Consider the following 113,936-nt stretch of genomic DNA (forward strand, 5'->3'; position numbering starts at 1 on the left):
CCATTCATAGAGTACATAGAGGAGAAGGAAAGGAGAATGTGAAGAATGTAGTGTTACAGTTATAACTAAGGTGTAGAGAAAGATCAACTTACTTCAAAAGTCTGATGGCAGCAGGGAAGCAGCTGTTCTTGAGTCAATTGGTATGTGTTTTCAGACTTTTGTCCTTTCTCGATGGAAGATGATGGAAGAAAGTATATGGTGCGTGGGGTCCTTGATTATGCTGGCTGCTTTTCTGGCAGTGGGAAGTGTAGACAGAGTCAATGGATGGGAGGCTGGTTTGCGTGATGGACTGGGCTGCGTTCACAACCCTTTGTAGCTTCTTGCGGTCTTGGTCAGAGTAGGAGCCGTATCAAGTTGTGATACATCCAGAACCCCCTGCTCCCATCCCTCAGTAAATGGACCTCCCTTTACCCATTAGAGCCTGGAAGAGAATTCCCAGGGAGGCCTCGCTGAACTCTGGAGCAGAGTGTTTATTTTGGTCACCATGCTAATTCAGCCCACACACAGTCCTGCAATGAGTGGCTGTGTGTGGGTGCCATTTAAATATGACGCCAAGACATTTGACCCCAGGAATCCCTGCCTGCCATGCCATGATTCGATGAACTTCCTGCTGATGAATAAATAGTGAGCCAAAAATCAGGAGATCTGGCACAAAAATCTACAAGTCTGTATGTAAGCAGTGCAATTGGCCTGACATAATTCTGCATAACCTCTGTACCGACAGCTTAAGTACTGCATTTAAATTTGAGAATTAAATATCAATGATTTAATTCTGAGATGGGTGGTGGCAAAGTGGATTAGCCCTGCTGCCTCACAGCACCAGAGACCCGGGTTCAATTCTGGCCTCGGGTGCCTATCTGTGTGGTGTTTGCATGTTTTCCCCAAATCTGTGTGGGTTTCCTCTGGGTGCTCCTGTTTCCTCCCACACGGCAACGCTGTGCAGGTTTGGTTGATTGGCCATGCTAAATTGCCCCTTAATATCAGGGAAATTAGTAGGGTGAATACGTGGGTTATGGCAATAGGGCCTGGGTGGGATTGTTGGTGCAGGCTTGGTGGGCCAAATGGCCTCTTTCTGCACTGTATTTATTTTGAGTAATTTCCCTAATGTACGTCTTCAGCACCCACAGCATGCAGAAATCACTTCCTGTAAATAGACCTTATGAAACAGGGATGGGAATTATCTATTACACAGCACTGAAATTGCTGTTTCATAAGCCTTCAATAGCATAGGTTTTACAACTAACGGCAATTGCAATTACTGGCTATAGTGTATAACTTAACAAGCACAAGTTCAGGAGTTCCATGGAGCCCCTTGAAAAATCGGTGGCTTCCAGTCGCTCAGAATTCCAGGAGAAAGTTTTAAGTTTGATACTTTAAGGATAATGCAGAGCTTTTAAAAACTAGGCACTTTCAGCCCATTAGTCAAAAATGCAAAACGACCAGTGATTAAAATACATGTATTTGTAAGATCCTGCATAAATGTGAAAGCAATGTTTGGGAAAAGGACCTCTTTATTTCAATGCTTTAAAATATTAAGCATGCTTGTCTAAAGTTCCCACGTCTGAAACATTGAGAACCATTCTGTCACCTATGCTGATATAGGCCAATCACATTGTTGCCTGAAATGTTGTCTAATCTTTCAAGACCGATTATTGCAATGCCTAATTTACAAAACAGAATTAAATTTAAAAACAGTGCTCCCACCAGAACGCCCTCTAAAGCTTGGTGGGGTCTTTCACCCTCCCTATAAACAGTAGAGTTTTTGTTATTTCCTCGTATATCATAAAGATGAAAGGGTGGTCCACTTTTATCACGGGTGGAAGTGAATAAGGCACTGCTGAAACACCGGTGACGGCGGCAGCTTCTGTTCCCCTCTCGTCCACGTCAATCGCTGCTTTGTGAATAACCTAGAAAATGAACAAAAAACGCCACCGGTCACTTGCTGCTTACTCCTACTCATGCTGCACGCAAATAAATCTCGTAATCACAAGAAAAGCTAACATCCATTCGCTGAGACCACGCTTGGAATAAATTTACCTTGGAAATTTTCAGCCGGTAAGAGGAAGAGATTCCAGAAAAATTGGCAGCATTTGTGAAGGGCGTCATCATTCCCATCTGTCTCAGCTTCCTTTCCAAGTTATACGACTTGTTCAGTTTAAATTTTGGAAAATATAATTCTGTACGCCTAGGAAAATAGAAAGTATGATTTACAAAGAATCCAAAGAAAAACATAATTATAATGTTATTACCTTTCCAATCTTTTGACATATAACAACATGTGTAATTATTCTCCAGAAGCAGCATGAGAGAAGAATAGCTGATCGAGATATAGGCCGGAATTTTCCGACCGTTCACGCCAGCGGGATTTTCCCTTCCACTGCAGTGAACGGAGATTTGGCTTGTCGCCAAATTGTCTGTCTATGCTGGAGCGGGAGCGTGGCTTGAATGGGCAGTGAGATTGTCCCCACAGTCTTGTTATCAAATCTCTGATGTGTCCAGCCCTAACCTGTGAGGTAAAAGTATTTGTCCATTATGGGCAACATGCACTTCTATTCCAACTGGTTTGTCATAGTAACAAGAGGAGGCCATTCAGCCCTGAGAGTCTGCTCCGCTATTCAATGAAATCGAGGCTTATCTGACCATCAGCTCCATTACTTACTTTTGCTCCATCAGATACATGGAGCCGAATTATCCAACCTCGCCTGCAGCTGAGATTCTCCAGTCCCACTGCAGTGAACAGAGATTTGGCAGCGCGCCAAATTCTCCATTCTCGCTGGCAGCGGCAATGGGTGAGAGCAGCTGGAGAATTCCGGCCATCGTCTCTTGCCCAGTTGGTGTGAGAGATGCAATACTGCACACTTAGCTGTCAATGTACCATATACTCTCAAAGAACTGGTCTGACTACAATCTACTCAGTTGCTGCAGATCCAGCAGCAGAGCTTGTCTGCTTTTTAAGAAGTGTCTTTCTCTTAATTTATATATTCTTATTTAACGGATTCTGCTTGCAGAGTCACAAGGTTCGAGGTTCTGCCATTAGTTTTGCCAATTAAAATTTGCTGCCTTTTTAGCGGTAGGGATTTTGTAAAATAGGTCACCATGGTTTCACAGAGAAGCACTTCTGAAACCAGGATTTTGCTGCACTTTTTCAGACTATAAGGAGAATTCTGTGAACTCTTACTGATGTGCTCAGTGAGTAAATGGAAGGTATTTCATCATCAATACGTACACCGATTCAATGCAACTCTTCAATGACTCTCTGAAAATAGACTTTAGAATGAAGCTAGGTTTAAAATAATCAGTAAAGCAGCATATTGATTAACCATCACTGCTATGCCATTGAGCGGAAGGATGAAGATTGGTGTCTGAGTCGGCAATTATCAAGTTCCTGATCTCTGCCAAGCTGTTGGGGGCAAGAGCCAGGTGGAGCTGGTGCATTATTGCAGAGCAGAGGGGGAGGGCGGGGGGGGGGGGGGGGGAGATGCAATCTGGATCACTTCTAGCAGCTGATCACAAACCAACATTGGCAAAGATATATGAGCATATTGTGTTTTTCTACTCTTCAGCTAGGGAGGGAGTTTGACATGCAGGGGAACCGAAAAGGGTGAATTGCAATAAAATGGAATGACGCATACTTACATGAAGTGATCATTCATTATAAAAAAAACAATGAAAGGGGGAGGTAGTGGAAGCAGATACGATAGTTTTAAGGGGCATCTGGACAATACATGAATAGGATGAGAATGGAGGGATATGGTCCCCTGAAGGTTAGGGGGTTTTAGTTCAGTCGGGCAGCATGGTCGGTGCACGCTTGGAGGCCAAAGGGCCTGTTCCTGTGCTGTAATTTTCTTCGTTCTTTGAAAGTAGAAGGATTTCCCTGGCTCAGTGCATTTTTACAATTGAATGCTTATATGTGATTTTGGGGGGACTTTTCCCATCCCGTCCGCCACGGGAATCGTAGCGAGTAGGGGGAGGAGGTGGGAGGCCGGCGGGGTGGGGGGACGGGGGGGGGGAGGAGGTGGGGAGGACCATGCAAATGTCTGTTGACATCGGGTGGGATTTTCCAGTTTACAGCCAGAAAATCCGACTTTTAAAAGAAATGTTACTTAATTACATTCATGCGTCCAAATACATTGATCCAAACCTGGATTTATTTACATTCTAAATAGCTTTAGAAATTAGATTTTTTTTTAAATCTGGGCACCCCATCTTGAGAAGGATTGATTGGCCTTGGGGAGACTGTAGTTTCAGAAGAATGATACCTGAACTTCCAAGGGCTAAATTGCAAAGAAGAATTATATGGTTGTACTCCTTGAAATTTGCAAGATTAAAGTTGATTAGATTGAAGTTTTCAAGATCTTAGGGGCAGCCAGTAGGGTCGGGTAACTATTTCTGCTGATTGGGGGAATCTTGGACTAGGGGACATAATTTAAAAATTGGAACCAGACTTTTTCAGAGTAAGGTTAGAAAGTATTTCAATGTGTAAAGAATGGTGAAAGTTTGGAAATCTCTTCTGCAAATGGCTGCTGGTGTTGGATCAATTGTTAATTTTAAATCTGAGATTTGATTTTTTTTTGTTTAACTAATGATGATAAGGGATATCAGCCAAAGGTGGAGACAGGTCACATGATCTCATTTACTAGCAGAACCAGGCTAAAGTAGCTAAATACCCCACTCCTGCTCCTGTACTCCAAAAATGAGAAATTATGCACCACATTAAGGTATTAATTCTTAATAAATTGCCAGTGGCCTAGAACTAATCTCGTTTTATGTCATGCAGACCTATGAGTACACATGTTTACAAATTTCTTGATACGATAGTTCTTCCCAATTTTGGGTAATGTCCATGAAATGCTTATGAGATGGACCACGAACCCAGCAGTCATGAGTTCAAATCTTACTATGGCAAGTTTTGAAATTTAGTTCAAAAGAATCTCTCAATTTGAGGCTGGCTAGCAGAAAAAAATGACCATGAAAACTGTCGGATTATTTTTGAAGTGCAGGTGTTTCACTAAAGTTCCTCTGGAGGGAAATCTGCCAAACCGACCTGCTGGGATGAAAGGCTTCATGTCCTTTCAAGTGACCCAGCAAGCGACTAATTTAACAAATTAATCGCCGTGTGATTGTTTTTAAAACTGAGTAGCTCTGCTCAGAGAGCAGATGGAGATAGACAATGAATGGTGATCCTGAAAGCATTGTCACAATCCAGAGCACATGGTCTATCTACTTCTGAAAATTAACCCAGCCACTTTCCTTTATAGTAAATAAGCTATCTGCGAAATTTCTCATACAAAAACATGCAATTAGGGTATCAGCTAAGTTAGTGATTCATCATTCTTAAACCTTAAAGATTGTGATAACACACTTACCTAAACCAAAGACAATTTTTAAAAATTAAAGCTACATTTAATTTAAATAATGAATAATAAGGTACAGGTAATAATAACGACTGGACCTATAAAATTGCGTTAGACTTTCGTCTGACTCCACGCTTATTGAAGAAATTTAAAAGAAAATTAAGTTACAATAATAAGGAATGGGCTACAATTGGTGAGGCCGCACCTGGAGTATTGTGCACAGTTTTGGTCACTGTATTTGAGGAAAGATGTAGTGGTATTGGCGGCAGTTTAGAGGAGGTTCACTTGATTGATTCCAGAGATGAGGGGTTTGTCGTATGAAGAGAGATTGAATGGTTTAGGCCCATATTCTTTGGAATTTAGAAGAATGAGGGGAGATCAAATTGAGGTATACAAGATGATAAAAGGTATGGATAAAGTAGACGTGGAGTGGATGCTTCCGCTGGTGGGGCATTCTAAGACGAGAGGTCATAATTTTAGGATAAGGGATAGCAAATTTAACACAGAGTTGAGGAGAAACTACTCCCAAAGGGTTGTTAATCTGTGGAATTCACTACCCCAAAGTGCAGTGGATGCTGGGACAGTGAGTAAATTTAAGGAGGAGTTAGACATATTTTTAATTGGTAATGGGTTGAAGGGTTATGGGGAGAAGGCAGGAAAATGGGGATGAGGAGCATATCAGCCATGATCGAATGGTGGGGCAGACCCAATGGGCCGAATGGCCTAATTCTGCTCCTATAATAAACTAATGAAAAAGACATGTGAACGCTACCCTCGTTCAAGCTTCTTTTTCTCGATTATAACCTACAGTATTTTCACATGCCCGTTACTGTCTAATTGTAAAACTGGAAGTTGTACTTCGGTTTCAGTTTCTTGATCCACTTGGCAATTAATTTTTCTGTCAGCTCATCTTCCAGGTGTAGGTACTGTCCATCCTTTGATAGCAGCACCAACATGCTAGCGCTTCCTCGGTATGGAATCTTCAGGATTGTACAAGAATGGGTATCATCTTCCGTTATGAAAAACGTGTCCTCTTTGAACATCATTGGAACAGTGATCCTGTTATAAGCATTCACATAGAATGTCCCATCTGCGGTCGCGTTTGGATCAAAGGGAGCCATCCACTTCCCTGAGGGAAGAATAGGCAAATCATTGCTAATCTATAATTGCTCATTCTAATAAAGGCAAAATACTGCAGATGGTAGAACCTGAAACAAAAACAGAAAATGTTGGAAAATCTCAGCAGGTCTGACAGCATCTGTGGGGAGAGAATAGAGCCAACGTTTCGAGTCTGGATGACCCTGTGTCAGAGCCCTCGTCAGCTCTGATGAAAGGTCATCTAGACTCGAAACGTTGGCTCTATTCTCTCTCCACAGATGCTGTCAGACCTGCTGAGATTGTCCAACATTTTCTGTTTTTGTATAATTACTATTTGTTTTCTCATTTGCAGACAAATATATGCATCTTCAGTTGTTTGACTCCTGTTGAGTGGAATATTATGCAGATCAAGTAGCAAGGGTTCAATTTTTTTGGCTTTGTTTCCATAGTAGTTCATTCTTTCTCCCCACCACCACTGTGCACCCCCCAACCTACAGTAGGAGACAGTATTAAGATGAGAAAATAAGGCTTGCACAAATATAAGGGAAAAAGGGAATCTGGAGTATGGACAGAATGGAAAAAAGAAAAAAGCCAATAGTGGTAAGGAGGAATGTGAGTCCATTAAAGACACATCCAGGTGATGCTGGCCTCCTATTCCTAATCATTAAATGGATACTAGAAACCAGAGAAACAAAGGGATTGGAGTGACCAAGTACACCAATCACTAAAAGCTAGTGCACAGGTACAAGATTAATCAAAAAGGCGAATGGAATGTTAGCTTTCATTTCAAAGTGGTTGGAATATAAAGCAAAACAGTTATGCTTTGGTTGTGTAGAAACTTGGTCCATCTACATCTGGAACATCGTTTTGGGCACCATATCACATGGTACATTAACTTTACAGAGGAATACTGCGCAATTCATCAAAATTATATTGAGTTATTGGGTCAAATTGAGTTGCATAAAGAGGATTATATTTCTTTGAGTTTCAGAAGCTTAGGTGTGATCTAATTGAGGCACTTCTATTGACAAAAGAGTTTGGTAGAGTTGTTACAGTGAAGGTATTTCCTCTGGTGAAAGAATCCGGAAGAGGTACAATTATAGCATTAGGTTATTCAAGTGTTAAACTTCATTTTTTAACCTTTTTACTCCATCCTTGAATTTACAAAGCCAGTGCTCAGAGTGGACCTGGCACACCCAAATCCAACCCTTGCTTGCTCCAAAAACCAAATTCAAAATCCAATTGAATCCAATTCATGGTCCCCATAAATGGGACAAACCAGAGACAAGATAAGGCATTGCACCTCATCTTGGGCTTGAGCTTAGCCAAAAGGATAGTGGAATTGAGGAGTGGCTGTGGGTGCTCTGTCAATTGAAATTTTTAAGTCCAAGTTCAACCAATGTTTAGGTAAGGTTAACAAGGAATATGGATCAAAGGTGGGTAAATGGAGTTCAGGTACAGATCAGCCATTATCGTCTTACTTGAAAAACTGAATGGTCAACTGTTGTACTTAATTCAGGGACATACACATGTATTCTATCATACTAATAAGACTTAACATGCTCCATCTAGTTCCAATTTGGTCAAGGAAGCGACTCTAGTTTCAACTGATACTCATAAAGCTATTCCACAGTTCTCAGAACAGAATCCTCAGAATTCCAGCAACCAACAGGTTTTGTGTCATCTAGTTGCAACCACTTAGTTCAGGGAGTCCATTAGCTCAGTTGGCTGGAAGGCTGGTTCGTCATGAAGATGCCAACGATATGGGTTCAATTCTAGTACCCACTGAGGTTATTCATGAAGGCCCTGCCTTCTCAACCGTACCCCTTGCCTGAGGTGTGGTGATCCTCGGGTTAAATCACCACCAGTCAGCTCCGCGCCCCCCCCCCCCACCCCGCCCCACCCCCCCCCCCCCCCCCCCCCCCCCCCCTCCTCGGGTTAAATCACCACCAGTCAGCTTCTCCCCAATGCCCCCACCCCCCTCCCATCCTCGAAGGGGAGAGCGGCTCATGGTCATCTGGGACTATGGCAACTTTACCTTTTACTTAATTTCTTTAATCTTCTAGTCTTAGTAATGTCTTCACTTTGAGCCTTTGACATAGGCTTCTCAAATCACAAAAAAGAATGGCACGGTGGCACAGTGGTGAACACTGCTGACTTACAGGGGCAGGGACTCGGGTTCGATTCCCGGCTTGGGTCACTGTCTATGTGGAGTTTGCACATTCTCCCCATGTCTGCGTGGGTTTGCTCCGGTTTCCTCCCACAGTCCAAAGCTGTGCAGGTTAGGTTGATTGGCCATGCTAAGTTGCCCCTTAGTGTCCCAAGATATCTAGGTTAGGGGATTCACCATGATACATGTGTGCGGTTACTGGAATAGGACGGGGAAGGAGGCCTGGGTAATATATCAGAGAGTAGGTGCAGCATCGATCAGCCAAAAGGCCTCCTTCAGCACTGTATGGTTGCCATTTTATATTAATTTTTGAATTTCAGACACAAGCAAAATCTTACCTTTGAATAAGATGTAATTAGTGAACATAAGTTTGGTTTCTCTATCCACAGTGTCGAGCAACTTGCTGATTTTTCCATTGGTTCTGTTGTTGATGTAGTGATTAATAACACCTTTGGCATTGGCTGTTTCTTGAAAATTTACAGTAATAATATCAGCATGATAAAAATTAGAAAGGTCATCGACATATGTCTGTTTCAAATTAATGCCATCCTGAACAAACAAGGAGCTTCCCTGTGCGATTCGAAACTCTGCGTTTCCGCTAATATTGCGCTGAAGCCACTGAAACAACTTGTCCAATTGGTACGGATTGTCAGCATTGACCAAGTCTCCTACGTTGAGACCTTGGTGTATGTCATCGCGTGTGGCTTGTTTAGCACCAAGGGACATCATGGCTAAAGCTGTGGAGACGGTAATGGGTGAGAAGAACACATTATCTTCATGTAGGTTTGCTATTTTTCTGTAAAGGTCAAAACCAAATTCGCTATTCTTTTCTGCCAGGGTATAGATTGCTCGCATATTAGCGGCTGAGTTTGGTGCCTCTGGTAATGCAGATACAGTTTCACGACCATGTTCTGAATGTGGACCGAAATTCTGACGTTGCCACTGCTTTCTTTGCCGAGTTTCAGGTCGGGGTTGGTGCTCCCGTGCTATTACGGCGAGCATAAATTCACCACATATCAGAAGGATAAGAACTTGCGCTTTCATTTTTTCTTGCCTTGGTTAGTTCAGAATTACCTGCAAAGTGACATGCTAGATTGTAGATAAATATGAGCGTGGTACTTATCCAAGTGGTAACATAATTATACATATCATAGCAAGCTGTTTTCAATACGTGCGTCGCAATCTTAACTGACACACATTTTGTCTCCATGTCTGCTTTCCAAACAACTTCATAAAAATAACAAATTCCAACACCGAGGTGGTAGACTTTCTTTGTGATTGAAAGCTCAGTCCAAAAGATGGATTTTGAGAACATTTTACAAGGTGGAGGATCTTCAGCAGCTTAAAGGCTGCTGAAGACTCTGCCACTCGAAGGAGGAACTGAGTGGATGCACAAAAGTCCAGGGGAGGAAGTAGAAAGGTTGTGGGAAGGGATATAATGTCAGAGAAGGTTGCAGAAATAAGGTGGCCAAACATGGGGATGTTTGAAAACGAGGATTTTAACAGTAGGCCGCCAATGTGGTCATTAGATCAGATAAAGGTTAAGTGGGATTTAATGCCAGGCAAGATATAGGAGACTGAATTTTCGACAAGTTGTGGAATGAGAAGTGGAGGATGGGAGGCCAGCAAAGAGAGCCGAGGTATTGTCTAAGGTTCGCGGTGGCGAGAAGTGTGGACCTCTCAGCAGCAGCAGCAGAGTTGAGATGGAAGGACTAGTGAGAATGTTGCAGAGGTGAAAGTTGGGTGAGCAAGGAAGTAGGGTTTGACATTCATCCACTTGTAATTAGAAAATGAGATCTTAGGGGTGAGCCAGATGAAAATCGACTCATCATTTCAGCCTAATGGAGAAAAAGGACATGTAAATCAATATTTTAAATATTTAACAGTTTAATTTGCTCAGAACCTAATGTAGAATGGTAAATATTGTAACATTTTGCTTCTACCTGATTACCAGATTTCAACACTGATCACAAAACTTTTACAGTGCAGAAGGAGGCCATTCAGTCCATCATGTCTGCACTGGCTCCCAGAACGAGAAACTTACCTAGTGCCATTCTCCTGTATTCTCTCGTAATTCTGCACATCCAAATAACAGTTTAATTCCCTTTTGAATTTATTCAATTAAACCTGCCTCCACCACACTCTCAGGCATTCTAGACCGCAACCACTCGCTGCGTGAAAAAGTTTTATCTCACATCACTTTTGCTTCGTTTGCCAATTACTTCAAATCTGTCCCCTCTTGTTGGTCCTTTCACAAGTGGGAACAGTTTCTCCCTATCTACTCTGTCTGGACCCCTCATGCTTTTCATCTATGCTGATGATATCTGCTGTACCTCTCAGGATGTGGAGATGCCTCTCGTGTGTGTCCTCTCAGGCTCAGACATTTTCTAAACCAGAGACAACACTAAACAACGATGATGCAGAGCTGGTCAACTTCTGTAAGACAGCAGCAAAACAGTCTCAGTATATTCCATCTCCAAAATGCCGGTGCCTAGAGGGGATTCAACATCTTGAATGGCAGGAGACTGAATCACGAACAACATATCATTTATCTTGGTGTTACCCTTGGCCAAATACTGACACACAAACATCTGAGCAAGACAGCAGCAAAGATCAAAATGCAAAACAACCACCTCAGTAAACTTCAAACAGTGCGATGCTCAAACCTTAAGGACCTCAGTTCTTGCCATTGTCTACTTGACTGCAGAGTACTGTGCACCAGTATGGTACAACTCATCCCATACCAGTCTTGTAGATATCTAGCTCAACACAACATTGCAACTCTGCTCCTCGTTCTTCTGTTCTTGGGTTATGGTGAGTAGGTGGGTAAGTGGATCTGAGTCCATGAAAGGATCAGCCATGATCTTATTGAATGTGCAGCAGGCTCGATGGCCAACTCCTGCTCCCGAGTTCTTATGTTCTTATCATCTCGGATAACCTCCAATCAACTCAACTCCCCTCGTTCCCAGTCCTGGGCAATATCCCACCCCCTCACCTAAGGAGGGAGATTGCAACAAGGAAGCTCTTGGAAAGGTTTACATCAACCCAAGTCTGCAGCTACACAACGACCTTACCAATTCACCTACTTGCCTCCCATCACGCCAGCCTGTATGACGAAGACCACCATGCCAAGGAATAACAGCGGAGGCTCTGTGGCTGCAGGAACGCAACAAACACACCGCCATTAAAAAAACACTTCCTCATCACAGATCCCACAGCCCACCTACCCAGCTTCAACCTGCCACGCTGACATTGGGCACTCCTCAACAGTTTCAGCACTGAGCAATGTCTTTGAGCAGCAAATTGGCACAATTGGGGCCATGCAGGGAACCCAGATTGCAGCTATGGTGCTCCCCAATCAACTACACACATCATTGAAGACTGCTCCCTGATGGGGCTCAGCAGAGGGCGCTCAGAGCTCCACTTAGCCACTGCGGAAGCTTGGTAATTAGAGCGCACTTTAAAAAAAAATGATTTTAAGACCTTCTCCTCTTAGCCTTCTTGTACCCAAGGAGAACAATCCCAACTTCTCCAATTCAAATTCATAACTGAAGTTACTCATCACTGGAACCATTTCCGTGAATCTTTTCTGCATTCTCTCAAACACCTTCACATCTTTCCTAAAGTGTGGTGCTCAGAACTGGATGCATTACCCCAACTGAAGCCAAACCAGTGTCTTATACAAGTTCAACATAATAATAAAGCCTCGGATACTGTCTGTTTTTTTAACCTGTCCTGCCACCTTCTATGGCTTATGCATAGATACCCTTTGCTCCTGCACCTCCTTTAGAGTTGCATCATTTACTTTCTACTGTCCATATTCTTCCTACCAAAATGAAGCACCTTATAGAGGGAGTACACAATAAATGGGAATATACTAAGAGGCGTAGATGAAGTGAGAGATCTTGGCGTACAAGTACACAGGTCCCTAAAGGCAGCAGTTCAAGTAGACAAGGTTGTAAAGAAGGTATATAGAATGCTGTCCTTCATTGGCAGAGGTACAGAATATAAAAGTAAGAATCTAATTTTGGAATTGTATAAAACACTGGTGAGGCCACAACTGGAGTATTGTGTGCAGTTCTGTTCACCACATTACAAGAATTGCTTTGGAGAGGGTGCAGAGGAGGTTTATCAGAATGTTGCCAAGGTTAGATAAGCTATGAGGAGAGATTGGATAGGTTGGGATTATTTATCTTGGGTTAAAAAAGGCTGAGGGGTGATTTGACTGAGGTGTACAAAATTATGAGAGGAAGAACCAGTGGAGTGCCCCAGGGATCTGTTCTGGGACCCTTGCTGTTTGTCATTTTCATAAATGACTTGGATGAGGAAGTGGAGGGATGGGTTGGTAAGTTTGCTGACGACACCAAGGTAGGTGGTGTTGTGGATAGTTTGGAGGGATGTCAGAAGTTGCAGCGAGACATAGATAGAATGCAAGACTGGGCGGAGAAGTGGCAGATGGACTTCAACCCGGATAAGTGTGTGGTGATCCATTTTGGCAGATCCAATGGGATGAAGCAGCAGTATAATATGAAGGGTACCATTCTTAGCAGTGTAGAGGATCAGAAGGACCTTGGGGTCCGGGTCCATAGGACTCTTAAATCGGCCTCGCAGGTGGAGGATGCGGTCAAGAAGGCGTACGGCGTACTGGCCTTCATTAATCGAGGGATTGAGTTTAGGAGTCGGGAGATAATGCTGCAGCTTTATAGGACCCTGGTTAGACCCCACTTGGAGTACTGCGCGCAGTTCTGGTCACCTCATTACAGGAAAGATGTTGAAGCCATTGAAAGGGTGCAGAGGAGATTTACAAGGATGTTGCCTGGATTGGGGGGCATGCCTTATGAGGATAGGTTGAGGGAGCTTGGTCTCTTCTCCCTGGAGAGACGAAGGATGAGAGGTGACCTGATAGAGGTTTACAAGATGTTGAGAGGTCTGGATAGGGTAGACTCTCAGAGGCTATTTCCAAGGGCTGAAATGGTTGCTACGAGAGGACACAGGTTTAAGGTGCTGGGGGGTAGGTACAGAGGAGATGTCAGGGGTAAGTTTTTCACTCAGAGGGTGGTGGGTGAGTGGAATCGGCTGACGTCGGTGGTGGTGGAGGCAAACTCGTTGGGGTCTTTTAAGAGACTTCTGGATGAGTACATGGGATTTAATGGGATTGAGGGCTATAGATAAGCCTAGAGGTGGGGATGTGATCGGCGCAACTTGTGGGCCGAAGGGCCTGTTTGTGCTGTGGCTTTCTATGTTCTATGTTCTATGAAGAAGATAAAATTGTTTCCTTTGGTGGAGAATTCTAGAAATAGGGGACATAGATTCAAGATAAGTGGCAGTAAGTGTAGAGGGGGCATGAGGAAGAATTTGTTTTGCGCAGAGGGAGGTGGCTGTCTGGAATTTGCTGCTTGAGTTGGTGGTGGAGGCAGAGACATAAAACTCTTTTTAAAAGTACATGGATCTGCACCTTAAGTGCTGTAAACTGCAGGGCTCTGGGCCGGGTGCAGGAATGTGGGATTAGAAAGGTCACCTATGTGTCCTCGGGCTGACATGGACAAGATGGACCGAATGGCCTCCTTCTGTGCTGTAATTTTTCTATGGTTCTATGTTACTCCGCATTGAACTTCATCTACTGCCTGTCCACCCATTCCACCACCTTGGCTACGTCCTTTTGAGGCTCTACACTACCCGCGTCACAATTCACACTGCTTCAACGTTTTGTATCATCTGGAAATATTGAAACTGTGCCCTTAATGCCAAGCTCTGGGTCATTAATATAGCAGGGAAAATAAGGGTCCCAACACTGACCCCTGGAGAACTCCATTACATTATACATTAACCACTACACATGGTTTTCTGTCACTCTGCCAATTTCTTATCAATTTTTGGAAGTTCATGTACATCACCAACATTGCCCTTATCAATCCTATCTGTTGACTCTTTAGAAAAACTCAAGCAAGTTAGTTACACACGATTTTCCCTTAAAAATTCCATTCTGGCTTTCCTTAATTAACCTGCATTTGTCCATGTGACAATTAATTTTATCCCAAATTACTGTTTCTCGAAGTTTCCCCACTACTGAAGTTAAACTCACTGGCCTGTAGTTGCTGGGCTTATCTTTACACCCTTTTTTGAACAAGGGTGTAATATTTGTAATTCTCCAGTCCTCTGGCACCACCACTGAGGGTAAAGAAGACTAAAGAATGGTGGCCAGTGCCGCTGTAATTTCCACTTACACCGTTAATATCCTTAAATGCATCTCATCTGGTCCTGGCATCTTATCGTGTTATACGTATGGAGAGCCTGTCCAATACCACCTCCTTCTTATCAATTTTAAACACTTCTAGTTCCTGAATTATCTTCTGTTTCATCATGACCTGGGTAGCATCTTCATCCTTGGTAAGGACTGATGCAGAGTATTCATTTAGTATCCCAGATCTGCCCTCTACCCCCATGAGCAGATATCCTCTTTGGTCCTATTTGGCACTAATCCTCCTTTTACCACCCTTTTACTTTCCATAACTCAATAGAAGACTTTTTATGTCAGCTGCCAGTTTTTAAAAATAAACTTCCTCTTTGCACCTCTTACTTGCTTTTACACCTCCCCTCTGAGCCTTCTACATTTAGCTTGATTCTCAATTGTATTTTATACCTGACATCTGTCATAAGCGCACTTTGTCTTCCTTATCTTAATTGACATCTCTTTTGTCATCCATGGAGCCTTCGTTTGTTTGTCCTAATTTTCCCTTTCCAGTGAACATACATTGACTGTGCTTGAACTCTATCTTCTTTGAAGGTAGCCCACTGTTCACCTACCACTTTCCCTGCAAACCTTTGACTCCACTTTTTTGGCCTGGGTCCATTCTTACCCTATTGAAGTTGGCTTTCCCCTAGTTAATAATTCTCACTCTGGATTGTTCTTTGTCCTTTTCCATAGTCAGCCTAAACATTATGATACAATGATCACTATTTCCTAAATGTTCTCCCACTGATACTTGACCCACTTTGTTCCCAAGAACCAGATCCAGAAGTGGACTGGAAACATTCTGCTGTGTGAACACATTCTAGGGACTCTTGACCCGTTCTTCACTTTTACACTATTACTATCCCAGTCAATGGGCAGAACCTTTCATTCTGGGAAGTGCGGCAGCAGGTGGGGAAGTTGGCATGATTCCCACCGGGCACCAGGTTGGATTTACCCACCCAGTTTTCAGCTCATTAAGTGCATCAATGGGGAGCTCATGGAATCTCGTGGTGGGGTGGGCAGGGATTCATCCTCCTTGCTGATACGTCATGGGGGCCAAAGGTCCTGGCATGACATTTAAGCTGCGCCCACAAAACATTCATTAATGGCAGGTCAGGTATGGTGTAAGATTCTGTTTTAGCATGGCGCCCAAACCTATGATACCCTCAGCTCCAGCGTTCAGCGAATCCACAGAGATTCTCCTTGGGGCTATCCAGAAAATACAGGAAGCCCTCTTTCCAAGTTATCAGAGCAGGAATTCTTCTCATCTGACCATGCTTGCCAGGCAGGAGATCACCAGGGAGGTCAGTGTCTATGGCCAGTGGAAAATGGCCATTCTGCAGTGCCGCAAAGCATAAATGGTCAGATGTGCTCCACCAGAGTAAGTGACTCACTCCAAACTCTCATTCTCTACTAGCGCAGCACAATGGCACAGCACGGTGGCACAGTGGTTAGCACTGCTGACTCACAGCACCAGGGACTCGGGTTCGAATCCAGCTTGGGTCACTGTCTGTGTGGAGTCTGTGTGTGTTTCCTCCGGGTGCTCCAGTTTCCCCCACAGTCTGAAAGATGTGCTGGTTAGGTGCATTGGCCGTGCTAAATCCTCCCTTAGTGTACCCGAACAGGGGCTGGAGTGTGGCGACTAGGGGATTTTCACAGTAACTTCATTGCAGTGTTAATGTAAGCCTACTTGTGACTAATAAATAAACTAAATAAACTTTTCATTCGGGCATCAGGCAGTCAGACGCTTAGAGTGCACAAGGATGTCAATATACGAGCAGCAGATGGGATATCAGCACTTAATGTCTGCCAGCCACTTTAAGCTCACTATCTCATGTAAGATCCTGCAAAAATGGCATTTTAATCCCTTGCTGGGGAGGGCTTAGCAGGAGCAACAGGGATACATGCTCTGAACTGCTCTTTCATCCACAGAGCTCACAGTCAATCCATCTGCCTTCATGCAGGACAACATCACCGGAACCGATGGCAGAGATTGAAGCCTGGAGTTTGGTATTCCTGAGCCGAGGACAGTCTCCTTCCATGAGGAGCTATCAGCTCACTGGCAAAGACAGGAATCGCTCCTGCGGAGAAAGTGAGATTGTTCTCCCCAAGTCAGCCACTGAGGCTCCATCCAGTACACACCGACAACATGGGATCAATGGGAGTGACCTATAATATTGGAGCCTGCCTAATCAATCACTAATTATCTATCTATGCCAGCTATCAGCAAGCGACAGTGGAGACAGACCACCAGCATAATCCTCAGAACCAGACTCTAGAACACCCCTGATGAGGGGCTGGAAGAACCATCTGAGGATAATGCAGACTGCCCCTGTTACTGAATCATGTGTCCTGATGCCTGATGACACTTTGGGGTTCAGTATCACCACGGAGCTGATGAGAGCTGGATGAGAGCTGATGTTTGGAGAGATGGCGCTGTCTGGGTATAGCTCCCTCTGGCGACACTCAGGCACTAACCATCGACAAGTGTTTTTCACCTTAGAGCCGCCTTGCTAAGCTGCTGTCACACTGACATAAGTCCGTGTGTGTAATGGTGTTTCAGTCTCCTGATGGACTCCAGGGCCCTCGACTTGTTGCTGCCTTGGTTGAAAGGACCGCACTGTGTGTAGTTGCTTAAAGAAGTGCGCTAATGGAGTGCGAATCACATTCCACAGTGGCCAGATGGTCCCTAGTCCATTGCGCCTCCCAAGGATGACACGATCATTGGAATTCAAAATGACTTATCCTTCTTCTGTGATCACCGAGAAATTGATGACCTTTCCCGACATGTTGAAGGTGACAATGAAGCTTTTGTTGCGTTCCCCACAGTGAAGCCAGGAAGCTTCTTGATGTTCTGTTTTGATTGTGAAAACTTGGCTTCACTTTATTCCTAATGAAATCCTGTAGCGTTGAAGTTCTCTGTGTGTTTTGCCCGTGCAATGACATCCTCATGTGGCTCATCTGAATCCTCGCCCTCTTCAGATTCATCCCTTTACAGTTCCTCCTCGTCCAAGGAGATGTTTAGCTTCTCCATGTTTCCCTGTGGCACACCCGGTGTGCATGGTGTGGTGAACAATAGTGATGTGGGACACACTCTGCGGTGAGTATTGGAGAGCCCCACGTGATTGTCCAAACATCTGAAATGCATCTCAAAGAGGTCAATTGTCTGCTGTATCAACGACACTGCGGCTGAATGTGTAGCATTGTATCTCTCCTCAGATGCATTGTGGCCAGTGAATGGGTATCATTAGCCGTGTCTCCTAGGGATACCCCTAATCACCAAGGAATGTTCTCTCAACCCCAACCCCTCCTCCTCGGACAGTCTTCTAACTCTTGCCCTTAGACTGTGTTTCAATACTCCACTCTGATCCTTGACTAACCACTAGTCCTGCCTTTATCTGTCCTCTATGTGTGTGTGTGTGTGTGTGTGCCACGTTCCTCCCAGAAGCTTGTTAGCTGCATGCCATTTGTATACGGTCAGTTCTAATTACTCACTCAATTTGGAGTGGGAGCGTAATTTTGTTGAGTTTTACTGAGCATTCGTGAGATGTAAGTGAAAAAGTGCAAATGTGTTTCCCGACAAAGATTAGTGGGAAACTCAACTCGTCATTAACTCGGCATCAATATCGGGAGAACAAAATTCCAAACTAATTTCCCACCGACAGGAAACGGACTTTTTCCATCATGCCAGATTTAGTGTCTCCGCCTGCCATATTGGCAGGAGATGAAAATTCTACCCTATATTTGGGTAATTCGAGGTCCCCCATATAACTACTATATAATGTTTGCACCTCTCTCTAATTTCCCTCTAGATTTGTTCCTCTACATCCTTCCCACTAGTTGGTAGCCTACAGCTTACACCAAATAATATGATCACACCTTTTTTAGTTCCTTATCCCTAAGGAACATGTGGTGAATTATGTTGAGAATCACATTTATCTATTGTTTACAGGTTTTTTTAAAGTGGAATACTTACAAACTTATTCTCTTCTTTGGGCTCGTTTCTTTCTCTTGGTAGTTTGCCAAAATCTATTTACCAAAAATGTCAATTTCCCACATAGGAACGGAAGTCAGAAAAAGCTGTTAGAACCATAGAATCCTCCCAATCCATTTGGCCCATTGAGTCAACACTGACTCACCCAGGCCCTCTGCTCCACCCTCTCCCCATAACTCCGGCATTTACCATGGCTAATCCCCCTCACCATATATCTTTGGACACTAAGGGGCAATTTAGCATGACCAAAACCCCTAACCTGCACATCTTTGGACTTTGGGAGGAAACCGGAGAACCCGGAGGAAACCCATGCAGACACGGGGAGAATGTGCGAACTCCACACAGACAGTGACCTGAGGCTGGAATTGAACATGGATACTGATCATTGACCCTGGGAGCTAAGCATTATTGATATCACAAGTTAGATGTTTGGAACAAGTTTGCTGTAACACAATATATACTGAGAAGCTTCACAAGACCAAGTTCCAGTAGTCACATTATGGTTGAGTAGTTTTATCATTCTATTCCAGGGATCCAGGGTGAGGTATCTAAATGGATACAAAATTGGCTTCTTGACAGAAGCCAGAGGGTGGTGGCAGAGGGTTGATTTTCAAACTGGAGGCCTGTGACCAGTGGTGTGCTTCAGGGATCAGTGCTGGGTCCACTGTTATTTGTCATTTATATTAATGATTTGGATGAGAATATAGGAGGCATGGTTAGTAAGTTTGGTGGCATAGTGGACAGTGAAGAAAGTTATCTCCGATTGCAACGGGGTCTTGATCAATTGGGCCAGTGGGCTGACGAATGGCAGATGGAGTTTAATTTAGATAAATGTGAGGTGATGTATTTTGGTAGATTGAACCAGGGCAGGATTTACTCAGTTAATGGTAGGGCATTGGGGAGAGTTACAGAACAAAGGGATCTAGGGGTACATGTTCATAGCTCCTTGAACGTGGAGTCACAGGTGGACAGAGTGGTGAAGAAGGCATTCAGCATGCTTGGTTTCATCGGTCAGAACATTGAATACAGGAGTTGGGACGTCTTGTTGAAGTTGGACAAGACATTGGTAAGACCACACTTGGAATACTGTGTACAATTCTGGTCACCCTATTATACAAAGGATATTATTAAACTAAAAAGAGTGCAGAAAAGATGTACTAGGATGCTACCCGGACTTGAGTTATAAGGAGAAGCTGGATAGATTGGGACTTTTTTCTCTGGAGCGTAGAAGGCAGAGGGGTGATCTTATAGAGGTCTATAAAATAATGAGGAGCACAGATCAGCTTGATAGTCAATATCTTTTCCCAAAGGTAGGGGAGTCTATAACTAGAGGGCATGGGTTTAAGGTGAGAAGGGAGAGATACAGAAGTGTCCAGAGGGGCAATTTTTTCACACAGAGGGTGGTGAGTGTCTGGAACAAGCTGCCAGGGGTAGTAGTAGAGGCGGGTACAATTTTGTCTTTTAAAAAGCATTTAGATAGTTACATGGGTAAGATGGGTATAGAGGAATATGGGCCAAATGCGGGCAATTGGGATTAGCTTAGGGGTTTAAAGAAAAAGGGCGACATGGACAAGTTGGGCCGAAGGGCCTGTTTCCTGCTGTAAACCTCTATGACTCTATTGAAAATTTAATCTCACATAGGCTAAGGCTGTCTGCAGTAACTCACCATTTTGTTACTTATGTGTCACCTGTACTTTGCATGGCAGGAGTAAAATTCAAGATTATTTCAACCATAATTTGTGAGTGTTAATCATGAGTTATACATTTTCTACTGTTAAAGACTGGTCTGCTATTGAAAGAGATAGCAGGGATGAGAAAAATATCAGCCATGATTGAATGGCAGAGCAGACTCGATGGCCTGAGTGGCCTAATTCTACTCCTATGGTCTTATGGAGATAAAAATGTAAGGGCTACTTTGGATTATGTGAGTATTTTGTCCAAATGTTCAGGGTGGCACGGTGGCACAGTGGTTAGCACCGCTGCCTCACAGCGCCAGGGACCCGGATTCAATTCCGGCCTCGGATCACTGTCTGTGTGGAGTTTGCACTTTCTCCCTATGTTTGTATGGGTTTCCTCCGGTGCTCTGGTTTCCTCCCACAGTCCAAAGATGTGTGGGTTAGGTTGATTGGCCATGATGAATTGCCCCTAGTGTCAGGGGATTAGCAGGGTAAATGTGTAGAGTTACGGGAATAGGGCCTGGGTGGGATTGTGGTCAGTACAGACCAGATGAGCCGAATGACCTCCTTCTGTACTGTAGGGATTCTATGATTTATATGTTAGTGGGCGGCATGGTGGCACAGTGGTTAGCACTGCTGCCTCACAGCGCTGGGGATCTGGGTTCGCTTCCCGGTTTGGGTCGTTCTCTTTGCAGAGTCTCCAATTGTCTGCGTGGGTTTCCTCCGGGTGCTCCGGTTTCCTCCCACAGTCCGAAAGATGTGCTGGTTAGGTGCATTGGCCTACTTGTGCTCCTAACTTGTACGTACGTTCATTTGTCCTCGAGTGAATTTTCAAATTTCAGTGTACCCGAACAGGCGCCGGATTGTGGCGACTAGGGGATTTTCACAGTAACTTCATTGCAGTGTTAATGTAAGCCTACTTGTGACACTAATAAAGAATAATAAAGTAATGGTTAGTTAGTTATATTTCGTTAGTTATATTTAGTTAGTTATATTTCTGTGTCACGCTTTAAGGCAGAGCAAAAGCATTCAATAATCCAGCATGAAAGCTTTGAGATTCACTGACACACATGATAGGATTGCATTAGTCTAAATTATTTAAAACAATTGTAAGCCTACTTGTGACACTAATAAATAAACTTAAACTTATACATGGGACCAGTGATGAAAATCTGCAATTGTGGATCAGTTAAAATTAATGAAGAATAATAGATAGTGAATCAACTTCCATAATGCAACATTTCCACTTCTGAGTCAGAAGGTGCTGAATTCAAACCCTGTTCCAGACACTGATAGTAAGTGGAGAGAGGAGCTCTGGCTTGTAATTTGGGGTTGTCACCCAGCGTTGATGGGTGTGGGAGTAGATGATCCCTACCCCCTCCTCCTCCCCCTCATCGTATGGGTTGCAGGAGCCCATAAAATCTGCCTGCCTTATAGGTCTGGCCACCTAATCAACTGATATAAAGAGCTGGCAAACATGGAGGGACCATTCACATTGTGGCCTGACGGGCTGTTATTCAGCAGAGAACCACTTCACTACTTCACACTATTCTCCCAGGGAAGAGTATAAAGACACAGAAATAACAAAAGCTTATTTGAATTGACAAGCAATAACACAACTTTCTTTAGTTTCAGCAGAGTTCACTTTTGCTTTAGCTTGCTAACCCTGATTCCAACTCACGTAGATCACAAGCTATGAATTTAATTTTTATTTTATCAAGCAAGTTATAAATTGATACAATGTAAGCTATATTATTTGATTGACACAATAGATGAATATTAATAATTAATTGATAATACTAATTAATATAAAAATCAAATATATAATACAACATAAAAACAGAGCAATAGATAAGAGAAGCAACACTTATACTGTATCAAATCTTACCGCTCACATTTCTTGCTTGCGCTGAAAGCAAAAGGATTTTTTTTACTGATACACATCTTGCAACATCGTTCTGATGGATATTTTGTTGTGGAGAAAAGTCAACTGAGTAAGCAAGTCAGAAACCATTTTTTGCTCGTTAACCATTAATAATAAGTACATATTACCCAATGTGCGGATACCATCCAGTCCTTGAAGCTTGAACAGAGAGACCAGCTCTGAAATAATTTCAACTTTATTTTTGTCTAACCCTAAAAACATGAAGAATCATAGAATCCCTATGGAGCCCATCAAGCCTGCACCACACCACAATCTCAGCCAGACCTTCTCCCCATAACCCCCTTGCACTAAGGGGCAATTGTCGGCGGCACAGTGGTTAGCACTGTTGCCTCACAGTGCCAGGGACCCAGGTTTGATTCCCGGCTTGGGTCACTGTCTGTGCGGAGTCTGCACATTCGCACCGTGCCTCTGTGGGTTTTCTCCGGGTGCTCCGGTTTCCTCCCACAGTCCAAAAGACGTGCTGGTTAGGTGCATTGGCCATGCTAAATTCCCCCTCGGTGTACCCAAACAGGTGCCGGAGTGTGGCGACTAAGGGATTTTCACAGTAACTTCATTGCAGTGTTAATGTAAGCCTACCTGTGACACTAATAAATAAATAAACTTTGGACAACCTTTGAAGAGGTTATAGGTGATGGGGAAAATTGAAAAGGTGCACTGCACAAATCCTCCCCTCTTTCCTCATTTCAGAAACCAAGAAGAAACTGTCCCTTCAGCTCACCATCTAGAATTCTCTCAACACATCTTGGGCCAAAGTTTTAATCACCTCTCCTAACATCTCCTTCTTTGTCAGATTATACATTAGTGAATCGCTTGGGATGTCTTTTTACATTACAGTTTAGCCATGTAAATGCAGCGGTGTAGTGAAATTGTCATTGGACGAGTAATCCAGAGACCCAGGCTAATGCTCTGGGGACCCAGGTTCGAATCCCACCATGGCAGATGGTGAAATTTGAATTCAGTAAAAATCTGGAATCAAAAGTCAAATGATGACCATGAAGCCATTGTCGAGTGTTGCAAAAACCCATCTGGGTAGGAAGGTCTGGCCGACGTGACTCCAGACCAACAGCAATGTGGTTGACCCTCAACTGCCCTTTGAAATGGCCTAGCAAGCCACTCAGTTCAAGGACAACTAGGGATTGGTAATAAATGCTAGCCAGCCAGCGACGCCCACATCCCATGATAGAATTTTTAAAAATTGTGGTCGTTGCTGCATAGGTAGAAAACTGCAAATGCTGAAAACTCACAATAGTTCACAAATGGCCACTGTCAGCTGATTCAGTCGGCCCTCCTTGGCTCTGGAGAGGAAGGTTGTTGGCACGATGTAGGCTGACACTCAGGTGCATCACTGCGAACGTTGTATTGCTGGAGAGGCCATCCTACAGATTCAGAGTTACACCAGTGCTCCATTGGCTGAATATTAAAGATCCCAAAATACTGTCGGACAGAGGCAGCAGAGATCTAGGGATACATGTTCATAGCTCCTTGAAAGTGGAGTCACAGGTGGACAGAATGGTGAAGAAGGCATTCAGAATGCTTGGTTTCATTGGTCAGAGCATTGAATACAGGAGTTGGGACGTCTTTTTGAAGTTGTACAAGACATTGGTAAGGCCTCACTTGGAATACTGTGTGCAATTCTGGTCACCCTATTATAGAAAGGATATTATTAAACTAGAAAGAGTGCAGAAATGATTTGCTAGGATACTACAGGGACTTGATGGATTGAGTTATAAGGAGAGGCTGGATAGACTGGGACTTCTTACTCTGGAGCATAGAGGCTTAGGGGTGATCTTATAGAGGTCTATAAAATAATGAGGGGCATAGATCAGCTAGTCAATATCTTTTCCCAAAGGTAGGGGAGTCTAAAACTAGAGGGCATAGGTTTAAGTTGAGAGGGGAGAGATACAAAAGGGTCCAGAGGGGCAATTTTTTCACACAGAGGGTGGTGAGTGTCTGGAACAAGCTGGCAGAGGTAGTAGTAGAGGCGGGTACAATTTTGTCTTTTAAAAAGCATTTAGACAGTTTCATGGATAGGATGGGTATAGAGGGGTGTGGGCCAAACGCGGGCAATTGGGACTAGCCTAGTGGTTTAAAAAAAAGGGGTGGCATGGACAAGTTGGGCCGAAGGGCCTGTTTCCATGCTGTAAACCTCTAGTATCACCAAAAATAGATTAACTGGAATCTGAGCCAAGCTGTACAGTGGACAGAAAAGATGGCAAAGAGAGGGTTGATATAACAGCACCTGGAAGGTGTTCTGATAAAGGTTTTTGCTCCGATTGTTAACTTGTTTTTCTCTTCTCAGGCAGACTTGCATTCATAGAGTTAATGCCCTAATATCTCCCTCACTAACATCCCAAAGCACGCTTGATTTGCAATTTATTACTTTTTAGGGCATGTTGTGTGAAAGTATATCACAATCGTTTGGTAAGCAGCAGGATCACATTGGAAAAATAATCCAGTTGATATATTTTTGTTAGTATCGGCCGAAGGTCTGCTCTGGCCACCCAGTGACATTAGCGGGTTGTCCGTTTTCATGATCAGACTGGATGGGAGGCCTTGTGGCACAGTGGCAGCATCCCTGCCTCTGGACCGGAAGCTACAGGTTCGAGTCTAACGCCAGGGCTTGTTGGCCACGGAACGAGTGTTCATGACGCAGTTTAACAGGCTGATAATCAGCAGGGGAATCCTTCCACCATTTTGCCCGCGCTATTCCCCAAAGGGTAAAAAGCAGTATGGGTGTGAGGATACGCTAAAATAAAATGGTCGGACATCACTGTTATAAAATTGATGAGCTGCCAGTGTTAATGACAGCTCATTGAAGGGACAAATCCAATAGGGATATTATTGTTTAAATGCAGCCTGTATCTGCAATGGGGCAGTTGCACTCTCTATATGCTGGTTGTACTCAGTTTTTAGAAGTCTCTGGCGCCAAGATGACTGCAACAAGGCCCCCCCTCAAATGCTTGAATGGTGCCATTGCGATGCTGATAGAGAACGGAGCAGAAGAATGAAGGAGTCCTTTTCTCCTGCGCTGGTGCATGGGCAGGCTATTTGACTGCAATGGAAATGGATGGCAAGCAATTAAATTGTTCCAAGACACAGCAGCAATGTAGAAAGACGTTTTTGAATGTTCTTTATACGTTCTGGGGAGTGATCACTGACCAGATCTTTCCCTCTCTCAATTGATGCTGCCTGATTTGCTGAATATTTCCAGCAATATCATAGAATCCCTACAGTGCAGAAGGAGGCCATTCGGCCCATTGAGTCTGCACCGACCACAATCCCACCCAGGCCCCATCCCCATAACCCCATGCATTTACCCTAGCTAGCCCCCTGACTCTAAGGGGCAATTCAGCATTGCCAATCCACCTAACCAGCACATCTTTGGACTGTGGGAGCAAAGCGGAGCACCCGGAGGAAACCCACGCAGACATGGGGAGAATGTGCAAACTACACACAGACAGTGACCCAAGCCGGGAATCGAAGCCGGGTCCCTTGCGCTGTGAGGCAGCAGTGCTAACCAGTGTGTGCCACCTTTTCTGTTCTCATTTCAGAAAGAAAGTTATTGGCCTCAATGCGAACTACAACTCTTAGTCCCTACTGAGTCATCTCTGCAACTCTCATTCTCTGCAGAGCACATTGCCAAGCTAAATTTAATCCCTGCTTTAACATTCCTCTCCATCCCAAATTTCCTCATCTCTCCTCCAATCACCACAGGATGTTCTATTGGAACACCTGCCTGCATTTGCTACCTCAGGGCTTGCTGCAGTCCTCGACAAGACTTCATCCTCTTGCTCACATTTGCTGCCCGTTCCTCTCAATGTGCACTATGTTAACCCTCCTCACACATCCTCAAAACCTGGTTAATACAGGCGTGGACTGCAGACTAACTGACATTGCTGATATGGAAGGAGTCGAAGGCAAAGACGTTGAGGACTGTGGTGACCTTGATAATTTACAATCAATATGATGGCTTGGATGTGGAGACCGTGTATAGTGCAGCCAAATTTCCTTACGGTACAAAGGAACACAGGTCATGAGGAAAACTCAAAGGGCTGAATTTTCGCCACAGACCTGGGAAAAAAGAACTGGCTTTGTTTTCGAGTCAGGAACTCCGCTGGAAAAGTTAATACTTTCACGCAGTTCAGCCCTCAATCGAGATGGAGACAGGTTTGCGGTCCAATTAGAGCCGGTGAGGGTGGGAATGGGAGTAGGCCAGGTAAAGGATGGGACTCTTTTAGACACCTACAGCAGCCATCAGTGAGGCTGCTGACTGTCTTGAGAGAGAGGGCTGCCACTTGTGACAAAGCCTCCCACTGCACTAGACGGAAGGGAGATGCCACAGGAGAGTTGAAGACCTGACATCCATGGTCCTGGAACTAATGTTGGAGGTTGTGAGGGAAAGCAGGGGGCTTCTCTTTGCAGAGGGTGACAGAAGGAAGCCACCAGGTCGTGCAGAACACTAAGTGGGTCACTGGAGTGTCTTCTTACTGTCTTTGTCTACCATTTTCCTTTATTTAAAATGTATAAATAATGATGCTTTTAGCCATACCTCTGGAACTCTGACATGAGGTGAAAAGTGATTTGAGGTGATGAAAGATATATAATGGAATCCTCCGTGGTGAGTGCATATCTTCCCGGCAGATGCGTTTCCTTCATCGGTGGTAAGTGATTAGACATTCCAGGCTGTGTCTTCCATACATGTATTAGCACAGGTATCTCAGGCCTGCTGCCATGCCATGTCCTCCAACTCGGGTGAAAGGGGCTGAGTTGAAATGCGACTAAATCATAAAATCCTTGACCTTTGAGGCGTCCTCGTGAACCCTTCACGCCCAGAGCCGTGTCCAGGCACCTCATTCAGCAGCAGGGGATATCTCTGTTCAGTGTCATCTCTCTCCATCACCACTTCCTCCTCCTCTGTCACTACCTGTTCCTCCCATTCCTCGATGAGGAACCTCACTCCAAAGCCTCGCTGTCCTCAAAGTCCACACCTCTCTGGAGGACAATGTTATGGAGAATGCAACAGACCACCACGATGGCTGACACTCTCGGGGGCTGGAGAGTGCCAGCGCTGACTAGTCCAGACAGCGAAATTGCAAATGTATCTTCAGATTTCCAGTGTCCTGACCAGTGGTTGTCCTACTGAGCAGGTGGCACTGGTTGTATTGCTACTGTGCCTCTGTCTGGGGCTCTCAAAGAGGGGTGAATAGCCATGTCTTCCAGATATTTCTCTTCTTCCATGGTGTCCACCCATGCACTGTGGGGGTTGAAATGAGGAACTGAGGCAGCTTAGGGGTCACAGCAGTTGCCATAGAAGAGGTTTTTGTTATGGCCACAGAGAGTGGAAGCCCTTCCTGTTGATGGATCTCACTGTTCAATCAGTCAGTGCCTTGATGGCCACATGGGGGCCAGCAGTGATGCCCTACACCTGGGAGAATCCAGAGATGAGGTGAAACCCAATGCTTTCAGAGAAAAACTCAATAAATAAAAAGTCATGTGAAACATTTGCTTCCAGTTACAGAAGCCCTCTGTTGCAGAATGATCCACACCTTGATTTCAATTAAAATAAAACTTTATCAAAAGCAAAACTTTGATAGGGGTGGCACAGTGGCACACTGGTTAGCACTGCTGCCTCACAGCACCAGGGACCTGGGTTCGATTCCAGCCTCAGGTGACTGTGCAGAGCCTGCATGTTCTCCCCGTGTCTGCGTGGGTTTCCTCTGGGTGCTCCTCTTTCCTCCACACTCCAAAGATGTGCGGGTTAGGCGGATTGGCCATGCTAAATTTTCCCTTCGTGTCAGGGGGACTATCAGGGTAAATGTGGGGGGGTTATGGGGATAGGGCCTGGGTGGAGTTGTTGTCGGTGCAGGCTTGATGGGCCGAAAGGCCTCTTTCTGCATAGTAGGGATCCACAGATGAAAGGCTTGGGTGAGGAGCCATTTATCCTACACCATTTCAGAGTGGCACTGGATTGAAATTACATGGAGTTTAATGGTTCCCATTACCACAGAATCACCAAGTATCTGCCAGACAAAAGGAATCCATTTAGCCGATGGTGTCTGTGATGGGATTATTTCCTGAACCTGGGGAATAGTGGCAAATAGGCAATGTAATGCTCTGTCATCAACTGTCCCTTGCAGTTTGATAGAAGGTATGTTGAAATGTGGAGTCCCTTTGTAGCAAAAATGCCTTATAGCTTGGGTATAAAACATGCATTAAAGATCATAAAGGAACTGTTAATTTGCACATCTGGATTTTCAGTCAAAGTTTGTGATCCACTGGCCCCGTGTTATAAGAATATGATCCTTTGTAGAGACTTCAAGCTTGTAATGTTACATGCAAAGTACATATCCATATTTTTGATGACTGGTAAAGATGGTTGTTTTAAGCTCTCTGAATATGGGGCAGCACAGTGGTCAGCACTGCTGCCTCACAGCGCCCGGGACCCAGGTTCAATTCCAGCCTCGGGTCACTGTCTGTGCAGAGTCTGCACGTTCTCCCCCTGTCTGCGTGGGTTTCCTCCGAGTGCTCTGATTTCCTCCCACAGTCCGAAAGATGTGCTGGATGGTGCATTGGCCATGCTAAAGTCTCCCTCAGTGTACCCAAACAGGTGCCGGAGTGTGGTGTCTGGGGGATTTTCACAGTAACTTCGTTGCAAAGTTAATGTAAGCCTACTTGTGACATTAATAAAAAATAATAAAGTATTGGTTAGTTAGTTATATTTAGTTAGTTATATTTAGTTAGTTATATTTAGTTAGTTATATTTCTCTGCCATGCTTTAAGGCAGAGCAAAAGCATTCAATAATCTAGCATGAAAGCTTTGAGATTCGCTGACACACATGATAGGATTGCATTAGCCTAAATTATTTAAAACAATTGTAGCTGTGTCACAGAATGAGTTAAGTTTTTGTACCCAAACTGGTTTAAGATCTCTGCAGCAGCTAGTGAACTAGTTCAATAAACAGATGTTTGCTTAAACTGTGCAACCTGGGAGAATGATTAAAGTCATTATTTGAATTTCACAAAGTGATGGCATCCTGCTAAGTCCAAACAGCACACACAGATAAAAGCTAGCAGATAATGTTCAAGGAGATTCCTTTCATTGGTTCATTGTGTCACCTCCTATGTACTTTTCGGCAAGGTCACTTGTGAAATATTTTGGAGATTTTGTAAAGATATTGTACTCTCAGCAGAGTGATTTTTAAAAAATATTTTGTGATAAACATCTTTGGATGTTAGATTGACCAAGTTATAAATCCTAAATTCAATATTGTGCAAAACTTTAGAACAAAGAAAAGCCTGGAGAAATCTGGCAGAAGGTCTGCGTGCCATAGTCTCTGTCGTAGAGGAGTCCATGTTGTGGAGATGCCGGCATTGGACTGGGGTAAACACAGTAAGGAGTCTAACAACACCAAGTTAAAGTCCAACAGGTTTATTTGGTAGCAAATGCCATCAGCCATTAGTAGAGGAGTCCATGCAGAGGGTGAGCTTTGCATTGACCCTGAGCACCAAGCGTACAACCTCCTCCATTGAGAGAGTGGCTACTCTTGTGGAGAGCAGCTCCAGCAGCAGAAGGAGGGATTCATAGGGTTGTGCTCAGACCTGCAAGCTCTCACCCAGGCAATGAGGTCACAGCCAGTGTGAGGGCTGGATGATGTACCTAGCCTTCCTGCTGATGTCTGTCCATCTATGGTGAGCAGGGAGGTTGAAATGACCCCTACCCTGCCGGACAAGTTTTCTCTGTGGGCTCCTCTTTGGGGGCTTTGGAAGAGGGCAAACAGGTCCTCCGCCCCGTCGCATTTGAGGAGGCCACGATGACTGAGGATGACGCACCCTCTCAGGCAGAGTCTGATCAGGCGCTGCTGGCCAGAGGACAACAGCCAAGGACCTTAGGGCTGACACAACATCAGAGTCTCATCAGACTCATCAGTCGAATCATCCTCTACAGCATCTGGAGCTGCCTCACGATCCTCAGCCTCTAGTGGGCCCCCCTTTGCAAAGCCAGATTGTACAGAGCGCAGCAGTAAACAATAAGCAACACTCTGTAGGATACCTCAGTGCTCCCCCTAATCGGTCCAGGCATCTGAACCACATCTCCAGCAGCCCAATGGTCCTCTCCACCATCGGCCTTGTGGAAACATGATTCCTGTTGTACCTCTTCTCCACCTCAGTTCTTGGGTGCCAGAATGTGGTCATCAGTGATCTTTTCAGGGTTATGCCCTTGTCACTCAGGAGCCATCCATTCAAGGAAGCAAGAGCGATGAACAGCCTTGGCACCTGTGAGTAAGGATGTCAGGATCACGTGGACTGCCAGGGTAATGGGCACAAACATGCCGAAACATGTTTTGCAGCGATGCAGGTGGCGGGATCAGAAGATCCCTCAACTGTCAACAGGCTTTCTTGTTGTTCATCCCCCTCCGTCTCTGGGGAACCCATGGCGGGGGAGTCACCATCTGTGGCGGGACCAGAAGATCCACCATTGGGAACAGCTGGAAAATTCCACTTATTAACTTTGCTTCTCTACCCACAGATGCCGTCTGACCTGCCGAGTATATTTCTCCAGCATTATTCAGTCTTTATTTTTGATATCATGAATCCCATTCCCTCCCCCCTCCCTTCCCCGCCAACCCACCTATCCACACACGCAGTCTTCATGACTACATCCCTACCATTGTAATCTAACTTTGGTTTGCAAGAACAGGTTTGCATTTTGCCCCTATCAGTTACGAGAGAAGCGGGAGCCATTAAACATAGGCAGTTGACATGGAAACCAGGAGATTTAAAGGAAGGTTTTTATGAGTATATTGATTACTAACAATAGCACAAAAAAATCAGTGACCTGTAAATAAATCTGTGAATTGCACAATACAGGTGCCAGGCAGTCTCAGACCAGGTGAATAATTATCTGCATTTCCATCTCACATTAAGTCACTTTTACTTCGCCGATTCCATAACTTGAAAGAAAATAAACATCCAGAGGCGAACGAATAAATCAACTTAATTGCTGATATTGAAAAGATGAAGAAAATTGCTATTTGTTTCAGGGTTCATAAGGAAAAGTTATGAGCAACTTTTATGACAAGTGGGGGTAGTTTTAAACAAAGACTGTTGTTCGTAATGGAACACGCTGACAGATAAGTATTCCCGATTAGATGTAAAGAATACTGGATACGTTGCAACGCCAATTACTTTTTTCTTTGACGATAGATCACGAAATATGAACAAGTCAGGTATTACGGGTCACATTTTGTTAGCAGTTACAATTTTTCATTTGTAAGATCGAATTCTTATATAAAATGCCACTTAATAAATTTTCAGAGCATTTATGTGCCTCAATCTCTTGCTGGACAAAAGGCTTTGCTTATGTATATTTGGGAACATTTGTGGAGCCCCCATTCTTAGGAGTTTCAAAGTTTCGAGGCGATCGTAGAGTCCCTACAGTGCAGAAGAAGGCCATTTGGCCCATCGAGTCTGCACCGACTTTCCGACAGAGCATCTTACCTAGGTCCACCTCCCGCCCTATCCCCATAACCCCGTGCATTTATCCCGCTAATCCCCCTAACCTATACATCTTGGGACACAAAGGGGCAATTTAGCATGGCCAATTCACCTAGTCTACACATCTTTGGAGTGTGGGAGGAAAGCGGAGCACCTGGAGGAAACCCATGCAGACATGGGGAGAACCAAGTCCGGAATCGAAACTGGGTCCCTGGCAGCAGTGAGGCAGCAGTGCTAACCCCTGTGCCACTGTGGCGTAATGGTGAGAGTCATTCCATAGTTCCAGTTCAATTAAAGAGGTGCTTATATGGCAGCTACCCCTTCTGGGTTGTCATTCAGATTGTAGCTAACCAGAACCATGTTCACATTGTTTAGTACCCGACTGACTCTAATTCCAGTTTTCCGAAACAGAAGAGAACTTTGCACATATTCCAGAAGCTGATGTTTGCCAGTGTTAATGGAACTAAAATAATATTCCACTGATCTCAAAGTATTAATTTCATGTCACCTATTTCATTGAAGTATTATCATTCTGTATAACGTTTTGTAAGGGGATTTTCTCAGGGTGTCCCACTGGGGAGGTCTTGTATTCAGCCAATCTCGGCAAACACAAAGACTTGCGAAAGACAGTATGCAGTTAAAGACGTTTTTTATTTAACCAACGCATGGGGAGAGAGATAGTCAGAGGATTCCAACTTCTTTCTGATGCTACATCGCATGAGCACAACAGATATACATTTCTGAAGTTCTGATCTTCCCGCCTCACCTGTCATCCAGACTGGATGGTCCAATTACATTAATACACTTTATTTACTTTGGCCAATCGCATTCTACCTTCCAGCAGAATTAGGAATTCATTAGTCAACCGAACTCAGACGTTCTTCCCCCTGTTTCCTAGTAACCTTACCTACACAAATCTGGTAGGTTCAAGGGTCGCTCCTAACACCTGCTGTCCTGGGAACTAAAAGGGAGTCATCTTCTCTGATCTGTTTTCTATCCTCTTATCAGTGGAGGTTGAATACATCTATTCATTACAGCTAGAAGCTGAATCCTTCTATTCATTTCAATAACCTGGGTTGCTTGGAGCTGCCTGGCCTGCCCCTGACAATAGGGTGTACGCTCTATGCTGCATTGTTCCAAAAGAATGTGGTCTGCCTAATTAAACTTATTTCCCATTATGCTAAGGGGTAAACTGCTTGTTGGCCAAAGCACAAAAGAAAATACAAAAATACAGTTTAAATCCATAATACTTGTTCAAAAATGATTATATATGTGCTTATACAAACAATACCTTCATATGGTATATAAGTGAGCCACATTGTGATACCTTTCATATATATAAGTCACACTGTGGTCCGTATTTTAAACTAATCTACTTGTTTTAACAGTCTCAAATAACAGGGGTTTCTGTATTCCCTGCTACACCTTTGAAGTGGGATAAAGTAGCTATAAATCTTATGCTATCAGTCATCTTCTGTGAGGGTAGCAGGAATGTTGAAGACTAACCAATGAAGAAACCCATGCTGTTTTAAAGATGGCTTCCTTAAGCCATCCTCCTTAAGAGAGGATATATTTGACTCTGAGGGGGTGCAATACAGGTGCACTGCATTGATTCCTGTCATGTGACAGTTGTCCTATGAACGATTGAGTAGAATACGCTGATTTTCTCTGAAGTTGAGAAGAGTGGGAGAAGGTCTCATTGAAATGTTACATTCTTTGAAGGCTGGACAGGGTAGATGCTGAGAGACTGTTTCCTTTGTCTGAAGGCTCCAAAGGAGGGACCCTGACCATGGGATAGAGGGTCATTCATGCAACGAAGAGAAATCTCTTCACTCAGAAGGGAACAAATCTTTGGAAATCTCCAGCTCTGGGAGATGGTGTTGATGAGTATATTCAAAGCCATGATCATTATTTTTTTGGGCACTAAGGGAATGATGTTTAATGGGAATAGGGGAAAGAAAGTGGAGTTGATGGAAGGGTTCAGCCATGATCTTATTGAATAGTGGGGTGGGCTGATCTGGTCAACTCCTGCTCCTATTTTTTAGGTTCTTAGGAACATAGAAGAATTGTGTCACCCAGCACAAAGCCTGTACATTTGTGTAAGCACAGTAAGAAGTCTCACAACACCAGGTTAAAGTCCAACAGGTTTATTTGGTAGCAAATACCATAAGCTTTCGGAGCAATGCTCCTTCGTCAGATGGAGTGGTCTCTGTTCTCAAACAGGGCACAGACACAGAAATCAAATTACAGAATACTGATTAGAATGCAAATCTCTACAGCCAGCCAGGTCTTAAATGCACAGACAATGTGGGTGGAGGGAGCATTCAACACAGGTTAAAGAGATGTGTATTGTCTCGAGACAGTACAGCTTGTGAAATTGTGCAAGTCCAGGAGTCAAGCTGTGGGGGTTACTGATAATGTGACATAAATCCAACATCCCGGTTTAGACCGTCCTCATGTGTGCGGAACTTGGCTATCCCCACATTGTCTGTGCATTTAAGACCTGGCTGGCTGTAGAGATTTGCATTCTAATCAGTATTCTGTAATTTGATTTCTGTGTCTGTGCCCTGTTTGAGAACAGAGACCACTCCATCTGACGAAGGAGCATTGCTCCGAAAGCTTATGGTATTTGCTACCAAATAAACCTGTTGGACTTTAACCTGGTGTTGTGAGACTTCTTACTGTGCTTACCCCAGTCCAACGCCGGCATCTCCACATTTGTGTAAAGTCAGGGATTGCCCTCAAGTCTGAACTTTCTTCTCTTGTCCTCCAGATGAACCATTGATAGGGAACATATTCTTCCTCCCTGCATCGTATTGTTTTGAAAGAAAGACTAATTGTGTTCCTCCAAATGTAACTCATTCTTTCCCTGGATATCAAGATTGTGGAGTTTCTCCCCTTCCTCAGGGTCCGCTTAACCAATAGTTTTTAATTTACCTGTTCTTCCCTCTTCATCTGCTTTATGAGCTCAGCAAACACCCACCCACCCCAGACTTTTCATTTTAAACAAAAAAAGCAAAGAAATTTAACCCAAAAATTCAACAGGGGAAAGGATAATGATTACTCAGTTACAAATTATTCAGGATGTATTTACACTATAATTGTGTTGTCAGCATGAAACACTTTGTCATGTTTTAATGGCTGCACCTATAATGTAAATGCAGCCTGATTCCAATGTCAGGGTTTAATACGACTCCAGAATTAAATGCAGTAAGACTTCCTACATGAGGTACTCTTAGAATAGAATAGAATCTGCACAGTGCAGAAAGAGGCCATTCGGCCCAATAAGTCTGTACTGACTCTCCAACAGAGCATCTTACCCAGGCCCCATCCCCGTAACCCCACATACTTATCCCGCTAATTCCCCTAACCTATACACATCTTGGGACACTAAGGGGAAATTTAGCATAGCCAATCCACATAACCTGCACATCTTTGCGGGAGGAAGCACCCGAAGGAAACCCATGCAGACACGGGGTAGAATGTGCAAACTCCGCAGTCACCCAAGGCCAGAATTGAACCCGGGTCCCTGGTGCTGGGAGACAGCAGTGCTAACCACTGTGCAATGTGCCTGTTGTAGGGAAATATCCCTTACCAGTGCAGAATAGAAGTTGAGTCGCAAATCAAGGTTCAAAGCGTGTCTTTATTGTACAATTACTGGGATCCCAGGGAGACCCCCGTAGCCAGCTCAGAAACAGTGGCTTGGCCACGTTGATCTCAATTAAATCACATCAGCTCTGGATCTTTATAGGGATCCAAAATTCGCGCGGGAACATTTGATTATGCCTTTTTTTACACAATGTATAAAGTGGTCTGTCAGTTTCAAAAGTCCCTAGGAAGTTTCATGGATTAGCATTTGTATGGTGTGTGTTCGTGTTAATGGGATTACTTGGTCCTGCCCCGGTGTCTAAATGCGTTTCCCATTACCATCTCTATGTGTCCTCTTATTTAAATTGATCCTATTGTTCCGTGTCTGTGTTTCCTGCTTGTGAGATTGAGTGTTAATGTCATCCTGTCCTGTTGGGTGTCTGGGGTATTTCATTCTTAACCTTTTATCCTTATCTCTTAGTTTATCAGATTTTTATGTCTGCCTTGGCCAGTTTAAAATGCAGCTGCGCTGTTGCTAGGCAGATTAGGGATCTTCCGTAGTTTCTGAAATTCGTGAGTCTCTCAGCTGTGCAGGGGGAGACCCGATCGAATATCCATCCGGGGGTGCCCCTCTGCATTGTTGGCCCGTTATGAGTGGTGCCAATTAGTCCAATATGTAAATATGTTTGATGATACAAATATGGTTTTCTGGAAAATTTCCTCCTTCAGTCCCTCCTCTCGTCCAGGGGGTCCCATTCATGGCTGACCCCCCATGGACGACCTTCAGAGGAACAGTGATTTGTACAGCTGTTGTCCTTGCCGTTGTTCCTCTTCTACTGTGTCGTTGTTAAGTTCTTGCATCTGGATACTGGCAGTGGGTAGCATTCTTGATGTAATATTTGCACATATCACTTTAATACAGGTTAGGCCAAGGCAGAGTGTGAACAGGATGGCTACTACTAGGATTAATCCCTTCATAATATATGCTCCCCAAACTGTGTTAAACAGCCATCCTAACCACCCATCAGTCCCTGTTAACCCCTGTTTAAAGTTATCCAATTGCTTTTGTATCCCGGACATGGCTGCTGTTATGTTTAGTGTCTCGTCGTGTACGTATGTGATGCATTTTTCCTTGATGATGGTGCATACCCCCCCTTGTCTGGCTAGCTGATAGTCCACCGCATATCTCGTTTGTTGTGTGTATAGTCTGAGTTCTGCGAGTTCTTGGTCAATTGCGCCTAATGCTTGTAGGGTGTTGTTTCCTAAAATGGTCAGTCCACATATGAAGAAGTTCCTATTACTGGCACTGATCACCCCTGCGGCGCCTCCCAGGGATAGTGTCCCCAGAAATCCATATCCTAAAGAAGACCCTAGTGTGACAGGGGCCTGCCAGTCGGAGCAAAATTCTGCGCTGATGGCCCTGGTCACTATGCGTTTCTGGACATGCCCTTCACTTGGGCATGGAACCGTGAGAGGTCTGATTGTCCCTACGGAAAAGAACCTTGGAGGCCTGTCTGTGGCCGTCATATATACATTTTTAAATAAAAACACGTACCCGTCTTTAACCCGATAACATGCATTACTCCGGGGTCGTTTGACCGCATGGCCCCATCTTGTGGAACCTTCCCTCCCCCTTGACTGTCCACTTGATTGTACCTCTTGGCGAGAATCAAATGGATATGTCCCCGAGGCTGAGCTTACGTGGGTGCCGTTGCACTTGCCACACATAAGCTGCCTACCCGCGGTGACTGCAATGCATTTTTGTTGCTTGCAGTCACAAGTGAAGTGTCCTTCCCGGACCCGGCACTCCTGGAGAGCACAATGTGCCTCAGCGCACGAATCATTTTTAGGGACAAAGGCATGCACGCACCCCCATCCCTCTCCCTTAAAACATTGTGGGTAGTTCCCATGTGTCTCCTCCGGTTGGGGTCCCGTCCCCCTTAGAATTCCCGGCTCAGTGAGCTCTACACACCTTCCTTGTATCCCTTGCTTAAAGTACCCAATATGTTCTTTGCAGGGTGCCCCCGATGTGTCAATAGTGAATAACTCTTGTGGGAGCCACCCTGGTGTTGCGATGAATAGGGAGTTTACTGATCGCGCTGAGGGGTAACAAGCGGTCCTATTCCCATAGATCTGGATGTGTGTTTTCAGGAATAGGTTTCCTTCCATGATTGGTGGTTCTGCTCCCCTAACCCCCATATGTTGGAGTGTATTTACAATGGTCAGGGTTATTATCAGATATGTCCCTGTTCCCATATCGCTCTTTTTTTTTCTCTTCAACAGTATTTTACAATTACAGTATATACAGAAAATAAACAGGCAATTAAATTAAAAGTAGTTGGTTCCGACGTCTTGATAGTAGATCTGGTCCTGGTTCCTGTGGAAGTTGAATGAGCAAAACGGTATTTTTTAGTTCATTTGTCCTCATATAGTTTTAATTGGGTCCAGTGTTTCCAGACCCCCTGTCCCCTTATATCTATACAGGCACAGGTATCTCCGCTAATAATGACCTCGTAAGGTCCGTGCCATCTTGGGGCAAATCCTGGTTTTGCAGGAAGCACTTTTGTTAATACCCGGCTCCCGGCTTTTGGGACTTCTGGTAATATTTCTGAGTCCCCCTCTGCGTCGACCTGTGCCTGATTAGAAATTACGGACCGGCGCATCCCCTTCAATTGGGTGCTAAGGTCTCGGATGTATTGTCGGATCCTATCTTTTATCGGACCCACATCTGTCCAGCCTGTAATAATGTTTTCGGGTAAGTGCATTGCTCGCCCGGTCATCAGCTCGTATGGAGTCAAGCCGGTAGTTCGATTTGTGGTCGCCCTAAGCCTCATCAGAACTGCAGGTAGGACTTCTGTCCAATTTCTACCTGAGGATTGCATTGCTTTTGCCATTGTTATTTTTAGAGTCCGATTCATCCTCTCCACCATCCCGGAACTTTGTGGGTGATAGGGGATGTGAAATTTTTGTTTTATTCCTAATAGTTGGCAAATGTTTTTCAGAACCTTTCCTGTGAAATGTGTTCCCTGGTCCGAATCAACTTGAATTGGCATCCCCCATCCATAGCAAGCTTAGTGTGAATTAAATAACACTTTGTACTGGCCTTTTTTGGCTGCAATTGGACATCCATTCATTTGTCTGTAATCTTATCAAAAGACATCGCTTTCCCCATTAAAATCACATGCCATACAGCTCCGATCTTTATATGATGTACTCTTACATTATCTCTAATTTGATCATTTGTTTGCGTGCAAGTGCCGCACCACAGTACTTCACAAAATAATTATGTCTTTATCAATATTCAATATAGTATATGAATATATCATACAAAGTTGGTTAAGGCTTTTCAGGATTTGATGTTATTCTTGTGTCTATATGGCAGTGCTATACTGTATAATAAAAATAATCAAGCGGCAGTTGTATCATACCACTTTACACATCGTACCCGTGATATCCAAACCCTTTTAATTTAAGCCGTTTCTTTTTTTAAACTGAGCTCCAGATCGAAACCCCCGCACTCTAGGAAAAGTAACAGGCGCCGAATCAAAATCAAAGCAGGTACAATACATACCAGTTATTTGATTAGGAACATTTTGGTTTCTTAACTGGCTAGGTTTTAAGCTTTGCAGTGCTTTTATATTTGGCAAACCTTGAACCTTGATGGCTCATGAAATTCCGACGGCAGTACATAATTTTAACTAGTTCAGAATACTAAACTATCTGACGTTCGCAAATCGCGATATTCTGCGATTAATACTGTATTTCACTGACTTGATACACTTTAAACTGATTCATAGACCTCAGTCTTTTGTTCCTGCTTTTCTACCTTTCCACAAAATAACTTATTTTCTTCTCTTAACTCCTCAACTAACTCTTATAATTTCTACTTCAAGACAAAGGAAAGAGCACATGCTTCCTTCCAAGGTTTAAATCCTTTCTTAACATTAAAACAAACAACAACAAAGCATCCACGCAACCACTTTGTTTAAACACACACAGACACACACATGGAAGCTTCCAAAAGTCATTCCACAGTACATCCTTTTTCATTCAAACTTATCATTTCAGACTGGGATGAGTGTAAAACATTCAAAGAGAATACTGAACATTGATTAAGACAATCGCTTTTATTCTTCTTTCTTCCAAACTGTAATTGACTCAAAGCAGAAGTAAATTCAAGAAATCCTATCACTTGAATCTTTACAGTTTTAACACTCTCCCAGCCCCCCTGAGGCTAAACCAAGGTGCAATGTACTGCACCTACTGCCTGTAGCAAACATTCCACAGGAACAAAGAGCTCCCTGCTCTCAATCTAATTACAACAACAACCACCTACATTCGACAAGCTACCAGATCTCACAAACACACTGAAATACAAAAACTAAGATCTCTCCTATCCATCTGCTGCCTTTCCCCTGGCGTAAAAGGCTTATAGGTTGCCTTTGGTTGTGCTAACGTCCCTCCTCTCGTGACTGGCGCTAGATTATAATTGTCTATGTTTTCTTTTGATGCTGGAGTGGCTGTATGTTTCTGCACTGACTCGTATGGGCGCCGAGGGTCCGTTTCCTCTGATCTCTGCGTTATCTCCGCAGTGTGGTTTCTGTATTCTAATTCCCTCACTCTCTCCTGTAATACTTTAATTTGCTCTGTCTCTTTGTGTCTCTCCTCCATAGAGGCATTTACTTCCTCAATTAGTCCAGCTAACTGGGTCACTAATATTACTCCCATTACTTTTGTTTTGTCCCGTTTAACTCCGTCTACCCACTTTCTTTGATCTTCTAAAGTTTGTGATGCGTTCCACCCGTTCCGTTTCATCTTTGCAACAATCGCTTCTCTGGCTAACAGATACTTCAAAATGAGAGCTACTGCAGTTTCTCCCTTAACAACGTGGTCTGCCATTTTTCTGTCTAGCAGTCCTGCAACCCCCGTATGCTGGCTGCTACAGTAAAAGTGCCTCAACTCTCTCCCTTATCTCCTGTCACTGATACTGCCCCAGCACCGTCTGTATTGCTGTAGAGTCTCGTAGTGAGGTTCCAGTGGGTCTCTTTCCCCTGGGCTCCCCCAACTATTCCTGACACCTCACGCTTGGACTATTTTGTGTTGTCTTATTGGGATGTGTGCTGGTTGTTTAGTGGGTTTGTCCGCCCCTGTTCCCAGCCCCTCTAAGTACAACGCCTCCCGCTCGGCCACCACCCCCACTAGCAGGGTTGATCCGTTACCCCCCAAAACCGGGTATCCTGCTATGGGCTGTGGTGTTCCCTACAGACGAACAAGGTTATCAAACTCCGCCCGGGTCCCTAATGGATCCTCCGTCGTCGTGTCTCTTGGTCAGGATGGATCGGGTCCCCTTTTCCTCAACACTTACACACATGTATTCTGTTATCAAAGCCCCTGTTATAGTTAGTAACTGTATCGACTCTGAGGTTGTTCGTCCCTTCAGAGTCAGTGTTGTTACCCGATTTACACTGTCCGTGCCTTGCACCCTGAGTGCCTGTGCCTCTTAGCGCCCGCTTCAAAACCCAACCTTAGCGTGGGAGATTTCTCCTCTTAACGTCCAGTTTAGGGTAGGGCACCTTGAGTCAAGCACTCCCTTGTCCTATTGCCTTGGCACAGACAGTGGTTTCATTTACAATCCTGGGTTAGTTACACCAATTAGTTCTGCATGCGGTACTTATCTTTATATTAGTCTTAATTCCTGTTATCAAATAGCCCAAAACCTGCTATCTTTACCTCTGGTCCTTTACTCCTATTAAAGTTAAAAGTTACTTACCTTTTTCCACGCGGTCGTTCTGACCTGTACCTCTTTAGTGCGGACTTCTGTTTCAATTTAAAAACTTAGGCAAGATTATACAGTTCTACAAGACAACAATACTTAAAACAGACAAACCCTAACCCTTAAAGGTACCTCACTTTGAACGGAGACCTGCACTCGCCTTTGACTGCTCTGGATTTGTATCAGATTCGTTTAAATTTGATCCCGACTTTCAAACTGTGGCCATCAGTCAGAAGTCAGATATCAAATCCTGCCGTGACTACGCCATTTTGTTGTAGGGAAATATCCCTTACCAGTGCAGAATAGAAGTTGAGTCGCAAATCAAGGTTCAAAGCGTGTCTTTATTGTACAATTACTGGGATCCCAGGGAGACCCCCGTAGCCAGCTCAGAAACAGTGGCTTGGCCACGTTGATCTCAATTAAATCACATCAGCTCTGGATCTTTATAGGGATCCAAAATTCGCGCGGGAACATTTGATTATGCCTTTTTTTACACAATGTATAAAGTGGTCTGTCAGTTTCAAAAGTCCCTAGGAAGTTTCATGGATTAGCATTTGTATGGTGTGTGTTCGTGTTAATGGGATTACTTGGTCCTGCCCCGGTGTCTAAATGCGTTTCCCATTACCATCTCTATGTGTCCTCTTATTTAAATTGATCCTATTGTTCCGTGTCTGTGTTTCCTGCTTGTGAGATTGAGTGTTAATGTCATCCTGTCCTGTTGGGTGTCTGGGGTATTTCATTCTTAACCTTTTATCCTTATCTCTTAGTTTATCAGATTTTTATGTCTGCCTTGGCCAGTTTAAAATGCAGCTGCGCTGTTGCTAGGCAGATTAGGGATCTTCCGTAGTTTCTGAAATTCGTGAGTCTCTCAGCTGTGCAGGGGGAGACCCGATCGAATATCCATCCGGGGGTGCCCCTCTGCATTGTTGGCCCGTTATGAGTGGTGCCAATTAGTCCAATATGTAAATATGTTTGATGATACAAATATGGTTTTCTGGAAAATTTCCTCCTTCATGCCACCGTTGATGTAGCCTCACCTTACACCTCTCCAGAGTTCCTTCGGACGTTGGCATCTGATTTATGTTCCAGGTGGCTATGTAAAGGAATTGCGTGTTGTGTTAGTCTCAATGATACAATTAGTAGCTGCCCATGGAACTAGATGCCACTGAAACATTTGAGCGCTGTTTGAAAATGATTAACAAGGTGATATTTTGCACAGGCTATGATACCGAGGTTAAATCCTTTAAGTGGATATTTCTGCTGATGCTTGTTCAAATGTGCTTTAAAACAAATATGGGGGTGTACGCAAATTTTGATTAGAGGTTTAAATTTACATCAGCTTTTTAAAAAAGTAAATTGTTAGTTTCAGATATTATTTTGTCTGATGATATTGATGCTTATGTAATTCAAGAAAAGTTTAAGTTTATTTATTAGTGTCACAAGTAGGCTTACATTAACACTGCAATGAAGTTACTGTGAAAACCCCCCAGTTGCCACACTCTTGTGCCTGTTCGGGTACACTGAGGGAGAATTTGGCATGCACCTTAGTCGCATGCCTTTCGGACTGTGGGAGAAAACTGGAGCACCCGGAGGAAACCCATGCAGACACGGGGAGGACGTGCAGACTCTGCACCGACAGTGACCCAAGCCGGGAATCGACACCAGGTCCCTGGTGCTGCGAGGCGGCAGTGCTAACCACCGTGCCACTGTGCCACCCGACTAGCTGAAGGTGCTGGACATGGGGCCAGCATTCCTGATGATTTTAAGATGTATTTAAATTGGGTCATTGTGACTAATTTATGAATGATTGAACTCACATCTTTGGAGTGTGGGAGGAAACTGGAGCACCCGGAGGAAACCCACGCAGGACATGGGGAGAATGTGCAAACTCCACACAGACAGTGACACAAGGTTGGAATTGGACGCGGGTCCCTGACGCTGTGAGGCACTGGTGCTAACCACTGTGCCACCGTGCCGCCCCACTCGAAAACATCCGATAAGTAAGAAAATGAGCTCTTCTAGCAATTTGTTCTCCGCTAGGTCCACTGTCAACAGTCACTGTGCTTCAAGGTAACATATTCTAAATGCTTTGATCTGCTTCTGGCAGGTATGATAAGGTGCATTGTAATTCTCTGGTCTTCCACTACATTACAGTTAAATTCCGATTTATATTTATATGGCACATTTCAAGCCCTCAGGATGTCCCAGACCACTTCAGAGACAATTGCTGACGTTTTGAATCTGCTGTTGCTTTTGTCGTAAAATTCAGCAGCAAATAAACACGGCAAGATCTCAGAGACAGCAGGAATGCAAATGACAGTTAATGTGTTTGCTGTGGGTGAAATATTGTCTAAGACAGAGGAGGAATTCCTGTTTTTTCCTTGATTTTAAGCGTCAGAACAGACAGGTGGTTTAAAGGTTCATCTGAAAGATCCACAATGAATTATTGCCTCAATAGTGAGAGAGAGAGAGACAGAAAGAAAGAGAGAGGGAGATAATAGATCGGCAGACAGGCAGACTGACAGTCACACGACCACTGGACATCTCAAAGCACTTTATACCCAATGACGTACTTTGTTTTTGAAGTGTGGTCACTGTTGTGATGTAGTACACAGACAGCTCCTGCAAACAGCAATGTGGTTGTGACCAGATAGTCTATTCGGATGACATTGTTTGAGGAATTGTGGCGATTTTCCCTTTAAGGATCCATCTGCAGAGTAAGGGCCACATGACCCAGGCAACCAATCAGGGAGTGAGAGGGGGATAGAATCATAGAAATGTAGATTCGAGCAAAAGTAGGCCATTCGGCTCTTCAAGTCTGCTCCACCAATCAGAATGATCATGGCTGATCACCCAACTCAATAGTCTGATCCCGCTTTCCCCCACATCCTTTGATCCTTTTTGCTCCAAGAATCATGGAATCCCTACAGTACAGAAGGAGGCCATTCAGCCCATCGAACTCACACCGACAACAATTCCAGCCAGGCCCTATCCCCATCACCCCGCGCATTTACCTGCCAACCCCCCTGACACTAAGAGATAATTTAGCACGGCCAATCCACCTAAACTGCACATCTTTGGACAGTGGGAGGAAACCGGAGCACCTGGAGGAAACCCACACAGACATGGGGAGAACGTGCAAACTCCACACAGACAGTGACCCAAACCGGGAATTGAACCCAGGTCCCTGTCATTGTGAGGCAGCAGTGCTAACCACTGTGCCACCATGCCGCCCATGCTACAAACTGAGAATGCAAATTTCATGTTTGAAGCCATTCAGGAATTATTCCTGCGCTCAGTTTGTCGTATGTCTTCTTAACTAACTTTACCACACTTCCTAAATTTTTCTATTCATATAGAAGCTTCCTGGTCAGGGTTTAGCCAATTATCCGTTTGGGAAACATCCTCAGTGCTTAATATCTTCCAGCATGAGACAAAACATTGGGGGTCACATGATGTAAGTGCTGGAGTGGCTATGCTTTCGCGATCTCTGGCGCTATTCATCTTTTAAGCCTTTTATTTATCTGGATGCACAACCTATAATTAGCACAGAATCCCTACAGTGCAGGAGGAAGCCATTTGGCCCATCGAGTCTGCACCGACAACAATCCTACCCAGGCCCCCTATCCCCGTAACCCCACATATTTACCCCGCTAACCCCTCTAGGGGCAATTTAGCATGGCCAATGCACCGAACCCGCACATCTTTGGATTGTCGGAGGAAACTGGAGCACCCGGAGGAAAGCCATGCAGACATGTGGAGAATGTGCAGACTCCACACAGACAGTGACCTGAGGCCAGAATCGAACCCGGATCCCTGGCTCTGTGAGGCAGCAGTGCTAACCACTATGCCTCCGTGCCGCCCCACTCGGCAGCACCCGATACTGAATTGGCAGGCGATTTTACAACAAATGCAGATTGTTTTCCACTTGCAGGAAAGCAGGGGATGAAATATATGTGAGAAAGGAGAGTCATACTTGGACATATTATCCCAGCAAATTTAGGAATTCTGTTTTTGATTCCAAAGCGAACATCGTTAACGTAAATTTGAACAACAGTGGTCCCAGCGCTCATCCTTATGGAACACCACTTCGCACCCTCTGTCACTAATTACTCATTATTTCCACTCTGTTTTTGTCTTGAAACCTGTTACCAATTCATTCTGCCACGTACTCGCTGAATCCCCATTCTTTGACCGTTTTCATTAGTCTGTTATGGGGCACCTTATTGAAGGCCCTTTGAAAATCCAGATAGATTACATCTATTGTATTACCAGTATCTACTCTCTCTATTACCTCCTTTATTGATCAAGCAAGACTTTCACTTTTGTAATCCACACTGACTATTTATTATTATGTTTTTTGTTTCTATTCTTTCCTTTAATAGGGACTCCATCATTTTTCCTACCACTGATGGTAAACTGACTGATCTATAATCCCTGAGGCATGTTCTGTCTCCTTCTTAAGTGCAAGAATTATATTAGCTATCTGCTAGTCCTCTGGCATTATTCCTTTTTTGAATGAATTATGAAGCATCTTTATAATGTTTTCATTGCTATCTGTCTGCCTTCTTGGGTTTGTTAATCTGTTTCTAAAACTCTATTTGACAGCAACAGGCTCGGCTCCAACCCATTCCATGTGATTCCATTCTGACTTCCACCTTCCTCTGCAAATGATCATTAGTATCTCTGTAATACTCAGTGCTATTCTGGTCACTGCTCACGTTGCCTCATGAGAGATAGCTTTCCATGACCATCTGCCCTTTCTCCTCAGCATCACCAGCACACTTTATTTCAGAGTCATCCCCGTCTTCAGTTCCCTTTCCTCCTTTAGAATCCCTGCAGTGCAGAAGGAGGCCATTCAGTCCATTGAGCCTGCACCGACAACAATCCCACCCAGGCCTTATCTCCCCAAGCCCACATATTTAACCTGCTAATCCCCTGCATGGGAGGAAGCACCCGGAGGAATCCCACACAGACACGGGGAGAACGTACAGTAGATGTAATCTATCTGGATTTTCAAAAGGCCTTCAATAAGGTACCACACAGGCAGTGACCCAAGGCCAGAATTGAACCTGGGTCCCTGGGGCTGTGAGGGAGTAGTGCTAACCACTGTGCCACCGTGCTGCCCATGCTTCATTCGACGTTGTGCAAAAATCTTTCTCTTCCTTTCAGGTGGAAGGACCACATTCTTCAAAGACATTCGGATAACAATGCCTCCCCTGATTCTCCCGTTCCCTTTGCTTTGTTTTGAGTTCAGCCCTCTTTCCGATCTCATTCCTTTTCACTTTGTATCTTCACTATCAATCAAGCAAAGACTAGTTTGTATGCAAGAACAAATAGGCTTTGATTTGCAAAAGACTTGGAGCACACCCGTACCGATGAACTGGTCCAGAGACTGAGGCAGGGGGTGGGGAGCAGCCACCTTTATACCTGGACCAGGGGGGAGGAGTCTCAGGCAGGGCCGGCAGGGGCATGTCCAGGCATGTCACACACACACACACAGGCAATAAGTTTAACAGTGGTTTACCACACTATCCCCCCTGATTTCCATCTCTCTGACCCCAAACGATTAGTCCTCAGCAAAAATCAGGGTTTCATCCCTTTACTCATTCCTCCCTGCCTCCCACCTCAATGAATTACAAGTTGAATGTGATACTGAACTGTTCTTTGACTCACTTCACCCCGCAAAGGCTTTTCCCCCTTTCCCTTGACTTCAGAATTTCCATTTCAGCTCATACCCAACCTCATTGGGAACTGCTGTGATAGCGGCCATAGGTGATAGCAGCCATGTTAGTTTCTTCACCCCTCTCATTCTGATCATCTACTCCCAGAGTACTTAAGGAAGCGGCCCTAGAAATAGTGGATGCATTGGTGGTCATCTTCCAGGATTCTATAGACTGTGGAACAGTCCCTGCAGATTGGAGGGTCACTAATTCTATAGGTATGTCAGGAATAAAAGAATGATTAGGGTAAGATTAGGGCCAGTCAAGGACAGTAGTGGGAAGTTGTGCGTGGAGTCCGAAGAGGTAGGAGAGGCACTAAATGAAGATTTTTCGTCAGTATTCACACAGGAAAAAGACAATGTTGTCGAGGAGAATACTGAGATACAGGCTATTGGAATAGATGGGATTGAGGTTCATAAGGAGGAGGTGTTAGCAATTCTGGAAAGTGTGAAAATAGATAAGTCCCCTGGGCCGGATGGGATTTATCCTAGGATTCTCTGGGAGGCTAGGGAGGAGATTGCAGTGCCTTTGGCTTTGATCTTTATGTCATCATTGTCTACAGGAATAGTGCCAGAAGACTGGAGGATAGCAAATGTTGTCTCCTTGTTCAAGAAGGGGAGTAGAGACAACCCTGGTAATTATAGACTAGTGAGCCTTACTTCTGTTGTGGGCAAAGTTTTGGAAAGGATTATAAGAGATAGGATTTATAATCATCTAGAAAGGAATAATTTGATTAGGGATAGTCAACACGGTTTTGTGAAGGGTAGGTCGTGCCTCACAAACCTTATTGAGTTCTTTGAGAAGGTGACTAAAGAGGTGGATGAGGGTAAAGCAGTTGATGTGGTGTATATGGATTTCAGTAAAGCGTTTGATAAGGTTCCCCACGGTAAGCTATTGCAGAAAATAAGGACGCATGGGATTGAGGGTGATTTAGCGGTTTGGATCAGAAATTAGCTAGCTGTAAGAAGACAGAGGGTGGTGGTTGATGGAAAATATTCATCCTGGAGTTCAGTTACTAGTGGTATACCGCAAAGATCTGTTTTGGGGCCACTGCTGTTTGTCGTTTTTATAAATGACCTGGATGAGGGCGTAGAAGGATGGGTTAGTAAATTTGCGGATGACACTAAAGTCGGTGGAGTTGTGGACAGTGCGGAAGGATGTTGCAGGTTACAGAGGGACATAGATAACCTGCAGAGCTGGGTTGAGAGGTGGCAAATGGAGTTTAATGCGGAAAAGTGTGAGGTGATTCACTTTGGAAGGAGTAACAGGAATACAGAGTACTGGGCTAACGGTAAGATACTTGGTAGTGTGGATGAGCTGAGAGATCTCGGTGTCCATGTGCATAGATCCCTGAAAGTTGGCACCCAGGTTGATAGGGTTGTTAGCTTTTATTGGTAGAGGGATTGAGTTTCGGAGCCATGAGGTTATCTTGCAGCTGTACAAAACTCTGGTGTGGCCACACTTGGAGTATTGCGTACAGTTCTGGTCGCCGCATTATAGGAAGGATGTGGAAGCATTGGAAAGGGTGCAGAGGAGATTTAACAGGATGTTGCCTGGTATGTTGGGAAGGTCTTATGAGGAAAGGCTGAGGGACTTGAGGCTGTTTTCGTTAGAGAGAAGAAGGTTAAGAGGTGACTTAATAGAGGCATACAAGATGATCAGAAGATTAGACAGGGTGGACAGTGAGAGCCTTTTTCCTCGGATGGTGATGGCTAGCACGAGGGGACATAGCTTTAAATTGAGGGGTGATAGATATAGGACAGATGTCAGAGGTAGGTTCATTACTCAGAGAGTAGTAAGGGCATGGAATGCCCTGCCTGCAACAGTAGTGGACTCGCCAACATTAAGGGCAGTTAAATGGTCATTGGATAAACATATGGATGATATTGGAATAGTGTAGGTTAGATGGGCTTTAGATTGGTGTCACAGGTCGGCGCAACATCGAGGGCCGAAGGGCCTGTACTGCGCTGTAATGTTCTATGTTCTACAATGTCACTCCAATACTCAAAAAGGGAGATAGAGAGAAAACAAGGAATTATAGACCAGTAAGCTAGGGGCATTGGTCATGCTATATTTTCCCTCAGTGTGCCCGAACAGGTGCCAGAGTGTGGTGACAAGGGGATTTTCACAATAACTTCATTGCAGTGTGAATGTAAGCCTACTTGTGACACAAATAGACTTGAAACTAAGCTAAGCAAAAAAAAATCTCTAATTCTTCCATGAATTAGTGAAACAAATAATAAAGTTAATTCCTGTTAACCGGTTAATTTTTGAATGCCATTGGCCAGCCAGACCCTTTTGAGCAGAGCTGGGAAATATTAGCTTGTTTGGAATTGTGAAATTGTGGTGGAGATTCTGGAGTAGTGCAGTCACGCTTGAAGAAGTAACGAGTAACATTTTCACCAGCTAAAATAATAAGGTGTTAAAGTGACCCACTTAGATAAACAGATTAGTATTTCCCAGGCAAACAATAAAGCTATTAATCTGGTTAAGGGTTCATTGTGTGTGTGAAGTACAAAGCTGGACACTTCAATTAGAATGAACTCATTTTTAGATTAATTCTATATTATGTTTCATAAAAGGTATACAGTTACGTATAGTTATGTACAGTTGGGTGGCATAGTGGCAGAGTGGTTAGCACTGCTGCCTCACAGCTCCAGGGGCCCGGGTTCAATTCCTGGCTTGGGTCACTGTCTGTGTGGAGTTTGCACATTCTCCCCGTGTCTGCGTGGGTTTCCTCCAGGTGCTCTGGTTTCCTCCCACAGTTCAAAGATGTGCGGGTTAGGTGGATTGGCCATGATAAATTGCCCAAAGTGACCTGGGATGTGTAGGTTAGAAGGATTCATGGGGTAAATGTGTGGGATTGTGGGGATAGGGCCTGGGGTGGGATTGTTGTCAGTGCAGACTCGATGGGCCGAATGGCCTCCTTCTGCATTGTAGGGATTCTATGTTCTATGTGTAAGAATTTAGAGGATGATGTCTATGTAATATATAAACTGCTTTTGTTCTGTACTATATACTTAACATACTAGGAGTCAATGGAAATGAATGGGAACCAATTTGCCTAATTTCTCCAATAGCTCAAAATTCCACTTCATATGATAATGCACTTAAATGTACAAAAATGTATTGATTTGGGTTTAGTGGCAAACATTTGGAGATGTACCCAAAATAGCCTAAATGCCTAAACACAGGTGGCTAGGTTTTCCTTTTTGGATTGCAGAGCTGTGTTGGCTTCAATTCCAGGTCAGGAATCCAAACTGGCCTTGACGGGGCATCTTCCCAGTCAAAGTTGCTTCTGGGAGTCCTGCTCAATTCAAGACAGCAGGCAGACCAGGGAAGCGGGAAGCTCACTCAGGGGGGTCTGCCGTGACGTGCAGCCAGTAAACCCACCGGTAGAGGAGGATGTTACTGAGGTAGGTGGGAGACCCCAAGGTCCGCAGCACTATAAAAACTGAAAGCTCACTTGTAGCCATAGCTGTGGCCATTTCATCCCTGGGAGTCTGTGCTGGGGTGACGGAGTGGAGGCCGGCTGCCGAGAGGCTGCCTCTGGTCCAATTCAGGACTCCGGCCTAAGCAGGCAGAGGAGGGGATCTGTGAGCTGTCGGTGGGGTGCACCATAGGAAGCATCCTTTCTGGTATGGCTCCTGCTTTGCCCAAGAAACTACAAAGGGTTGTGAACATAGCTCAGTCCATCATGCAAACCAGCCAACTTTCCAAAGCTTCTTTGGCAGCAACTTCCAACCCCGCCACCTCCACCACACTGAAGATATTTTTAAAAGTTTTTTATTTATTAATGTCACAAGTCGGCTTAGAACAAAGCCACCATGAAAATCCCCTAGTCGCCACACTCCGGCGCCCTTTCGGGTACACTGAGGGAGAATTTAGCACGGCCAATCCACCTAACCAACATGTCTTTTAGACTGTGGGAGGAAACCGGAGCACCCGGAGGAAACCCATGCAGACACGGGGAGAACGCGCAAACTCCACACAGACAGTGACCCAAGCCGGGAATTGAAGCCAAGTCCCTGGCGCTGTGAGGCAGCGGTGCTTACCATTGTGCCACCGTGCCGCCCATGGAGAGAGGATTGTAGGGCTGCTGCTTCAGGTTAATGGCTGTATCTTTCAGTGCAGAAGCTCTCTGGACCAGAAGAAGGTTGGTCTGAGGGTCCCAGACCTTTGGAACAACTGCGAGTCAGATTGGAAACAACTGGTTCTGTGAAGCATGGAGGGACAATCCTGCTCCTCCTAGCCCCACTAAAGTCAAGCCAAACCTACCTGTTTCCTCTTCAGCCTAACCAGCAGCTAATACTTGGGTAGAGTGGGCATTGTCCACCTTGCAGCCTGTGCCCAGTTCAATCGAAAATGAGCAATGGATGCCTGTTGGTGTTCTTTATTTGGTCAGCTGTGCACCATCTCCAAATGGCCAATTTGAGAGCCCCAATGGAATGGAAGTGACACAACAGCAACAGCAAGCGGCCATTTCCCAGGCTGGCTGGCCCAGGTCTACCTATCAGGAAGCCCTAAAAATTCAACCAGCCATTATTGGGAGACACTGAACGGTACCGGAGGCAATACAGCCGAGGATTTACGGGCTTCAGCTCTTGCCTCTTGGCATTGTGATCGAACCTTGTGATACACCAGTCCCAACTAGAGGGAAAATATGATTTTCTCATTCCTCAGAGTCACTTGATTAAACGCTGCCTCAGCCTCTTGTATCTTTTCTGGTCGGAAATCTGTTAGGAGGATATAATCACTCCAGGAAGCGGCTGTAAAGGAACAGTGCTTTATTGCACAAAACAAAGTGAAGCAAAAACCACAAGCCTGTGGTGAACACAACCGGTCCCAACAGGGACAATGGAATAATGGACCCGCTCAGGGGCCTGCTTTATACAGGACTCAGTATACGAGCTCCACCTGGATGGTTAATTACCAATCCTCAGGGAGCTCATATTCAATGAGTCCTACAGGGAGGTCAATCAGTGACTCCCCGTGCAAGTCCTAGGGGTTATCACAGAGGAATTGCAAGCAACCACTCCAGATGCACAGCACTTCACCACCTAGGAAGCTTTTATCCCCTTTCTGCCCATAATAACAATCCTGTGGAACCTTCCTTGATTCAATAGTTCTACTGTAAACTGACAACAGTTATGGCTTTATTACTTTTAATTATAGCAAAGGATTTTATTGGTGGTCTGATGATAGTCTCACTGTATTACTAGAAATTCACACTGATGTGACAGCTCCGGCTCAGATTGTAGCAGTCTTGCCTGTGAATTAGTAGGCTATTTGTAGGAGACAGTAGCGGGTAGCACAGTGGTTAGCACTGCTGCTTCACAGCACCAGGGACCCAGGTTCGATTCCTGGCTTGGGTCACTGTCTGTGTGGAGTTTGCACGTTGTCTGCGTGGGTCCCCTCCGGGTGCTCTGGTTTTCTCCCACAGTCCGAAAAACGTGATGGTTAGGTGCATGGACTCGAACAGGCACAGGACTGCGGCGACTAGGGGAATTTCACAGTAACTTCATTGCAGTGTTAATGTAAGCCTTACTTGTGACTAATAAATTAACTTTAACTTTATCTAAACCGACCCCCCAATGCAACGCTGCATTGTGAGAGGTGTTGCCTTACTGATGAGGTTAAACTGAGGCCCTGGCTGCCCGATGTGGAAGATCCCATGCCAATATTTAGAAGATGAGCATGAGGAGTTAACCCCTGTTTCCCGGTCGATATCTAGCCCTCGATTACTGCAAATCTAGGTGCCGCCCTGCTTAATCATAGAATCAAAGAATCTACAGCATGGAGACAGGCCCTTTGGCCCAAACTGGTCCACGCCAACCAAAATGCCCATCTAAGCTAACCCCATTTGCCTCCATTTGGCCCATATCCCTCTAAACCTTTCTTATCCATGTATCTGTCCAAATGCCTTTTAAATGTTGTCAATATCCCTGCCTCAACACTTTCTCCGACAGCTCATTCTACATACATACCATCCTTTGTGTTAAGAAGTTGTTCCTCAGGTTCCCATTAATTCTTTCCCCTCCTAACTTAAACCTATGCCCTCTTGTTCTTAATTCCTCAACACTGGGAAACAGACTGAGTGCATTCATCTTATCCATGCCTCTCATGATCTTGTACACCTCTATAAGATCACCCCTCAGTCTCCTACACTCCAAAGATATAAGCCTTAGACTGCCCAACCTTAACGTACATTCATTCATACATTGTCCCTTACTTCGTGCTAGTTTCATAGACGTGAAACCTTGAGGTGGGAATGTATTCAATCTGAGCTGGGCTTGCGGATTCCAATCCACTGGTGGCCCAGTGGTTAGCACTGCTGCCTCAGAGCGCCAGGGACCCGGGTTCGATTCCCGGCTTGGGTCACTGTCTGTGCAGAGTCTGCACGTTCTCCCTGCGTCTGCGTGGGTTTCCTCCGGATACTCTGGTTTCCTCCCACAGTCTGAAATACGTGCAGGTTAGATGCATTGGCCATGCTAAATTCTCCCTCAGTGTACCCGGACAGGCGCCGGAGTGTGGCGACTAAGGGATTTTCACAGCAACTTCATTGCAATGTTAATGTAAGAAAATAAATAAATCTGGTACTGCCCAGCTCTTTGTAAATCCATTAATTTGTACATTGTCCCTTACAAAAGAGCTGATATCAGATCATGCGGGTGCACTTTGTGCTAGTTTCATAGACATAGAATTCTACAATGCAGAAGGAGGCCACTCAGCCCATCGAGTCTGCACCGACCACAATCCCACCCAGACCCTATTCCCATAAGCCCTCGTATTTACCCTGCTAATCCCCTGGCACTAAGGGTAATTGAGCATGGCCAATTAACCTAACCCTCACATCTTTGGACTGTGGGAAGAAACTCGAGCGCCCAGAGGAAACCCACACAGACACGGGGAGAATGTGCAAACTCCACACAGAGCTTGAAGTGGGAATGTCTTACTTCAATCGGAGCTGGGGTTGCAGATTCCAACGCACTGATACCTTGCGCGTTACCCCTACACAATCCCACTCTCTGAACAACCACCCAGAACAAACTACAAATTAATATCCGGGCTTTGTTTCAAATTAATATTGCAACGAATTACCCCGAGTGGGCTAATTGTTTCAGGACATTTGACAGGCCCGACAAAAGAGGAGAACATAGAGGTCTTTACGATGTCAAAAAATCCCTTCATCAGGTGCACATTAAGGAAAATGATTCCATTTGCATCCTCTAAGGACATCCTGAACTGTTCTGTTGCTATGGTTCCCATTAACATTGGTAACCTTTGAGAACCTACCATTGTGAAAGCAATTGGAGCCATTAAGCTTGAGTTCCTTTGGAGGTGTGATAAGACATTACATAAATCTAACCGTTTGCTTTAGATTTAACAAAAACAATTATTTTGGGGATTTGGTTTTTGATGCCAATGTCCACCCAGTGTCGTTGAGAAGGTGATGGTGATGGACATTTGCTCTCTAGGTGATTTCTATCTCTGGTGTCATTTTTCTTCATTACAATTAAGAGTTGCTAAATTGGCAAGAGGGATGGTCAGTAAGTTCTTAAATTTTGCCCAAGTTAGAGAAACAGGCAATGTGGAAATTATATGGAAACAATCCAATTTGTCAGACTGTAATACCCCCGTCCCCAAAAAGATATGAATGTAATTTGATTCTGTCGTGGAAAAATTGCAAACACAGAAATTCTCCACAACTTAATAAAGTTTTAGTTCATTTATTAGTGTCACAAGTAGGCTTACATTAACACTGTAATGAAGTTACTGTGAAAATCCCCCAGTTGCCACACACCGACACCTGTTCAGGTACACTGAGGGAGAATTTAGCATGGCCAATTCACCTAACCAGCACGTTTTTTAGACTGTGGGGCGAAACCCATGCAGACATGGAGAGAATATGCAAACTCCGCGCAGACAGTGACCCAAGCCGGGAATCGACCCCGGGTCCCTGGCCCTCTGAGGTACCAGTGCTAAGCGCTGTGAGGCACCAGTGCTAACCACTGTGCCACCATGCCACCCGACTAGCTGAAGGTGCTGGGCATGGGGTCAGCATTTCTGATGATTTTAAGATGTGTATAAATTGGGTCATTGTGACTAATTATTGATATCTTAAATTTATGAATTATTGAATTAGAAAGTGTGTAGCTTATCAGAGAACATTGAGAATTTAATTGTAAGAATAGGATCTTATACCTCTTTCTGTATAGCTGCCACGATTCTGGTGAATATATCACTTGTAGCTAACAGTACCCAAAACTTCAATCTAGATCCCAAAGATTCTGAGCATTAAGTATTTCTTCTTTCTTGACTTCAAGTTCATTTTGACTTGATGTTTAGTCTGTTATCCTGGGTTTGTCTTAGGATTTGTTAGCTTCTTATTCTGGAAGAGATCTTGCTGGTGGCAATGGTCTTTGATCAAAGGATATTTATTTACATGTTAATGATTTACAAAGATTAAATGGGCTGACACGGTGGCTAGCACTGCTGCCTCACAGCGTCAGGGACCCAGGTTCAATTCCAACCTTGGCTGACTGTATGTGTGGCGTTTGCACATTCTCCCCGTGTCTGTGTGGGTTTCCACTGGGTGCTCTGGTTTCCACCCACAGTCCAAAGATGTGCAGGTTAGGTGGATTGGCTATGCTAAATTGGCCCTTAGTGTCAGGGGGACTAGTAGGGGTAAGTACGTTGCAGGGATAGGGCCTGGGTGGATTGTTGCCGGTGCAAACCCGGTGTGCCAAATGGTCCGCATTGTAGCGAATCTATAAAATAAAGGTAACTGAAAGCCAGAGCTGCCCTCTGAGTGGGAGACATTGCTGTGACATAGCTTCTTTTGCACATGCTCAGTATGCTCTCATCAAAGCATTAACCCTTTACTCTACATTTAGCGGCTGGAATTTCCGATGTCGGACACCCCGCCACGGCTGCCAGCGAGAATGGAGAATCTGGCACTCAGCCAAATCTCCATTCACTGCAGAGGGACCAGAGAATCCCAGCCACAGGCAAGGTTGGGGAATCCCGTCCTGTATCTGATTTTAAGAATTGATTTGGATTTTTATAATATCAGTTGTGAGCAATGCTCCTTGGTGTTAAATCAATTGCTTACATTTAGCATTCATTCTTATAGCTGGCTGATCAGTACATGTAAAGAAAGCACAGCAAGGCACAGAGAGAGCAATGTTATGTTCAGTTCAGAGACACTAAGTGGTGTTCAACTTCAATTATGAAAGCCACTGAGGAACACCTTATTCACCATGAGATTCTTGCTATCATTGAGCATATAATAGGTTTCAAAAGAAGCCACTGTAACTGTCATCCCTTTTTTTTTTGAAGTAACAACATTTAATTTGCTGCATAAACAGAAAATGCTGGAAAATCTCAACAGGTCTGAGAGTATCTGTGGAGCAATTTGCAATTGCTTTATCTCTACATTCGCTGCCTTTGTCAAAAAAGGCGTGACATTCCTGCATCTGCTCATAAGCACACAACCCAATGATACTGGCCATTTCTGTACTTGCTATCCCATGTTTCTGTGGTCATTCCTTTCAATGGATAGGTCCTTTTCGTTAATGATTTACAGAAGTGCAATATCATTGGCCAGAATTTTACCGTCCCGCCCGCCATGGGAATGGGAGCGGGCGAGGGGTGGACAATGGAAAGGTCTGTTGACCTCGGGCGGGTTTCGGGACGAGCGAGGCTGTAAAGTCCCGCCCATTGTGTGTGAAAAGGTGTGATTCTGCAGCCTGGATAGGCTATCATCCTGTTGAAAGGATGGGCGGCACGGTGGCACAGTGGTTAGCACTGTGCCCTCGCAGTGCCAGGGATCCAGGTTCAATTCCCAGCTTGGGTCACTCTCTGTGTGGAGTTTGCACATTCTCCCCGTGCCTGCGTGGGTTTCCTCCAGGTGTTCCGGTTTCCTCCCACACTCCAAAGATGTGCGGTTTAGGTGGATTGGCCATGCTAAATTGACCCTACTGTCATGGGGATTAGGAGGGCAAATACGTGGGGTTCTGGCCTGGGTGAGAGTGTGGTTTGTGCAGTGTGGAGTGGCCGAATGGCCTCCTTTTGGATTGTAGGGATTCTATGAAAATTGTGATTAGTTCTTCCAGTCCTTCAGTCACCCAACAAAACAAAAGCAGAATGCTAACCAGACACTGGTTCACGAAGAACAATACAGTAAAACAAACTGCAAACAACACTGGAAACTTCAGAATGCATTTTCTATTTTAATGGAAGTAATTCAAGGTGAGTTAGGCCAAGCAGGGACAACAATAAGTCTACATTTGAAATAAATTTGATGCATTCATTATTATCAAAGACAGCTTTATCTGACTTCATAAAAGGCTGGGCATACAGTAAAGAAAATTCACTAACTTATTATGAAGACTAATCTTCAAACTCTATGTTAACAGCTGTTGAAAGTAACTTCATTGGTTCCCATTTATGGAGATGTAATTTTTGTCAATTAATTGCTTGCCGCATCAAACAGTGGGATTCATTACTCTCCCTGCAAACAAGACACTAACGATATTGTGGTCAACAATTAGTAGGAGGAAAGGTCTATTAAATATATATTCAGGGTTAAAAACTGCTGACGTTAGGGTAATTTCAACTCCCGTAACTGCTGTAGCTTTTGTCCCCTTTTCATCGACCTTCAGCACTGCCTCATGTGTCACCTATAAGAACAAGGAACCATGAAATCTGATTAATAGAAGCAGCTTGCATTTTTAAAGTTTCATGCGCCCTTTTCACACCAGTCTTTATAATCCAGCAACTAGAAAATCCGGTAATTTAAAAACAATATTCCTGAGATGTGAAAAGGCCTCTCATGAATTGAATCATAGAATCCATTGAATCCCTACAGTGCAGAAGGAGGCCATTCAGCCCATTGAGTCTGCACCGACCACAATCCCAAACTTCACACTGACAGTGACCGAAGACGTGAATCGAACCCGGGTCCCTGTGAGGCAGCAGCGCTAACCACCGTGTCACCGTGAATTGAATCGTAGTATTACATAGTATGTACAGCACAGAAACAGTTGCCGGAATTTTACCGCCTCACCCGCCTGAGGCTCGTAAGATCTGAGGCCAATAAAGAATGCCGTTCTGCGAGCCTCGCCTGCCCCCATTCCGGGGCAGGTGTGCTGGTAAAATTCCGGCAAGTGAGCAGAGTTCTCCCATGGTCCCGCTGCCATGTTCAATGGTGGGTGGGGTGGAATTTGGTGGATGTGAATTTCCTGTGTTATCTTCTGCTGGTTCCCGCCATGGGAGTTTGGGAAACTTCCTGGAGGCTGGCATGAAACTGATTGGCATCTGGCTAATGGGACGCCAATGAGGACCCAACTGGGACCTTCCACCCATGCCTGAACCTCCGCGATGCCAGCAGGAAAACACACCGGTTGAAACCACGCCAGGAACGTTGTGGTGTGCAGGCGTCACAACTCATAGAAACGTAGAAAATAGGAGCAGGAGGAGGCCATTCAGCCCTTCGAGCCTACTTAGCCATTCATAATGATCATGGCTGATCATCCAACTCAATAGCCTGATCCTGCCTTCTCCCCATTTCCTTTGCACCTCTTCACCCCAAGTGCTATATCTAACTGCTTCTTGGAAACATAGAGGGTGGGATTTTCTGACCGCGCTTCCCCAAGGCCAGAAATTCATGCCCAAGGTTAATGGACATTTGCTTGATGCGTGTCCCGCTCGCCAAGATTCTTGTGATGGGTGGGACGGGAAAATTCAGCCCACAATGTTTTGGCCTCATCTACTTCGTGTGGTAGTGAATTCCACAGGCTAACCATTCTCTGGGTGAAGAGATTTCTCCTCATCTCTGTCCTAAACCTAAGTCCTCTGTCCTAAGTCTGAAAGATGTGCTGGTTAGGGTGCATTGGCCATATTAAATTCTCCCTCAGTGAACCCAAACAGGCGCGGGAGTGTGGCGACTAGGGGATTTTCACAGTAACTTCATTGCTGTGTTTATGTAAGCCTACTTGTGACACTAATAAATGAACTTAAACTTAAACGGTCTACCCTGTATCCTCAGACTATGATCCTTGGTTCTGGACACCCCCACCATGGGAACATTCTTTTATGTATTCACCCTGTCTAGCCCTGTTAGAATTTTATAGGTTTCTAAGAGATCCCCCCTCACTATAGTTATATCCCCCGACACTATAGTTAAGAAAGCCCACCAACGCCTCTACTTTCTCAGAAGACTAAGGAAATTTGGCATGTCAACTACGACTCTCACCAACTTTTACAGATGCATCATGGAAAGCATTCTTTCTGGTTGTATCATAGCTTGGTATGGCTCCTGCTCTGCCCAAGACCGCAAAGAACTACAAAAGGTCGTGAATGTAGCCCAGTCCATCACGCAAACCAGCCTCCCATCCATTGATGTCTACACTCTGTCTACACTTCCTGCTGCCTCAGCAAAGCTGCCAGCATAATTAAGGACCCCACACACCCCGGACATTCTCTCTTCCACCTTCTTCCTTCGGGAAAAAGATACAAAAGTCTGAGATCACGTACCAACCGACTCAAGAACAGCTTCTTCCCTGCTGCTGTCAGACTTTTAAATGGACTTACCTTGCATTAAGTTGATCTTTCTCTACACCCTAGCTATGACTCTAACACTACATTCTGCACTCTCTCGTTTCCTCCTCTATGAACGATATGCTTTGTCTGTATAGCGTGCAAGAAACAATACTTTTCACTGTATGTTAATACATGTGACAATAATAAATCAAATCAAATCAAATCAAACCATTCTTCTGAACTCCAGTGAATACAACCTGAACAATTCCTGGGGTTGCTTCTGGAGTTGGGATGGAGGAGTCCAGCAACACTGAACCCCAGAACACCACAGCAGTGGGTGAGGGGAGCATCTGCATACTTCCAGACTCAGAATGTTCCTGAAAATCCATCTTCTTTCTGAAGAGGTTCATCTTTCAGTCCAGAGTGCTCCCAGAGATCCATCTTCATGTCCTGGAGGTTGGTATTCTTTCCTCAATAATGGGTCAGTGATGCTGGGTGCCTGGATTCCTATGTCGCTTCATAGATTACAAGACAATGTCAATACAAGGGGACAATGGACCATGTGTTTGCTTGTAGCAATTGCAGATTGTTATCACGGATTGTCCCTGGTTTTGGACCAAGGTTTACGCAGGCCAACAAGGTGAAAATGGTTATGCTTCATGGGTGGCATGGTGGCACAGTGGTTAGCACTGGTGGGTGGTGTCTCTATTTGTTAGCGTGCAAGAAACATTCAATATTGATGGTTTTTCAGTATTTTACCTTAGATACTTGTAGAGGATCGTTCTCAGATATTCCAGAAAGGTTTGCATCATTGGAAAACACATCTGTGATACCCATTGACTTCAGCAGTTCGTTAAGCGTGTAAGATTCCTTCAGCGACATCTTTGGCAAATGTAATCCTACAAAACTATTACAAACACAACAGGGATTACTTCACTCATCACTTCCTTATTAAATTTGTTGTCTTTCAGTTTTGTTTTTTCTGCCAACACATAAATGAAAAAGCAACAATATAAACTGATAAGGTGGTAAGTCTGCATTGTGTATATACATATTTAATATGCATTAATTATCAAGGGCGGCATGGTGGCACAGTGGTTAGCACTGCTGCTTCACAACGCGAGGCCGGAATTGAACCAGGGACCCAGTTTCAATTCCGGCCTCGGGTTAGTGTCTGTGTGGAGTTCGCACGTTCTCCCCATGTCTGCGTGGGTTTCCTCCGGGTGCTCCGGTTTCCTCCCACGGTCCTAAGATGTGTGGGTTAGGTTGATTGGCCATGCTAAATTGACCCTTAGTGTCAGGGGGACTAGCAGGGTAAATATGCGGGGTTACGGAGATAACAGGTGGGATTGTGGTTGGTGCAGACTTGATGGGCCAAATGGCCTCCTTCTGCACTGTAGGGATTCTATGATTCTAAGTAAAACACAGTTTATCTTGAGCACGGAAACTTAAAGATAGCAGCCAGACTGGACTTCTGTAAATGGTCACTTGTTCCTCATCCTCAGGCTGCTTTGATGTATTGGAGGAATCGTGCTTCCTATGAATGAATTGGACTTATTCTGGTAAGGCGTACTCAACTCACAAGCTCAGACTTTGGAACTACTGGGAGAACAAGAACCAAAAGGAAAGGAATGGGGGGATGGGGGAGTGGAGGGAGGCTCTGGGAATTGTTGCATTTTTCATGCATGAATGAGAGACAGATTTATGATACAAAAAATAAAATTGCAACCTCAAAGGATCATGAGGGGATGGAGATTTAGGGCGGGATTTTCCAACCGCCCTTGCCCCAAAACCGGAAAATCCCGCCTGAGGTCAACGTGCCTTTGCATGGTCCGTGTCCTGCCCACTACGATTCCCATGGCAGGTGGAAAAATTCCGCCTTTAGGCATTCAACTATTACACCACAAAAGGAATTCTTCTTTCAAAAAAAAAAATATATATTCCTGGGATTTGAGCACTGCTGGCAAGACAAGTATTTACTGTCCATTCCTGAGTGCTCATGAGAATGTGGCTATGGCCCTTTTTTGGACCCCTACCCCCTCCAAACTCCAAACCATCCCTACCTGCCCCCATGAGTGCCTGGGTAGTGAATGTGCTCTCAGAATGCTCATAAATCAAAACCTTCACTGTTTTGAGCACCAACAATGAAAGAACAGCACTGTACATAGAAGTTAGGATGGTATGTGATTTGGGTGGGAACATGGAGGTAATGATGCTCCCATGTATCTGCACTGCTGCCTCACAGTGCCAGGGGCTCGGGTTCGATTCCCAGCTTGGGTCACTGTCTGTGCGGAGTCTGCACGTTCTCCCCGTGTCTGCGTGGGTTTCCTCCGGGTGTTCCGGTTTCCTCCCACAGTCTGAAAGACGTGCTGGTTAGGTGCTTGGCCATGCTAAATTCTCCCTCAGTGTAACCGAGCAGGCGCCGGAGTGTGGCGACTAGGGGATTTTCACGGTGGCTTCAATTTAAGCCTACTTGTGACACTAACAAATAAAAAACTTTAAAAAAAAATCTTCTGTGGTTGGAGGTGGTGGGATTGGAAGGTGTTGCCAAAGAAGCTTTGGAAAGTTGCAACAGTGCATGCTATAAATCATACACACTGAAGCCACGGTGTGCCAGTGATGGAGGGAGATTAGATTAGTGGATGAGTGTCTGAGGGGGGGGGTAAGGAATTAAGGCCTTACAATCAAAAGGAAGTGGATGATTAGAAATTTGTTGCAAAAACGAGAATGTTTTGTGCTTTTGTGAAGTTGAATGGAGCAAATCACCTGCCAGCTCAGAGCTAGAAAATAATTGCATTTAACTTGATTTGACTGATGGAATGAACATACCAAGGGCGTAATGAATAAAAGAAGTGTTGAAAATGACCAACGGTAAGATTTTGTTCCACTTCTGCTAATTTTCCTGGGGCTGGTAGAATCAACACCAGGGAAGCATTCCCATTATAGGGAACACTGATCACATCGCTGGAAAGTTGGTCGTCATAACCAGCGTGATACATCCCCGTCTCCTCCATCATTTGAACATTCACTGTTGTTGTGTCATCGACGTGGAAGTCGGCTTCGTAAGTATTCCGAGGATCAAAAGATTTCGTCCAGCTGCCTACGAGAATCAGAGAGAATTAGATCGCTTGCTGACCTGTGTGAACAAAAGAACCACAGAAATGATACAGCAAAGAAGCCGTTTGGCCCATCCAGTCCATGCTGACCCAAAGACATCCTTTCTAATCCCATGTTCCTGCACAGGGTCCATAGCCCTGCCTTTTCCTGCACATGGTCCATAGCCCTGCCTCTTCCTGCACATGGTCCATAGCCCTGCCTCTTCCTGCACATGGTCCATAGCCCTGCCTCTTCCTGCACATGGTCCATAGCCCTGCATCTTACAGCACATGGTCCATAGCCCTGCCTCTTCCTGCACATGGTCCATAGCCCTGCATCTTACAGCACATGGTCCATAGCCCTGCCTCTTCCTGCACATGGTCCATAGCCCTGCATCTTCCTGCACATGGTCCATAGCCCTGCCTCTTCCTGCACATGGTCCATAGCCCTGCCTCTTCCTGCACATGGTCCATAGCCCTGCCTCTTCCTGCACATGGTCCATAGCCCTGCATCTTCCTGCACATGGTCCATAGCCCTGCCTCTTCCTGCACATGGTCCATAGCCCTGCCTCTTCCTGCACATGGTCCATAGCCCTGCATCTTCCTGCACATGGTCCATAGCCCTGCCTCTTCCTGCACATAGTCCATAGCCCTGCATCTTCCTGCACATGGTCCATAGCCCTGCCTCTTCCTGCACATGGTCCATAGCCCTGCATCTTCCTGCACATGGTCCATAGCCCTGCCTCTTCCTGCACATAGTCCATAGCCCTGCATCTTCCTGCACATGGTCCATAGCCCTGCCTCTTCCTGCACATAGTCCATAGCCCTGCATCTTCCTGCACATGGTCCATAGCCCTGCCTCTTCCTGCACATGGTCCATAGCCCTGCATCTTCCTGCACATGGTCCATAGCCCTGCCTCTTCCTGCACATAGTCCATAGCCCTGCATCTTCCTGCACATGGTCCATAGCCCTGCCTCTTCCTGCACATAGTCCATAGCCCTGCATCTTCCTGCACATGGTCCATAGCCCTGCATCTTCCTGCACTGAAGGTGAAAATTCAGGTACTCTGTAAATGAGTTCAGTGCTTCTCCCTCCAACATCAATTCAGGCAGCAAATTCCAGACACGCGCCGCCCTCTACATAAAAAAGTTTTTCCTCACATCCCCACCAATCCTTCTGCCACTTAGCTTGAACCCTCTTCCAAGGGAAACAGGTTCCTCCTCTCTACTCTCTCCCTCCCCCTCACAATTTTGTATATCTCAATCATGTCACCCCTCAGCCCTCTCTGGTCCAAGGGAAACAACCCCAACCCCTCTAATCTCTCCTCATAGCTACAATTCTCCAACCCTGGCAGGATTTGAGTCAATCTTCTCTGCACTCTCTCCAGAGCAATTACATCCTTCCTGTAATGTCAAAATCACAGCTTGGTATGGTTCCTGCTCTGCCCAAGACCGCAAGAAACTACAAAAGGTCGTGAATGTAGCCCAATCCATCATGCAAACCAGCCTCCCATCCATTGACTCGGTCTACACTTCCCGCTGCCTCGGCAAAGCAGCCAGCATAATTAAGGACTCCACGCACCCCGGACATTCTCTCTTCCACCTTCTTCCTTCGGGAAAAAGATACAAAAGTCTGAGGTCACGTACCAACCGACTCAAGAACAGATTCTTCCCTGCTGCTGTCAGACTTTTAAATGGACTTACCTTGCATTAAGTTGATCTTTCTCTACACACTAGCTATGACTGTAACATTACATTCTGCACTCTCTCATTTCCTTCTCTATGAACGGTACGTTTTGTCTTGCACGCAAGAAACAATACTTTTCACTGTATGTTAATACATGTGACAATAATAAATCAAATCAAAAATGTTGAACTGCACACAATACTCCAGTTGTGGCCTCACCAGTGTCTTATACAGTTCTATCATTAAAGTTTATTTATTAATGTCACAAGTAGGCTTACAGTAACACAGCAATGAAGTTACTGTGAAAATCCCCTGGTCGCCCCACTCCGGTGCCTGTTCGGGTACACTGAGGGAGAATTTAGCACAGCCAATGCACCTAACCAGTGCATCTTTCAGACTGTGGGAGGAAACCGGAGCACCCGGAGGAAACCCACACAGACACGGGGAGAACATGCAGATTCCGCACAGACAGTGGCCCAAGCCGGGAATCCAACCTGGCTCCCTGATGCTGTGAAGCATCAGTGCTAACCACTGTGCCACCGTGTCTCCCTACTTTTGTATTCCATAGCTCTGCCAATGAAGGAGAGCATTCCATATGCCTTCTTTACAACCTTATCTACTTGCACTGCTACCTTTAGGGATCTGTGCACTCGCATGCCAAGATCTCTCAACAAGAAATTTCTTCCCTTCTCGAATGCTAATAAAAAGAAGTTCACATTGCTCCCCTGCACACTATGATTATCATCCTGTTCAACACATTGATGTTTGCTTTATAGTCACAATCATTCTAACGTACCCAAAGGCACCAAGAAAGATTGGAAATGAACATCAAGACGTTAACCAGCTTGCTTCCAGAAACCCGCAGAGGGATTTGAACCTCAGCCAGCGCAGGTGTAGAACTATTCGCCACTTCCAGTCGACATGGATTTTGCTGCAAACACTCAGAAGTAAAAGAAAGTAAACTCGATAGAAATGTCACAAAGAGTTCATGGCCAATTACAGGATCTTAGGCAGTAGATATGTTTGCAAAAACCAGATCAAAATTATTCCTTGCGAAGCAGGTTTTCCCATTAAATGCATGAAACATCAGGAGATGTGATCCCAAACCAATATTTCCAGCCCCGATATGTAACATAAACTAACATCAAAAAGGCATCTGGAGTGTGTGTTAATTGTATGTTAATTACATTGTTAGGATACACAGGTGAAGGTCTTTGAGTACTTAAGTACTTTGAATACAGAGAATCCTCACAGTGCAGAAGGAGGCCATTCAGCCCATTGAGTCTGCACCCAACTCTCCAACAGAGCAGCTTACCCAGGCTTATCCCCTTAACCCCACATATTTACTCCGCCAGTCCCCCTAACCCACATATCCTGGGAAAACAAGGGTCAATTTAGCACGGCTATTCCACCTAACCCGTACATCTTTGGAGTGTGGGAGGAAACTGGATCATCCGAAAGAAAGCCACGCAGACACGGGAAGAACGTGCAAACTCCACACAGTCACCCGAGGCCAGAATTGAACCCAGGTCCCTGGCGTGTCACCGTGCCACCCACATATTAATAGGACTAGCTGGGACACTGGAGGTGTGGGAGAAGGGTTGTATGACTGAGCAAAGACAATGAACTCTCTAACTCTCTGGATAAAGAAAAGCTCTGTGTCTTGGTTTCCGTTTCACTACTGATTTGGATCCTCTTAACAGTGCGGTGGTGTTGATCGAGGTCAGAACCATCGGGCACCTCGTCAAAGTCCTGGGGTGAATGAGATGGCGAGTGGCTGTGGGCTGTTCCTTGGTCTGTATCATGGCTGCTATGAAACATGCAGAGTCCGTGGCGCAGATCTAGAAGAATGTACTCTTCGCTTTTGACCAGAGGAACATGTTCCAAGGTTGCTGGGGTAGGCGGGTGGGAGCGAGGGGGAGATGCATGTTGGATGGTGTGGTGGTTGGGGTAGAGACCAAACCTAAACCAAAAGTTGTAGAGAATTGACTAACAGGCCTTTTATTGATTTGCTCAGCCAATAACTATGCAGCTAGTTACAAAAACACTTTGGTACCTGGTTCTCAATTCCTCGATAATTGAGTTAGTTAGGTACTACTTAAAGCAGAAAATTTGAAAACTATTTCATAACAAAACTACTGTATTCAGGATTACTTAAAATGAATTAGAGGTGTATTTATTTTGCTGTTGATAAACATAATCAATTGCTTAGTTGCTTATCTGTGAAGATGACAACTCCTCGAATTTTAAGAGTAATAGTTTCCACACAGGCCTTGTCATGAGAGCACCAACCATCCACTGAGGAAGTGGGATATGGTGGATGCTTTGCATTTGGGCCTACCATTTTTTGCCATTCTAAAACTGAGTGCTTTGTTCATCGGCAGTGAATTGCTTTGACACTTCCTGGGATTATGGGATGCAAGTTCTCTCTCTTTTGCTTTAGGTATCCATTGAGAACGTTTCAGTGGAGTTTTGTAGCTCAGTCGTGGAGGGTAAAATGCAGCGAGCTGTTCCACAGTCCATTGACATCAGTTCGACCATTAAATCCCACTGGTGTAAAATTCCGCCCACAGTTTCTTTGTTATATATCATTTTTAAAAAACATTTTGACAGGTGCCTCTTATATTTTCACTGGAAATATTCTCATTTATCTTTTACATAATAAAACCTGGGATACTAGCAATCGGGGGTTTACTCAGCCAACAACGAGAGCAGAGCATTAAATAGTCAAAAGGCGACTGCTGAAGCATCCTGGATATTAGCTGATGTTAATCAGGAGGGGGTTTGAGAAATGTTTGATTCTGCTTGCACCTATCTTACTTCAAGTTTCTTCAGGATGACACTGGCTGCATTAGTGAAATATCAAACAATTGCACTGCCGAGGTGTTAACCATGGCTCATTGCTGGGACTTGGGCCTTTGCATCGGAAGGTTGGGGGTTTAAGTCTCACTGCAGTGCCTTAAGTACAAACACTAAACTGACACTCAAGTGTAGTACTGAAAGAGTGTTAAACTGTTGGATATGCTGGCTCTTGAATGAAGCATTAAACCATAGTCCCATTTTTCCTCTCGGGGGGGGGGAGGTGGGACACTGCTGGTTGGAATCCTGACAATGCCCCACTGACTGGGGCGTTGTGTCTACAACGGATTCCGAGGGGTGCCAAACCTTTCGCCATTCACCTGTCCCTCACCGCCGGTCCTGATAAGGTTCCCGTCAGGTTATTATACAGAATTGCCAATTTGAATGTAATTAGCAGGCTTGAAGCCCGATTCAAAGTCCTCTCACCATTCACCCGCCTCCTATCGACTCCCCCCCCCACCCCCCCACCCCCGCCCCAAACCGGGTCTGGCTCTGTCCTGAACAGACCCTGCCCTGGTCAGATCCCACCCCTCAGGCGGGGGGGGGGGGGGGGGGGGGGTGCATCTGGCCACATCCCGTCCATCTAAGTGAAAAGAAAGACCAAAAAAAAGGAAAAACAGAGGAGAGAAAAAATAGATAAAAGCAGAGACAGAGTAACAGGAGAGAAAAGAAAGATTGGCAAAGACAGAGCAGCACAAGAGGAGAGTGGGAGAGTCTCAAACAAAGGGACATAGCTACAAGATAAAGGGCCCATCATTTAAAACTGAGGTGTGTAGAAATGTCTTCTCGCAGAGGGTGGTGAATCTCTGGAATTCTCTGCCCCAAAGGATGGTGGAGGCTGGATCATTAGAAGTATTTAAAGTCGAGGTGGATAAATATTTGATAGATCGAGGAACAGAGGGTTATGGGGAAATGGCACAGAAAAGGAGTTGAGGCTGGCATTGATCAGCCATGATCGGATTGAATGTGGGGCAGGCCTGAAAGGCCTGGAGGCCACTCCTGCTTCTATTTCTTGTGTGACACAGGTAAAAAAGAAACAGAAGATCAGAGCGAGGAGCAGAACACAAGTGAAAGAGGGAGAAAAGCCAGAGATCATAGAACCCTACAGTGCAGAAGGAGGCCATTTGGCCCATCAAGTCTGCACCACCCACAATCCCATCCAGGCCCTACTCCCCTAACCCCATGCATTTATCCTAGCTAGGCCCCCTGACACCAAGGGGCAATTTAGCATGGCCAATCCACCCAACCCGCACATCTTTGGACTGTGGGAGGAAACCCACACAGACACGGGGAGAACATGCAGACTCCGTACAGACAGTGACCCAAGCCGGGGATCGAACCCGGGTCCCTGGAGCTGTGAGGCAGCAGTGCTAACCACCGTGCCACCATGCCGCCCAAACTGAAAGCAGTAGATGGAGGGAAGGAGAAAGAACACAGGATGAAAGGGAGGGATGAAACATCAAGATGACAGAAATTGCTAAGACAAAAGCTTCCTTAAGTTGCACAATGAAGAGGGATTTTGCTAGTGCGCAGTGAGACTTTCACTCTGGGAGCAAGTAAACTAAAAACAACACCCAGCTTTGATTGAAAAAAAAAAATCATTTGCTGAAGATTAATCTTTTAGACACCTAAACAAAGTAAATAAACGATTTTGCCAATTAATACCTCATCAAAGCTTAACTTTCCTGTATGTGACCAATCCTCAAATGACTGCATTCCTACAAACCCTTTACCCCAGCTCCCCAAAAACATTAATGTGAAATCATCATTAAGAAATGGTCTTACTCAAGATGCTATACCTTTCCATTATCCAAAGGCTCTTAAATATTTGTTTAACTTAACAAAAGAGGGTTTACCTTGGAACAAGACATAATTGAGAAGCAGCAGCACTGTTCTGGCATCGAGGCTTTTGATAAATTCTTGAATTTCGCCGTGTGTTTTCTTGCTCACGTAAGTATTGATCTGTTCTTTTGCTTTGTCTGTATCTTTGAAATTCACATTTATTGCCTCTGACTTGTAAAACTGCTTTGCATCCGCGACAAATTTCTGCTTAACATTAAACCCCTGCTGTATGTGCAGGGAGCTCCCCATCGTTAAATTTAGTTCGTTGTCTTCTCTGCTTAGCTTTTGCAGGAGAAATTTGAATGTCGCATGCACTTCTGCTGCATCATTCTGTGACATGTTGCTGTACCCGAGGACCCGTAGAAGCTGATCGCGCGTGTTCTCTCTCGCGCCCAAAGACAGCATGCTGAGTGCAGCAGAGATGCTTAATGGAGAAAAGAAGATATTCTTGGCAGCTGAGCTCGGCTGAGCGGCAATCTGTCTGTAGAGACGCAGGGCAAACTCTGTGTTTGCAGCTGCAAGTTTCAATGCAGAGAGTTGGCTTGGAATGTTTTCATTTGGTGCGACAGGTTTTCCATTAACACTGACTATTCCACTGTACAGCACGGTGAACAGCAGCAAGGCAATGGGCATCAGCTTCTCCATCTTTAACCTACAGAACAAAGAACAAACTTGTATTGAGGTACTTTGAGATTGTTCAACAATGAGCAGCCCTCATTTGACTCACATGTACATTTTGCAAAACCTCAATAACGAATGCTTAATAGGTCTCTGCAAGATGAGTTCATGTAATCATAGGATCTCTACAGTGCAGAAGGAGGCCATTTGAGCCTGCACCGACAACAATCCCACCCAGGCCCAATCCCCGCCACTAAAAGTGTATACCCCACTAAGGAGGAATTTAGCATGGCCAATCCACCTAACTTGCACATCTTTGGACTGTGGGAGGAAACCAGAGCACTCGGAGGAAATCCATGCAGACACGGGGAGAACGTGCAAACTCCACATAGACAGTGACCCAAGGCCAGAATTGAACCCAGGTTGCTGGCGCTGTGAGGCAGCAGTTCTCAAAATATTGTCAATCCTACCTGAAATTAAGCAGGCTGTTGGTACTTCACCTTTTTCCTTGCTCGTCCACAGTCCTTTGTGTTAAATGTCAATTTATACTACAGCAAATGCAAACAGCTCAGTTACACATTAATCAGCAAACTGACCTTTAGTCTGGCAGTTATCATTGCTATACAATGAAATTGGCATTGTAACTACATTTCTTACCACTTTGTGCTTAGCTGAATATGACATAAAGCATTTTCTGACTATTGTATAAATATAATATTTCATATTTTTGCATTTTCCCCTCTTTTATTGTAAACTGATATCCCCCAATTATAATGTTCTGAATAAATTGTAAGCCATTTATTACTGGACAATGTTAAAGTTTTATTGTTAGTTTCCACTTTTTAATGTGAGACTGTAGTTGTAGTTGTTTACCAGGCTGATTCCAGGGATGGCGGGACTGATGTATGAGGAGAGATTGATTGGGTTAGGATTGTTTTCACTGGAGTTCAGACAAATGAGGGGGGATCTCGTAGAGACTTATAACATTCTACCAGGACTTAAGACAGGGTAGATGCAGGGAGGATGTTCTCAAATGGTCGGGGAGTCCAGAACCAGGGGCCACAGTCTGAGGACTTGGGGGAGACCATTTAGGACAGAGATGAGGAGACATTTCTTCACCCAAAGAGTGGTGAGCCTGTGGAATTCATTATCACAGGAAGTAGTTGATGCCAAAACATTGAATGTATTCAAGAGGCGGCTAGATATAGCACTTGGGGCGAATGGGATCAAAGGTTGTGAGGAGAAAGCAGGATTAGACTATTGAGTTGGACGATCAGCCATGATCGTGATGAATGGTGAAGCAGGCTCGAAGGGCCAAATGGCCTCCGTCTGCTCCTATCTTCTGTTTTTCTATATTTCTATAAATATGCAGCCTTATAAATTCTATATAGGCATTTCCATCAAAATCGACCTTTCACAGAATTATGAACAGTGGCAATTTAAGATAAATGGACTGCTATTTAAACAAAAACCTCAAAGATACTGAATGAACTAATATTACATTTATTGTTCTTAGATGTATTTAAAATGATTTGTATTTAAAGTTATCAATCAGGGTGCATGCTACTCATAAAATCTTTGAATTTTGTAGCATAGAAGGAGTTCCATTCATCCTTTGTGCACCTTAAACGAGTTATTCACTTAGTTCCATTAATGTGCCCTTTGCTTAAATCCATTTAACTTTTTGTAATTATTTATCCAATTCCCTTTTTAGCAGCTATCACAGATTCTGCCTCCAACACAGTTTTGGATGGGTCATTCCATGTTATAGAATCATAGAATCCTACAGTGCAGAAGGAGGCCATTCAGCCCATTGAATCTGCATTGACCATAATCCCACCCAGATCCTATCCCCGTGCATTTACCCTGCTAGTCCCCCTGACACGAAGGAGCAATTTAGCATGTCCAATCAACCTAACCTGCACATCTTTGGTCTGTGGGAGGAAACCGGAGCAAACCCATGCAGACACGGGGAGAACGTACAAACTCCACACGGACAGTAACCCAAGCCGGGAATCCATCCAGGGTCCCTGGCGCTGTGAGGCAGCAGTGCTAACCATTGGGTCACCCGGCCCTCTGCACAAAAGTGTTTCTCCTGACCTCAACTTCTGTTGGCTTAGCGAGTAATGGAAAATAGTTCTTCCTGATTTACTGCATCAACACCTACATCAAGTTTCAGGACAAATTTAGAATTGTTGAACTCAACAACTAAAACTGATTAGTGTTAAAAAGAAGAAAGATTTGCATTGCTATGGTGCCTGTCACATTTTTAAGGTGTCCCAAAGCGCTTTTCAGACAATGAAGTTCTTCTTGGAGTGTGGTCAATGCTGCAGCCAATTTGTATAAAATAAATTCCTACAACAGTAACATGATAATGACTATATAATCTGTTCTAGTAATGTTTACTTAGGGATAAATATTGGTTAGGACATTGTGTACAACTGCCTTACTCACCTTCAAAACATGTGATCTATTATGTCTATCTGAGCTGCAGATATGGTTTAATGTCTCATCTGAAAGATAGGGTCTCTGATAATGAAGCACTCGTTCATTAGCATCAACATGGAGTGCTCAAGTCTAGAATGTAAATCTCCTGGCTCTTATTTAAATTTGTTTAAGGCTAAATATCCAGATAACAGTGATAATTAACAATGATCGACTCATGGCTAAGCACTCATACAGCCATATTTGGTTCAATCAGTAACAATCTCAATGAGAACATTTGAAAAAACTCTGAAGGTCAGTTGATTCAAAAGTCGGGGAGGATTGCCTCACTAAAACTAATGTGAAATGTATAAGTTTGTGCACAAGTTACTCAACAAAGTTTATTCAAAGGGTAACATTGGCTTAATTTAAATTCAGAAATATAAGCAACTTTCAAGGTTATAGGGCTGAACTTTGGGTTTTGGATTGAGATTCTGGTTTCGGAAGCATTTCCGGATCATAGAATCCCTACAATGCAGAAGGAGGCCATTCAGCCCATCGGGTTTGCACTAACAACAATCCCACCCAGGTCCTATTCCTGTCACCCCACATATTTACCCATAACCTACGCATCCTGGGACAGTAGGGGCAATTTACCAATCAACCTATCCTGCACATTTTTGGAGTGTGGGAGGAAACCGGAGCACCCAGAGGAAACCCACGCAGACATAGGGAGAATGTGCAAACTCCACAAAGACAGTGACCCAAGCCGGGAATCGAACTCAGGTCCCTGGAGCTGTGAGACAGCAGTGCTAACCACTGTGCCACCGTGCCACCCACTGCCACCATGCCGTCCACTGCCGCAGTGGATCCCAAACCGTGTCAGTGTCTGACATCGAATACAATGTTTAAATTAACGGCTGATTAGAGAGCAGACGGTGCTTTCACTGTCCAAGTTGGGGTGTCAGACCTCCCACCCACCCACCTACTGACAACCTACCACTAAGTCCATTCCTTCCTTCCCCGATGCTGGAGGACCCAGTAAGCACTGAAAGATCAGCAACCCCACTGTCAGAGAGAGAAGCTGCCATCATGGGGTGGGGGGCGGTGGGGGCGGTGGGGGGGGGGGGGGGGGGGGGGGCGGGCGGGGGGGAGAACAAGAGGGTGCCTCAGGACAGTGAAGTAGGATCAGGTCTTATAAGAACTGAGTTGAATTAGACTCCTGTATCACTCAATTAACACTGACAATGGATTGTACATTTCCATAGATTGTCAGGTTAATTCAATTGTTGATCACTAGACACTCTTACTCTGAATGTTCATGACCAGCTGTTAGTATTCAAATAATATCAATTTAATTAAAGTTATACATTCCATCCATTCTCCAGATTATAGATCCCTTTTCACAATTCTTATAAATTTCACGATTGCCCTAATCTAATTTTGAAAGAATACAATTTAATGCGATGGCACATTGGACAACTGTTTCACAAAGTAAGGGCGGAATTATTCCATGTTGCGATTATGTGCGGTGGTGGGTGGTTCTGGCAATACCTTTCCTGCCAATCAGAATGGCAGGATCCCGCGCCAGATTCAGCGCTTGGAGCTCTATTAATGAAGTTACTGTGAAGATACCCTAGCCGCCACACTCTGGCGCCTGTTCGGGCACACTGAGGGAGAATTTAGCATGGTCAATGTACCTAAATAGCACGTTTTTCGGACTGTGGGAGGAAACCAGAACACCCAGGGGAAACCCACGCAGACACAGGGAGAACATGCAGACTCCGCACAGACAGTGACCCAAGCCGGGAATGGAAGGTTCCTGGCGCTGTGAGGCAACAGTGCTAACCACTGTGCCACCGTGTGGTCCAATTGACAGCTAAATTGAAAGCAGTGGAAAAGTACATATGAAAAAAGGTTACTTGGCTATAGTTAATTGCTATGAGGGGGAAGTTCCACTGAAAGTCAGCTCCTGTATTTCGGAGTATATTGAAAAGTCTTTTAATTGAAGAAAAGCACCTCAGTTTTAGGCCAGGAGAATATTTGTCCCAAGAAATTGTTTGTTTGAAATCTCCCTTTTGGGAAAGTACATCAGCTGGATTCATTCTGGAAAGTCATTGGTTGTACCTCTATTTAAAGTGAAAGCATTTTCTTGGTTTGGACAGTATCAGCTGGATTTTATGATGATTAATCTATAAGCGCTGTTGCCAAAGAGATAGTTTTACTGTGTACCTTTGATAAAGCATTTTGAAGTTATTTTCTAAGACTTATGGGTCTTTTATTGTGTATTTAAATTTTTTAAATAAACATTTTAATTCTTCAAATTTTACAAGTTATCACTGGAGTCCTATGCTTTTGTGTTCAGTAGCCCTGCATTTCTACAATACAAAAAAAAAGATTACGATCAGGCAAGTAAGATTTAAATCTGAGATCTCACTTGTTCAGCATTAACGTCAGCTATGGTTGTGACAACTTTGCTAGCAAAATGATTGTCCATGCCAATTGTATTCCATCTGCAAATGGTGGGTACAACATTACATCCCAAAAGAAAATGCATTATCTTTTGGAATAGTCCACTTCATTTTACAACTGCTATTTTTGACTTGCTGGATTCTTATTACTGGCAACGTTGGAAAAATATCCAGGCTGTCACATACCATGCTAGTGTATGTGGTCATTTCTAAACTATAAAAGGCAGATTTGATTTGATGAATGGAAAAAAAGGAATCACTAAAATGTACAGGTGCTATAATTACATAAGCTAAAATTGATTTTTATGTTTATCCAGCTGAATACTAGATCAACAGTAATAGGTACTGAACATTATTTTGTAATGTAATAATTAACCTCAGGATGTCTGATTGAATGAAAGGGATGAGTTGTTACCGTTAAAAAGAACTTAAATCCTCCTTGAAATATTATCTTCTGTATATAAACGTGTTTTTTTTCCCTTTCATATCTCAAGAAAAAGAGATAACATTCCTGCTAATGAGAATTGGGTTTGTTTTCTTTGGTTTAATAATTCGACCTGTAGCTTTGACAATGCTATCTACTCAACATGTTTGAACCTTTAACCAAGAGAGTGTCGGCAACATTTTAAATGTACCACCAACCTGTGATGGCAGCTTCAAGGATGAGTCAATCCATAAGTCTCCACAATAGGAATCAATTTAATGAGTTTAAAATATACTTTTTGTTCAATGTTTAATTTGCGAATTGATCTTACAGTCATCACCTCACTGCACAGAGAAGGACTAAGAGTCATGAAAATACATTGTTTGAAGTTTAACGTTTATTTTATTGGCGTCACAAGTAGGCTTCCATTAACACTGCAATGAAGCTACTGTGAAAATCCCCTAGTCGCCACACTCCGGAGCCTGTTTGGCTACACTCAGGGAGAATTTAGCATAGCCAATGCAGCTAACCAGCACGTCTTTCAGACTGTGGGAGGAAACCATAGCGTACGGAGGGAACCCACACAGACACAGGGAAAACGTGTGGACTCCACACCGACAGTGACCCAAGCTGGGAAACGAACCCGGGCCCCTGGCGCTATGAGGCAGCAGTGCTAACCACTGTGCCTCCATGCCACCTTTGTTCTGCCCACTGCGGGTGGGGGGGGCGGACTATACAAATGTCTATTGACCTCGGATGGGATTTTCCAGTTTTGGAGCGAGCGTGGCTGGAAAATCCCAATCAGCTCTGATTGTGTTTTTTACATTGTGTGCTGAATCGCCCTGAAGCAGCTGAACTCAATAGAGAGCTGGATGTAAGTGTGGAATTTTACTGGATAGGTTTGGAACTGCAGTCAGTGTGATCTTGCTCTGAGTCCATTGCATGTGCCTGAGTCAGGATAATCTTAACATTAAGGGCGGCTATTAATGCCCCCTATTGGAAGCTTGACTCCTTGAAGTCTTTAAACCATCATGAAAGAAAATGGACAAAGTTAATCTGGAAGTGGGATCATTCGATTTGAAGTGCCCAGCTTTTACTTTACACACACAATGAAAATTTAACTAGATTAATAGTTAATATTTGCATTGAAAATATCAACCCATTTATCTGAATGGATCACTTTAACACAATATTTCAGTCAATGAAGGTGTTTTCATCACTGTTTCAAGGTAAACTATTCCATTAGTTTACGAGGGACACAGATCAGCTAGATGGTCAATATCTTTTCCCAAAGGTAGGGGGGTCTAAAACTAGAGGGCATAGGTTTAAGGTGAGAGGGGAGTGTTACAAAAGTGTCCAGAAGGGCAATTTTTTCACACAGAGGGTGGTGAGTGTCTGGAACAAGCTGCCAGAGGTAGTAGTAGAGGCGGGTACAATTTTGTCTTTTAAAAAGCATTTAGATAGTAGATGGGTATAGAGGGATATGGACCAAATGCGGGCAATTAGGATTAGCTTAGGGGTTTTTAAAAAAAGGGGCAGCATGGACAGGTTGTGCCGAAGGGCCTGTTTCCATGCTGTAAACCTCTATGACTCTATTACTTACACTACAAATCCTATTTAGTCCAAATAAATTTCATTTGTACTGTGTAGCCCCTATGAATTCCAGTTAAGGGTGTCAGCCTTTCAAATGTCAAACAGCTCCCAAAAATGAGCTCCAACATTGCTTTCTGTCCTGGTCCATTTTGTGAATGGCGCTGCTGACTTTGGTAGATATTCCGAATGTGCGCTGTTTATGTCAATTCAGACAGGTCAGCTTGTAGGAGTTTTGGGCGGAGAGAGGAATTCAAATATGGAAACCAGATTAGTGAGGTTTTAAATGGAAAGAAAAAGTGCTGGAAAATCTCAGCAGGGTCTGGCAGCATCTGTGGAGAGAGAAGCAGAGTTAATGTTTCAAATCCAATATGACTCTTCACACAGGACTCGAGTCCCACCTGGATTTTCTCCCTTGAATTTATGGCATTTGTGCATGAGATCTATTAACGTTGGCAGTTAATCTGACAGCAAATTATGACCCTCATTTGTAAAACAGATTCTATCACTCATTACCATGTCGCAGAATTGTTTATTTGTTAGTGTCACAAGTAGGCTCACATTAACATTGCAACGAAGTGATTGTGAAAATCCCCTAGTCCACATACTCCGGCGCCTGTGCAGGTAAACTGAGGAACCAGCACGTCTTTCATACTGTGGGAGGGAACCAGAGCAAATCCACACACATCATTGACAAGTGCTGAGTTTATTTGACACGTTTGGTATCAAAGCTCTTGCTCCATGTTGGTTACTGTCCAGCAATTCCACTTTGTGTTCTGAAAGTTTAACTGAAACTAATGGTGTGCGTTGATTGCCTAATTCAATCTCTTGTTTCATTTAATGTGTCTGCACATTCTCCCCGTGACCCAAACCGGGAATTGAACCCAGGTCCCTGGGGCTATGAGGCAGTAGTGCTAACCACTATGCCACCGTGCCGCCCTATTTTTAAATGAGGGAAATTGCTGCAGCTACAGAAACATCACCTAGGAAAAAAAATCCTCTTTTGTAATTCCTCCCATTTAAATTCATGCTCTGTTTTACTGTAAATCACAACAGCTAATAGTATGTTCATTAATAGTCATGACTGTCAAATGCACTGACCTTCTGCGATTGAAGCGTTAATTATTTAAGATTGTCTTCAAATACAAGTTTATCAAAGACATGCAGAAAAAAAAATCTGACTTTCAACAATAATGTCAAGGAACTCAACTATTCGTTACCTGCCCTGTTGGTCACGCCAAGTCAAGCTGGTGTCCTGTTGTCAAGGGTAAATCGATGGTTAGGTGTACAACAGCCTACTCTGGGGCACACAGTTCTACAAAACAAGTCACGAAAGAGGGATTGCTTTTAATCAGCCTCTAACTGCACACATTGCAGTTTTCAATGATTCAATGCACTTGCATCAATGTATCACTGTTTGTGGTACAATTGCAATGTTCGCTATTGAACCCTACTGGCTGTTGATGAAAGAAAAAAATAAAAAAAGGTGCAACAATAATAGGGAGCTTTATTTAGGGTGAGGCAGAATGCCAGATTACTAATCTGGTTGTTATCAGGCTGTGGCCATCTTTCATAGTGGCTCTGTCAGCAGAGGGAAAAGTGCTGTAATGTCAAGGATGGTCACGATGCTACAAAGTTGTCAGCCTTCAGAATCTGGGCGTTGAAGAGACAGCTAAAGCTGTTTTTCAGCACATTGTAACAAATCACCTTCTCCCCCTCCCACCTCCAAAATAAACTGGGAACGGGAGTCTTACAGAGTGAAGGCAAGGGAAAGCCACTTAGCTTCAAAAATTGAGGAGGGCTGCGAGGAATGTTAAAGTAAAGGGGAATGTTCCCTTTAAAATACAAGTCAAAGGGGAAAGAGACAAGTAAGTGAACACGAGTGAAGTGTGCTTTTCCACCTTCTCATGAAACTGTTTTAAGTGGGCAGATCAGGGTTTATGTCAGTGATGCGCGTTATCACACACGAGGCTTGAGATGCTCAAGGAAATAAAGGCTTTTATTTACTATTACAACGAAGCTACCATGTATAGTACACGATCCCAGACTGAGGGGTCCCAGACAGAGCAGTGACCTTTATATCTCTCCCAGGAGGCGGAGCCCGACTGGGATGTACCATAATAACTATAATACAGGTGTAACAGCCCAACCCTAACCCCAACAGCAACAAGTAGAACAATCCATCCCTAACCCCAACAGCAACATATATACATACTCGTAGTACTGGCCAGACCCTGGCTCAGTACCACCTAGTGGGAACCAACGATGGTTCACCACAGTCAGTAATGAATTTATTCTGGGTGTACAAGTGAGATTTTTAAAAACAAGAATACTAATAAAACAAATTTAAAATGGATGCTGCAATTATATTAATGGCATACCTGAAAAACCGTGAACTGTTCCTAACACTACACCGTAGGGAAGGATCCATTAGGCTTGTGGCGAGTGCAGCGTCGATTTACCAGAATGATTCATGGGCTATGAGGATTGAGCTACAGAGAGATTGCACAAATTACTCTCCGGGATTTAGAAAGTTGAGGGGTGGTTTGATCAAAGTCTTCAAGATATTTGGAGGGATTTTTCACGCCTCCTGTCGCGTGTTTTGCGGAAGTGGTAGCGGCCCGCCATTGGCCAGTGGTGGTCTTGCCCCTGTCAATGGGTTTTATGCAGCCCCCTGCCACCAGGAAGCCTATGGCTGGGAGTTCACCATCGGCAGGACTGGAAGATCCCTAAGGTGGGAACTGGGGAAAAATCCAGCCATTATTTTTGCTAGTTGAGGAGTCTACGACTAGAATCATCGAATCCCTACAGTGCAGAAGGAGGGTATATCTGGCAGTAATTGACCATTCCTAGTTAGAATTAGAGACTGACTGGTGGAGTTGGCTAAATGTACCAAATGGCCTATTTCTGCTCCTACTTCTTATGGACTTGTATTTATATAGCACCTTTCCATGATCCCAAGACATCTCAAAGCTCTTTACAGCCAATGAAATAATTCTGAAGTGTAGTCACTGCTGTAATGTGGAAAATGTGGCAATGAATTTACACGTAGCAACCTCATCCAAAACAGCAATGTGATAATAACCAGAAAATGTGTTTCTAGTGGCCTTCGTTACAAAATAAATAATGGGCTGGACATCAATAACAGTGGAGAACTTCCCTAGTCTTCTTCAAAAGAGTGCCATAGGATCTTTTACATCCACCTGAGAGGGTGCAGTGGCCTCAGTTTGACTTCACATCTGAAAGACAGCAACTCTTAACAGTGCAGCACTCCCACAGCACTGAAGTACCAGCCTAACTTTTGTGCTCAGGCCTTTGGAGTGAAACTTGGACCCACTTGGACCTTCAGAAGTGAGAGTGCTACACTTATCCATGATTGGCACTGTTCCCTCCTCAGGAGGAGATGGTGGGCTATTCCCTTGCATTCTCTTGATGGATTGTGTTCCCAAACACAAAGATTTCATGAGGTATCGCAGTTGGTGTTTTGTAGATGGATTTTTAGACAGTGTTTGATAAAGTCTCTTAATAGATTTGTTAGTAAGGTTGAAGCCCATAGGATTAAAGCAGGAGTGGCCGTGTGGTTATGAGGTTGGCAGAGGGACAGAAAACAGGGAGCAGCAGGGAATGTTTTTCAGACTGGATGCAACCATACATTGGTGTCCCCTTGGGATTGACATTAAGACAACTGCTCTTTTTGATATATATTAATGACCTGTTCTTGGACACCCAGAGCCTAACTTCCCAAGTTGACAGGTGACTTAAAACTTAGAAACCTAGTCAACAGTGAAGGAGAATAGTAACAGACTTCAGGAAGACAAAGACAGAGTGGTGATACAGGATGGAATGTATAGGACCTGCTGGAGTGGATATGATGGTGGGCAGGCCAGGAGAATTGGGGCAGGGGACACTGCGTCAAACTCCCAGTGGTGGGAAAAGTCTTCCACATTTTATGAGGGTTGGGTTGGGGATTAGGACAGGAAACCTGTCCACTGGGGGTGGGATGTCAATTAGGTTCATTAAAGAGCCACTTTAGGCCAATCACCCACCAGTCACCATTAACTCTGGCTCAGGGATTTAGCTGGCCTTGCACAGGTCTCCCATGCCCATAGAAAGCTGCCCAGAAAACCTGGCTTGGTTAGCCAGCAGCCGAGAAGGGGTGTCCCTTGCTCACAGCACTCAGTACCCAATCATGACACCCAGCATCGGGATGGGAACGCTGAAAGCCAACGACTGCCCTTGCTTCAAGCCTACTCTCTGTCCCACTCACCTCTCTCCAGGGTTCCAACAATGACCTAGTTAAGGTCTTACTACATTACGGCAGTGGTCATCTCTTCTGGTGCCGCTGCCAGTTCTGGAGAGCAGTTGGCTTCTGAATGGTGGTGGGATTTCTGCTCAAATGGGGTCTGATTGTGTGGGAGGCCAGTCGCTGTTTAGGTAAGTGCCCGTTTGGGCTTAACTATTTGGAAAGGCAAGTTCCTAACTGTTCTCTAACCAATGTGCAACGCATTCCTCAACTAAATCTCACCCTCTGTCTCTCTCTCACTTTCCACAGATGCTGCTTATTTCAAATTTCCAGCATCCACGGTATTTTACTTTTATATGAAGGTTAAAAGGAGGTTTGATGGAGTAAATAAGTAGAAGTTGATTCTGGGACCCAAGGGTGGATAACCAGAGGCTACTGAGGCTCTGGAAGAACCAGAGGTGATCTGAGGGTCTTATTTATGCAGGAAGTTGTTCTGATGTAGAATGCCCAGATCTTATGTGCCTGTGACAAATGTAAACTTTCCCTTTTTGCATTTCTCAGCCTGCGAGCATCTTTTGACACAGTTGACTTTCCTTTTTGGGTCTGTTGATGTTATTCCAACGATGATGGTGTTCCCATGATAATGCTTATTTTGACCTTGGTGATGGAGATTGCAAGGTAAAGAGAAGCTGTCAAGGTAATCTATGCTATAGATCACATGTGCTGAGACCACAGTGTAGTGATGATAGATGGACTTAATATTGAGTCCAGTGATAGAGATGCTGATCAAGTGGACTGTTCCATCTTGGATGGTGGCAAATTTCTTAAATGTTGGGGTGGCTGCACCTATTCAGGTGTATTCAATCACACTCCTGACTTGACCATTGAAGAGAGGTTTTCAGGAATCAGGGTGAATCACTGTGGCAGAACATGCAGCTCTTTGTATTATCATGGTGTTCAAATAACAGATCTAGTTAGACTTCTAATCAATGGCTTCCCCAAGATGCTGATCGTGAGGGACTCAGTGATGATGGTGCTGTTGAAGACTGAGTGAGATGGCTGGCCTTTTTCTTGTTCAGGCTCATCATGGCCTTGCGTTTATGTGGTGCGAATGTTACCTGTTACTTGTCAATCTGAGCCTATATATTTGTGCTGTAGGCCAGCATGCTACATTGTCAGAGGAGCTGTAGTTGATGTTAAACAGGTGACCATAAAACTATCTTACCGAATTGTAAGCCCATCTGGTTCACCAATGTCTTTTACCTTGGAATACTGTGTACAGTTCTGGTCACCCTATTGTAGAAAATATATTATTAAACTAGAAAGAGTGCAGAAAATATTTACCAGGATGCTATCAGGACTTGATGGTTTGAGTTATAAGGAGAGGCTGGATAGACTGGGACTTTTTTCCCTGGAGCATAGGAGGCTTAGGGGTGATCATATAGAGGTCTATAAAATAATGATGGGAATAGATAAGGTAGATAGTCAACATCTTTTCCCAAATGTAGGGGAGTCTAAAACCAGAGGACATAGCTTTAAAGTGAGAGGGGAGAGATACAAAAGGACCCAGAGGGGCAATTTTTTCACTCAGAGGATGGTGAGTGCCTGGAATGAGTTGCCAGAGGCAGTAGGAGAGGCGGGTGCAATTTTGTCTTTTAAAAAACATTTAGATAGTTACATGGGTAAGATGGGTATAGAGGGATATGGGCAAATGTGGGCAATTGCGACTAGCTTAATGGTAAAACCTGGGCGGCATGGACAAGTTGGGCTGAAGGGCCTGTTTCCATGCTGTTAACCTCTATGACTCTATGACCTAGTCTGGCATATATGTGACTCCAGACCCATGGAAAGTTAACTGCCCTCTGAAATGGCTTAGCAAACATTGAGTTGTAACAATCCACAAGAGAAAATGTTGAGGCACATTGTTAGCGCAGTTGAAGAGTACCTTTGACCATATCAGGCCATTTAGGTGTTCTTAATATCATCTCTGGATGTAATATGATTTCAAAGGTACAATTCATACTGTCATTTCCCATTCTGGTAAGAACATAGTAATATATATATATATATGTTTTTTTTAAAAAGGTGTTTAGATTTTTTTTACAATGCATGAGATAGACCCAATTTTCCAATTGAGCTGGATCAGCAGGCAGGATTGCTGTACTGGCATCATAGTGACCCTGCATTGTCGAAGTATTCAGTGGGGGTCCCTTCGTTTAGTTTGAATAAGTTTTATTTATTCATTGGATATGGGCATCACTGGCTGGCCAGCATTTATTGCCCAACCCTAGTTGCCCTTGAGTGATTGATACAGCTGAGTGGCTTGCTAGGGCATTTCAGAGGGCAGTTGAGAGTCAGCTGCATTACTGTTTTTATCTTTATAAAATTCAAACTCCACATGGCGGGATTCGAAACCAGGTCCCCAGAACATTAGTTGAGCTTCTGGATTAATAGTCTAGTGATAATATCATTAGGCCATCACCTCCCTTATAAATGAAGGGGTAACCTAGAGGACTTAGCCTGTGACATATTTGGCTGGAAATATTCAACTTCAAATGAGGAGTAGCTTTTAAAGCTAGCCATTGAGGGTATGAAGAATAGAATGATTGATCGCAATGACATAGCAGAGGCAATGAATAACTTTAGTCCATTTGGTGCCAATAGTCCCACCAACCTTTACAGAGGCACCATACAAGGCATTCTTTCTGGTTGTATCACAGCTTGGTATGGCTCCTGCTCTGCCCAAGACCACAAGAAACTACAAAAGATCGTGAATATAGCCCAATCCATCACGCAAACCACCTCCCATCCATTGACTCTGTCTACACTTCCAGCTGCCTCGGAAAAGCAGCCAGCATAATAAAGGACCACACGCACCCCGGACTGATGCACTATCAATCAAGCAAAGACTAGTTTGTATGCAAGAACAAATAGGCTTTTATTAGCAAAAGACTTGGAGCACACCCATGCCGATGAACTGGTCCAGAGACTGAGGCAGGGGATGGGGAGCAGTCACCTTTATACCTGGACCCGGGGGGGAGGAGTCCCAGACAGGGCCGGCAGGGGCATGTCCAGGCATGTCACACGCACACAGGCAATAAGCTAGCAGTGGTTTACCATACTCTCTTCCAACTTCTTTCGTTGGGAAAAAGATACAAAAGTCTGAGGTCGCGTACCAACCGACTCAAGAACAGCTTCTTCCCTGCTGCTGTCAGACTTTTGAATGGACTTACCTTGCATTACCTTTCTCTACACCCTAGCTATGACTGTAACACTACATTCTGCACTCTCTCCTTTCCTTCTCTATGAACGGTATGCTTTTGTATGTATATGTGCAAGAAACAATACTTTTCACTGTATCCCAATACATGTGACAATAATAAATCAAATCTAATCAAATCAGTTGTAGGTTCTGCTGGAGCAGGTGCACTAAAGCCTGAAATTTCCAGACGGAATTTTGGGCACATTGGTATTTGTGTGGCCACGGATGTAATTTCTCAACTCCAAAACACTTTACTCTTCCAGTGGACCCCCAGAAAATAGATTGATAGTGTATGGGGCACAGTGGTTAGCACTGCTGCCTCACAGCGCCAGGAGCCTGGGTTTGATTCCCGGCTGGGTCACTGTCTGTGTGGAGACTGCACATTCTCCCCATGCCTGCGTGGGTTTCCTCCGGGTGCTCCAGTTTCCTCACACAGTCCAAAAGACATGCTGGTTAGGTGCATTGGCCATGCTAAAATTCTTCCTCAGTGTACCCAAACAGGTGCCAGGGTGTGGTGACTAGGGGATTTTCACAGTAACTTCATTGCTGTGTTAATTTAAGGCTACTTGTGACACTAATAAATAAAATTAAACTTAAAATAAAATCATGAGGTGGAGAGACTGGGGTGGGCATAGTAAGAAGTCTCGCAACACCAGGTTAAAGTCCAACAGGTTTATTTGGAATCATGAGCTTTTGGAGTGCTGCTCCTTCTCACCCGATGAAGGAGCAGCGTTCCGAAAGCTCGTCATTTCAAATAAACCTGTTGGACTTTAACCTGGTGTTGTGAGACTTCTTAAAATAAAATCAACACGTCATACAGAATAAAACATCACGCAGCTGCAAATGAAAACCGGGTCTTTTGATCGGTCCTAACCATCAAATAAAAGGAACTAAATTTACCAAACATGAGCAGTTTTGAAGAAAAGAGCTGCAAATGACACTCTTAAAGTTCAGATGAATTGTCTACTTTAATGTAAATTATATTAGACAACTTAATATGAGGCTTTATACAAAGCATGATATACAGTAAGTCTACATTTCTTACAATTGATTATGATCGAAGACAGTTATATTTAATGAACCTTCAAGCTATTTAAATGTTGACAGCTTTTATAAGTAATTTCTTTGTTTTTAGTTTATTGGTACCGCATTTCTGTGACTGTGTGGAGTATGTACCAGCATCAAACAGTGGGGTTCATCACTCGTCCCGCGAACAGCACACTCTTGGTGTTGTGATCAGCAATTAATAGTAAGAAGGGTCTGTTCAGCTTAAGCTGAGAAAGTCTTGACATTGGCATTAAACCAACTCCTGAACCTGCTGCAGCTTCCGTTCCTTTTTCATCGACATCCAGCACTGCCTCGTGAACCACCTACAAGAACAAGGAAACGGGAAGGAATCTAATTAGCCAAAATAACAGTTGGAATTTTATCAGCCTTCTGTCGATGAGCTGGGTGGGAAAATGGCTTCAGGAGGGAGGCCTGACGTGGTCCCTCTGCCCACAGACATTCCCAACGGCAGGAATGGTAGCAACCCGACCGACTGGGGGTGGGTGGCCGGTTGAGAAACTGCCCTGTTCCAATTACATTACTTTGCTGGAGGTGTGGTGGGACCTTCCAGCTCGCAACTGTATGATCGCCAAGTCTGCCCAAGATTCAGTAAGTTGTCTCACAACACCAGGTTAAAGTCCAGCAGGTTTATTTGGTAGCACGAGCTTTCGGAGCGCTATCCCTTCATCAGGTATCCTTTCATTGTAACCATCAACCTCTCTCTTCCTTGAGATTAATATTACCTTGTGCTTTTTTGATGCTAATGGCACCAACGCTGCTTTGAACCTTCCTTTATTCTAAGCTGCAGATTTCTTTCAACCTATACTCTTGCCCGCTTCATCTTTATTGCGTTTAGTTGAAGTCTTGAAGCAAAATCGCTCGCTGCCAATGGATTTCCTTGAAGCTTTTCCTGCTCTGATGTTGGAACTGACTGAATCAGGGTTTTGTCTGAGCTGCCTTTGGAGTTACAGCAGTAGAATGGAATGGAAGACCATTCCTATCCCAGAACATCAAAACTGTGAAACTTTTTTTTATCTCCCTCAGCATTCCCTACATTGTATTAGTTTATAAAACTCATGCTACTTTGTCTTCATGTATCTCATCCTGTCGCTGAAAGTGCTGAATGTCAGATTTCGTCTGTGTTACTTTCACAACATTATCACCCCGATTAAGATACAATAATAAACAATGTGGCACAGTTCTGCAGCTTTCCGATGGAATCATATTCGAAACTGTGATGACTTCAGCCAGGCTAATGAGGTTGGCTTGCTAGAGTATGGACTACCTGATGAGTCCTTCAACCACGACAATCACCTTTTGGTTTGACGTTTTAAGTTTCCTTTCGACTTTGTTTTTGGTTCGGGCTGTTCCCCCTTCCTTTTGGGGAGCTGCCCCTTTTACTTTGTCCCTAAGTTAATTTGAGTTCGTTTATTACGTTGGTACCCGAAAGAGCTACCTGATGAGTCCTTCCAGAAAATAATTACCTGATGAGACCTAATTGATGGTTAAATCAGGGAGTCTCGTGCTCCCTATTTAAAGCAGGTGTGTCAGTCTCCCAGCCTGCCTTTCAGCAGGGAGCAACTGGAGAGCTGGCTGTGTACAGATGTATGGTGTAAATAAAGTAACTTGGTGACGGGACTTTCGCCTTCGTGGAGTTATTACAGAAACTTTACCAATTCTGTTCGTGGGCCTCGGCCCTTCAATTTAGTTTGCTCATAAATTATTTACGCCTTGCTGAAGTCCCACTCAAAAGTTGGAATCATGGAACAAAGAAAGAGGCCAATCAACTAATCATCAGCAAAGAGTTGGGGGATTGGGCGGTTGGGTCGGGGTGGAGGTGGTTGCAATGTCGAAGGGCAATTTCCCAGACTTTTTTTCCTCTAATTAGCCTGGATTTTGAACCTTTTTTGAATTGCCTGTGAGATCAAATGGTTTTGAGCGGGATAGAGAGCGTATCTCTTATGATGCACAGGGGCAAACTGAATTGATAGAGTCTTTTTTTTGCAGGTTTTTAATAGCTGTACTAATTATCAATACTGTTGCTTGGACATTTGATGTCTATTTATTTGCTGAATTATGGATTCCAGAATATTATCAATGAACTGTGAGGTGATGCATTGTGAGAGGGTTAACAAGGCAAGTGAATACAAAATGAATGGTAGGACACTAGGAAGGAGGGATCTTGAGTTCATGTCCAAAGATCCCTGAAGAGAGCGGGACTACTAGATAAGGTGGTTAAGAAGGGATATGGAATACCTTTATTAACTGAAGCATAGAATACAAGAGCAGGGAGGTTATGAAGGAGTTGTGTAAATGCATGTTAGGCCACAGTTAGAGTACTGTGTGCAGTTCTGGTCACTGCACTATAGGAAGGATGTGATTACACTAGAAAGGGTGCAGAGGAGATTCACTCGGATGTGGCCTGGGCTGGAGCAATCAGCTGTGAAGAGAGACTGGCTAGGCTGGAGTTGTTTTCCTCAGAGCAGAGAAGGCTGTGGGAGGACCTGATTGAGGTGTTCAAAATTATGAGGGACATAGCTGGGATAGATAGGAAGAATCTTTCCCCTTAGCAGAGGGGCCAATAACCAGGGGGCATAGATTTAAGGTTAAGGGCAGGAGATTTAGAGGGAATTTGAGGAAAAACTTTTTCATCCAAAGGGTGGCGGGAATCTGGAACTCACTGCCTGAAAGGGTGGAAGACGCGGGAACCTTCACAACATTTAAGAAGTATTTAGATGAGCACTTGAAATGCCATAGCATACAAAGCTACGGACCAAGTGCAGGAAGATGGGATCTGAATAGATAGATGCTTGATGGTTGGCGCTGACATGATGGGCCAAAGGGCCTCTTCTGTGCTGTAAAGGTCTATCAGTCTATGACGTGGAAACAAATGTCAGAGTTGCAATTTGTCATCTTTGGTTTGGTACACAGGTGAGTAAAACCTGGAGGGAGTCTGTTTATAGCCAGAAACAAAACAATGGCCTTCTGTCACTTAAAACTCTGACAACACCCTTCTTTAGGCTGCATTATGTAAAATATTTCTTGGGGATGGAACTCTGGAAAGATAACAATGCAAGATGGAAAGATCACAACAAAATGCCAAGGAACAAATCTGTCTTCTGCTGATTATTCAAATATTAATATCTGAAACAGGCAAATAACTTGTCCAGGGTTTCACAATCCAACATAAGTTGAGTAAAGATCGATTGTTATGGGCATTTCAGTTCAAAACGGAAGTGTTTTACCTTTGATACTTGTAGCGGTACAGATTTAGTGATTTTGGAGAGGTTTGCAATGTTGGTGAATACATCGACAATGCCCATTGCCATCAGTAGGTGTCTGAGCTGGTAAGAAGACTTCAACGACAACTTTGGAAGGTGCAGATCCACAGACCTATTTGGAGTCAGAAAGATATTTACCTCACAATTTCCTCCAAATATGTACACTTGTCTTATGAAGCCTTTCATTGTATATATATTATTTATACATAATACTCCAACTTTTCATCCATTATCTCCCCTTTATTTGCAAAGCGAAGGTGATTTTTTGCTGGAACCCATGGTTCCAGAGTGTCACTAGTATTTTCCTGACCATACACTCCCCTTCCAGTAGGGGACACTGGTTGGTTGCGTGTTAACTCCATGGGTACAGGGAACCAGAGGAATCTGCAGAGAATCCGTACTTGTTGAATTAGATTTCAATTTAACAGGAGAAAAGTTTGAAGTTTAATGCAGTTATTGGGAAAAATGTGATGTTATGTTGTGTTCTGATATCAAATGTACACTTTATGTAAAGTTATTACAAAACTAATCATGAATTTTATGCAATTCTTTAGTACTAAAAATTGCTTTTGATTTCCACACACGCTAGGAAATAAATGTGGAGCAAGGAAAGCTCCTTTGACTCAAGTAGCATATTACTTCTAATGAAAGCTAGGTTCTTGATTAATAAGAGGATCAGGGGTTATGGGGAAAGGTAGGAGATTAGGGATGAGAAAAATATCGGCCATGATTGAGTGGCGGAGCAGATTCGATGGGCCGAGTGGCCTAATTCTGTTCCTACATCTTATGGAAACATAGAAAAACCCAATTTTTCAGGCTGGATTTTGCACTGAGTAGTTTGGTGGACCTGCATTGACCCAGAGAATTTCATAGATACCCTACAGTGCAGAAGGCGGCCATTCAGCTCATCACACCTGCACCGACAACGATCCCACCCAGGCTCCGTCCCTGTAACCCCACGTATTTACCCTGCTAATCCCCCTGACACTAATGGACAATTTATCATGGCCAATCCACCTAACTCACACATCTTTGGACTGTGGGAGGAAACCGGAGCACCCGGAGGAAACCCACGCCGACATGGGGAGAAAGTGCAAACTCCACACAGACAAGGACCCAAGCCGGGAATTTAACCCAGGTCCCTGGCGCTGTGAGACAGCAATGCTAACCACTGTGCTGCCCCCATTTCAATGGAACTTTACTCTGTAACATACAAAGAACAAACAAAGAACAAAGAACAATACAGCACAGGAACAGGCCCTTCGGCCCTCCAAGCCCGCGCCGCTCCCCGGTCCAGGATTGAATCCTGAATCCAGGATCCCCGCCCAATTTTCCAGCCTATCTACATACCAAAATCCTATCCACCGAGCTGTCCCTCACAGCTACGATGCTTTGTTCATTACAACCTATTAACTCACCCCCACCCCCCCATTCCAGACCATGTGATCTCCAGGGAGAGGCGAAAACCCAGAGTGAAAAACCCCAGGGCCAATATGGGGAAAAAAAATCTGGGAAATTCCTCTCCGACCCCCTGAGGCGATCGAAACGAGTCCAGGAGATCACAATGGCCCTGATCGGGAAATGCTTCCCAATCCTAGTCATTTCCACTTCCACGAACACCATATGAATTCCCTGCCCCCGAGACAGGTTCCCAACTATCCGCAGTCTCGCTCTGTACTGGCACCAGCAAGATGATCATAGAATGAAGCCTTGAAACGAGAAACAAGGAACAATTAGCCCGCGCCGCTCCCTGGTCCAGACTAGACCACTCTTTTGTATCCCTCCATTCCCACTCCGTTCATATAGCTGTCTAGATAAGTCTTAAACGTTCCCAGTGTGTCCGCCTCCACCACCTTGCCCGGCAACACATTCCAGGCCCCCACGACCCTCTGTGTGAAATATGTCCTTCTGATATCTGTGTTAAACCTCCCCCCCTTCACCTTGAACCTATGACCCCTCGTGAACGTCACCACCGATCCGGGGAAAAGCTTCCCACCGTTCACCCTATCTATGCCTTTCATAATTTTATACACCTCTATTAAGTCTCCCCTCATCCTCCGTCTTTCCAAGGAGAACAACCCCAGTTTCCCCAATCTCTCCTCATAACCAAGCCCCTCCATACCAGGCAACATCCTGGTAAACCTCCTCTGTACTCTCTCCAAAGCCTCCACGTCCTTCTGGTAGTGTGGCGACCAGAACTGGACGCAGTATTCCAAATGCGGCCGAACCAACGTTCTATACATCTGCAACATCAGACCCCAACTCTTATACTCTATGCCCCGTCCTATAAAGGCAAGCATGCCATATGCCTTCTTCACCACCTTCTCCACCTGTGACGTCACCTTCAAAGATCTGTGGACTTGCACACCCAGGTCCCTCTGCGTCTCTACACCCTTTATGGTTCTTCCATTTATCGTGTAGCTCCTCCCTACATTATTCCCACTAAAATGCATCACTTCGCATTTATCAGGATTGAACTCCATCTGCCATTTCCTTGCCCAAATTTCCAGCCTATCTATATCCTTCTGTAGCCTCTGACAATGTTCCTCACTATCTGCAAGTCCTGCCAGTTTTGTGTCGTCCGCAAACTTACTGATCACCCCAGTTACTCCTTCTTCCAGATCATTTATATAAATCACAAACAGCAGAGGTCTCAATACAGAGCCCTGCGGTACACCACTAGTCACAGGCCTCCAGCCGGAAAAAGACCCTTCCACTACCACCCTCTGTCTTCTATGACCAAGCCAGTTCTCCACCCATCTAGCCACCTCCCCCTTTATCCCATGGGATCCAACCTTTTTCACTAGCCTACCATGAGGGACTTTGTCAAACGCTTTACTAAAGTCCATATAGACAACATCCACGGCCCTTCCTTCGTCAACCATTTTGGTCACTTCTTCAAAAAACACCACCAGGTTAGTGAGGCATGACCTCCCTCTCACAAAACCATGCTGACTATCGTTAATGAGTTTATTCCTTTCTAAATGCGCATACATCCTATCTCTAAGAACCTTCTCCAACAACTTCCCCACCACGGACGTCAAGCTCACCGGCCTATAATTACCCGGGTTATCCTTCCTACCCTTCTTAAATAACGGGACCACATTGGCTATCCTCCAATCCTCTGGGACCTCACCTGTGTCCAGTGACGAGACAAAGATTTGCGTCAGAGGCCCAACGATTTCACCTCTCGTCTCCCTGAGCAGCCTTGGATAGATTCCATCAGGCCCTGGGGATTTGTCAGTCTTTATATTCTCTAACAAACCTAACACTTCCTCCTTTGTAATGGAGATTTTCTCCAACGGTTCAACACTCCCCTCCGAGACACTCCCAGTCAACACATCCCTCTCCTTTGTGAATACCGACGCAAAGTATTCATTTAGGATCTCCCCTACTTCTTTGGGCTCCAAGCATAAGTCCCCACTTTTGTCCCTGAGAGGTCCAATTTTTTCCCTAACAACCCTTTTGTTCCTAACGTATGAATAAAATGCCTTGGGATTCTCCTTAATCCTGTCTGCCAAGAACATTTCGTGACCCCTTTTTGCTCTTCTAATTCCCCGTTTGAGTATTTTCCTACTTTCATTGTACTCCACCAGAGCTCCCTCCATTTTTAGCTGCTTGGACCTAACATACGCCTCTCTTTTCCTTTTGACCAGTCCCTCAATTTCCCTGGTTATCCACGGTTCTCTAATCCTACCCTTCCTATCCTTTTTTACAGGCACATGCTTGTCCTGTAGCCCTAACAACCGTTCCTTAAAAGACTGCCACATACCAGATGTGGATTTACCCTCAAACAACCTCTCCCAATCAAGAGCTGCCAATTTCTGCCTGATCCCAATAAAGTTAGCCTTCCCCCAATCCAACACCTTACCCTTGGGACACCACTCATCCTTTTCCATCACTATCCTAAAGCTAACAGAATTGTGGTCACTATTTGCCACATGTTCCCCAACCAAAACTTTGAAGACCTGACCGGGCTCATTCCCCAGTACCAGGTCCAGTATAGCCCCCTCTCTAGTCGGGCTGTCCACATATTGTTCCAACGAACCCTCCTGTACACATTTTACAAATTCCTCCCCATCCAGAGTCCCTGCCCTCAGCGATTTCCAGTCTATACCAGGGAAATTGAAGTCTCCCACTACAACAACCCTATATTTCCTGCACCTATCCAGTATCTCCTGACATATCCATTCTTCCACTTCCCTTGGGCTGTTGGGGGGCCTGTAGTACACCCCCAACATAGTGACTGCGCCTTTCATGTTTCTAAGCTCCACCCAGAGTGACTCGCTACACGACTCCTCTGAATTGTCCTCCCTCTGCACCGCTGTAATATGCTCTCCAACCAATACCGCTACTCCCCCACCTCTTTTGGCCCCTCCTCTGTCTCGCCTAAAACACTTGTACCCTGGAATATTCAGCTGCCAGTCCTGCCCCTCTTTCAACCAAGTCTCTGTCACCGCAACCACATCCAAATTCCTCGTGCGCATTAAGGCCCCAAGTTCGTCTGTTTTACCTGCTACGCTCCTTGCATTGAAGTATAAGCACTCCAGACCCCCAGGCTCAGTGAGGTCGTCCTCCCCCAGAGTGCTCTTCTTCTTTGCCGGCCTTGTCCCAGCCCCAAGCTCGTCCCCAGCCACCACACTTATAGACCTAATAGTTTGATCCCCACCCCCCTGCCATACTAGTTTAAACCCCCCCGAACTGCACTAGCAAAGCTCCCAGCCAGGATATTTGTGCCCTTCCAACTTAGTTGTGACCCCTCCCTCTTGTACAGGTGTAGAGAACCCCAAAAAAACTTGGGGTAGCTGGGACCAGGGCAAGTAACTGGGTATCTCTTCCACCAGTCAAAGTGATGAAACATTAAGAGCAGCAGATTCTGAATTGGGAAGTCTCATCACTTTGAATAATGAATCGAATGTCAAATTAAGTACAGAAAATAAAACGGAAAGGGGAGTGGAAAAAAGCAAAAGTTTAAAAATAATTTAAAGTTAAGCCTTTTTTTTAAGGAATCTTTGATCTGCAGGAGTCAGATTCTTCAAAGTTATAAAAATTATTTTTTAGGTTCCAAAGAGATTGGCAGTAATTAAGATTTATCACTCTGTTAAAAGGGTACCAAAAACAGGTCAGCCCTAACATTTTCTGGCAGGTTTGATCCCTCTCAATGAGGCAAGTCCAAGAGAAGTTGATTACAGACGTTGTGGAGCCAGTGTTTCTTTATATGGGCATTGGAATGTCAGCTATATGCATAAGGCTTGAACATGCTGGGGTCTGGAGGGCCCCGCTCCTCTGTGCTGGCTCTATCTGATTGGCCTAATCGAACGATGCAATTGGATTTCTGATCAATTCATTGACCGGTTGCCAAGGCACTTTTGGGATATAAGAGTCTGCACATTCTCCCCATGACTGCGTGGATTTCCTCCGGGTGCTCTGGTTTCCTCCCACAGTCCAAGAATGTGTGGGTTAGATTGATTGACCATGTAAAATTGCCCCTCAGTGTTAGGGGGATGTCAGGGAGATTAGTAGGGTAAATATGAAGGGTTACGGGGTTAGGGCATGGGTGGGATTGTTGTCAGTGCAAGTTCGATGGGCCGAATGACCTCCTACTGCACTGCAGATATTCTATGATTCAAAGAGTGCTCACACAAAGAGCTTGTGTTCAACGAAAAACCCGGAACCATAGTTCACAGAAGGAAACAGCAGCTGGAAGAAGAGAAGGCAAAATCCTGGCCAGGTTTCAGATGCATATATTAACTATTTTCTAGGCAGCTTCAAAATAAAGATAATTGTGTTTAACTACTTAAATTCGACATAGTGGCCGCTATTTTACAACCTCGCTCGTAAAATCCTGCCCAAGGCCAATGGAGAATTCCGTTCTGTGAGCCTGTTAGAGATTAAAACACATCGGTTTGTACAACAACGCTGTTCAATGTGTTTGAATGGTGAGTCAAGCAGTCAGATGCCTTTTATAAAGCAAGCTTTTGCAGTAACATTGCATCTTGGATAACTCTGGATTTTCTCTTTTTGGCATGTGTGATTGGCAAACAGGTTGCTGAAATTCCCACGTAAGTGAAGATGAACAGTGTTAGCCTGACTCTCGTTTCTAACTCAATATCTGGTCAATCAGCTACCTCTCTCTGTCGCCTATTCTTTTAGAATTTTCATACTGCAAAGCCTTGATGGCACCTCGTTGTCAAAATTAATCCTCCCAATTAAACATACAATTGAAATTTTCCTGTTTTGTTCATATCATAAATGAATATATCGGATGCGATCTTAATGTCCATTCACGCCACGCTCTCTCTGCAGTGAAGTGGAGAATTTGGCGGCAAGCCAAATCTCTGTTCACTACGGCGGGTCGGAAAAATCCTGCCGGTGGTAAGATTCTGCCCATTATCCCAGTACTGGCGAATCACTGTTCAGTAGGAAGGAGACAAGAATTTTGATACGTTTGACTATTTGCTGATTTTCTAATCCTTTTTATCATTAAATAAACTGATCAAACTCATAAACCTCCTGATTTAGGGATGGATTTCCCCGTTTTATGATTTTTATTTATTCGTGTCACAAGTAGGCCTGCATTAACACTGCAATGAAGTTACTGTGAAAATCCCCTTGTCGCCACACTCCGGCGCCTGTTCAAGTACACTGAGGCAGAATTTAGCATGGCCAATGCACCAAACTAGAACGTCTTTCAGACTGTGGAAGAAAAATGGAGCACCCGTAGGAAACCCATGCGGATACGGGGAGAATGTGCAGACTCCGACACAGTCACCCAAGGCCAGAATTGAATTGGGTTCCCTGGCGCTGTGAGGCAGCAGTGTTAACAACTGCACCACCGTGCCATCTGTGGAAGCAAAGACAAAACAAACAGGATCAGGAGTAGCCTTACAACCCCTGGAGACTGCTTTGTTATTTATAGATTACATAGCATCTGACAGTCACCCAAGGCCAGAATGTATAATGGAGGTTGAAATATGTTATTATTTCAACTCTGCAGAGCACTCTCCTCAACTTGCCAATATACTACTGACCAGAGTGTGACAATGACCTCATTAAGAGAATTGCCAGTAAAACCTGTGACATTAATTGTGCTAAAAATAGAAACAGCTGCAACACGTTGGTGTTGAGCTCCTTGTCGATCGGCACCTCTGAGGAAGAGGCTTAAAATAAAATAGCTTGAACGTAAAGACTGGTCTGAAGTGATGATGCTACCACGACCACTTATCGTGAGTAACATAATTTACCATTTCTCCTCAGGAGGGTCAGTCATAGAATCTTACTGTGCAGAAAGAGACCAATCGCCCATCGAGTCTGCATCGACTCTCTCACAGAGCATCCTACCCAGGCCCTATCCCCTAACCCTACGTATTTACCCACCTATTTGCCCCACTAATCTCCCTCCGACACATTTTGGGACACTAAGGGCAGGATTTTAAAGACCTTGCTCGGGCGAGATTGTAAAATCGCGCCCATGGCCAACGGGGATTTCCATTCCAAGGTGGTAGGCTTTTGGCCTAAGGGTCAATTTAGCACGGTCAAACAACAATCACATCTTTGGCCTAAGGAAGGAAACCAGAGCACCCGGAGGAAATCCATGCAGACACGGGGAGAATGTGCAAACCCCGTACAGTCACCCAAGGCCAGAATCGAACCCTGGTGCAGTGAGGCAGCAGTGCTGACCCCCCACTGTGCCATTGTGCCTTCTGTGGAAGTAAAGACAAAACAAACAGGATCAGGAGCAGCCCCTGGAGACTGTTTTGTTACTGGTTATAGCTAATCCTCAACAATGTCTCATCCTCCACATCTATCAACCTTAGCCTAGGGTGGCACAGTGGCACAGTGGTTGGCACTGCTGCCTCACAGCGCCAGGGACCCAGGTTCGATTCCTGGCTTGGGTCACTGTCTGTATGGAGTTTGCACGTTCTCCTTGTGTCTGCATGGGTTTCCTCTGGGTGTTCCAGTTTCCTCCCACAGTCTGAAAGACGTGCTGGTTAGGTGCATTGACCTGAAGGGTGCCGGAGTGTGACGACTAGGGGATTTTCACAGTAACTTTATTGCAGTGTTAATGTAAGCCTACTTGTGACTAATAAATAAATTTTACTTTAGCCCTGAGCATAAACTGTACTTAAGTTGTCCAGGAGCCATAGTTGGATGTCAACTCATATCTTCTGATCATTGATGGAGGCCTGTGATGTACTAACCAAGTTAAATAGACACCAGGCTGCCATATCCATGAATGAGTCTGCCTCTGTGAAGGGCTTTTGTCAGGAGTAGGATTCAAATCCTCAGCTCTTGGAGACGCTGCAACTTGAAAATCAATATCTCGGATCACGTGGCCACACTAATCACTCTCAACCTCTTCCCTTTCAGCTCATCTTTCATGAAAGCAATGGAGCTTGGGGCAGTAAGAGTATGCAATTTGAAAGTAGTTGATGACTACAGTAAAATTGCCATGGAATGATGATCTTTTGCCGCCTGGATACTGATTAGAACATAGCGCCTCTGGGCAGCTGGAAAATAATTACATTTAACTTGATTTCACTGTTGCGAAACTTACCCAATCCGTAAGGAGGTTATTAAGTTTTGAAAATTGGTAATGGTCAGGTTCTGTTCCACTCCTGCCAGTTTTCCTCGGTCTGGCAGGATCAAGACTAGAGAAGCGTTTCCTTTATATGGAATCAGAATCACAGAACTAGCAAGTCCACTGTCGTAATTCATAGAATATCTGCCTTTCCTCTTCATCATTTGAACTTTAACCGTTGTTGTGTCGTCGATGTGAAAGTCATCTTCATATGTGTCCTGAGGATCGAAAGGCTTCACCCATTTACCTAAAACAAACAAGCAGAGATAATAAGAGGCTGTGCTGAACTGTTTACTCACATATATGAATAAGTAGAATATTTTTCCTCAGTTCATTGATATTAATAATTTTAACGACTTTGCCGCAGAAGGCTGTGGAGGCCAAGTCATTGAGTGTCATTAAGACAGGGATAGATAGGTTCTTGATCAATAAGGAGATCAGGGGTTATGGGGAAAAGGCAGGAGAATGGGGATGAGAAAAATATTAGCCATGATTGAATGGCGGAGCAGATTTGATGGGCTGAGTGGCCTAATTCTGCTCCTATCTCTTATGGTCTTATCATCTTTAATCAGGCAATTGAGGTTAGCCTGTTAGAATATGAACTCCCTGATTAAGGGCCAAATTGATGGGCCAATCAGGGGCCTCGTGCTTTGTACTTAAACCAGGCGTGTCAGTTCCTCTGGGACTCCTAGTGTAAACAGCTAACTGAAAGCACTCTGTATGCTGCGCTCAGACTTGTAAATAAAGGGATTTTGGTGAAGGGACTTCTGTCTCCAAGACTTATTACAATAATCAAGATTCTTTTCAAATCTTTTCATTGCCTTAATCCACACTTTCTCTGCAATCTCCTCTACCCTTACCATCCTTCAAGAGCTTTGCACTCCTCATTTTAGTCAGAAAATATTGGATAAATTCAGCAGGTCTGCATTCGTATACACCTTCCTGCAGGGTGTCCCATTCCCTCACGGCAGTATGTAAAGCTGGTACCCAGGTTCACAGGAGCTACAAGCCGGTACAAAGGCATGTACAGCTAATTTAAAGCGCATAGTTTTGTCCACCCTCTGCCTCCACAATGGGTAGGCTTGAAAAGTCCCCTCCTTCTGTAGGAGAGCCAGCAAGACTGTGCGATGCACTAATTCCCACTCAACTGCTATTAGTGCCAAGCTGGCATCTAAAGGACAGAAGTTATTATTCCCATTTTTTTGCTGACTGGAGAAAAATTCACCTCCCCAAATTAAATGCTAGCTGAGTATTCTTTTGCATTGTGTGTGTGTGTGTGTGGGTTTCCTCTGGATACTCCATTTCCTCCTATAATCAAAAGATATGCAGGTTAGGTGGATTGGCCATGCTAAATTGCCTCTTAGTGTCCCAGGATGTATAGGGAGGATTAGTAGGGTAAATGCATGGAGTTTATGGGGTTAGGGCCTGGATAAAATGCTCTGTCAGAGAGCCGGTGCAGACTCGATGGGCCGAATGGCCCCTTTCTGCACTGTGTGCATGCTTGTGTGATAATTGAAGAGTAGCTCTTTTATTTGTGTGTGTTCCATAGAACCATAGAAAATTACAGCTCAGAAACAGGCCTTTTGGCCCTTCTTGTCTGTGCCGAACCATTTTATGCCTAGTCCCACTGACCTGCACTTGGACCATATCCCTCCACACCCCTCTCATCCATGAACCCGTCCAAGTTTTTCTTAAATGTTAAAAGTGACCCAGCATTTACCACTTTATCCGGCAGCTCATTCCACACTCCCACCACTCTCTGCGTGAAGAAGCCCCCCCTAATATTCCCTTTAAACTTTTCTCCTTTCACCCTTAACCCATGCCCTCTGGTTTTTTTCTCCCCTAGCCTCAGTGGAAAAAGCCTGCTTGCATTCACTCTATCTATACCCATCAAAATCTTATACACCTCTATCAAATCTCCCCTCAATCTTCTACGCTCCAGGGAATAAAGTCCCAACCTATTCAATCTCTCTCTGTAACTCAGCTTCTCAAGTCCCGGCAACATCCTTGTGAACCTTCTCTGCACTCTTTCAATCTTATTTACATCCTTCCTGTAACTAGGTGACCAAAACTGTACACAATACAGAATGTTCATTTAATGATTATTGATAAAATCTGGGAAACTAACAGTGGAGTGTTTTTCTGCTAGCAGTGTGAAGGGTAAGGGTGTAGATGATATTTGATTTGATTTATTATTGCCACATATATTAGCATACGGTGAAAAGTATTGTTTCTTGCGCGCTATACAGACAAAGCATACCGTTCATAGAGAAGGAAACGAGAGAGTGCAGAATGTAGTGTTAGAGTCATAGCTAGGGTGTAGAGAAAGATCAACTTAATGCAGGATAGGTCCATTCAAAAGCCTGACAGCAGCAGGGAAGAAGCTGTTCTTGAATTGGTCGGTACGTGATCTCAGACTTTTGTATCTTTTTCCCGAGGGAAGAGGTGGAAGAGAGAATGTCTGGGACGCGTGGGGTCCTTAATTATGCTGGCTGCTTTGCTGAGGCAGTGGGAAGTGTAGATAGAGTCAATGGATGGGAGGCTAGTTTGCGTGATGGATTGGGCTACATTCACGACCTTTTGTTGTTTCTTGCGGTCTTGGGCAGAGCAGGAGCCATACCAAGCTGTGATACAACCAGAAAGAGTGCTTTCTATGGTGCATCTGTAAATGTTGGTGAGAGTCGTAGCTGATATGCCGGTTTTGAGGATAATCGTGGATGACGCGTTGTTGCCTATCCTTACTGATTGTGGTCTGTGAGTTAGGAAGTTCAGGATCCAGTCACAGATGGAGGTGCCGAGGCCCAAGCCACGAAATTTGGAGATGAGTTACATGGGAATAATAGTGTTGAAGGCTGAGCTATAGTCAATAAATAGGAGTCTGACATGCATGTCTTTGTTATCTAGGTGTTCCAGGGTTGAGTGCAAGGCCAGGGAGATGGTGTCTGCTGTGGACTTGTCGGCAAACTGTAGTGGATCCAGGTAGTTCAGGAGGCTGGAATTGATTTGTGGCATGACTAGCCTTTCGAAGCACTTCATAATGATGGATGTCAGAGCCACCGGCCGAAAGTCATTAAGGCATGCTGCTTGGCTTTTCTTTGGTACCAGGATGATGGATAGGATGGTATAGTGGTGCAGTGGTTCGCACTGCTGCCACGGAAAAGCAGCCAGCATAATTAAAGACGCATGTACTCCGGACATACTCTCTTCCACCTTCCTCCTTCGGGAAAAAGATACAAAAGTCTGAGGTCACGTATGAACCCATGCAGGAACAGCTGCCATCAGACTCTGAATGGACCTACCTCACACTAAGTTAATCTTTCTCTATACCCTAGCTATGATTGTAACACTACATCCTGCACTCTCTTCTTTCCTTCTCTCTGAACGGTATGCTTTGTCTGTACAGCGTGCAAGAAACAATAACAGCCCACCCACTCGCACCCCCGCCCAACGGTTCCTTAATCTTTCCTCCAATTCCTTTTAGTCAGGTCATCAGTCATTACTACTAAAACAAATATTATTGCAAAACCTACTGGAGGAGATAAATAAAGCAAACAGAACAATTGGTGATGCAATGGGTTGCTACATCCTTTCATCTGCGGGGTCTAGGTTTGAATCAGCTGAAAAGACAAGATGAAACGTTCTCTCATAGTTGACTGTAAGTGGAATAAATGTGGTCAGTTTTGACTCCATTGGTTTATGTGTGAAATATTCCAAATTAAGCATTAATTGGCATTCACATCTTGATTGCACCCAGGAGGGCCAACAAATATGGGCGGCACAGTGGCACAGTGGTTAGCACTGCTGCCTCACAGCTCCAGGGACCCGGATTCAATTCCGGCCTCGGGTCACTGTCTGTGTGGAGTTTGCACTTTCTCCCCGTGTCTGCGTGGGTTTCCTCCGGGTGCTCTGGCTTCCTCCCACACTCCAAAGATGTGCGGGTTAGGTTGATTAGTCATGCAAAATTGCCCCTTAGTGTCAGGGTTAGTAGCAGGGTAAATATTCGACGTTACAGAGACAGGGCCTGGGTGGATTGTTGTTGGTGCAGGCTTGAAGGGCTGACTGGCCTCCTTCTGCATTGTGGGGATTCTATGAAATTCTCTGAAAATTGACTAGTAAGTGAAATAGAAAATTCGACTGTTGCTGTAGGGATGGATTTGAGGCAGAATGAAATGTCTTGATCTGCTGTCATCTACCCTCCATTTGACCTCATATTGCTTGACATAATAGGAAGCAATGACCATCTCCAGCGTGAGAGAATCTAATCATCTCCCCTTGAAATTCAACAGCGTTACTATCACTGAATCCTGCACCACCAATATCCTGGGAGTTAGCAGGATAATACCATGGCTACAAGAGCAGGTCAGAGGCTGGGAACTCTTGGGTGAGTAACTCACCTCCTGACTCCCCAAAGCCTGTCCATCACTGGCAAAACACAAGTCGGAAAGGTGATGGAATGCTCTACACTTGCCTGGATGTATGCAGCGACAACATTCAAGAAGCTCAACACCTCTGTCAAGATATTGTCACTCATGCGAGTGATATTAATCATTGGCTGATCAAACAGATGTTGAACTGTTTAAAAAGGACTTTTTAAAATCAAGAAAAGATACTGACTTAAGATGGCTGTGCAAGTCATCTAGTATTGCATGGTGACTAGTTTCTGGAAAGCTCCAAAGCGACTGACAACATCCTTCTATGGAATTTCTCACCTGCTGATATCAAGAACTACTTCAAATGATTTGCTGAAACTGTGCCGAACCTCACACTTGTACTCCTATAGGGCCAGCTCCCAAGTGGAGACAGAAGGTCTACTGGACAATAGTTACATGGAAAGGATGTTTTCCTATCTCACCATGATGAACAATGAATCGTCCATAGATAATGGCCAGGACATTATAGGCCATGGAAGAACAGCCATAGTTGGTTCACACATCAGCTAAGGTAAATATTTTTGGAATTCATTGTGAGCAGAGATGTCATGTGATTGGAGTAACCATTTTTAAAAACTCTTTTAATACAGTGTGCGAGCTGCTTAAACAGGAGTAGTCCTGCCAACGGGGCACCATTAATCCGCCCCTTTCCTTCTTTAAATTGAAGCCCTATCTCCATTCCCATTTAAAATCCAATGCCGACATAGAGGATTTTTCATATAATGAAGCCACAGGTAAAAAATTAATTGACTTCTAGGAAAAAGTTGGATTGAAACTGTCTCCAGAAATTGTAGTTTACATGGACTTCAACTCCATTGAATTTTCAAGGCTCCCATGAAGAATCGTCTGCCGCAGCCAAAGATACCAGTAAAGGACTCATAAACAGTGACCTCGCTCCTTTTTTTCTTTTTGTATTGAAATTTAATTTGGCTGAGAAAGTAATCTTCTGTAGAACTTGCAATTCTGTGTGTGTGTGTGTGTGTGCGTGTGCGTGGGTGGGTTGTAAAGTCAAATTTATCTTCATAAACATTTTTATTTCTTTCCCAGGCGGGTTATTTTAGTCAATAAAAACTAACCCTGCATTGTTTTAAACTCAGGAAAGCTTACCAGACCAATTAACATAAATGGTTAAGCAATGACATTGAGTAAATAGCTTCATTCTTCCAATTCGCAAAACAATCCTATTATGGTTGGACTTGGAATGGTAGGATATTTCTACTCCTCCTCGCATGATTCTAACACCATGTTGGACAAAGCAGCCACCTTAACTGACTCACTATCAACCCAATTTAAACATACACTCTTTCCACCACCAACACAAAATGGAAGCAGTCATCTCCAAGGCCCACTGCAGTAACTTGTCACATCTCCTCCAACAGCACGTTCCAACCCCGTGATCACCACCACTTAGAAGAACAATGGCGACGGATCCATTGGAGCGCCATCATCTGAAAGTTCCCCTCCAAGCTACACATCATCCTGATTTGGAAAGCAGGCTTGGGTTTTATGGGGTACCCTATTCCCTGACCCTGACTGAAAAGTTGATTGTCAGCCATCACCCGAAACCCAGCAACCCCACTGGGATATTATGCTGAGAGCTGCCCTCAATGTTTTCACCCCCAGCCTGCAATGAAGTCCTGCTCGGGTTCACTAATGTCCTTTAGGGAAAGATATCTGCCATCCTTGCCCGGTCTGGCCTACTTGTGACTCCAAAGCCACAGCAATGTGGTTGACTCCCAACTGCCCTCCAAGGGCAATTGTTAATGGGTAATAAACGGTGTCTGCTTTGTCTGTGTTATAGGTTGACCTGAGTAGGTTCGTGATCTGTAGTCCTTTCAGTATCCCATGTAAAAGCAGACAAGATACCAAAAGGACTACGGATCACAAACCCACTCAGGTCAACCTATAATAAATGGTGGCCAGCCAGCGACGCCCATGTCCCACGAATGAAAGTAAGGATATAATATAAAGCAGTTCCATAGCCTGGAAATGCCTGGATCAAGCAGTGGACACTCCTGTGGGAGGAAGACTGATGGAGCCCAGACTTAAATGTAAATCTTGGATTTTGGTATGGGCCTGGCTGTCAGATCCCAGCGATGGATGGGGGGGGGGCTGAGTTTGACAGGCTGGGAGGGCAGGAAATGGGGTGGGGAGGGAATGCAATCTTGGTGGGAATGCTTTTGACGAGCTCAGGGACCCCCACACTCCCAGTGAAGGAGGTATCCCCACTCTCTGTCCCTTAGCAGTGAAAACTGCCAGGCTACCCACTTGCCTCTGCTTTCCCCTGCTGCAGCGGAAGTAGCAATGGAGGCAGAACGAAACCCTCAAGTGGTCATTAATTGATCACTTAAGGGCCTCAATATACCTCGGGGTGGGTGTGTTGCCTGCTTTCCCCACCCACCATAATATGAAAGACAGGTTAAGGATGGGCAGGAAGGTCATGGGAAGGTCACCCTCTTTACTCCACAAACTTCCCTGCCTTCAATCATGTGGGAGTGCTGTAAAAATCTATATCACTCTACGTCGCCTTTCCTTCACTGACGTTGGGACAAAATCTTGTATAATATATGTATAATCCTACAGTGCCATTCGGCCCATCGAGTCTGCACTGACCACAATCCCATCCAGACCCTATCCCCATACATTTACCCTAGCTAGTCCCGCTGACACTAAGGGGCAATTTAGCATGGCCAATCTACCTAACCCACACATCTTTGGACTGTGGGAGGAAACTGGAGAACCCAGAGGAAACCCACACAGACACGGGGAGAATGTGCAAAATCCACACGGACAGTGACCCGAGCTGGGAATCGAACCCAGGTCCCTGGCGCTGTGAGGCAGCAGTGCTAACCACTGTGCCACCCATAAAAATAACCCAGGACTTGTCCGGGATTTGAACCCAGGATCTCCCACAATTTAATGCAAGTATCTTAAGCAAGAATCATACCCCTGGACCAATGAGCCAACCGCCTTGGAAGGCCCTTCCTAACAGCCCTGTGGGTATACCCACACAAGATGAACTATAGTGGCTCAAGGAGATGACTCACCATCACCTTCTCAAAAGCAATTGGAGGCAAGCATTAAAATAATTTTTTTTTCAAAAAACTGAAAAATGCAAGCTGGAAAGAAAGTTCCAATCCCCGGCCTTCGCAACCTTGTGCTTTGTCAACAACATTTTAACAAGAGTTTCATTTCTGGAAAAAACACCTCCACTCAGCATTTTTTAACTGAAGCTGCTACTGACCAGCAAGCAGTGCTGAATAACAGATAGATTTGTGCTGTACACAAACACCTTCTAAGAACTAAATCAAGGCCGGTTAAATTCACTTTACTCTGGATCATTACACCAAACGGACAGATGAGATTTCCATCATTACTCCCCTTGGTCAATATTTAAACAGATACTGATAGTAAAACTCCACTTTGTCTTAAATATTTGCTTCATTTTTTTCATATTTTAGATTACAAGGTATGGGAAAACAATAATAACCTGATACTAGAATACTGTCTGCAGGACTAATTCTTGAATATAATTTTAAAGATATGCATACAATAAGTTCTGATATTACATGGGTGACATGGTGGCACAGTGGTTAGCGCTGCTGTTTCAGAGTGCCAGGGACCCAGGTTCAATGCGTGGGTGTGGCAACTGGGGGATTTTCACAATAACTTTATTGTAATGTTAATGTAATGTGATGTTATTAAATAAACTTTACAACTGTATTTGTTGGAAAGATATGAAATAAAAGATAATTACAAGGATTTTTAAAAACAAGCATGTTGGGGAAGGGGGTGGTATAGTGGTATTTTCATTAAAGTAGTAACCCAATGGACCCAGGGCTAATAGTCTGGGGACCCATGTTCAAATCCCACCATGGCATATGTTGAAAATTTGGAATTAAAAGTCTAATGATGACCATGAAACCCATTGCTGATCATCCCAAAAACCTATCTGGTCCTTTAGGGAAGGAAATCTTCTGTCCTTACCTGGTCTGGCCTACATGTGACTCCATGATGTAACTAGCAAGACACTCAATTCAAGGGATGGGAAATAAGTTCATAAGAAATAGCAGCAGAATTTGACCATTCGGCCCATCGAGTCTGCTCCGCCGTTCGATCATGGCTGATATGGTCCTCATTCCCATTTTCCTGCCTTCTCCCCATAACTCTTCAACCGATTATCAATTAAAAATCTGTCCAACTCCTCCTTAAATTTACTCACCGTCCCAGCATCCACTGCACTTTGGGGTAGCGAATTCCACAGATTCACGACACTTTGGGAGAAATAGTTTCTCCTCAACTCTGTTTTAAATTTGCTACCCCTTATCCTAAGACTGACCTCTCGTCCAAGAATGCCCCAAAAGAGGAAGCATCCACGTCTACTTTATCCATACTTCTTATCATCTTATATACCTCAATTTGAATTCCCCTCATTCTTCTAAATTCCAGAAAGTTCAGGCCTAAATTGTTCAATCTCTCTTCATATGACAAACCCTCCATCTCTGCAATCAATCTAGTGAATCTCTTCTGAACTGCCTCCAATGCTGCTACATTTTTCCTCAAATAAGGGGACCAAAACTGTGCACAATACTCCAGGGGCAGTCTCACCAATGCCTTGTATATTTGCAACAATACTCCCTTACCTTTATATTCTATTCCTTTAGCTATAAATGCCAACATTCTGTTTGCTTTCTTTATTAACTGCTGTACCTGCAATAATTGCCCAGCCAGCGATGCCCACATCCCATCGATGAATTTAAAGCAAAGTATGTTGTTGATACAAATTGAGGGCTTTGCCTTGAGTGAGTGTCACCAATCTTTTCTGCTGATGAATCTGCATCCATATCACAAACAGGGAATTTGCTTTTGTAACCACATATCTAGTTGACCTAGCATGACCTGGAGTGTAACAGTATTACAAGAATTGGATATCATGATCCTTTTACAAGTGTTCCTTTGTTCTTCAGCAACTTTCTGGAAGACGAGATGAGGTCAGCTGTAAATCTATGAAATGGCCTGTTTTGCAATCGTTGGATGAAAGAAATTGAATAAATATTTGAAACAGTTTGCAAACTCGATGTTGTATTCCTTTGAAAACAAAATGATAACTTGTGCCACACTGGCCTAAATAAACATTTACTTTTTGTTAACAGTATGTTGGCTTTCTTTTAGAGGCAGGCATGGGACAGTACGCACTCTCTGCCAGGTGTGTTTTGGGCACAGGGCACATACGATAGGGCGGATGCCCACCTGATGCCCGTCACACTAATCCCCCAAGCTCACCCCCATAATACAGTGCTGGGGTGGGGGAGTTGCTGAGATCTGCCACCACACCTAAATAAGCAATCAAAGGTCAATTAGGCTCGTTACCAAGCCAGTGGACTCGGATAATCCACCGCCTGTAGCAGGGAGTGTTAAAACCCCTGCTTATTCAGGTGCTTTTAAACCAAAGTAGGTTAGTTTAAAATAGGGACCATGATGTGCCTTATGCCAAAGGTATTACAATCTGCCTCCCACATACATATATTATGAAAGTATTGTCTATTAAACACAATATAACCATAGTAGTTGCCACGCAACGTTTGGCATGGGCAGCCAAGCCAGTGCAGGCAGCCCAATTTTAAAAGTTATGTTCAAAGTGTGGGAAATTGGATGGGTTACACCTAAGCAGGACCGGGGCTGATGTCTTGGTTTTGGAGGGAGTGGGGGGTTGGGGAGTGGGGGGAGGGGGAGGGGGGGGGGACTTGCTAGAGTGGTTGGGGAGGGTTTAAAAATATGGCAGGGGGATGGGAACCTATGTAAGAATTCAGAGAGTAGAGGGAATCAAGAACATAAGAAAAAGACAACAGGGGAATAAGAAATGTGATAGGCAGAGAAATCAAGGGCCAGAATCAGATAAGGACAAAGTAAAAAAAAATAGTAGCAATGGGACAAGGTGCGTTGAAAGGACTAGCCTTAAGATTTTGTACCTGAGCTTGGAGCATTCAAAATAAAATGGATAATTAGTTGCGCAGATAAATGTGAGGAGCTATGATATAGTTGGGATTATGGAGTCATGTCTCCAAGGTGGCCAAGGGTGGGAACTAAACATTGAGGCCTATTCAGTCTTTAGGAAGGACAAATGGAAAGGAAAAGGTGGTGGAGTTGCATTGTTGATTAAAGAAAATATTGAGACAATATTGAGGAAAGATACTAGCATAGATGGTGTGGAATCTGTATGGGTCGAGTTAAGAAACACCAAGGGGCAAAACACATTTGTGGGGGTGGTGTAGTGGTCATGTTGGAAATAGTATAAGACAGGAAATCAGAGACGCATGTGATATCGGAATATCTGTGATTATGCGTGACTTTAATCTGCATATAGATTGGGTGAGCAAATTAGCCACAGTACAATAGAGCAGGAATTTTTGGAGTGTATGGAGAGTTTTCTGGACCTATACGTTGAGGAACCAACAAGAAAGTAGACCATCTTGGATTGGGTATTGTGCAATGGGAAAGGCTTACTTGACAATCTAGTTGTGAGAGAACCCTTGGGGATGGGTGACCATAATATGATATAATTCTTTATCAAGTTGGATAGTGAGGTAAGTGATCCTGAGACCAGAGTCCTGAATCTCAGTAAAGGTAAATATGATGGTATGAGGCACGAATTGGCTATGATGGACTGGGAAACATTACTGAAAGGAAGGACAGTGAACAGGTATTGGCAGGAATTCAAGGAACAAATAGGTGAACTCCAAAAGTTGCTTATTCCTCCTTGGTGCAAGAGTGGAAAGAGAACTGTGGCCAAACCTTGGCTTACAAGGGAAATTAGAGATAATATTAGATTCAAAGAAGAAGCGTTCAAATTGGCAAGAGAAAGCAATTGACCCGAGAATTGGGAGCAGTTTAAAATTCAGCAAAGGTAGACCAAGGAATTGATTAAGAAGGGAAAAATAGAGTATGAAAGTAAGAAGGCGGGGAACATAAAACTTTGCAGATGATACAAAGTTGGGTGGATGGATGAGCTGTGAGGAGGATGCAGAGATGCTTCAGCGTGATTTGAGTGAGTGGGCATTTCCATACATGGATAAATGTGAGGTTATCCATTTCTGTAGCAAAAATGGGAAGGCAGATTATTATTCGAATGGTTGTAAATTGAGAGAGGCGGATACTCAGCGAGATCTTGGTGTACACATGCATCAGTCACTGAAAGTAAGCGCGCAGGTACAGCAGGCAGTAAAGAAGGCAAATGGCATGTTGGCTTTCGTAACAAGAGGATTTGAGTACAGGAATAGAGTTGTTTTACTGCAATCGTATAGGGCGTTAGTGAGGCAACACCTGGAATATTGTGTGCAGTTTTGGTGTCCTTATCTGAGGAAGAATGTTCTTACTATAGAGGGAGTACAGTAAAGGTTTACCAGACTGAATCCTGGGATGGCAGGGCTGTTGTATGAGTAGAGATTAAGTCGGTTAGGATTGTATTCCCTGGAGTTTAGAAGAGGGAGAGGAGATCTCATAGAAAATTATAAAATTCTAACAGGATTAGACAGGGTAGATTCAGGAAGAATGTTCCCAATGGTGGGGGAGTCCAGAACCAGAGGTCATAGTTTCAAAATAAGGGGTAAACCTTTTAGGACAGAGGTGAGGAGAAATTTCTTCACCCAGAGAGTGGCGAATCTATGGAATTCACTACCACAAAAAGTAGTTGTAGCCAAAATGTTGTCTGATTTCAAGAAGAAATTAGATATACAAAAGAACAAAGAGCAACAAACAAAGGAAATTACAGGACAGGAACAGGCCCTTCGGCCTTCCAAGCCTGCACCGACCACGCTGCCTGACTGAACTGAACTGAAACCCTCTACCCTTCCGGGGACCATATCCCTCTATTCCCATCCTATTCATGTATTTGTTCAAACGCCCCATAAAACTCACTATCGTATCTGCTTCCGCTACCTCCCCCAGGAGCGAGTTCCAGGCACCCACCACTCTCTGTGTAAAACCCTTGCTTCATACATCTCCGTTAAACCTTGCCCCTTGCATCTTAAACCAGTGCCCCCTAGTAATTGACTCTTCCACCCTGGGAAATAGCTTCTGACTATCCACTCTGTCCATGCCCCTCATAATCTTGTAGACTTCTATCAGGTCGCCCCTCAACCTCCATCGTTCCAGTGAGAACAAACCAAGTTTCTCCAACTTCTCCTCATAGCTAATGCCCTCCATAACAGACAACATCCTGGTAAATCTTTTCTGTACTCTCTCCAAAGCCTCCACATCTTTCTGGTAGTGTGGCAACCAGAATTGAACAGTATATTCCAAGTGTGGCCTAACTAATGTTCTATAAAGCTGCAACGTGACTTGCCAATTTTTAAACTCAATGCCCCGGCCGATGAAGGCAAGCATGCCGTATGCCTTCTTGGCTACCTTCTCCACCTGCGTTGCCACTTTCAGTGACCTGTGTACCTGTACACCCAGATCCCTCTGCCTACCAATACTCTTAAGTGTTCTGCCATTTGCTACATGTTTCCTATCTGTATTAGACCTTCCAAAATGCATTACCTCACATTTGTCCGGATTAAACTCCATCTGTCATCTCTCCACCCAAGTCTCCAACTGATCTATATCCTGCTGTATCCTCTGATGGTCCTCATCGCTATCCGCAAATCCACCAGCATTTGTGTCGTCCGCAAACTTACGAATCAAACCAGTTACATTTTCCTCCAAATCATTTATATATATTACAAACAGCAAAGGTCCCAGCACTGATCCCTGAGGAACACCACTTGTCACAGCCCTCCATTCAGAAATGCACCCTTCCACTGCTACCCTCTGTCTTCTATGACCGAGCCAGTTCTGTATCCACCTTGCCAGCGCACCTCTGATCCCATGCAACTTCACCTTCTGCACCAGTCTGCCATGAGGGACCCTGTCAAAGGCCTTACTGAAGTCCATGTAGATAACATCCACTGCTCTAACCTCATCAATCCTCTTCATTAGTTCCTCAAAAAACTCGATCAAGTTAGTGAGACACGACCTCCCCTTTGCAAAATCATGTTGCTTCTCGCTCATATGTCTGCTCATTTCCAAGTGGGAGTAAATCCTGTCTTGAAGAATCCTCTCCAATGATTTCCCTACCACTGACGTAAAGGTCACCGGCCTGTAATTACCTGGATTATTCTTGCTACCCTTCTTAAACAAAGGAATGACATTGGCTATTCTCCAATCCTCAGGGACCTCCCCTGTAGCCAGTGAGGATACAAAGTTTTCTCTCAAGTCCCCAGCAATTTCCTCTCTTGCCTCTCTCAGTATTCTGGGGTATATCCCATCAGGCCCTGGGGACTTGCCCACCTTAATGTTTCTCAAGAACCCCAATACCTCCTCGTCTTTGATCTCAACATGGCTCAAACTATCCTCACACCCTTTCTCAGATTCATCATCCACCAAGTCCTTCTCTTTGGTGAATACTGATGCGAAGTACACATTTAATATCTCGCCCATTTCCTCTGGCTCCATGCATAGATTCCCTCCCCTGTTCTTGAGTGGGCCAACCCTCTCCCTGGCTACCCTCTTGCTCTTTACATATGTATCAAAAGCATTGGGATTTTCCTTAATCCTGCTGGCCAATGATTTTTCGTGATCCCTTTCAGCCCTCCTTACTCCTTGCTTAAGTTTCTTTCTACTTTCCTTGTATTCCACACTTGCTTCGTGTGTTCCCAGCCTCCTAGCTTTGACAAATGCTTCCTTTTTCTCTTTGACTAGGCTCTCAATACCTCTCGTCATCCAAGGTTCCCCAAACCTGCCATACGTATCCTTCATCCGTACAGGAATGTGCCGGCCCTGAATCCCTATCAACATACACTTGAAAGCTTCCCACATGCCCCCAATCAACACTCTTCAGTTCCTGCCTAATATTGTTCTAATATTGTTATAGCTCATGGGGTTAAAGGGATCAAGGGATATGGGGGGAAGGGGGGATGGCGGTGGGCTGGCATGGAGCAGGCTGGCTCCTTGTCGAGTCTGTGTCCGGGGTGGGGGTGGGCTGGGTTGTGAGCCGCCTGCAGCTGGTTGGTTGAGTGAGCTGTCAGTTGAACTGCTGGTTCCTACTGCCCACCCGACCCACTCACCTCCTCGTTCAAAACTAACTGGAGTAAAAACGTGACTTTTCAACCCTAAAGGTGTACGTGTTTGCTTGGAAGTGACCTGGGCGGAACGGTGGCACAGTGATTAGCACTGTCGCCTCACAGCGCCAGGGACCCCGGTTCGATTCCTGGTTTGGGTCACTGTCTGTGTGGAGTTTGTACGTTCTCCCCGTGTCTGCGTGGGTTTCCTCCAGGTGATCTGGTTTCCTCCTACAGTCCGAAAGATGTGCTGGTTAGGTGTACTGGCCATGCTAAATTCTCCTTCAGTGTACCCGAACAGGTGCTGGAGTGTGGCGACTAGGGGATTTTCACAGTAACTCCATGAAAGCCTACTTGTGACACTAATAAATAAACCTTAAACTGCCAAAGAATCTAACTCTTGAAAGCAAACTTTGACGTACAAACACATTTTGATCTCAGTTACACCAGGATCATCCCACCCCACTCCCCACCATTTTGTGATTAATTGGTTGAAAGTCCCAAACCTGTCAGTCATTAACTTATCTGTGTACTTTCATTAACAATATGTCGCAGCACTAAAGTTCATAAGATAGCTTTGACGGAAACAATATATTTTGCTCAGTTTCAAATAGTTTAATAGATTCATATTTCACCGAAATAACTTAATTTGGATTAGATTTCTCTTTTCATTACTAATCCTCAAATTACAATGTTATGAAACATTCTATTCCCTGGAGATAGTTAATTGAAAAAAAAATTAAGAAATTTTCTTTCCTGAAAAATAGAAGCAACACCTTTGTTTCACAAAGGCTTTATATCATAGAATCATAAAATCCCTACAGTGCAGGAGGCCATTTGGCCCATCGAGCCTACATTGACAACAATCACACCCAGGCCCCATCTCTGCAATTCCATGTATTTAACCTGCTAGTCCCCCTGACACTAAGGGGCAATTTAGCATGGCCAATCCATCTAACCCGCACATCTTCAGAGTGTGGGAGGAAACCGGAGCACTCGGAGGAAACCCAGGCAGACGTGGGGAGAATGTGCAAACTCCACACAGACAGGCAGTCACCCAAGGCCGGAATTGAACCCAGGTCCATTATATGTGCATGTAACCTACAAAAGACTTCCTACCTTTGAACAGGACGTAATTGAGAAGCACCATTACGGTGTTCCGATTCAGGCTTTTAATAAATTCTTGAATTTTGCCATTCGTCTGCCTTCTCACGTTAGAGTTGATCTTTTTCTTTGCTTTGTCCACTGCTCTGAAATCAACACCGACTGTCTCTGCCTTGTAAAATTGCCTCGCTTCCTCAAGGAATTTATTTTGAAGATTGATGCCCTGCTGGTGGTACAGGGAGCTACCCATCGTCAGATGCAGTTCGCTCTTCTCACTGGTTAGTTCTTGCAGGAGGTACCTGAATGTTGCATGCATCTCAGCCGCATCATTCTTTGACATGTTGGAGTAGCCCAGAACCTGTAGGAGCTGATCCCGAGTGTTATGCTTTGCACCCAGAGACAACATGGCCAGGCCGGCGGAGATGCTTACCGGGGAGAAGAAAATATTCTTGGCCGTTGCGCTTGGCTGAGAGGCAATCTGTCTGTATAGACGCAGGGCAAATTCTGTGTTTGCGGCTGAGAGTCTGAGCACAGACATTTGTCTCGACAGATTGCTTTTAGTTCTTGAACCATGAGCTTGCTGAGTTGAAGCCTTCATCGAAGAAATCCTTCCATTGACGTTGGCTATTCCACTGCAGAGCACGGCGATGATTAACAAAGCCACAGGGGTCAGTTTCCCCATCTTTAACCTGCGAAGGAAAGGACAAACTTGTTTTGCAATGCTTTGAGATTGTTTGAAGTCGGAGTTGCTTTCATTCAGTTCAAACCGTACAGCTTTAATGACGATGCCTTTTCACACCGAGCAAACAAACGGCGTTCTAAAGGGGTTCAATTGCCAACTTAATTTCTAAGACAAGTCCATTCATGTAAGCGGATTCTTACTTGGTGTTTGATTGTAGTTTCAGGTCCCGTTTTGCCTGAAACAAAGCAGGCTGCTCTTGCTGTGGTTTCTTCCAGTTTCTACACGCCCCTTGGTGTTTAATGCCAATTTATACCGCAGGAAGTTCAAACAGATCTGTTATGCATTAATCAGTAAACCGACCTTCAGTCTGATGGTCAATATTGGCTATACAATGGCCTTTGCATTGCAAGTGTGATTCTTGCGGCTTCTATAAACTTCAGAACATATGAGAAAATTGTTTTTTGTGACATGCAATTTGTCTAGTGAATTATTATTCAAATGAAGAACATGTTAATGCTTCTATTACCTTCTCCCTGTGGCTTCTGCCAAACTACAGCCATCCCCAGTCAATGTTAGTTAAATTATCACCAGATGTTTTTTAGATC

At 44.4% G+C, this 113,936-nt stretch overlaps 2 protein-coding genes across 2 annotated transcripts; both read right to left on the reverse strand.

Annotated features, from left to right (window-relative positions):
* Positions 1–1,434: 1,434 nt before the first annotated feature.
* Positions 1,435–70,247, reverse strand: LOC144506771 (uncharacterized). The gene is made up of 9 exons (XM_078233129.1): positions 70,166–70,247; positions 69,092–69,729; positions 62,424–62,694; positions 60,354–60,501; positions 57,540–57,733; positions 8,961–9,676; positions 6,213–6,483; positions 2,038–2,185; positions 1,435–1,907 (listed from the first exon to the last, which is right to left on the reverse strand). Exons 2-9 carry the CDS (start codon positions 69,720–69,722, stop codon positions 1,716–1,718), a joined length of 2,571 nt encoding a protein of 856 aa, XP_078089255.1. The 5' UTR covers positions 69,723–69,729; positions 70,166–70,247; the 3' UTR covers positions 1,435–1,715.
* Positions 70,248–85,058: 14,811 nt separating this feature from the next.
* On the reverse strand, positions 85,059–113,649 carry LOC144507270 (alpha-1-antiproteinase F-like). Its single transcript, XM_078234290.1, has 5 exons — positions 113,532–113,649; positions 112,665–113,338; positions 96,995–97,265; positions 88,402–88,549; positions 85,059–85,479 (listed from the first exon to the last, which is right to left on the reverse strand). The coding sequence occupies exons 2-5, from the start codon at positions 113,329–113,331 to the stop codon at positions 85,291–85,293; spliced, it is 1,275 nt and encodes a 424-aa protein (XP_078090416.1). The 5' UTR covers positions 113,332–113,338; positions 113,532–113,649; the 3' UTR covers positions 85,059–85,290.
* Between the last annotated feature and the right edge of the window lie 287 nt (positions 113,650–113,936).

This window comes from Mustelus asterias, chromosome 18 (assembly GCF_964213995.1).
Source record: "Mustelus asterias chromosome 18, sMusAst1.hap1.1, whole genome shotgun sequence".
Taxonomy (NCBI): Eukaryota; Metazoa; Chordata; class Chondrichthyes; order Carcharhiniformes; family Triakidae; genus Mustelus; species Mustelus asterias.

Coding starts and splice junctions, on each gene's coding strand:
- LOC144506771 (XM_078233129.1), bottom strand. CDS start 69,722: ATGGAGAAGCTGATGCCCATTGCCTTGCTGCTGTTCACCGTGCTGTAC. Junction 60,502..62,423: donor TTTTATTCATTACGCCCTTG/GTATGTTCATTC, acceptor TGTTTGTAATAG/TTTTGTAGGATTACATTTGC. Junction 1,908..2,037: donor ACCGGCTGAAAATTTCCAAG/GTAAATTTATTC, acceptor TTCATTTTCTAG/GTTATTCACAAAGCAGCGAT.
- LOC144507270 (XM_078234290.1), bottom strand. CDS start 113,331: ATGGGGAAACTGACCCCTGTGGCTTTGTTAATCATCGCCGTGCTCTGC. Junction 88,550..96,994: donor ATAACCTCCTTACGGATTGG/GTAAGTTTCGCA, acceptor GACTCCAAATAG/GTCTGTGGATCTGCACCTTC. Junction 85,480..88,401: donor TACCGCTACAAGTATCAAAG/GTAAAACACTTC, acceptor TTGTTCTTGTAG/GTGGTTCACGAGGCAGTGCT.